General features: G+C 49.6%; 4 protein-coding genes and 1 pseudogene across 7 annotated transcripts in view; 2 read left to right on the forward strand and 3 right to left on the reverse strand.

Annotated features, from left to right (window-relative positions):
• Window positions 1–1249, forward strand: part of ANKRD9 (ankyrin repeat domain 9) — a 3054-nt gene extending 1805 nt beyond the window's left edge. Inside the window, exon 3 of the mRNA XM_082846388.1 lies at window positions 1–1249. This exon is cut by the window's left edge and continues 18 nt beyond it. Coding sequence (XP_082702514.1) covers window positions 30–974 — 945 coding nt within the window. The 5' untranslated portion in view covers window positions 1–29 and the 3' untranslated portion in view covers window positions 975–1249.
• Window positions 1250–4971: 3722 nt separating this feature from the next.
• Window positions 4972–103862, reverse strand: TECPR2 (tectonin beta-propeller repeat containing 2). 2 transcript variants are annotated; one of them, XM_082838130.1, is made up of 20 exons: window positions 103817–103862; window positions 88630–88918; window positions 79314–79442; window positions 78815–78946; window positions 74531–74688; window positions 65356–65668; window positions 62849–62981; window positions 59227–59532; window positions 57319–58292; window positions 55144–55327; window positions 52915–53088; window positions 49394–49574; window positions 48057–48198; window positions 44394–44634; window positions 43630–43719; window positions 41840–42073; window positions 33307–33455; window positions 9550–9691; window positions 9038–9187; window positions 4972–8698 (listed from the first exon to the last, which is right to left on the reverse strand). In XM_082838130.1, exons 2-20 carry the CDS (start codon window positions 88846–88848, stop codon window positions 8547–8549), a joined length of 4203 nt encoding a protein of 1400 aa, XP_082694256.1. In that variant the 5' UTR covers window positions 88849–88918; window positions 103817–103862; the 3' UTR covers window positions 4972–8546. The 2 variants fall into 2 exon arrangements, with proteins under 2 accessions (XP_082694256.1, XP_082694255.1); XM_082838129.1 differs by having other exon boundaries at window positions 4972–9187.
• LOC309972253 (mitochondrial import inner membrane translocase subunit TIM14-like) lies at window positions 66529–66870 on the reverse strand (annotated as a pseudogene). Its single transcript has one exon. The product of its transcript is annotated as a mitochondrial import inner membrane translocase subunit TIM14-like (transcript).
• A 186-nt stretch (window positions 103863–104048) lies between the features above and the next one.
• CINP (cyclin dependent kinase 2 interacting protein) lies at window positions 104049–118341 on the forward strand. The gene is made up of 5 exons (XM_082855718.1): window positions 104049–104078; window positions 107364–107532; window positions 110794–110923; window positions 116607–116736; window positions 117661–118341. The coding sequence occupies exons 1-5, from the start codon at window positions 104072–104074 to the stop codon at window positions 117861–117863; spliced, it is 639 nt and encodes a 212-aa protein (XP_082711844.1). The 5' UTR covers window positions 104049–104071; the 3' UTR covers window positions 117864–118341.
• Window positions 118342–122116: 3775 nt separating this feature from the next.
• On the reverse strand, window positions 122117–138401 carry ZNF839 (zinc finger protein 839; the record flags this gene model as incomplete). Of its 2 annotated transcripts, none has more annotated exons than XM_082832943.1 (8): window positions 122117–123348; window positions 124151–124280; window positions 124437–124577; window positions 126554–126694; window positions 127392–127484; window positions 129690–129863; window positions 132336–133220; window positions 138105–138401. In XM_082832943.1, the coding sequence occupies 8 exons, from the start codon at window positions 138399–138401 to the stop codon at window positions 122465–122467; spliced, it is 2745 nt and encodes a 914-aa protein (XP_082689069.1). In that variant the 3' UTR covers window positions 122117–122464. The 2 variants fall into 2 exon arrangements, with proteins under 2 accessions (XP_082689069.1, XP_082689068.1); XM_082832942.1 differs by having other exon boundaries at window positions 129630–129863.
• Window positions 138402–143046: the final 4645 nt, after the last annotated feature.

Raw genomic sequence — 143046 nt, forward strand, 5'->3', positions numbered from 1 at the left:
ATGCCGTGAGACCGGGAGGCGCCGCCAGCATGCCGTGGGACGCGCGGCGGCCTGGGGCCGGCGCGAACGGCGGGCCCGAGGGCGCGGGCGCAGCGCGCTCGCGGGCGCAGAAGCAGTGTCGCAAGTCGTCGTTCGCTTTCTACCAGGCCGTTCGCGACCTGCTGCCCGTATGGCTGCTGGAGGACATGCGCGCTAGCGAGGCCTTCCACTGGGACGAGCGCGGGCGCGCCGCCGCCTACTCGCCGTCGGAGGCGCTGCTCTACGCCCTCGTGCACGACCACCAGGCGTATGCGCACTACCTGCTGGCCACGTTCCCGCGGTGCGCGCTCGCGCCGCCCAGCGCCGGCTTCCGCTGCTGCGCGGCGCCCGGGCCGCACGTGGCGCTGGCCGTGCGCTACAACCGTGTGGGCATCCTGCGCCGCATCCTGCGCACCGTGCGCGACTTCCCGGCCGAGGAGCGCGCGCGCCTGCTCGACCGGCGAGGCTGTAGCCGCGTGGAGGGCGGCGGCACGTCGCTGCACGTGGCCTGCGAGCTGGCGCGCCCCGAGTGCCTCTTCCTGCTGCTCGGCCACGGCGCCTCGCCCGGCCTGCGCGACGGCGGCGGCCTCACGCCGCTCGAGCTGCTGCTGCGTCAGCTGGGCCGTGATGCCGGGGCCGCCCCCGCTGTCGGGGCGCCTGCGCCCGGGGAGCCGCGCCAGCGTCGCCTGCTGCTGCTTGACTTACTGGCGCTGTACACGCCCGCGGACGCAGCCGGCCCGGCCCGCCGCGAGCTGCTGGGCGACCGGCCGCGCTGGCAGCGGCTGCTGGGCGAGGACAAGTTCCAGTGGCTGGCGGGCCTGGCGCCACCCTCGCTCTTCGCGCGCGCCATGCAGGTGCTGGTCACCGCCATCTCGCCCGGCCGCTTCCCCGAGGCCCTGGACGAGCTGCCGCTGCCGCCCTTCCTACAGCCGCTGGACCTCACGGGCAGGGGCTAGGCCGCGGGGGCACCCCGTGTGCTGGATTTTTGGAGAATACTATTTTTCAGAGCGTTGTACCCGGCACTTTACATATATTGTTCTCTGGACAGAAGAATCTCTGCTTTGTCTGTAGCGTACTTTGGGGGCTGGGCCAAGATGGGCAGGCGGACCCGGAGCTGCAGGTCTTCTGGATCCGGCTGTGCTCAGCTCCCCACCGCCCTGCGTGGATGGAGCTGGGCTGCGGGGTCAGGCGACGCCTGAGAGCCGGGCCCTGCCCTCAGCTCACTACCCAGACCCTGAGCAGCGGCCTCCCATCTTGATTTAGAGCCGCTGGGAAGGTGTCCCAGAGGGAGAGACAGCTGAGCTGGGCAGGTGCAGGGGTGTGGACTGACGTGTCCAGGCAGGGGGACGGTGGGTGCAAAGGCCTGGAGGCCGAGGGAACCGCCCGTGGGCGCTGGGTGGAGGTTCTCTGCCCAGTCAGCAGGTGGGGCCTCGACCACTCCCCTGTAGGGCTGGGCCTCAGGTCCCGAGCTGTGGAGGGCAGGACCCAGGCTGTGCCTCCTGTTTGCCCCCGTCCCGTACTGGCAACCTGCCTCCTCCTCGGCTGTCCCTGGGACCGCCCCCTCCCCAAAGAAGCCCAGGCCTGGACTTGTCGCAGTCGCCCCATTGGCTCTCTCCTCTGGCGACTAGCAGGTACCTAATCCTGGGGCTTCTGACGGGGGTGGCTGCGTCATCCCGTGGGTGGCTGCGTCATCCCGTGGGTGGGCCCTCCAGCCTCAGCCAGTAGACCTGGTTTCCGCAGGAAGGCTTTGAAGATGGAGACTGGTTGACCCTTCAGGACAGAGGGACCCTGGCTGAGAAGCTGGGTCCGTGCCCCGAGGAGCCTTGGGATCAGGGATGGCCAGGCTGTCCTACCCGGGAGTTCTGCTGGGCCGTGAAATTCAACCCGCGCCGGCATGGGCTGGAGGGCCACGATGTTCTGCCAGGAGCAGAGGGCTAACGATCTGCCCGATGAACAGTGACCGCCTGGCTGGGAGCACCCACTGCCCACCCTGCCCCCAGTGTCCCCGAGGGGGGCATGCCTGGGGGCCGAAGGGGCTTTGGGTGGTGGTGGCAGAGTCCAGGGTGATGGGCCGTCAGAGGGGGGCTGTGGAAGGGGCCTGGGCAGCGGGAAGCTCTGCCAGGGGGCCTGGCTCGGGTCTGCACCTGCCACCCACTCTGAGGGTGACCTTGGATAAACCCCTGCCTTGGGCTTCAGTGTCCCCAACTGCTTACAAAGGGGTTTTGGAGCATCTCCAAGCTCCCTACCTGCCCTGGAAAGGATGTGACCCCCGTTGCTGGGAAGCGTGGGGTGGGTGGGCACACAGCCCTGGGGGGGAGGAGGGGGGGATGGAGGGGTGTACGGCCCGGTGCTGATCCTAGATTCTGGGTGGGAGCGAGGGCTTCTCCCCCTCCTGCTGTGTGTCCTGGCCCAGTTAAATAGCCTTTCTGAACCTTGACACTTGGGGGCAGTGGATACTAGCATCTCTAGCTTAAAACTTGGGACATCAGGAGTTCCCTGGTTCTTAACTGGGGATGCGTTGCTGGGGGAGGGTGCATTCCTTTGGAGGAGGTGGAAAGGGCAGACCAGAGCAGCAGGTCTCCGTGGCTTCTGGGCTTTGGGCTTAGGGAGATGTTGGGAACTCTTGGTGCCCTCGTGCCCAAGCAGCTTCTGCCTGGAAAGAACCTGGGCACCCGACGGGGGACCTGGGCATGCGGACTTCCCCTCATGTCTCCCAGGTCCCAGCTCTGTCCTCTGTGGGGTCAGCCCTCCTGGCCCAAGGCCCAGGGCTAGGCCCCCATCCACTTCCCTGCTAGACCTACAGCTGCCCCTTTGGTGATGAACTCCTTTGAGCCCCCTGGGCTGGGGATGGGGTGATGCAAGGTTGGGGGGGCTCCCTGGCAGGGACCCCACAGAACCCATTGTCCGGGGAGCAGGAGGCAGCCCCTGGGCTGGTCCTGGCACGCAGGGCAGGATCCGGGCAGGAGTTGTTGTGGGCACCACAACAGGGGGCCCAGCCCCGGAGCACAGCTTATAGCCTGGAGGGGTGCAGGGCAGGACGGCAGCGGGGGGCGTCAGCCCCGGGTGTCCTGGCCGCGGCTGGGTGGGACAGGGAGCCACAGGGAAGGCTGAGGAAGCCCTGTGGCAGCAGAGCAGGGCCTGACTCCTGGCACAGCTCCCACTGAGTCCCACTGGGGACCCCTGGCCCAGGGCACCCCAGGCGTCCATGGGAGCAGAGAACCCAGGGCAACAGTGCAGGGCGGGGAAGCCTCAGGGTTATCTGGCCGCTGCTGCCGGCCGAGTGAGGGCGGGCAGGCGGGCCTCAGCCCTGGCCTTATCGCTCCCCCGGGCCCTCCAGCACCCCGTCACTACGTCGCCCTGGCGATGAGCAGGGAGGCCTGGGGAGGCGAGTCCGCCAGGAGACTCAGCTCTTGGCTGCTGGCAGGTGGCCTTGATGGCTTCTCAAAGGCAATGGCTCTGCCTGGGGCAAGGCCCACGTGTCTGGGGCAAAGCGCCTTGGTTCGTTTGTTCACTTCCTTCATTCCATGAACCTTGTCTAAGGAAAGCCCCACTCCTGCCAGTACTGCCCCCCCCCCATGCCCACCCAGGGGCCCAGTGAACTTCCAACTCCGGAGAGCTCAGGGGCCAGAATCCCTGCACCCCAGACACCTGTCGGGGAGGACAGAGAAGGCTGGGCCGCTCGGCTGTGACCCTGTGCCTGGAGCCCAAAAGGGACACACAGCCCTGTGACGGCCTGTGGCCACAAGGCCCCTGCTCTGCCCCCACTTTGGCCATGTTGTGTGCTAACTTACCCCATTACTACCTCGATATTCCCACTGATTTCCTTTCCTGTCAATTTCTTCAACTTTAAAATACTGTATTGAGAGCAGTTTCCTAAGTTACCTGAAATCCTGTTCAGAACAAGGGTGCTTCCTGAAGTCGGGATGGAGGGGAAACAGGCACGGCTGGGGAAGGCTTCTGCTCCAGAAGTGTGTGGATGTGAAGCAGCCCTGCTCCACGGTGACTGGTTTTGTCCTGCTACAGTTTAAAATTGAGGCATACTCGACATAATAAATGCACAGACTTTTAAGTGTGTGGTTTGAGGGGTCATAACCAATGTCAACACACGTGTAACCATCCCAACCAAGGCAGAGGTTGAAGATAAGAGATTTCTATCCTCAGTGATTTTTTTTTTTTTTTTTTTTTTTTGCGGTACGCAGGCCTCTCACTGCTGTGGCCTCTCCTGCTGCGGAGCACAGGCTCCGGACGCGCAGGCTGAGCGGCCATGGCTCACGGGCCCAGCCGCTCCGCGGCACGTGGGATCCTCCCGGACCGGGGCACGAACCCGTGTCCCCTGCATCGGCAGGCGGACTCTCAACCACTGTGCCACCAGGGAAGCCCCTCAGTGATTTTTTTTTAGGCCACACCGTGCGGCTTGCGGGATCTTAGTTCCCCGACCAGGGACTGAATCCGGGGCCCAGGCAGTGAAAGCGAGGAGCCCTAACCGCTGGACCGCCAGGGAATTCCCACATCTTCAGTGACTTTTATAAAGAATTTCTGCTGATAGAATGCATGCTCATGGTAGAACGCTCGGGTTGTGCAGAGAAATCCAGGGCAGGATGTGGCAGGGGCCCCTCCATGCAGCTCCCAGGTAAAGAGGCTGCCCGCCTGCCTGGCGGCATCCCACCACCCAAACAACCACTGCTACTAACATTTGGTGTATTTTCTTCTGTTTTTGTCTATGCACATATATACATATGTTCAAATTTTTTTTCTATGCGTACTTTTTCACATGACATCAGATCAAATCTAGTATTTAAAAACACTGTAGAGTAAGCATTTCCGTATACTGTAAAACACTGTGTAAATACGATTTTTGAGAAGCCTTTGGTGTTTACTTTGTGATATTTGATTCAGCTAGCGCTGATAGATAAAGAGCTGATGTTAGAGAGAACTGAGTCTTTAAAATGTGAATTTTATTTATTTTTGGAATAAATAACACATTTACATGGCTCAAATTCAAAAGATACAACAAGGTACACACTACAGGTGACCACCATGACCAGCTGCTTGTGTAGTGTCTTTCTGCCCCTCCTCTGCGCCCTGGAATTACGAAAAAGATTTCAAACCCACCAAAAGTTAGCAGAGTACAACGTGTCCACTGGCATTATCTACCTCTCCCTGTATGTATGATCGCCTACAAACTCACGTGATCATTACCACGCCCAAGAGACTTAACGCTGCTATGATGAAACTGCATGACAGACTGCTCAGAACGTACATCCCCCGGGAAGACACGTGCTTTCTAACATCTGCATATTGTTTCATGAGAGGAATGCTCCCGAATGTCAGTTGTTTTTAGTGTTTCACAATTACAAACGATGCTGCGCCGTATGTTTAACCCTGACTTAGGATTTGTTCTTGAGGACAGGCTTCCAGAAGTAGGAGTTCCGGGACTTGAGGGTTTTAAGGCTGCTGCTGGGCCCAGTGGCTTTCCCAGAAGGGCCGTGCCAACGGGGGCTCCCCGCTTGCTCCATGTGCACGCCTGCCCTGGGCGTGCACTAAGCAGTGCCCTTTCATCTCCTTTGTCCATACGTGTGTCTTCGGTGTTCCTCCGACTTGTTGCAACTATTTCCCCTTCTAGTTTTATGCGGGGTTTTTAATTCACGGCATCTTTATATTTTGAAGAAATCAAATCTATATAGTATTTTCCTCTGACTTTTCCCACTGCTTTTGAGTTTAGAAAGTGCTTGCCATCCAGAAATCAGATAGTTTTTTGCCCCCTAGTTTTAAGACTCTTTAATCCACTTAATGTTCATCTGAATGGTTAAGTAGCGGGCCGCATCAGTTAACTGTGAAGTCACTGTCCCGTCCTCTCACCTGCGTGCCGCCTTCACCTTGTTAACTCCCCGTGGACCTCGCTGGGCTGCCCAACGTCACTGGCCCTTCCATCCACATCCCACTTCGTTTGCTGGCCCCTGTCATTGCTCCTGGCAATCCTCATCTGTTTCTTCTTCTCAAGACAGTGAAGTGGCATCAGACAGCGCAGGTCTGGAGTCCCACCGAGCTGGGCTCCAATCCCAGCGCTCCTTGTGCTGACTTAAGCAAGTTACTTCGCCTCTCTGAGTCTCACTGGGGCTAATGGTATTGACCTCTCAGGGCCCTACTGAGGACGTGAAGCTGCACGCGTGAGACCCTCACAGCATATCTGGCACAGTCAAGGGGGGTGTGTCTGTGGGTATGAACATTATTTTATGGGTTCTTCTCTGCCTACCCCCAACAAAGAAAATCCCAGTGGGGATTTTGACAAATTGAGTGAAAGCCATAAATGCCTTTGGAAAGGACTGGTGTCTTTCTTTGCACAATGGCTGTGGTCTTCCATCAGGAATGTCAACTGCCTTCCCAATTCGGGCTCTCTTGGAAGTCTTCAGTAGAGCTTGGCCAGCTCTCGACCGAGTCTGACATTTCTTGTTCAGGCTGTTTCCCGGCACGTGACGCATCCCGCTGCTGTCGTGAACGTGATCTTTTTTCCATGTGCTGGTTTCCACTAGGGCACTTCTGGTGTCTGGTTTTGTGTCCTGGATGAAGACTCAGGCCCAGGGTCTCGAGCTCCCAGAGCCTGCCCACAGCGGCCCTGTGCTCTGCCTCACAGTACAGTGTCCTCCCCAGGGCCACCTCTGCAGTGGCACTCCCCCAGGACAGCCCCCGGGCAAACTGGTCACGAAATGACGTCTGCCCACACCCTCCTGGCCGTGGGGCTGGGCTGGCAACACCAGCAGCAGATTCTTTGCAGCACCAGTGGGAACAGCCTTCCTGAGTGCCCACTCAGGGCACCTTCTCACCACTCAGACATCAGACTCGACTAGGCTCGGAAAAGTCTAGTTTATTGCACTGTCTCAAAGCACAACTTAAAAAAAAAAAAAGAAAAAAAAAGAAAACTGTACAAAGCACTGAGGCTACAAGTAGTTTAAAAGTATCAAACTAACTAGACTGGGTTAATTGCACTAAAGTCCCGTGGGTTCAGGAGAGCTCTGCCATCTGAGGAGCCCGGCAAAAGGCACAACATACGCAGAAGAGGAGCCTCAGCCACCTGCACTCCCTCTGCTGTCACCAGACTTCTGAAAAAACGCATTCTATAAAAGTGAAGTAGTAAGTAAGGTCTGGGATTTCAGCATCTTGTCCTCATTTAGACCTGGAAAACCTCCATCCTCATGGCTAGCTGGGTCCTGTCAGAGACAAATCTTATCGCTCTTCACCTGTGGCCTGGGGGCTCCCGGACACACCTGCTTAGTAGAAAACAGGCATTGAGTAACCGGCCCCGGGCCAAGGGCAGGCTAAAAAAAGCAGCCAGGCTGGAGTCCTTCCGTGGGACTGCCTCCAAGAGGGAGGGATGGCCGGCTCAGGGCGGATGCCTGGCTGGGCTGCAGAGTCCTACAGCTCAGATGCCAGCGACAAGGGTAGGCACTGCAGGCCGAGCCCATGGACTGAAGTCTGACGTGGCCACAGCAGGCCCCAGTTTCAACCTCGCTGGGCACCCACCCAGATGCCCGCTGACAATGTCTGGCTGCCACTCGCAGCCAGCAGGCAGGTCCCATGGCTGCCCCACACATTGAGGACACGCAGGGCGGTGTCCATCCTCTGAAGCTGCAGCCGAGAACAGTGCAGGCTCAGGATAAACCGGGGGAAGGAATCGAAGGCCTTCCCCTGGTTTCAGAAAATACATTTCTCTTCTAAATTTGTAAGATCTGATTTCAAGTGAGGTATCTCATGTAGGTTTGTAATACAACAAACAAAAAAGGCAAGAATTAGTAGATTCATCCTCTGAAGGTGCTTCTGGTTTTCACGACGTCACCAGCAGCAGGGCTGAGTGTCACCCTACGACATTCCTATGTCACGAACATGGCTAAGGTTCCCACGACCCACCACACCTGCCTCGGATACACACGCACACTTCCGTATTCCGGGTCACCCACTGGCCTTTACAGTTCTGCTGGAGGCGAGCCCGGCCCCCTGGGAGCGGGCAGGGAGGGTGTGTGTGGCGTGTGCATGTCGCTATGCGTGTGTCCTCGTCCTGGCACAGCTGGCTTCCCATCTGGTGTGGCCAGCAGGGAATGGGCGCTGGGGCCTGCGTCTCAGAGAGGAGGTGGGGGGACCCTGTGGTGGAGACGAAGCCATCCCAGGAACACATTCGGCGGATGGACGGCACTGACCTTGGGCTCCACGGGCCCAGGAGCGGTCAGCGAGGGGAAGGTGACCACAGCAGACGGCGGTGCCACAGTGCATGCGACTGGAGCAGCCACCGTCCCGCTCGGGGACGGCCTCAGCGGGAGTCAGAGGCCCTGCTGCTGCAGCAACGGCTCCGCACCTCTCAGCCAAGGCTGTGGGTTCTGGAACGAGACGGAAACAAATACGGAGGAAAGCAAGAGCGGAGCGTCCCACCTGGCTAGACGTGCCTGACAAGAGTGGGCGAGGCACGTCCAAGGGCAAGCGACTCAAAACCGCCCGTGTCCGCCACACGGGTCTCGGTGGCCTCTCTGCCGAGAGCTCCTTCAGATGACCTCCCACTCGTCGTCCAGGTCCTCGGGGTGGGGGGCGGTGGCCTGGCTGCTCGGGGCGCCGTGGGAGTGGCTGAAAGTCCTAGTCAGCCGCTGCAGGAGGGAGCCGGCGGGGCCCACTGCCCACAGCTCGTCTGACAAGGTCACTGCAGGGACAAGAGCCAGCCGCATGCCCGTTACTCCCCAGCCTGGCTCCACGTCTGCATGCGCGCTGCCTAGCGGTGGGGCCCCGGGCATGCCCCGACCGGCACCTCGGCTTCCCTGGCCTTCAAGGGAGCGGCCCGGCGCCCCGTCCTCTTCCCGGGAGACCCTGGCAGAGTCCGGGTGCTGCGTGGCCCCCGGCAGGTGTGACCCTGGGATGGGCTCCCGTGTGGGTGAACCAGCCCTGTGGGAGCAGCACCGCCCCAGCCCCCGGCCAGAGCCCCACCCCACGGCCAGAGCCCCACCGACGCCATCCACGGGAGCGCCAGCGCCCTGGCACCTGCCTGTGAAACACGTCACGTGCCCGGGAATCTTCTTCCAGTAGTCTCCAGCAGGGTTTCTGTCGGTGACGCCGTACCGTCGGGCGAGATCCCCGTTGGGGCAGCGGGCCCACACGGTCCTGGCGCTCAGGGCCAGCTGGCAGGCTTGCAACCCTGCAGGCAAACGGAGCGTCTGTCTGCCCTCAGCCCCGGCCGCGGAAGGGACGGACCGACCCTCCCCGCAAGCCTGCTCTCCCCCTGGCTGGGCACCGAGTGGGAGCCCAGGGAAAGGACGCCCTGTCTGCAGGGCCGGCAAGGCTGCAAGAGCCCAAGACCCAAGGACCAGAGCCCAGGCGGTCCGGAAACGGTCATCCGACAAGGAACCCCAAGGACACGGGGCTGGCGCTCTGCTTGTGGGGTGCCCACGCTGGGTAACACTGAGGTAGACGCTTGCTGTCACCTGCCTCAGCAGAGCCTCAGAAACAAACCAGGCCCCAGTGTGGCCGCAGTGGCCACCGCCCACCCAGCGCCTCTACCTGGCACGTGCTCCCAGTCGGTCCCCACCGGCATCTCCTCGGTGATCCCAACTCGGACGTGCACGTTCCACCTGCTGTCCAGGGCCCACAGCATCTGGTCGCTGGGGCTGGAGTGGACGCTGACCAGGGCGACCCCGGCGGGCTGGAAGCAGGAAGGGCCTTTCCTCAGGGAAGGAGGTGGGCGCACATGATTGGGGAGGGCAGTTCCCGCACCGCCCAGGGCAGCCCGGCACGGCAGGAGCGGCGGGCAAAGGGGTGGGGGGACCAGGCCTGTCCCCAGAGCACAGCCTCACAGGGATAGAAACGCCCCGAAGACCCAGACTGAGGGACCTCCCACCAAGCAGGGAGCCCCAACTCTTCAGTGCTGCATGTCCTGGGGAACAAAGATAGGCCAGGTGACAGGAGAAGGAAAGGACATGGGGAGACCTGCGGGATGCCGGGCCAGGAGGGGCGGGCTGCGTTAACGGGCAGCGACTGACAGCAGGTGCCACAGGGGAAGGGGAGGTGGCCGGGGGCCTGGCCTGAGGGTCCTCACAAGCCCCTGTTCACAGCTTCATGCTCGGAGAGAAGGCAAACGTGGCCCAGTGTTGGCAGTGGGTGACTCTGGGTAGACCTGAGGCTATGGGAGTTACTGAAATCTGCAAGTTTTCCGTTGGTCTGAAGTTTTTCAAAATGAAAAGTTAAATTTTATAAGTTATGAAGGTAAAAGACACCAAAAAACGCAGTTGCCATTGAGAGTGTTGGGACAGAGGGTCCGCGGGGAGAAGGTGTGTGGACCGGCCCGGGAGCTCGATCAAGGGTGGCTGGGCAGCCTGGGGAGGGGTCGAGGTGGGTGTCTGTGGACATGGGTCTCCCCACTCACGCCCCCGAGCCCCCCTCTTCTGCTCTGCTTGGCATACAGACAGGGCCAGGCCGAGAGCCAGGCCGACTGTGCACAGCTGCCACGAGCTTCGCAGGAAACAGGAACCGGCAGGCAAGGCGGCCAGTGAGCCCGCTCGGCCTCGCGTGCGGGGAGGGGTGCCCTAGGCCCAGCATCCCCCCCCCCACACCGCTCCAGAGAGGATGAGGGGCTGCGGGGAGCGGATGGACGGCCCTGCGATCGATCGGCACACCACGCTGGGCACAGACGCGGCTGACACGCCCTGTGTGCCTGTGGGAGATGCGATCAGAACTCATGGGCGCTCTCAGCTGAGGAGCATCCTAAATGCTTTCCAGGCAAGAACACAGGTTCTGAAAGCGCTCTCCGCTTTCCCATGGCTGGTGCGGCTGTGACTTCCGCTCTACGGAGACAGAGACGGGGGTCTGTGCCCCTCCCCTGGAATCCGCCCTCTCACTTTGACCAAAACAACATGGCGGAAGCATCCCGCTGGCAGGGCCGAGCCTGGTCTCGAGGAGCAGGCAGCGTCAGCTTCTCCTCTCAGAACTCAGCCGGCATGGAGAAGTCTGCGGTGCGGAGGCCCCGCGGAGGGGAGAGAGGTGTGCGGGGCCCAAAGGCCCGGCCGTGGTGAAGCAGGGAGGAGCCGTCCATGCTGGACTCTGCCCGCATCCCAGCCCCAGAGTCCTGAGAGGTACGAGTAGTAAAGCGCTGCTCGAAGCCACGAAGTTTCCGGGCAGTGGTGCAGTGGGAAGACAGAGAAGACACTGTGATGCGGAGGCAGGGAAGAGCCGGCGGGCGGGGAGAAGCCCTCGGAGGAGGAGGAGGGCCGGGAGGAGAACCGCCACTGGGCGGCCAGGGCGGGTCGGCGCCCCTTCTCTCTCCTCTCCCTCCTTGGGCGCCCGTCATCTCCTGGACAGCTCTGAACCTGGACCCCCTCGGTCCCCCGGCCCCACTGCCCGGTTTGGGCACGGTCCTGCCTGCCACCCGCCAGTCACCAGGGTGCCCAGACACTGTGGGACCCCTCCTGCCTGCCCGCCTGCCTCGCTGCCACGTCTCCCGACTGCCCAGAGTACAGCGGGAACTCCTCGGCGTGACGCCCCTGCCTCCTCAGGGCCTCGGCCGGCCTGCCCTCCCCCCACACGCCCTCGTGCACAGGGCAGGCTGCAACCCACCCTGCACAACCCCACACAGCTCCTGGCCGGGGGAGCTACACCTGCCCGGGCTGAGGGGGGCATGGACACGAGGCTCCCTGCTTCCCTCTGAGGGAAGCCCAGCCCTTCACTTATTCTCATCCAATAAAAAGATAGCTTTTTACTGAAGGGTCACACACCTTTAAAAAACAACACAAACCCTAAGTGTACAGCTCGGCGGGCTTTCAGGGCATGAGGGCAGCCGCTGCCCCCCACCCCCAAACTCGATGATGTCAGGACGGGACTTGAACCTCACTCCCAGGGGAGGCAGCGGGAGGGGCAAGGACATAAGTCAGTTCTCAAAGGACAGGAGAGCAGAAGCAGCTGGAATACAAGCAGGGACGTTGCTGACTGCACATTACGAGGATGAGCAAGGCACCTGTATGGACACATCCTACGAGGGGTGTCATCCTGCAGCATTTCCCAGGCTGGGTTCCGCGGGACACCATGCCACCCCCGCAGCTCTCGGGTCGGCTGCTTCCTGGACACACACCTCCCTGTGAAGCCACGCGGTCATTTGCTCAGCAAACGCCGAGCACCTCAGATGCTGGGTGCCGGCGAAACCTCCCCGCAGACAAACCACGCGCCTCTGTCCTCACAGAGCCTCCATTTCACCGGGGGTGGGCCAGGCAAACACACCAGGGCTGCGTCACGTGACGGGGAGAGAGGGGCCAGGGGAACACCACGGCAATGGGGTAGGGGTGGGGGTCCTTGACCCTGCCGCCCCAGCAGGGGCACGCCAGCCTGGAGGCCGGTGAGTGAGGAGGTGGAGGCGAGAAGGCAGCAGACGTGCTAAGGGAGGTGTGGAGAGAGAAGTGATGTGAGCGGACACCGCGAAGACCGCCCTCAGGGAAGCTGGAAGGAGCGGAGTCCCGTGCTGGAAGCCGGTGGAATAATCCAGGTGAGAGACAGCTCGGCTGGGGGCGCTGGGCAGGACCCAGGAGACGCTGTCCCCACTCTGATTCTCAGCACGGGCTGCTCACGCCAACCACCCGGAGGGCCCAGGCCTCGGCATTTGAGATGCCCCACTGGTCACTCTGGCGTCCAGTGGTGGTGGGCAGGTGGGGGCGGGGCTCTTTGAAAACACTTTAACTAACAGGATAATAAAGAAGCGGCGGGAAGGGCTGGGCAGTGGTAGCAGGTGTTACTCAGAGGTCAGGAGGAACACAAAATGAGCCCATTAGCAGCCCCTGGAAGTCTGCAGAGGGGCGGTGGAGGGCACAGCCAGGGCCGTTGAACCAGACTGCTAAGGGTTAAGAGGAGAAGAGGCCACAGGGCAGAACAAGGCTGCTGGGGCGCTACCTGAACAAGTCAGCTCGTGGGAGAGGGAGGGACGCAGGGAGGCGGGCTGTTAAGGTTCCAGGAGGGGAGGAGGGGCCGGTGAAGTCCTGGAGTCGCTGGGGGGTGGGAGGCAGGGAGAGGAGCAGAGGACTTCTTCCTCAGAGAAGGTCTTGTCCCGGGAGGGGAGAGGCGGCACAGAAGAGTTGTCAGGCGCCCCCGCCAGCCCCACACGCTGCCACCATCCTCTGGGACACTGGGTCCCAGCCCTGGCGATGTTCTGTGTCTTTTCCAGGTATCTCAGTCACCTGTGTGTCCTGAAGGACAGTCACACAACAGGTCCCAAGGAGTGTTTGTCTGATAAAGTGGAGAGGAAGGAGGTTCTGGAAACTCACTGACTGGTGCTTCCCCGCCAGCCAGCCAGCCAGCCAGCCCGCCACTCAGCCATCATCCATCCACCTGTCACTGCCCACCCCGCCCACCCATCACCGCACCCGCCCATCCGCGCCTCCACCGCCCTCCCACCAGCCCCAACCACCCAGGAGGCGTTAGGCTGAGCGCCTGCCCCGTGCCGGGCACGGTGCTGGGTGCTGGGGATCAGTCTTCTTGACTCCTGGATTTTCAAGTCTGGTGAGAGACACGTCGTTAATCAGACAGTCACACGAGGACATGTAAGGCTGCCACAGGTAAGGGGAGCTACAGCGGTGAAGAACGTGGTGCTCTGAGCACGTACCTGGGATCAGACAGGCGGTCAGGCAGAGCTGCCCTAGGAGCTGTCGGCGAGGTGAGACTGAAGGATGATCAGGAAAGAACCAGGAGAGAAGGGCAGGGAGGCGTGTGCCGGGGGGCAAGAGCGTATGCACAGGAGGGAGCGCGGCCTGAAGGGCCGAGGCTGGAGTGGGCAGGGCAGGGCCGGGCACCACCGGCAAGGTCTGTCTCCTCAGCAGATCCCAGCAAGGTCTGCTGGGCCCCAGGGCCCTGAGATCAGAGGTGCTCAGACAGAGAGAGGTTTGGAAATGTATCCGAGGTCTGATGGCAAGAAACAAGACGCAATGAACAAGAGAACCTCCCAGCTGAATCGAGGACTCAGTGCAGGTCAGACAGGCATACCACCCTGGCCTCTGGGAGAAGAGGCAGTATGGAAAAGACAGGGAGATTCCATAAATGTCACCCACCCTCTGCCACCCCGAGAGCTCCTGAACTCGGCCCAAGAAATGCTGCTTCACGAAAGTCGACTGGAACACATTCCAATGACCTTACTCCCAGAGGTCAAGCAGGGCCAAAATGCCAGGAGGGGGCTGAACAGGAAGTAGCTGTGAAGACTGCTCCTGCCCACGAACTGGCCATTTTCAAACTGGGAAACTCGCTCTTGCTGAAGCCCAGACCCCTCCCTAGGGAAGGTGGGTAAGGCCAGAGTGGTTCTCAAACCTTGGAGTCCCTGGGACTCGTGGGGGACCTTGTTAAACTGGCACATTCCTGGGCTTGGGGCCAGACCTTCCACATCAGACTTCGGGGCTGGAGCCCAGAAGTGACTAAACAAGCCCTCCTTCTGTGTGCTACCTTCTGTAAGACAGTGCTCTACACTGTGAAGTAGACAAGGCAATACTACCCAAAGCGATCTACAGATTTCAATGAAATCCCTACCAAAATCCCAGCTGGTATTCTTACAGAAATGGAAGAGCTGATCCTAAAATTCGTATGGAATTACAAGGGACCCCGAACAGCCAAAACAATCCTGAAATAAAAAACACAGTTGGAAGACTCACACTGCCTGATTTCAGAACTGTTATAAAGCTACAGTAATCAAACAGTGTGATGCTGACATAAGGATAGACATATAAATCAGTGGAATAGAATTGAGAGTTCAGAAATAAATCTATATAGCCAAGTAATTTTTGACAAGGTTGCCAAGATCATTCAATGAGAAAAGAGCAGTCTTCAACAAATGGTGCTAGGAAAACTGGACAGCACACACATAAGGGAATGAGGCTGGACCCTTAACTCACATGGTATATAAAATTAACCTGAAATGGATCAAAAATAAATGTAAGGGCTTCCCTGGTGGCACAGTGGTTAAGAATCTGCCTGCCAACGCAGGGGACACGGGTTCAAGCCCTGGTCCGGGAAGATCGACATGCCGCAGAGCAACTAAGCCTGTGCGCCACGACTACCGAGCCTGTACTCTAGAGACCACAAGGCACAACTACTGAGCCCACATGCCACAACTATTGAAGCCCAAGCGCCTAGAGGCCATGCTCTGCAACAAGAGAAGCCACCACAATGAGAAGTCCGCGCACCGCAACGAAGAATAGCTCCCGCTCGCCACAACTAGAGAAAGCTCACGTGCAGCAACGAAAAACAAAAACACAGCCAATAAATAAATAAATAAATAATAAATAAATGTAAGAGCTAAATCTGGCAATGGTTTCTTAGATATGGCACCAATAACAAAAAAGATAAATTGGACCTCATCAAAATTAAAAACTTTTGTACATCAAAGGACACCATAAAGAAAGTGAAAAAACCCATAGAATAGGAGAAAATATCTCCAAATCATATATCTGATAAAGGTCTAGTATCCAGAATTAAAAACTCTTTAAAAATCCAACAAAAACAACAACAAAAATAAAATAAAATCCAATAACAAAAAGACAACTGAACTTTAAAAAGGTCAAAGGACTTGAATGGACATTTCTCTGAAGACGTACACATGGCCAACAAACATATGGAAAGATGTTCAATGTCATTAGTCATTAGGGAAATATAAATGAAAACCACAGTGAGGCATCATTTCACACCCACTAGGATGGCTAAAAAAAGAAAATGGGAAACAAGTATTGGTAAGGATATGGAGAAACAGGAATTCTCACATATGCTGCTGGGGACGTCAAATGGTGCAGCTGTTGTGGAAAACAGTTCGGCAGTTCCTCCAAGGTTAAACATAGAATTACCATACGACCCAGAAATTCCACTCCTAGATATATACCTAAGGAATTGGAACAGATGTCCAAACAGAAGCTACACGAATGTTCATGACAACACTCTTAACAATAGCCAAAAAGTGGAAACAATCCACATGTCCACCAACTGATGAGTGGGTAAACAAAATGTGGTCTTATCCATACAATGGAATAGCATTCAGCAATAAAAAGGAATGAAGAGGGCTTCCTGGTGGCGCAGTGGTTGAGAGTCCGCCTGCCGATGCAGGGGACACGGGTTCGTGCCCCGGTCCGGGAAGGTCCCACATGCCGCGGAGCGGCTGGGCCCGTGAGCCATGGCCGCCGAGCCTGCACGTCCGGAGCCTGTGCTCCGCAACGGGAGAGGCCACAGCACTGAGAGGCCCGCGTACCGCAAAAAAGAAAAACAAAAGGAATGAAGTACTGATACTGATACAACATGGATGAACCTCAAAAACATGATGCTCAGGGCTTCCCTGGTGGGCTAGTGGTTAAGAATGTCTTGCAATACGGGGGACGCCGGTTCAATCTCCGGTTGGGGAACTAAGATCCCACATGCCGTGAGGCAACTAAGCCCACGCCTCTCAACTAGAGAGCCAATGAAAGATCCCACGTGCTGCAACTAAGACCCGACGCAGCCAATAAATAAATAAATAGTTTTTAAAAAAATGATGCTCAGTGAACGAAGCCAATCACAAAAGGCCACATATTGTATGACTCCACTTATATGAAACATCCAGGAGAGAAAAATCCATACAGAGAGAAGGCAGATTAGTGGTTGCCAGGGGTTGTGGGGCGGGAGGAACGGAGAGGGACTGCCACTGGGTGCAGGGCTTCCTTGTGGGATGATGAAGCTGCTCTGCAATCACACAGTGATAAAAGGTACACAACGCTGCGAATGCACTGAGTGCCACTGATGGTAAATTTTATGTGTGCGTATTTTACCACAATTTTTTTTTCTTTTAAATAAATTTATTTACTTATTTATTTTTGGCTGCGTTGGGTCTTCGTTGCTGTGCTGGACTTTCTCTAGTTGCCGCAAGCGGGGACTACTCTTTGTTGTGGTGTGCGGGCTTCTCACTGCGGTGGCTTCTCTTATTGCGGAGCACGGGCTCTAGGCGCGTGGGCTCAGTAGTTGTGGCATGTGGGCTCAGTAGTTGTGGCATGCGGGCTCAGTAGTTGTGGCTTGCAGGCTCTAGAGCGCAGGCTCAGTAGTTGTGGTACACGGGCTTAGTTGCTCCACGGCATGTGGGATCTTCCCGGACCAGGGCTTGAACCCGTGTCCCCTGCGTTGGCAGGTGGATTCTTAACCACTGCGCCACCAGGGAAGCCCCTACCACAATTTTTTAAAAAACAAAAAGTAGACAGGCTTGGTTGTGACAATGTACTATTGTTTTGCAAGATGTCATCACTGGGGGAGACTGGGTAAAAGGTACACAGGGTTTCTATTATTTCCTACAAATGCAAGTGAATCTGCAGTTTTCACAATAAAAATCTCAATGAGAAAAAGAAGCAGGCAGGCTAGAATTTTGGTTTATTCATATTCAAAACTTCATAAAAATGAAAAAAAGAAAGAAGGATGCAATTTGTAAAATGGAATAAATAAGGAATTTAAGATTTAACATCATTTGGAAATGCTAAAAAAATTATGTATAATCTTGGTGTGCTTCCAAAGTCTGTGAGACAGTATGTGTGTGTGTGTACACGTGTGCAAGTGTGTGAGTGTGTGTGGGTGTGTGCCTATTCCTGCTTATTTTTAAGTGTCCTTTAAAGATAAGCTGCAGTGCGGGTGATGGGGAGGGAGCCACACCCCCTTTCTGGAAGCACCCAGATCACAGCCACCAACCTGCTTTGATATTTACAAATCAAAGGGGCTGTTCGTGACTATAAACACCCCATGTTCTCAAAAGATAAGCACTCAGTTACTCATTACTATGAACAAGTAACACCAGTGTTACAGGATATTACTCTCTCCCATTAACTGAGAGACTCTCCACAATTTATAAACTGAGATCTTGACTAGACATGATGTTGAAGTTAAGGGGTGAAGTTTTCACGTGATGGACTGTTCCCAAACTGGGACTCCAAAGGTTCTGCTGCTGTGCACACCGGCCTGGGGGCCCAGAGTGACCGTTCTCAGGTTAAGGGATTCATCTTAGCTGCCAGATGCAGCAAAAATACAGCTGAGTTTAGATAACGTGAGCTGGAAATGTGGCAGGTTCCGTGTTTCCTGGAATCAAGACAAGCTTGTTTTCGAGTTACATACAGTACTTGTTAACTCTGACTCCAAGCTTCTCGTCTCGTATATTCCCCCAAGAATTCGGACTACAGTCACTAAGTTAGTTGTGGTAAGACCACACACTCTGAAGACCACACATACAGATGGCCAAAAAGCACATGAAAAGATGCTCAAAATCACTAATTATTAGAGAAATGCAAATCAAAACGACAATGAGGTATCACCTCACACCGGTCAGAATGGCCATCATCAAAAAGTCTACAAACAATAAATGCTGGAGAGGGTGTGGAGAGAAGGGAAGCCTCTTGCACTGTTGGTGGGAATGTAAATTGGTGCAGCCACTATGGAGAACAGTATGGAGTTTCCTCAGAAAACTAAAAGCAGAACTACCATATGACCCAGCAATCCCACTCCTAGGCATATCTGGAGAAAACCATAATTTGAAAGGATGCATGCACCCCGGTGTTCACTGCAGCACTATTTATAATAGCCAGGACATGGGAAGCAACCTAAATGTCCATTGACAGAGGAATGGATAAAGAAGATGTGGTGCATATATACAATGGAATGTTACTCGGCCATAAAAAAGAACAAAATAATGTCATTTGCAGCAACGTGGATGGACCTAGAGATTGTCATACTGAGTGAAGTATGTCAGACACAGAAAGACAAATATCATATGATATCGTTTATATGTGGAATCTAAAAAAAGGATGCACATGAACTTAATTACAAAACAGAAATAGAGTCACAGATGTAGAAAACAAACCTGTGGTTACCAGGGGATGGGGGGGAGAGATAAATTGGGAGATTGGGATTGACATATACATACTACTATATATAAAATAGATAACTAATAAGAACCTACTGTATAGCCCAGGGAACTCTACTCAGTGCTCTCTAATGGCCTGTATGGGAACAGAATCTAAAAAAGAGTGGATATATGTATATGTATAACTGATTCACTTTGCTGTACAGAAGAAACTAACACAGCATTTGTAAATCAACTATACTCCAATAAAAAAAAAAAAAAGACCACACACTCATAGGATAAATGACTCTGGTAATCACAGACAATGGAGAGATACAGCTGATGGCTCTGGTCACTGGTCACCTGCCCTCCGCTGGTGGCAGCTGAGGCAGGCAGAAGTGTGCAACCCAGAAGTTGTCCAGCCCTCCCTCAGCTATTTTCACTAACATTGGTTTTCTACCCAATTTCGTGAGACTGCAAGCTTGGCCCCTGTGGTGTGTGGCCTCAGTTGCTTCAGGGGCCTCCGAACTGGTCTCCATCCTACCTGGGGCTGCAGGATAGTCTGCACTGGGCATCTAACTGTCTTGCACTGTTGGCCACGGTCCCTGCTACCTGCAGGGTAACCCCCACCCCCCCACAGCCCTGCACCCTCTCCCAGCAGCACCCCCTTTCTGGCCTCACGGTTGGCCAGGCCCAACAGCGCTGGGCTTTGGCTCTAAGCAAACAGGACTTTGCACCCCACCTCTGGATTCCCCTTTGCAAGACTGCTGCGAAAACCCTCCCTGCTCACAAACTGCCTGCTTCGCTGGCCTCCTGAAGGACCCCCTGCCCCATCTCCCAGCCCAAAGGGGCCCCATCCAGGCTCATCCCACCAGGCCTTCCCCAGTGTGCCCCCCATACCCCACTCCCCTAGGGGCTGGGCAGACTCGGAATCCGTCACGCTTTTCCATTTTCACAGCCCGCAGAGCTCCAAGCGTGCCTGGTCTCACAGAGCCTCTGCTCAAGAAACCCTCATGCAACTGGCATATCGGGGGGCAGCAAGGCTCAGGAACCCCACGTGAGGAGAGGGAAGGCAGCACAAGCAACTCCAGCTCAAAAGAAAACACAGCCTCTTACTAAAAAGCTCTGGCTTTTCTGAATCAAGGTCTCACCAAAACCGATTTGGGGCTGGAAAGGATGCAGGAGACCAGCTAAGCCCAACCCCCTCATATCCTGGGTGAGAAAACTGACAAAACTAAGGCTGAGAAGTGAGGGTCCTGTCCATGGCTCTGGGGCTCAGACCAGAGTTCTCCAGACTTGTAGCAGACTGAGCCTTTGTCCCAAGAAACACACACACACACACACACACACACACACACACACACACACACACACACACCTCCCTCAGCCAGAATGTGAATAAATCCAGGAGAAAAGAAAAAAAAATTGAAAATTTTGCAACCAAAGGTAATGTTTATCTAGACAGATCCTTCTGGTATGGACTTTATGTGACCTTGGATAAAATTCAGCAGGAATGTTTCAGAAACACCAAGGCGGATGAATCGGAGAGCCTGCAGAGCATCACAGACCACACCACAAAAGACGCCTTCTGGAGAGAAACCCTAACCCCTCACGGTGGCCAGTCCCACTTCCTTCCCCTCCAAGTTGTGCCCTCCCTCTGTCCTAATGAACCTTGAATCCACCTAACATTTGTGACACACGGTGAACTTTGCCTTTCCTTGAGGATTTGGGGTCTGGACCAAGCACCCCGAGGCTGCTGTAGGGAAGCCCTCAGGCTGTCCCTGGGCACGTGGCCCCAGAGTTGTTGCACTTTCTGAGGTCTGTCGGGTCATTTTAGTTCTTCCGTGTTTTCTCCTGTAGGGGATCCTTGTGCTGCCTCTGGTCTATTCCTTCTCATTTCACATAAGCTTCAAACCTGGATACCAGTGTTAACAGCCTGTATTTAAAGTACCAGCAGGCTCTCAGACACTCTGGCCTTCAACTCAGCGCGTGACCCGGGGCAGACCCCCTCCTCCTCGGGCTCTGTGTCCTCAGCTGGAGGATGAGCAGGTGACCTGCGAGGCTCCCCTACCAGGTTTTCACGCTCTGTGTCTGGGACATGGCAGTTCTGGCTGCCCTGGGCCTGCTGTGCCGCCCAGTGGTCTCCCCCGAGACCTGCGAGCCCCGCTCTGCGAGCTGCCTTGGACCCCTGTGGCAGGCACCCAGGGCAGGTGCACGGGGGCAGCTCTGCCAGTACTGGTGGAACACGTTTGGCTGAAGTATAGGATTTTATCTGGAGAATGAGTTGCACTGCTAAAACTGCTGACCCAGCTGAGCGAGGCCACCAGATGCCGGGCTCTGGATGGGAGCAAAGTTCCTCTGCTTCTTTCTTCCTCTAGCTGGCCGACTGCAAAGCCAGAGGACCTCCCCCCTGGGGATTCCTGCGCCGGCTCCTGCAATCTCCTTGGCCCCCGCATCTGGTCTGAATCCAGCAAGACACAGCATCTGCTAATTGCAGGGGGATGTGCTAAAGAAAAACACTCACAAACAGGTTTCCTGGGCAGCTGTTACGTTCCGTTCTTCCTGAGCAGGGGCTGGTGAAGTCGGCCGTGATCACTCTTTCTGTTCACCACTGGGGAGCAGACCCCAGCCCGGATGACTGTGCCCGTGGTCAGCAGCAGGGCTCCAGCGTTGCTGTGATACGAGGTCTGCAGAAACTCTATCTCAGGGTGCAGGTGCCTCCAAGAGCTTCTCACATTCAGCTGCTCAACTGAATGCCTGGTGCTGGGGCCCTGTTCACCGGCTGCTGCCCAGGCAGCCTGGGACTGGCCGTCCAGAGCAGCAAAGCCCAGAAGGGAAAGGTCCCTGGAGGTGACCCTATGGTTTGCTCCCCTGGGACCGCATGCAGACGCTTCCTGGTACTAGCACACACCTGTCAGCTGGGACAGATCCCTGGGTGTTTGTTTTAATCTCTGGGTCATCGGGTGTTAGAGACTGGTGAGCGGACTGCTGCAGGTCTGGGGAGGCCCATCCGTACCCTGGCGGCCCTGGACTGGGGGTCACAGCCTTCCGGAATGAGAAGAAAGGTTTAGGGACAAATAACCCAGGGAAGGCTAATGTTTCTTAGGAACAGGGCTTGAAGGGATGAAAGCTCAAAACAACAGGTGTTCAAATGGAGCCATGGGAAAAAAGGTGACGTGGGGAAAAAAGTAAAGAAGTGGCAGAAACCAATTGCCCTCAGAGTGGGGCCGCTCCGTCCAACAGCGTTAGACTCCATTTCTGGAGGTCTTCTCCCTCACCTGCAGGCAGCACCACTGTGTTCATCAGCGACTCAGTGTGTAACAGAGAGCTCCACCGATACCTCGACACCACTCAGAGATGCTCAGAGGATTAAAGGAAAATGGACAGGAGGGAGGGGGCATCCTCCGAGGAGCCCTACCACCACGAGTGCGGAGTTGGAAGGGAGGACCTACACCATGGCTCTCAGCACTGGGTGTGTGTCCGAATCACCTGCAGAGCTTTGAAAAGCCCACAGCCTCCTGGGCAATCATAACAGAAGGAACACACGCATCTATCCTTGCAGTTCCTTCTGAAAGAAACAACACTACAGCGAGAGTGGAAGAGGTTTTTTGTTTTTGTTTAAGTTCAAATCTCACAAGGATAATGACAAGAGGAGAAAACTGCCACACAACTTTGGAGGCTGGAAAGTGGAGAATGAGCAGGAAAGGACTCAGCAGCTGAGAGCAGGGACCCCCCCAGCAAATCACACAGCCCGATCGCCGCGCAGAGACCGCAGCCAGCACGTCTCATGCACGCTCAGGGGCCCCCGCCAGGCTTGTGGGCCCCCCGCTTACACCAAGGTCACCAACGTCTACAGAAAGGCCCTGCGTGAAGACAGCAGAGAGACAGAAAGCAGGCAACTCAAGGGACACGGAGACCACGCATGGGAAGAAACTTCAAAAACGTCCTTGAGGGCAAGAGAAGACTCGACCACTGTGAAACAGCAAAAGGAGCGTCCAGAAATTTAAAATATAATCACAGAGGAATTCCCTGGCGGTCCAGTGATTAGGACTCCATGCTCTCACTCCCGAGGGCCTGGGTTCAACCCCTGGTCAGGGAACTAAGATCCCACAAGCCTCACAGTGTGGCCCCCCAAAAAAAAAAAAGTGTATGTTTGTGTGTGTGTGTATGTATGTGTGTGTGTATATTTTTATAGAAATAACCCAATAGAGGGGTTGCAGGATAAAGAAGAAAGATAAAAACATAAAGAGAAAGAAAATAGAGAAAAGGTAAGAAAAGCAGAGGCCACTTTAGGAAGTCCACAGTACGAAAGCAGGACGCCCAGAAAGAGGACACAGAAATGGGAGGGGCAGAGGCCAGAAGGTGACTGCCAGCATGGGAACAGGACACATCCCAGAACAAACACCGTGAGCTCCAGGCTGAAAGGGCTCCTGGCACGAAGGATAAAACAGGCTCCCCCAGGCACATATCACTCTCTGCTCTCAGAACGCTGGGAACAAACAGATCTTACAAACTTCCAGAGAGAAAAAGCAGGTCAAATATCAAGGATCAGGTATCAGAATGGCTTCAAACTTCTCAACAGCAATACTGGACACCAGGAGATGATGGAAGAAGACCTTAAAATTCTAAAGGAAGTCTATTTCCAACCTAGACTGCTACACTCATACAAGGTCAAGGATGAATGTGGGCAAAGACTTTCCGACACACAACGCGTCCAAAAGTTACCTCTACAGACCCTTCTCAGGAACCGACCGGAGGATAAACTCCACCAAAAAAAAGAGACAGAAAGAGGAAGACACAGGATCCAGGAGACAAGGGATCCAAAGCACGAGCAAGGCAAAGGGGGCCCAGGAGGACAGAGTGATCAGGCCAGAGGGCCGGCCAGAGCATCCAGGACAGATGACTCCAAGAATGGGATGGAGCCCACAAGAATGGGATGGAGCCCACACGCCCAAGTGTACGGAAGGGAAACGGACACAGCTGGCAGGGAGAGCCTGGGGTTGAATGTGTAAAACACAGAAAACCAGATGGGAAAAAAAGACTACGATCGAGCCCAGGGAAAACAGAGAGTCGTGTGGACAAGCAAACGGAGTGCAGTTTACTGCCCGGCTCAGGTCTGAAGGGTGTGCGCCCCATCACAGCACCGCAGCTCCTGAGGATGGAAGCAGGGAGACGGGCGCACGGCTGGGGGGACAGGCACCCTTCCCTTCCGGCAGGAGTCAACCGAAAACCTCTAGAGCTAGAAGGATAGAGACGCAGCTCCCTATGAAGTTACTCAGGGAGATGACGCCAAAAGAAAGGAGTTCTCTAGACGGGGGATGACGGGCGGGTAGACGCGTTTCCTGTAGCACACCTGTAGAACCAGCTGACGTGTAACCTGTATACTTACGTGTGTGACTCTGATTAAAATAAGAACCAACCAACCAAGATGCCTGAGCCCCATCCCGCTGAGCTGATCTCCAGGGGAGGGACCCAGGCCTGGACATTCTCAGCAAGTACCTCAGCCGGTCCCCAGGTGGATGTGATTCTTCACTTTACTGGTCAGGAGATGAAGGGCCAGTGAGTTTGGACAACGTGCCCAAGGTCATTTGGTCTCATATGGAAAATAATAACTTTTAGTTCAGGTTCTTTTTTTTTTTTTTTTTTTTTGCGGTACGCAGGCCTCTCTCACTGTTGTTGCGGCCTCTCCTGTTGCGGAGCACAGGCTCTGGACGCACAGGCTCAGCGGCCATGGCTCACGGGTCCAGCCGCTCCGCGGCATGTGGGATCCTCCCGGACCGGGGCACGAACCCGTGTCCCCTGCATCGGCAGGCGGACTCTCAACCACTGCGCCACCAGGGAAGCCCAGTTCAGGTTGTTTTGACTTCAAATAGCAGACTCTGACACTGAAGGTCCTGGCTGGCAGAGCCCCAGGGGCCGCTGTGTCCCCGAGCACTGTCCCCTGCTGCTGAGGGGGAAATGCCGCCACACCCTCCCGCCATGTCAGCGAGACCTGATGCATCAGCAACAGAGCTGGCAGGCACAACGGGGGCAGCCAGTCTCGTCACCGAGAGAAGGCCTGGACCCCAACACACACTGGCTTCCTGTGCCCCAAACATTCGGCGTCAGGGTCCCCACTCACCTGCCACCCCAGCTCTGCGTCTCACAGATATGCACTCTGGATTCAGGGAGCCAGGCCGAAGAGTTTCACGGCTCACTGCAGGCCTTCCTCGCCTAGAGCCTGTCGCGCCCCAGCCGTCGGGGACACCCACTGCCCCTGGGGTCAACGGCAAACTCTCCAGGCCAAGGGCCAACTCCCCCAGAACCTGAGCCCGAGGACCTCTTGAGTCTCCAGTCACACGATGCCCTTCCTGCATCCTACCCTCCCAGAGGGTCTTGCTGGGTACGACTAGGATTTAGAGCCGAGAGGCACAAGAAACTGATGTCTCACCAGGCTAAGGATGGTCCCCAAGAATGGACCCCAACAACGAACTGTCCTGCCCAAAGCACCACGGAGCAGCGCTTTTCCCTACTCAGAAACACTGGGCCAAATGAATTACTTGCTGGTCACTGGAAGTGCCCACTGGGTCTGCCAGGCCCAGTTCAAGGACTACATCGTCCACAGGAGCCAGAGCTGGCAACCCTTGGTGACCTGGGTCTCCTTCCTGGCTGCTACCCTGACCTACTGCCCCCTCTGCCTTTGGTCACCGAGCTTTCATCTCCCTCCAGGGGCGGCCTCCCTCACCCCTGCTCCCCTGCAGCGCCCAGCACAGCCCCGCGCACTCTCGCATTCCTTTACAATTTTTTACTGTCTGATACATTTTAAACAGCTCTGCAGAGGTGTGACTCACATATAATAAAACGCACACATTTAAAGCGTATGATTTGTGGGAACTCCCTGGCGGTCCAGTGGTTAGGACTCCGCATTTTCACTGCTGGGACCTGGGTTCAATCCCTGGCTGGGGAACTAAGATCCTATAAACCACGTGGCACAGCCAAAAAGGAAAAAGGGGTACAATTTGATCCCTGCTGCCATATGCCTACACTGCTGACACCACCCCGCACCCCTCCTCATAACCCCTTCCAATCCAATCCTGCTGCCCTCACAGGTCCCCAAGCAACCACTGCTCTCTGGAACTACAGATGAGTCAGCATTCTCTAAATGTCATGTAAATTAATCATTATAATATGTATTGTTTTTCCACCTGGCTTCTTCACTCAGCACAATAATCTCATCAAGTTCGGGTTGTTCTCAGCCACTTCCTCAGGTATTTTTCCTGTCGCCTCCCCCTCTCTCTTCTCCTTTGGAACTCTGACTATATTTATATTAGGCCACGTGAAGCTGTCCTGTGCTCCCTCATGCCCTGCCTTGTGGTTCCAGTCTCTTTCTCTCTGTTTCAGTTTGGAAGCTTTCAACCACTGTGTCTTCGAGCTCACCGATCTTTTCTCCTGCGATGTCTGCACTGCCGCTGGTCACCCAGGGATTGCGTCTCAGGGATTTTACAATTTGTATCCCTGAAAGTTTGATTTGGGTCTTTTCTGCGGCTCCCATTTTTCTGCCTAACGTGTGCAATCTCCCCAGCTTCTAGAACATAAAGGATAAAGCCATAACAACTGTTATAACGCCCTGCCTATGCATTGTATTTATTTATTTTTTGGCTGCTCTGCGTGGCTTGCAGGATCTTAGCTCCCCAACCAGGGATTGAATCCGGGCCCTTGGCAATGAAAGCACCAAGTCTTAACCCCTGGACCGTCAGGGAAGTCCCCATCCGTAATTATTATAATAACTGTCATTGTAATAATCTGCTAAGCAGACGCTTTACAAGGGCGGGTGCCACCCCTGCCTTACTCCCCTACGCAGCCTCGCTGTCTGCACTGCACACAGTCAAGCTTCCACCGTCATAAACAGCATCAAAACAAAGAGCTTTGGGAATATTTCTGATTATTTCCCAAGACTGATTCTTATTAGATTATTCAGTTATGAACTTACTCCATAAGTAATATAAGTTCATTGCAAGATATTCACAAAATAGAAGTGAATTAAAGGAAGAAAAGCAATCAGGCACAACAGCACCACACAGCTATAACCACTGCTATCATTTTGCTGTATATCTTTATAGATTGCTTTCAATGTACACACAATTTTTAAAAAATATTTATTTACTTATTTTTGGCTGTGTTGGGTCTTACTTGCGGCACATGGGATCTTCTGTTGTGGAGCGTAGGCTCTTTGTTGCAGCATGCAGGATCCAGAGCACGTGGGCTCTGTAGTTGCAGCACACGGGCTCTCTAGTTGTGGCCCGCAGGCTCCATAGTTGTGGCACACAGGCCCAGTTGCCCCACGGCATGTGGGATCTTAGTTCCCTGACCAGGGATCAAACCCACGTCCCCTGCACTGGAAGGCAGATTCTTAACCATTGGACCACCACGGAAGTCCCGCACATAATTTTATTTTTTTTTAAACAAAAACAGAATCATCAGACATACTTGGTAACTGACATTTTTATTCTCCATGGGAAGAAAACCTCCTCTGGGAAGCATAGTTCAGGGGACGTCGCTGCCCATGCTGCATGCATCCTGCAGAACTCAACTTGGGCCTCAGCATGAACCCCTGGCAACATCCTCAGGAGCAGGGACCTCCTAGACACTAAGCATGTAACTAGCAACGCTGCTCTCTTTCTCTTATTAAAAAACCGGTACTGTCAGATGCAACTGTGTCTCATGTTTGGCACGCGGAGCTCTGAGCTCCCTGTCCCAGGATGCTGTGTCGTGTCTCCGTGTGGTATCGCTCACTGGGATGTGAGGAGGGATTTAACCCATGGTGCCCCAAATGCAGTGAGAGGAATCTGGTTTAATTACCCCCAAGGTCTTGTACTTTTATGTCAGGAGGGAACACGAGTCTTCAGAACACCCCAAAATTCTTAGAAGCAGGCAGCTGGTTGGACCTGCAGAGCTGGGCTTTGGGGTGTGGGTGCCCCGCTCCTTCTGCCATCCCCATCCCCTGTGTTTGTGACCTGTGCCAGCCGCGGAGGAAGTATGAGCAGCATCCAGGGTTGCCCAGAGCTGCCCTGGACGGGAGCAGAGAGTGAGAGCCACTCTCCCTGCGCCCTGTGTGCTCCCGGTGCCCCGAGACAAGTCAGTGGAAGGCCCAGCAGGGGTGGGGGACTTCTCTAACCCTAACGCCTCTCCAATGCAAGCCTTCCTGACGCTAGCTGTGAACTTCTCTAAAGATCTGGACGTGTAAAGCAGCATCAAGTTCTGTGCCCGCTGGCAGCATCTGAGAGCACGGCATTCTCATGGGATTACCTGTTACCATGTTTGCATATTTATTTTGGGGTTTTTCTGTTCATACAGCTAAAAATACCCAAAGCAGCTGAGTTTAAAGTAAGTTTTTAAGTGTTCGTTTGGCCACTTACCAGTCACATTAGTCTTAGTTTTCCTAGTTTCTCTCTTTTCCAGGAAAAGCTATAATCCAGGCAGAGTAAACGACCACGGAGACCAGATGGGCCAGTCCACACAGGAAGAGTCAGCTGGAGGCTCCCATAGGGGAGGCCAGGACACTGGGCGGGCTAAGGAAGAGCAGGGGCTGCTCTGGAGGCAGAGGGGGCAGAGGGAGGGCAGAGAGGGTCCTCTGAAGGAAGAGGTGGGACCAGTGCGGGTGGGGCTAGCTGGACGAGCCTCTTCCCCTCGGGCATTTCGGTGCCCCCGGTGCAGCGAAATCACAGCATCAACTGTGCTCGCTTTACACACACCTCTACTATGGACAGAAAATTCTCCCACTGAAGCAGCAAACTCCAAAGAAAAGATGCTAAACATAACTATAAATATTTTCTCCAAATCCTTCCAAATGTTGGCAAGTCTGAAAACTGAGTCATTCGTTTTGAGTACTTTGTTAAAACTTCACCCCAAAACTCCTACAGGAGGGATGTTTTACCAGAGAAGTGAAAGGGACACAGAAATTGAGAAACCGCTGCTAATTTCAGAAGATCCCTGTGACTTCACTTCTTTGTGCCCTTTAGCATCTGTTACCGCTTCAGCTGCACACATCCTACCTGTAGACCAGGATGTGCATGCCCAAGAAGAAATAAAACAAACTAGAAACAGGTCGAGGACTTCCCTGGCGGCGCAGTGGTGAAGAATCCACCTGCCAATGCAGCAGACACGGGTTCGAGCCCTGGTCCGGGAAGATCCCACATGCCGCGGAGCAACTAAGCCCATGCGCCACAACTACTGAAGCCCGCGCTCCGCAACAAGAGAAGCCACCGCAATGAGAAACCTGCACACTGCAATGAAGAGTAGCCCCCCACTCGCCACAACTAGAGAAAGCCCGTGCATAGCGACGAAGACCTGAAGCAGCCAAAAACAATTAATAAATAAATTTTTAAAAAAAGAAGTCGATTATGATCAAAACATGGAAACCCCATTTACATTCTGATACTTGAATTCAACCAAACTGTCCTGATTTTCTAGATCCTTTTTTTTTTAATAAATTTATTACTTTTGGCTGCATCGGGTCTTCGTTGCTGCACGTGGGCTTTCTCTAGTTGCGGCTAGCAGGGGCTACTCTTTGTTGTGGTGCGTGGGCTTCCCATTGCGGTGGCTTCCCTTGTTGCAGAGCACGGGCTCTAGGCGCGCAGGCTTCAGTAGTTGTGGCATACAGGCTCAGCAGCTGTGGCTGGCGGGTTCTAGAGCACAGGCTCAGTAGTTGTGGCACACGGGCTTAGTTGCTCTGCGGCATGTGGGATCTTCCCGGACCAGGGCTCGAACCCGTGTCCCCTGCATTGGCAGGTGGATTCTTAACCACTGCGCCACCAGGGAAGCCCCCTTCTAAATCTTTTAACAAGGCCTCAACCCACCCCACTCCCACCCCGCCACTGGACTAGTCTTCTCAGGACCCTCTACAACTTTAAGGTTAATTTGAAATTCAATTTAAAGGTAGGCTTTGTCCTAAAACACTGAGTGTGAGGCCACCGAGCATGTGACACGCTGCCTGGACACAGCGTTCCATCGCAGCTCTGGCAGACAGTGGCTGGCCTAGGCCTTGGTCCTCAGCAGGGCTTGGAAAAGCGCAGCAAAGGGCCTGTGCAAATGTAAGGCCTGTTTTTTGTCCCCACAGGAACCAACTCTCTATCTACAAATTCCATGGCCAAGTGCATTTCTTCTACAGCGCACTGAAGCTACTGAGTAAGAAAATGTGGTCTCATTTAGTGGAACTACTTGAAATAGTTAATGTTTAGCAGCCTATTTAGCAATCACTACTTTATTCAAAGCACAGCTTTGAGGCCCTTTCATGTGAATTTGTTCTATTTTGGCCATTTTCCTGGGCAAAGCTGTAGATCACCACAGTCAATAGAGCACTGCAAGTAAAGCTTTCTTCCCCCAGTTTTAGCTTTGCTTCCTAGAGGTTATTCTAGAATCTAAATGTTGAAAGGAAGAGGAATTCGCAGTTTCATGCAGTCCTTGATGTGACACCAAAAGCATAAACAACTAAAGGAAAACGTAGATAAAATGGACTTCATCAAAATAAAAAACTTTTGTGCATCAAAGGACACCATAAAGAAAGTGAAAAGACAATCCAGAGAATGGGAGAAAACATTTGTAAATCATAATTCTTAAAAGGGTCTAGTATCCAGAATATATAAAGAAGTCTTACAACTCAATAATAAAAAGACAATCCAATTACAAAATGAGCAAAGTATGTGAATATTTTAGTTCTCCAAATAAGATATACAAATGACCAATAAGCACATGAAAAGATGGTCATTAGGGAAATGCAAATCAAAATCACAAGGACATGGGGATGTAATGTACAGTATGGTGACTATAGTTAATACTGTATTGCATATTTGAAAGCTGCTAAGAGAGTAGATCGTCAAAGTTCTCATCACAAGAAAAAAAAATTCGTAACTACGTATCATGACAGATGTTTACTAGACTTATTGTGGTGATTATTTTGCAAGATATACAAATACTGAATCATTATGTTGTACATGTGAAACTAATACAATGCCATACGTCAATTATATCTAAATTTTTTAAAACCCTATTGAGGGACTTCCCTGGCGGTCCAATGGTTAAGAATCCTCCTTCCAATGCAGGGGACGCGGGTTCGAGCCCTGGTCAGGGACCTAAGATCCCACATCCCTTGTGGCCAAAAAACCAAAACATAAAACAGAAGCAGTATTGTAACAAATTCAATAAAGACTTCAAAAATGGTCCACATCAAAAAAATCTTAAAAAAACAAACCATAAAAACCAAATGAATTACAACAAAAAGTGCCAAGTTGGATCAGATCAGCTTTCCTTTCTCTACAGGTCTGTTCTAATATAAATCAGAACATTCAGTAACCCACACAATATAAAAATTAATTTTTCCTGTTTCAATAAACTTTTTTACCCTGTTTTTTAAAAGAAGCCCACAATGAGATACTACTTTACAACTATTAAGGTGGCTAGAATTTAAAAACTGGGCAAGAGAAATTTTGCAGTGAGGATGTAGAGAAATTGGAATCCTCATACATTGCTGGTAGAATGTAGAATGGTGCAGCCACTGTGGCAAACAGTGTCTGGCAGTTCCTTAAGAAGTTAAACATACGATCACCATATGACCCCACAATTCCACTTAAAGTTATACACCCAGCAGAATTGAAAACGCATGTCCACATAGTCTTGTACACGAATGTTCACAGCAGCACTATTCATAGTAGCCAAAAAGTAGGAACAACCCAAATGTCAATCAACTGATGAATGGATAAGCAAAATGTGGTCTATGCATGCAATGGAATATTACTGAGTCATAAAAAGGAATAAAGTACTGACACACGTTACAACATGGATGAACTTTGAAAACATGAAGCCAAGTGAAAGATGGCAGATGAAAAGGCCACATATTATATGATTCCATTTATATGAAAAAGGAAAATCCAGAATAGGCAAGTGCACAGAAACACAAAGTAGATTAGTGGCTGCCAGGGGCTGAGGAGACAGGGGTTCCGGAAGAAAAGGGAGTGTCTACCAATGGGTAGGGGGCTTCTTTTCGGGGTGGTGAAGAAGTTCTAGAATTGGATAGCAGTGATGGTTGCACAACTTTTCAAATACACTAAAAACCACTGAGTTGTATCGCTGTAAAATGGTGAATTACAACTCTTTAAGAAATGGCGTAAAGCCGTCCGAGGCCGACAGCGCCATACCACAGGAGCAGGCAACAAGAGGGCGCCTCGTCTGAGGGGGCTTCACATCAGCAATGAAACCAGCTAGAGGTCGGCTTGCCTTCACCCTCGCTGCGCACCAGCAGAGCCCACGGTGCCCGCGACAACGCCTGCCCCCGTCGCCTGACCGTGGCTGTCAGCGCACCGCCATGTGCAGACGAATGCGGAGCGGGCGTCTGCACGGCGCTTTCTAACTCACAGACGCGATTCTACTCGCTCTTCGCAGGACCCTGTGAGGAGGAGGATCCACGTGCAGCCAGCCTCCCCGTGGCCATGAGCGCTGACCAATGACCTCAAAGAACTCGGGACCGGACTCCTGCCCAACTGTAGGGTCTCCCAGCACAGGCCCCGCGTCCCGTGGGCAGGACTGGTGGTCCTCATGACCAGCCCTGCACCTTGACCTCAGCTGCCCCATCCCTGAGGGTTCATGATGCCCAAAATGTAGACAGTCATGAACACAGGCATTCACCCAAACACCTGATTTCCTTCTTGTCCCCGCTGAGCACTTTTTGTTCAAGGACTAACCACTCCTGCCACACTGCCACCTCTGCATATGGTAACTTCATTTTTTTCCCCAACAAAGTCACAAAGTGGGGACTAGCAACAGTTAGAGCAAATAACTCTCACTAAACCACAGCCCCCCATTTATAAATTTTAGCAGAAATATATTTAACATAGCAACCAGGCCCATCAGGTATTTAAGGGTAACTAAATAGTACACTAAAATCACACTCCCGCTTCTGATTCGAGTGGTGGAACAGTCAAAAGAAAAGGAAAAACATTTAGGATACATGGTAAACTGAAATATGGCCGGGGTCGGGGGAGGGGACGGGGCGCACAAGGAGAAGAATTTCTTCAACAAACCAGGAAAGGCACTCACAAAATAATAATACATTATCTCAATGACAAGATTTTAAAATGACTTTTACTTTCTTCTCTATACTTTTGGATATTGTTTGATGTTTTCAAAAATAATGTTCATTCCGTAAAAAGTTAGAAACGAAACACTTTTACTTTGAGAAAGAAAAAAAGCAGCATTGGCTCAGATAATTGTTAATCTGTTCAGCCCTAAACTTCACAAATATCAAATTCCGGGTGTGGGATGCCAGTGAATGAGCGTGTATTGACCTGGGGCACACCTTAGTCCCCAGGCTCCCTGACACGCCCCTCCTCCCCCAGTTGCTGGGAGGCCACCCTAGCAGGCACGGTCCTCTCCCCAACACCAGCACCCGAGCAGCTTACTGACAAGCAAGTTGGTATCAGTTAACTTTTGCTTACCTGGACAGGCGGTTCAATCGTTATCCAGGCTGGAAGCATCAGACTGGGATTCAGAGGCTGGGTACCCACGCGGAAGTAAACTCCACCCCTGGAATCACAGGCCCAGACGTGCTGATTTCCACATGCCAGGCTCATCAGTTTTACAGCTCCTATAGACAAATAGAGAAAAAGTACACACGTTAATTACTCTTGTAAGATGACTCACGTTTCATTTAATCTATGAACTTTGATTTTATACTTCAAAGAAAGAGATGATGCTGCCTTTGCAGGTGAACTCTGTTGCTTGAGAACATTACAGTGCACGGGAGTCACCAACGCCTCTGGCTGCCCCGGCACCTGCCCCACGCCACAGAGCAGCCCTTGCACACCACGGGCAAAATAATCAAGATGCCATCCGGACAGTGCCCTGAGCCACCAAGCCCGGCAATTAATATCTCAGTGTGGGCCCCGTCCTTAGCTTCATCAGATATGTGACTATTACCAGTAAATTCTGGATCTGGGGCAAGGGAATTCATCTTTTAGGTAATCTTTTTTTTTTTTTTGGCTGCGTAGGATCTTAGTGGCAACACGCGGTATCTTCATTGTGGTGCATGGGCTTCTCTCTAGTTGCAGCGTGTGGGTTTTCTCTTTGGCTGTGGCGTGCAGGCTCCAGGGCACGCGGGGTTTCTCGCTGAGGCGCGAGAGATCAATAGTTGTGGCACGCGGGCTTAGTTGCCCCGCGGCATGTGGGATCTTAGTTCCCCAACCAGGGATCAAACCCGTGTCCCCTGCAGTGGCAGGCGGATTCTTTACCCCTGGACCACCAGGGAAGTCCCTCTTTCAGGTAATCTTGATCCTAATTAGAATTAAAATTAACTAACTAAGCCTCCCAGGACCTTCATTTTTCTTTTTACATTTCTCCTTGTTTATTAGACCAATTTTAAGAGGAAAGGAAATGGGAGGAGTCTTCAAAGAGAAACTTGATTAATAGTTTATCTGGCAGAAAGAGCAACAGCCCATAGTTACTGACCTGCGCGACAGTGATGCACGGCTCTTGCCGCCCCAGCTCATGTGTGAGGCCGTCAGGACGCAGATCCCGGAAAAGAACGTGGAGAAGCCGGGAGGCAAAGGGCAGGCCGCGGCTTGAACCCAGGCCTGCCTGACCCTCCCCGCCAGCCACCTCTGACCTCCAGGGCCCCACATCCCGTGAACACACAGATCTTACACGGTCAGTTCCCTCGCTTTTGACAGATGAACATGCCTGGGTAACCCATGGCTTATCAAGTTATGGAATGTTTTCACTGCCCCAGAAAGTTCCCTCAAGCCCCTTCCTCAAGAAAGTTCTGCCCCTCTGCCCCAAGGCAGCCACTCTTCTGATTTCTATCGCCATGTATCTGTTCAGTCAGGTCTAGATGACTGTAGAAACAGAATCACAGGTATGCACTCCCTGGGCCTGGCTTCTTTCACTCAGCGTGATGTTCTGTGCATGACAGTCATCCAGTCACTCCTTTTTACTGCTGAGTATGAGTCCACTGCATGTAAACGCCACAGTTACTGGTGTATCCTGCTGATGGGCATTTGAGCCATTTCCACTTTTTGCTATTAGGAGTAAAGCTGCTATCATCATTCCTGCAGAAGACTTTTTTTTGTGAACATGTGTTGTTTTTCTTGAATAACACCTAAGAGTGGAGCTCTGGGCTATAGGGTAGATATCTGTTTAACGTGGAAAGAGACCACCAGCCTTCCCATTTTACACGCCCACCAGCGGTGTGTGCTGGTGGCTCACGCCCTCACCAGCATCCACTTCTGGCACCTCTGTCAGCCATTCTAGCAGGTGTAAAGTGGCATCAGGGTTTTATTTGCATTTCCCTGGTAACTAGTGATGTTGAGAATCTTTTAATGTGCTTATGGGGGGCATCTGTATACCTTCTTTTGTGAAGCATCTGTCAAGTCTTTTGCCTGTTTTTTCAAGGTGAACGGTTTGTCTTCTGATGACTAAGTTAGAGGATGACTCATTTTGACTGTAAAGCAGGGGAAAAAGGCGGTGCGGCTACATTCACTGGCAGTGCTGCTCTTGGCCACCTCACACAGTTGTCACCGGTATCAGATGACAGCCCATGTGTCTACACCAAAACGTACAGGCACGGATCCTGCTATGCGGAAATCTCGTCACATGTGTTTAGCTTAAAAGTATCAACCCACTACTACTGAAAAAATTCTTAGTATCCCTTTGTACATTTCCTGAAGATGATGATTTCTCTTATACTGAAATTAGCTGTATTTTTAAAATCTTTTATAGAATGTCTTACCGGGGAGTTAAAATAGACATCCTAGAGCTCTAACATTACCCATGAAAAGATTTGTAGCGATCCAAATAAAGGACTTTCAGCAGTAAATTCCAGAAACGGCCAAGAAACAAATTCTAGTTTTAAAATGCTAATTAAAAATAATTTTATGTTGGAGTCGTCAACCTGCCCTAACAGGAACTACAGGTAGTAGCTGCTCATGTGAAGAGAGTTACATGGTGACAAAAACACACTGGGTCAGCATCTCAGAATTAGCAGCGAATAACACCACCACCAGTGAAACACGGAGTTCATATTACAAGGCAAGCGTTCTTTTAAAACAAACATAAAAGGTTGCTAGAATATACACTTCAGTGTATAAATCAGCTTATTCTGAATTGAAGAGACAGGTCAAAGAAGAAAACGTTTAATCGAGGGCTTTTCCGTAGTCTCCTACTTCACAGAGGGTCTCCCAGGCTGCCTGGGTGCAGGTGTATGAGGTCAGGGCAGGTGGCAGAGAACACTGGCCCCCCCAGCACCCCCTGGCTCGTCAGTGTCCCTTGGAGTTAAGCGGGGCCCCATCACTGGTTCTGGACGATGGGCTGTGGGCAGAAGGGATCTGTCACTTCTGAACTGAACCATAAAAGAGCTGGCAAGAGGGCCTTGCCTTTCAGCTGTCCCCTGCCGCAGTGACCAGAGGGGCAGAGCCACAGAGCACCACAGGGGGTCAGTAAGCCACCACCTGGGAACCACTACCACAACCATCGAAAGACTGACAGGTCGAGAGTCAACTTCGCGGGAGCAGAAAGCAACCTTCACTGTGTTACATGGCTGGTATTTGGGACTCGTTACTATAACAGTATTAGTCTGACACAGACATACTGCGATTTTCCTGTCTTCCCCCTATTTTGTTCTTCCCTCCCATTAAAAAGAAAAGTTTTAATTACTTTATTCAACAGATGAGACATTTTCCCTTTAGGATTACTTTTTAAACATATATTTTAGACAAAAAGTGGCATTTATTTGGTGTTTTACTATTTATAAGACACTTCTCTGCATAAATTACTATATAAGCCTATTTGTTATCTAAAGGCACGAACGACACTGAGTATTTCTTCATTAAATGCTGTGACCGGATGTATTCAATTACAAATTGCATTAGTTTGCTAAACATTCCAATGCCTGACATATGCATATTTATGCGTACTGGGAAATCAAACGTTATGAGCATATTAAGCATCGGCTAAATGACGCAAATTTTCTTCCAAAAACTAGGATGGTCATAAATCATAAAATTCCATATTCAGTCTCTATAACTGGGTTCAGTAGCTAGACATTTAATTGAAGAATTCTCTTAATCTAAGAAATGGAAATCAAAACTACAATGAGATACCACCTCCCACCAGTCAGAATGGCCATGATTTTTAAAAATCTACAAAAAAACCCCACAAATAACAAATGCTGGAAAGGATGTAGAGAAAAGGGAACCCTCCTACACTGCCGGTGGGAATGTAAGTTGGTGCAGCCACTATGGAGAACAGTATGGAGGTTCCTCAAAAAACTAAAAATAGAGCTCATATGATCCAGCAATCACACTTCTGGGCATATATCTGGACAAAATTATAATTCAAAAAGACACATGCACCTCTATGTTCACAGCAGCACTATTCACAATAGCCAAGACATGGAAACAACCTAAATGTCCATCGACAGATGAATGGATAAAGAAGATGGGGTACATATATATAACGGACTACTACCCAGCCATAAAAAGACAAAATAATGCCATTTGCAGCAACATGGATGCAACTAGAGATTATCATACTAAGTGAAGTTAGAAAGAGAAAGACAAATACCATATGATATCACTTATACGTGGACTCTAAAATATGACACAAATGAACCTATCTATGAAATAGAAACAGAATCACGGACGTAGAGAACAGATGGATGGAGTGGGAGGTTGGGCTAGCAGATGTAAACTATTATATATAGACTGGATGGACAACAAGGTCCTACTGGATAGCACAGAGAACTATATTCAATATCCTGTGATAAACCGTAATGGAAAAGAATATTTAAAAGAAGAACGTAGGGCTTCCCTGGTGGTGCAGTGCTTAAGAATCCACCTGCCAATGCAGGGGACACAGGTTCGAGCCCCGTGTCCATCATCAAAAAGACAACAAGGGACTTCCCTGGTGGTCCAGTGGCTAAGACTCCGAGCTCCCAATGCTGGGGGCCCAGGTTCGATCCTGGTCAGGGAACTAGATCCCACAAGCATTGCACCAACTAAAGATCCTGCATGCCACAACGAAGGTCCCACACGTGGCAACAAAGATCCTGCATGCTGCAGCTAAAACCTGGTGCAGCCAAAAAAAAAAAAGATTTAAAAAGACAACAAATAACAAGTGTTGACAAGAATGTGGAGGAAAGGGAACCCTGCTGGTAGGAATGTAAACTGGTACAGCCACTACGGAAAACATTATGGAGGTTCCTCAAAAAATTAAAAATAGGACTATCATCTGATCCAGCAATTCCACTCTTGGGTATTCATCTGAAAAAAACGAAAACACTAATTTGGAAAGATACATGCCCCCCAGCATGCTGTTCACTGCAGCATTATTTACAACAGGCAAGATATGCAAGAAACACAAGCGTCCATCAACAAATGAATGGATAAAGAAGATGTGGGGTGTATGTGTGTGTGTGTGTACACACACACACAATGGAATATTACTCAGCCTTAAAAAAGAATGAAATCCTGCCATCTGCAACAATGTGGATTGATCTGAAGAGTGTTACACCTAGTGAAATGTCAGACAGAGAAAGACAAATACTGTATGTTTCACTTATATGTGGAATCTAAAAAACCAAAATAAATGAACAAATACAACAAAACAGAAATAGACTCACAGATTCAGAAAACAAACTAGTGGTTACCAGAGGGGAGTAGGAAGGGGGGGAGGGGCAAAACAGATGAAGGGGATTAAGGGATACAAACTACCATTTAAAAAGCAAATAAGGACTTCCCTGGTGGCGCAGTGGTTAAGAACCCACCTGCCAATGCAGGGGCCATGGATTCGAGCCCCGGTCCGGGAAGATCCCACATGCTGCGGAGCAACTAAGCCTGTGCGCCACAACTACTGAGCCTGTGCTCTAGAGCCCGCAAGCCACAACTACTGAGCCCGTGTGCCACAACTACTGAAGCCCACACGCCACAACTACTGAAGCCTACGCGCCTAGAGCTCATGCTTCGCAACAAGAGAAGCCACCGCAATGAGAAGCCCACACACCGCAATGAAGAGTAGCGCCTGCTCGTCGCAACTAGAGAGAGCCCGCGCACAGCAACGAAGACCCAACGCAGCCAAAAATGAATAAATAGATTTATAAAATTTTTTTTTAAATTTAAATAAAATAAAATAAAAAGCAAATTAATTACAAAGATGTAACATACAGCACAGGGAATATGAACAATAATAATAACTTTGTATGGTGTGTAATCTATAAAAATATCAAATCACTATATTGTACACCTGAAGCTAATATAATATTGTATGTCAACTATACTTCCAAAAAAAAAAAAAGTGCATCTGGGAAAGAGAAGTTTGCTACTGCACAGAACCCTCACATGTAGAACCACAGTCTTGAAAAGGCTGTGCTTCCTTTCACTGCTGTGAGCACCACCATGGCCAACTTTTAAAAGAACAATGCAGCACCCCAGGTAACCCCAGGCAAGTAAGCAAGGCAGCATTAACGTTACCTGCGTTACTACACTCTGTTCACTACTCCCCACTGAGTGCTGCCAGATGACAGCCTGCCATGGACACTGGCAGGGAGCACACACCTGAACTCAAAATCTGCATCCCCTAATATAAATAATACTTTTTTAAGAAACCTTGATTCACCGGTTTGTCCCACAGGCTACACAGACCATCCCTGGAAAGAGCCAAACAACAGAGTAGCTGGTGGCCCTGACCTGCTTTTCGCCGCCCCCCACCCTGGCACGTGGAAGGCCAGCACCCCTCCTGCTGTTCCCTGCACGCCTCCCCGGCCTACCAACTCTGGACTTGCTTCGTTCTCCCAGGACGTTCAGAATATGGTAAAAGAAGTCTTTATCCATCCTCTCAGCAACGGCCAGTAACCCGGATAAACAAAATCCAGAGCTCAGGGCAGGAAAAAGACTAAGCAAGGCAGAGCTTCCTGGACTCGGCCCCGTCATGCACGGCGCCGGACCCGAGCGAGCACCACCCCTCCCCCAGCAGCTTGAGGAGCTGGGCAGCTTTCAGGCCGTCACACCTGCCTGAGACAGGTTCCGTTTGCACATGATGCTTACTTGCATCACCTCTCTGGGGCGGGGATTGCCGTTGCCATCAGAAAGGTGAGGACTGACGTTTCAAGGTAACCTGGCTAGCACTGCTCCCGCTGCCGCCCTGCCTCTGCCGGGAGCCCCAGTGAGGTGGTGAGGGCCCAACCACCTCACCTGCGGTCTGTGTGAGCCACTCCAGGCCTGGCTGGACTGCGGACGATTCTGCAGGCAAGAGGCAGGGCAGCTCTGTGAAAGCCTGCCGTTCTCGGCTCCCGCAGCCCTGCCCCCAGCACGCAGGGGAAGCCAAAGCACAACCTGGACTCAGGGTGGCCCTGCCTGGCCCCTCCCACTCTGAAAGGGAGACTCAATCCCACCGAAGCCCAGTCACTCCCCTTGAAAGAACGGCCACCGACCCCAGGGAAACCCAGCCAGCCGCCTCAGAGGCCTGTAACACTCTGGCTAGCGCACCAGTGCGGGAGGACTGGACTGAACGGGAAGGGAGGCGTGAGCTGTGCGCCGGAGCCCGGAGGCCAAGCCGCGCTCGAGGCCGTTCTCTCGGCACGTGCTGCAGCACAGAGGCCTCCTCTGAGCAGTGGTGCCGGGCAGAGCTCTGCTTCTGCCCCAGAGGGGGCAAGGGCAGGGCCCCCAGCGCTCCCAGGATCCTGTAGCAAGGAGGACACCAACCTCGCCCTGGCATTTTTACCTCCAGAAACTCCCAAACTGCTCTGCTTGGGGGCCAAAGGAGGATGGTTCAGGCCCACAGGATCTCTGAACCAAGGAAAGGCTCCCCGGGGCAGGCGGGAAGACGGCCCCGCACTGGCAGGCAGAGCCATGGCCAGCTGCAGCCTCTCTGGTCCATCACCATTGACGATGGCGGCTGGCAGGCACTCTCAGAAGCTGGACTGTGACCGGCCTTGAGGCTGAGATTAGGTTCAAAACACAGGGTGCGAGTGAGGCCAAAAGCATGATCAAAATGATCCTGGAAAATTCCTAGCTTTGGAACAAAGCTTACTTCTTTAGTGGAGAACCAACCTGCTTCTTTAGCTAAGTTGGGTTGTATTTGGGGACCTTGTGGGACAAAAGAATGACGATACCTCTGCACGTCATGGGATGGTGAGAGGCTGTCAGCTGGAGACGCAGCCGGGGGCTGCCAGGGCGGGAGGTGGACAAGGCGTCCTCCCTTCCCTTCTGCCTTCTTTGTCCTTTTTTTTTCAAACGAGTACATGTGGTTGAATTCCCAAATGTTAAATGCTTGTAAAATTCAATTCTACCACCTAACAAATAAAACACTGGTTATCAGTTCACCAGAACGGGAAACTGTTGGGCAGGGAAGTATTCCTAAGGCTCGCATGGACTCCGGAGCTGCCTGGCGCAGCCTGCACCTTCTGACAGCCACACCTGCCCATCTGCCCAGAGGATAACCTAAGGGTGTGGGCTCATTCCGTCATCGTATTCCTTGGAACAGGAATGAATTATTTATAAATGGCCTCATGCTGCTTGGCTGCCCTGCAGCCCAGTAGGGGGAGACTCAGGGAAGGGCGGCAGCGGGAGGCGGCACACACCCCTCCAGCACAGGGAGAACTGGGCCCTCTCCAGGCTGCGGGCCGCGGACCCTGCGTCAGAAAGGGCACAAAGCAACTGCCACATTCAGACAGACCAGCAGAGGCAGCTGCATCCACAGTATCATCTCGAGCGTGTCTTACAGCAGCTTTCTCTGAGTTCATGCTCCTCCTGGGTTCTGAAAACCCTGTGACGCGTAAAGCGTGGGAAAGAAAAGCTCCTCACAAAATTCTAAAGAGGCCCATTACCCTGCAAGAGCGGCTAATCGACCTCCTGAAATCCAGCAACCGACCAAGCAGCCTACAAGAATTCATGAGGGTTGGACACAGGGCCCCGGGAAGCAGGTGAGACACCCCTCCTGATGAGGCCAGAAGGCAGGGCCCAGCGGCGGGGGCGGGCATACCTAGCTGCGAGAGGTCCAGCCTCGTCCAGTGCATGCCCGTGGGGCAGCTCGCGGACAGCGTCCGGATGAACACCTGGCCGAGGTTGTCCAGGGCCCACAGGGCGTCTTGGCAGGCGGCGTAGGCCCTCATCTCGGCGTCGGGGGGCAGCTGCACGGTGGACGGGCGTGACTGGGCGTGCTGGGCGCTGACGCGGCACAGGTCCTTGCTGCTCTGGCAGAGCCACAGGGAGCTTCCTGCGGAGAGGGCATGGCGTCACCGGCGAGCCTCTCGGGGCAGCCTTTGCCTTCAGAGGCTGGCTGCCCAGCTCCCACCCTCACTCCCCACCTCGGGGAAGGAGCAGCCAGGACTCAGGGGGACACACCGGGACCAGCCAGTTCATAGGAAACAAGTCCGACACATTTAAAGAAATGAAAGGAAGCTGGTCGAACGAGACCTTAGGAGGCCCACAACGTTGCCTCAGAGGCCCGGACCTTGGACGTTGTATAATGGACTGGGAAGCGTTCAACTTGGTGTGTTAACTAGTGTCCTAGAGGGAGCAAGGTCAGCAATGCCTCAGAAGGACGGCACCGAGGACCCTCCCCTGTCCTGGGGGCAGGGTGAGGGGAGGTCTGGCGGGGTGGAGGCTGCTGGAAAAGGCCCGGAAAGCTGGAAAGCCTTTTCCTCCCATCCTCACCTCAAAATTGCATGCTTTCATTCTCTCCCCCGCTTTTAGAGTCCTTCAGGTTTAATTCACTTTAAAATGCAAACCACACTTGGGGAAATTAAAACCTCAGTCAGAATATATTATCTAAAGTATATCGAAAACTTGGGACCAGTTATGGTCTGGAATTCAAAATTACCCTGGACCTTGAAAACATAAGGTAATGGGTATGCCATACGTTTACGGAACAAGCCAGGCAGTACCCGCACCCCCCCCCCCGCCCCCGCAAGAAGTGCAGCAACGTTCCTGCAACAAAACACGTCACAGTCGCAGTCAGCAGGACAGATGGAGGCAATAAGGAGCCTCCCATCAGCTCAGGTCAGGTTTTGCTGCCGAATGATTTGTGCCAAGCTTGGGAAAGAACCTATGGTTTGCAGAGCTTACTTATTGCACAACTGCGGTCAGAACGATCTGGGGAGGAAGCATTTTATTGTACTGACCAAGTTCTGCACATCCTAGTGGGACTACGAGCTCGAACTCACCAACTGCAGAGACCCCCGACATCTTCTCATCTGACTCAGCATGATCCTGGGAGGCGGCTTCGGCCTCCGCTGGGGCCGCCTGACTGCCCCAGCTCTCATCTCCTGGGGTAGCTGCACTGCCTCTCCTGGCTCCAAACCCCGAGCTGTGGTCAGGGCTTTGGGAGGTCTGCCCTACCAGGGGCATGACAGTGGGACTTAGGCCAGCCAGAGGCTGTAAACCAGCCTGTGAGGAGGTGACAGAATTCACAGGGGAAATGGCCAGGCACCCAGAGAAGCCTGGTGCCTACTGGCCCTGTGCTATGGCCCTGAGACATGTCACTGAAGTCAGCAGCTGCTGGCCTCAGAGGTCACACTGTACACTCCCCTCCTTCGGAAGGACAGCTCGCCTCCAGACCCACTCAGATCACCACACCAGACCCTTCTCTCCTGGGCAGGCCTATCCAGCTTCGGGGGCCCTCAGCTCAGCCAACGAAGGCTGCTGGCCTGTGACACCACGGCATCCAGTCCCTGAGGGCCCCACGGCCATGCTCCCGCCCCAACTAGGCCACGTCAGACCACAGTTTTAACTGTTCAGCTGCCAACCTGTGCACTGCACTCCCCAACCAACCTTCCTTTGTGGGAGCAGTGGAAGCCAACACAAAGGCCCACTTTGTGGCAGAAGCTGTCCCCCGGGGAACAACATTATTCCAGTAAGTGCCTAGAAAGAATAATGGGAAGAGTATGTTAAAGAAAGAAGAAAGAAAAACCATACATACTTCAGAACTTTAGTGCTAGACCAACTGGTCTTCAAAACCCCTTACAGCTGGTTCTAGACAGTCCTCAAAGTAGGAGACCCAAGCCAGCACTGCAAGAGCCAGCCCGACAAGCAGAGCACCATCTAGCCCAGGGTCGGGGGAGGCCACGCAGGGGGAGAAGAGCTGGAGAAAATTCACAAAGCAGGGTTCACTCACAGAAATGAAGCCCCAGTGGGTAAATGTGGATTTACACCTACGTTTACAGATCTGGCCAGAGCCTTGCATTTTCAACAGTGTGGTAATTTTTTCTACTAGGCTCTTTAGGAATGGGAGGATTTTTTCATTTAGCTGGAAACTATTAACATAAAAATGAGCTCCATGTGCTCTTCTTGTAGCCTAATCGGTTCCTAATGGAAACTGATCGCACACCATCCAGACACTGGTATCCAAGTCGTAGGAACGACAGACTAAAAGGAGGGAACTGATAGAAAGCAGAGGGAACGCCTCCATTCCAGACACTTCATACCACTGGCACTAAATTATCTTTTCCACTTGAGCTCATAAGGCTTTTCCTTAAATGCTGCCTCTAAGAGGAGCTGCCTATCAAGCCGGCGTGGAAATGAAGTGATTCACCCACCGATGAGACTTCCTCTAGAGACGTGGATTTCATTCTTGCCCGAGGAGATCCAGACGCCGCTGCTGTTGACCCCTAGAAGGCTCGGCTGGCACTGGAGCTGCTGAGACCACAACGCCATGCGCAGTTTATCCGCCACCTTCTCCACAGGCACCTGGGCTGCTGTGGCCACCGAGTGTGTGGCGTGGATTATGGTCTGGAACAAGCTGCACTGGTCAAACACCACATAGTCTGTGATGCTCGCCTGGAGGGGAGACGGGCAGACACCCTGTCTCAGCACAGCTACAAGCGCCTTCTGTATGCTCACTGCCTGAGAGGTAAGGGCCCGACCCCACCCGTCAAACACCCAGATACCCACGTGCACATTTGTGTGAGGACTGGAGAGGAGTGTGGCAGGACACCCCCCACTGCTGACTGTGATTACTTCCGAGGGGTGGACTCAGAGGGATGTAAGAAAATGTTCACCTTTTATTTTATACACTTTTCTATTACATGGACCTGTTACAAAGAGCATGTATTATTTTTATGATTATCACCCCCTCGCACCCTATAAGTCTTTTATTCTAATCAGTGAGAAAGGATTATTTTGTTTTTAAAATTTAGGAATTTCTAATGGACAAGTGTACAATACTTAGGATCATAATACGGGTTTAAAAAGAAGCAATTCATGCCCTAACTGGGCCTGTTACTAATCAGGCCAGAAGGACAGCACAGACAGGACCTGTCCTGGACGTGCAGAGTGCACCTGGGCTCAGATTCGAGACACGCTTCTCTCACATTCCTGCAAGAGATCTTTCCCCAGGGTGCCGCCCTCTTAGGAAGCCTCTCCCTTGCCGCCAGCTCCGGCTGTTAGAAAGCGCTCTGACTCTGCGGGACTTTCCACGTACTTCTGCCCTGCCGGGTTGGGTTACAGAGAACGTCACCGCCCTCCGCCTAGGACAGCCCCGTGCAGGCCACACTCCCAGGTCACGCACAGCGAAGTGCTGAGTGAAAGTGACACCACTTAGGATAGGGAACTTACCATATAATAAACAAAACACACAGAAAGGAAACTATCATAAAACCCAGCACTGTAGTGCATGTGCGATGCGGCCCTTCTTTTCTGTGAAAGGGCTCGCACTGACTGTGAGCTTCTGCCTGCACTGAGGCTTAAGCAAACGGTGTCAGCACGTCAACCCCAAGGCCCTGCTGCGGAGCCCGCGGCCCTGCTTCTCTTGAAGAGCAGAGCACGTGCCAGCCTGGCTAGGCGGACTCCATCAGAGCCCACAGGACGCTGGGCAGGTACCTGGGGACCAGTGCCACGCTGCCGTGTGATGGCCCAGGAGCTCTGCCCTTCCTCGGGGTGTATGACGCCAGGCCACACAGAAAGTCTGTGACAGGCTCAGTCCCAGCACCCAGCATTGGCAGATAAGCAGGATGCAAATTAACAAAAAGAAAAGAAAGGTTTAACAGCCCAACATAATGCTGGCTCTAGCACTACAGAGAAATCAATCTTATAGTAAATAAAATAACTCTGTTTCCAAACACCTCAGAGATGATTCTGTCAAATTTCTCTGAAGACAATGTTCTGAATATTATGATAAAATGATAACTAGTTTTCTTTAGGTTACTTAAAGACAGAATTTAGTACATACGCTACACTTGAGTGTGTGTGTGTGTGTATAAAACCATATAATACGGTTACAAATACAGGGAGGATACTTTTGAATCAATTGTATAACTTTTCAAATAGTACCTGGCATATTAAATTAGAGACTGCGTATATACACACATACTCATCAAAGAGCAAACACAACTTACTTTTCCACATCCTCATGTGAAAGACCTGAGAGCGGCCACTGGAAGACCTGCCCTCGATGAGGCAAGTCTCAGGCGACAATAACACCTGAACCAATCAATGGAGACAGAACACTCAAGAGCTGCTGTGTACCCCACAGCCGCCGATGCCAGCACAGCCTTACCTGCCACGCTGGGGAACCACGGGCGCTACGTTTACACTGAGTGGTACCAAAAGGGCAAAAGTTAGCTTGATTATGCCTTACTACTTCTTTCTTTTTTTAAATTTCTTTTTGTTTATTTTATTTATTTATTTTCGGCTGCACTGGGTCTTCGTTGCTGCGCGCGGGCTTTCTCTAGTTGCGGCGAGCAGGGCTATTCTTTTTTTTCTTGACAAGAAAGTAGGGTTTATTGGTGGGCATGGGCAGGGAGGGGGCAGCGCCAAGCCTCTCACGAGTGCAGGGCCCGCCATTTGTCCAGGGGGCCACGATTAGGGATGTACTTGACCCCAAAGCCATATGGGATGAGCCACTTTTCTGCCACCATGTTTTCAAATTAATCTGCATTAAACTTAGTAAATCCCCACTTCTTGGAGATGTGGATCTTCTGGCGGCCAGGGAACTTGAACTTGGCCCTGTGGAGGGCCTCAATCACATGCTCCTTGTTCTGCAGCTTGGTGCGGATGGACATTATGACCTGGCCAATGTGGACCCTGGCCACTGTGCCCTGGGGCTTTCCAAAGGCACCACGCATACCTGTCTGGAGCCTAGACTGGGGACAGCATGTCAGTCATGAATGTCCACTGGAAAGGGCTGTCTCCAGGGTCCCTTAGGGCAGCCCACACAGGCAACAGGCCGCACACACTACCGAGGAGGCTGCTGTTTGCAACCACTGTGCACCAGGCCCCCATGGGGAAAAGAGCACAGGCGGCTTAACTGGCTGCAAAGGGCTACTCTTGGTTGCGGTGTGCAGGCTTCTCACTGCAATGGCTTCTCTTGTTGTGGAACACGGGCTCTAGGCATGCGGGCTTCAGCAGTTGTGGGTCGCAGGCTCCAGAGCGCAGGCTCAGTAGTTGTGGCGCATGGGCTTAGTTGTTCGGCGGCATGTGGGATCTTCCTGGACCAGGGCTCGAACCCATGTCCCCTGTATTGGCAGGTGGATTCTTAACCACTGTGCCACCAGGGAAGCCCCTACCTTACTATTTCTCAAAGTGTTTACTTTTCTGGGGGCATGTAGGAAAATTCCCCTTTCTTCGTTGAAATACCATTTACTTACGAGGCCTTTTGTACAAGCAGAGATAGTGAATTTTAATTGTGGGTTGGGTTTTTCACATCTATTGTCTAATCTCGCTTCTTCTTAATACATTCCTCCAGAATTAATCATTATTATTATCTAGGTCTTCAAATGGCTATCGATGGATTTATTTGGCATATAATGACAAATTTCTAAATAACACCAAAATTAAAAAATAAATAAACAAAGCCTACATATTTAAGCAAAAAGAGCTTCACAAGTTACGTCCTGTGATGAAATCCCTGATAATTCTTTTTTTTTACATTGAAGTATAGTTGATTTACAATGCTGTGTTAGTTACTGCTGTACAGCAAAGTGATTCAGGTATACATATGTATACATTCTTTCTCTTTTAATATTCTTTTCCATTATGGTTCATCATAGGATATTGAATACAGTAGAGCCTTGTTGTGCCCTGATATTTCTAGTGTGCTCAAATACAGCAAAGTCTAACTCATCCAATAGTAAAAGCGAACACCGTTTATTTACTCCAAGCCCCCAATCTCTTTAGGGAAAAGAGAGGGGCTGTAAGAGGGAGAGCAGAGCCCCCGACTCAGGGAGGCACCCAGGCACGTGGCCCGAGAGCTCAACACCTACTTGCCACCAGTGGTCGTCATCCCCTTGGGGCTTCTTGGAAACGACGCCAGTTCTGAACCACAGGTGTCCTCGGACGTCCAAGGCCCACAGGGTCTGTTGGTCCCCGAGAGTGATACAGACAGGTTCCAAAGCCTGCCTTTCACTGGAAACGAGGAAGAGAGCGTGGAGTCAGCACCCGCATTCATGGCCCCCAGCGCGCCTAGGATGCCGGCATCAAGCGTCCTGGGGGGCTCAGTGTGGGACAAGAGACAAGTTCCGAGGAACGAAGCTTGAGTTTCGAGTTAAACGACTGTGCGATATATACTGTTCCGAAGCGAGGGGGCGTCTGAAGAATCCCTGAAGGCCCAGGACGGTAGGGGGAGCTCTTAAGGGAAACTAACCCAGGGAAGAAGAGAGCAGGCTCATGAGGGATTTCAGGCCCCGAGTGGCCCATCTCCCCACCCCTGCCTTCACCAATTAAGCGAACAGAAACTCCGCAGCGTGCCAGGCTGTGTTGGGCAGCTGCAGCCTGGCAGACGCTGCCCACTCTGCGGGCAACGCCCTCCTCCCACCCAGCCGGTGACGTCCCCACCAGCTTCGAGGCTGAGCTGCGGGTCCACTCTGCACGGTGCCTGCCTGACCTCTGCAGGGGGAGCCGAGGCGTCCTCGGTGCTGCTCGTCCCTCTCCAGCTCGGGACCATCTACACTAACTGGCGTTGGTTGCCCCAGATGGGGAGCTCTTCGAGGGCTGGGCAGGGTCACGTTCACTCAGTGCTCACAACAGGTGCTCACTCAAACTTACTGGGTTGCTCAATTCAAACCGAGAATATCCTAATCTAATTTTCCTAAAGACTACTGATAATTTCACACCAGCAAAATGATCTGACAGTAACTCTTTAATTAAAATTTTGACTGGTAGAAAGTAACCAAATAAATTGCAATTCAGAGATTAACTTCAACTGACTAGGAGGATAATAAAGAAAAATATTTGGCCTTAAGTCATCTGAGACTCTAAACAGAAACTATCTGACACTGGGCAGTTCTCTAGAAAGACCATCACGAGAGACTCGTGACCGTGTGGGGCTTGAGATTACACATGAGGGCAGTAACATTTTTAAAACTGAGCTCTGACCCAAGGTCCAGTCTGCCAGTCAGAAGGAGGCACAGAGTGTCTTCAAGGTCAGGCTGCTGAAACTGGCTCTGGCAATCCCAGAGAACACCACGACCGTGGAAACCTTCAGGGAACCAGCTCTGCCCAGGAGAGGCTCACATGGGTCCCTTAAGAAGAGTCAAGTTAACAAAGAACAGACAGTGGGACAGATAGGACGCTGAAAATGTGTCTGCTCCTCCCCCGATACCTGACGATGTCACATTTCCAGCGCTCCCCTTCGGGGCAGAAGCTGCTCACACCCTCCCGGTACAGGAGTGCCCTCTGCTCCGTCAGCGCCCACACCACGCTGTTTCGGGCTGCGACCTGCGACAGTGGGTATGGACAGTCAACCTTTACGGCTCTGGCACAGGGGCGATCCACGCTGAGACCTGCCGGGGAGAAGGACAGGAAGCCCCCAGAGACACACAGTCAGGACTTCACACCTCATTTTCATTCTGTTTGCTTATTTTTTGGTATTTTGCTATATCCTTTCATAATAAGTACTTTCTCTTTTCAAGGTCTAGTCAACATAAAATAGTTAGATTGTGCTTAAATATAATATCCATCTGAACTGTTTTCAGATGCCCTTTGAAAACTGGAGGAATAACAATTCCGAATCCTCTGGTGTCCCAAAGTAGCTAAAAATGTTCCGAAAGAACGTGAAAGCCCAGTGCAGGAGAGCAGCCAGCTCCGGAGCCAGGAGGGCCCAGGCCCAGAGGAGCCAGTACCAAGGGACGTCTTCTGTGGCTGTGCCCCTCAGAGCCTCAGCTGCCACTAGACCCACAGGGATCTGAGGGCTCCAGGCAACCTCTGCAGAGCACCTCCAACAGGGTGGTTCCCCTCCGCCTGCTTTGTACGTGGTACGCGGTGTTTCCACTAATAAAATGAAAACCCCGAAATTCCTAGATGGAAGGTGAGGGCCAGAGCTCAGGGTCCCCGACTCCCCATCCAGGGCTCTTCCCCCACCTCTTTGCAATCTCTGTCTAATGAGCTTCAAGGCCACTCGTAAGGGAGCTGGCACAACAGCTGTTACCTAAAGCCCCGTATTATTCCACAGCCTCAGCCTGCGGTCAGGGCTCGGAAGTCAGCATGCTCCCTGCCCGATCACAACAGCACCCTACGGTATCACAGCCCTTGGGCTGCATTTCCTCAAACTCAGCTAGGTAGGAATCACCTCCTGGACTTCTTACACTGCAAACCTTCAGGACAACCCTGGAGACTCTAAGCCAGTAGCTCTGGGTGGTTTGAGCTTGTCTGCAACCACTGCCCAGGTGACTCCTAAGGCCCTCCTCACCCCCAGGCCAGAAGCACCCTGTTTCCCCAGCAGGAACGAAACTCAGATGCCACTGGAAGTTGGACATGCGTATGCTTTTCCAGCTATTTTTCACTTTCAAGGGAGACATAGGAACCAGGCTGGAGAGACCAGGGCCGGCATGTGGCCCAGAGCTGGCCAGGCTGCCCTCTGGGCTCAAGCAGGACCTGCTAGGATGCCGGCTCTCCCACATCTGAGAGCGAGCCAGATGTTCAAGGGCTTTCAATCTCAGAGAATCGAATATTTGCAAATGAAGCAACTGACAAAGGATTAATCTCCAAAATCTACAAGCAGCCCATGCAGCTCAATACCAAAAAAACAAACATCCCAATCCAAAAATGGGCAGAATACCTAAACAGACATTTCTGCAAAGATATACAGACTGCCAACAAACACATGAAAGGATGCTCAACATCACTAATCATTAGAGAAATGCAAATCAAAACTACAATGAGGTATCACCTCATACCAGTCAGAATGGACATCATCAAAAAATCTACAAACAATAAATGCTGGAGAGGGTGTGGAGAAAAGGGAACCCTCCTGCACTATTGGTGGGAATGTAAATTGATACAGCCACTATGGAGAACAGTATGGAGGTTCCTTAAAAAACTACAAATAGAACTACCATATGACCCAGCAATCCCACTACTGGGCATATACCCTGAGAAAACCATAACTCAAAAACAGTCATGTACCAAAATGTTCATTGCAGCTCTGTTTACAATAGCCAGGATGTGGAAGCAACCTAAGTGTCCATCAACAGATGAATGGATAAAGAAGATGTGGCACATGTATACAGTGGAATATTACTCAGCCATAAAAGGAAATGAAATTGATTTATTTGTAGTGAGGTGGATGGACCTAGAGTCTGTCATAGAGAGTGAAGTAAGTCAGAAGGAGAAAGACAAATACCGTATGCTAACACATATACATGGAATCTAAAAAAAAACCCCAAAAGGTTTTGAAGAACCTAGGGGCAAGACAAGAATAAAGACGCAGACATAGAGAATGGACCTGAGGATGTGGGGAGGGGGAAGCGTAAGCTGGGACAAAGTGAGAGTGGCATGGATATATACACAACCAAATGTAATACAGATAGCTAGTGGGAAGCAGCCGCATGGCACAGGGAGATCAGCTCGGTGCTTGGTGACCACCTATAGGGGTGGGATAGGGAGGGTGGGAGGGAGACACAAGAGGGAGGAGATATGGGGACGTATGTATATGTACAGCTGAGTCACTTTGTTATAAAGCAGAAATTAACACACCACTGTAAAGCAATTATACTCTAATAAAAGATGTTAAAAAAAAATCTCAGAGAATCGTCCCTGGCTGACAGTTCATAACAGAGATTAAAACCTTCTCTTGGGGGGCTTCCCTGGTGGTGCAGTAGTTAAGAATCCACCTGCCAACACAGGGGACACGGGTTCGAGCCCTGGTTCGGGAAGATCCCACATGCCACGGAGCAACTAAGCCCGTGTGCTGCAACTACTGAGCCTGCGCTCTAGAGCCCATGAGCCACAACTACTGAAGCCTGCATGCCTAGAGCCTGTACTCTGCAACAATGAGAAGCCCTCACATCCCAACCAAGAGTAGACCCCACTCGCCACAACTAGAGAAAACCTGCGTACAGCAATGAAGACCCAATGCGGTCAATAAATAAATAAATAAAATATATCTATTTTAAAAAAACAAACCTTTTCTTGGAATCAGCAATATTAAATGGTTAAAAGATTGATATTTACATAAATCTATTATGGCCTCTTGACATCCGAAAAAGAGCTCCTGCCCCGTAATCGTTTCCAGGTACTGGTGAATCACATTGCTTTTGGAAACCCATATCTCATTTTGCTGACAGTACGTAAACACTGACTCTCATTACAGTTTATTTTTAAAAAACAAGTCCCACTGTGTCTCTTCCAGCTGCTAAAGGTCACCCCTCTCAGGGCAGTTTCCTAGGATGAGATAAACTCCTATTTAGAGCAAATTATCTCTCATTGTTTTTTCCTGACCCACGTGTAAATAAGCGTATAGAAGCAGGGCTTTGACCTGGCTGAAAAAATCCAGCCATAAGTTAAAGGGAAAAATGATTCTAATGCCATTTCTCTGTTCTTCTTTCCTCTTCAGATCTGATACTGCAGGATAAGGGATACGCAATGGTGAGCTGTAAGGAGAATACGATTCTGTTTCTGTGCCTCGCTAAATAATTCTATTAATTCCTGCCCTAAGTTTGTCCTGGGTTGAATGTGAGTCAGTAGCAGAAAACTGCTAATAGATTCCAACAGCAAATACTCTCTTTCCAGAAGTGTTTTCATTTAAATTGACTTCTAGCTTCTTGGTCACTGTCTCTAAGCACGTCGCTACCAAAGCGCAATCACACCAGATCCCACGGGTGCTGGGGCGCCGGCTGCAGCTACCTGTCTGTAGGTACAGGTCCCCATTTGTCCTGATGATCCAGGCCGTGTCATCGCTCAGGGCCACAAACACCGCCTGGGGCAGAGCTTCGTACCAGTGACGCTTCCCCTTGATGGTCACTTTTCCACAAGCAAAGGCTCGGTTAGATTTCTGTTCAATCTTCCAGAGAAGGGCTCCTGTGGAAATAAAAATTATATTCACTGTCCAATAAATACTGAGAATTTTCACCCCCAAAAGTCCATTCTGGGTGCTGTGGGGAAGAGAGATTTCTACAACACCCCCCCCTTTGCTTGTACCCCGAATGGGGAAAGAGCCTGCGGCGCCGAGGTCTGAACCCCTGCCACCATCCCCCACCGTGTGGCTTGGGGCTCATGTCTCCAAGCCTCATTTCCTCATCTGTGAAATGGGATCGTCTGCCCTGTACAGGCTGCTAGGAAGGCTGCAGGTGAGGCTGTATCAAGGACACAGCACACAGAGCGGGCGCATCAGAGGCACTCATCACACGGCAGAGAGGCACCACCGGCACTGCTAGGTGTGCCAGGTGAGGGCCCTAAACGACCTTCGGGAGGCACAGTTAGTGTCCTGAGAAAGTCTGAAAGTCCTACAGGGATTCAAAGGGAGTGGGTCAATTCTGGACCAGTCAAATGGATAAGGTGCAGATGGAAAGGAAGCACTCGAGCTGGGCTGTCCCTTTTTTCACTTAGAAAGGGACATAGAAGAAGGGGAGGGAAGGAGAAGGGCAGACAGGAAGGTGGTCTATGGAGATGCAGGTGGCGTCTAAGAAACCATCAGAGTCACCAAGAGCACAGAGGGCTGGACTAGAGGGTCTGGCACGAGGTGCCAAGGGAGGTGTGGGAAGCGGGGCGGCGGCCAAGCCCGCGGCCCCCAGGGTGCCCACGCTGGACGGGGCCCTCAGCCACAGCACCAACCCTGGTGGAGACAGAGCTCCTGCTAGAGTAGCGCGAGACTGAATCGTTTGGAAACACACAGTAATTCACATAATCAGGAAAAAACCGAAGCTTATAAATGGCTGGGGAGATGCACCCAAAGGTAAATGAGAGGAAAAGAATTAAAACCCATAATTATATAAAGCCAGCTAATGGGACAGGCTATTATCTTAGTCTCTAAGGAAAAATATTTTTCAAAGAGATAAAGAGATAGAACAAAACAACCCTGAACAAACTGGTATTTTGCGTAGTGACAAAGACCAGGAGAGTTAGAGGAAATCCATCTCAAAGCACAGAGGGCGAGGGGAGGTCACAGGCTCAGTGTTGTCTGCCTTGCATTCCAACGTCCTAACAGTAAACCAGCTACGATACACATACACACTTCTGTTCCACTCGCCATCCCCCAAACAGGTGAAGCGGCCAACACTGTGACAAACAAGCAAATTATTCTGTATAGATGAGGAGGTAGAACCTCATCCAGGAAGCGTCTGCTCCAGCTCACTGAGAATGGCCTGATCGTGGCATGAAGGAAGGCAGGCATTTTCTTTTCACACTCAGGGAGTAGATTATTCACCCAAAGCATATATATAGCTCATTACAGAGTAATTTCTAAGAAAGAAATCAAACGATCCAAACTTATCCAACACAACCGCGGGCCCATCTTCATTAGTTCAGCTGCTTCAAAGCAACACTAAGGGACTTCCCTGGTGGCACAGTGGTTCAGAATCCGCCTGCCAGTGCAGGGGACACAGGTTCGAGCCCTGGCCCGGGAAGATCCCACATGCCGCGGAGCAACTAAGCCTGTGCTCTAGAGCGCACGAGCCACAACTACTGAGCCCACGTGCCACAACTACTGAGGCCTGCGCACCTAGAGCCTGTGCTCCCCGAGAAGCCATTGCAAGAAGCCTGTGCACTGCAACGAAGACCCGACGTAGCCAAAAATAAATAAATAAATAAGTTTTAAAACAACAACACTAAGAAACAGAAACAGATTTATTTTTATAAGGCATTTGTATGTTAATATTTCTAAAAAAAACCCTCAAAAATGGAAGCTATTTGTCTAACTTACAAAACATGTTCATGTGTTACCACTGCAATTAATAAAAAAACCAAAAACTGAACTGCAATTACACTATTTTCAGTTGATGTCAAATGCAGCAATCCGCGTTCTTTGGAGAAAACCCCTCAAACCTGCGGGGAAAAGGCAAGTCTGTTAAATGGACTGGTCCCTGTGTGCTCGGGCCTCTACACCTGGGGCAAGAAGCAGGGAGCTGGGAGGCGAACCTGAGGGCGAGACTGCCACCTGCTGGACGGCATCTTCAAACTTCTGCCAGCGCAGCCCAGCGCCCGGCAACGCGCTGCAGAACAGGCCGCCTTTGTAGTCCAGGCACCAAATGTACTTCTCGGAGACCGCCAAGCTGAGAATGCCGTAGCCCGGCCCGGAGTAACCCATCCAGCTTTCTGCAAACTAACAAGGACAGAGCCTGCTGAGTTCTGCGGCAGAGGACACAGCTGCATGTGTCGTACTGTCGTCAATAAGAAAAGTGTGCAATCACTTAAGTCGGCCCTCTATCTCTCGACCAGCTCTAACAGAAACATTGTGAAGTGGGAGCGGCTGTCCCCTACAAAGACCCCATAACGTTCCTGGAAAACAGTCTGTCACAGATACTACAACCTCTTCCCTCACCTAGGGCTTACATTCAAAGGATCTGGTTTTATTCTAGGGATACCTCACTTCCCACTTGTATGCAAATTGATTTTTGTACAGCTAATCATTAGAGATGTGTTAGGAGAAATGGCACTACCACTATCTTTGTTTTTTTCACCATATTGTTTTAAGCGCTGATCCAATCATCGGACACGTGGCACATCATGTGGTTGATGGAAATCTGGCCAAGACACTGCCTGACTGAATCTTGTAGATTAAGGTTTAGATGTTAGGGTTCTTTTAAAAATCAAAGCTAAATAAAGTGTGCACTTTAACAGCTTTCCAAAACTGCAAAAGAAACCCATGTATTTGCACAATCACCCACACATGGACGTTCACTGCTTCACAGAGTTTGGCACCCAACCCCTCTCGATCTGGCCCTGGCTCACCAGGACACGCCTTACCCACCCCCCAACGCAACAAAATGTGGCTTTCCAGCTCTCTGGAGGGGGACAAGGGGGGGAGCGGTGAAGGCTGGGGGAGGTCCTCAGAGTACCAGGTGCCCTCTCACCTAGGACTTTTCTAAAGTTCTGGTCTAGAATGCCAACTGCCCACGCCCTCGGCTCAGCTGCTTGGCTCCTGCCATGGTTGGTGGGCACCGCGCCCCTCCTGCACTTTGCTCATCACCATCGCCCGAGTTCCACTCAACTGGGAGGATCTGCACACGTGTCCAGGACTCTTGAGATCCACGACTGCCTGTCACGGGCACTGCAGCATCCCCAGCGCCCGACGCAGAGCCTGGCAGCCGAAGGCACTCCCGAAAGGGTGAATGCGCGGAAGACTGAGTGAAAGGGCATTCTGTCTTAAAACAAATAAGCAGGACGGCTCGCTTTCGAGACAGGACAGACAGCACAGAGGCTCGCGAGAGAGGGCCCTGGCCCCACGTGCCGCGCGACCTGGCGAGAGCCATTCATCTGTCTGAGTCTCCACTGCCTCCTGTGAAACGGGAGCACCTAGTTTGTGGGTTTTGTTCTTCGAGCAGTATGTGAGTTAAACTTGTAAAGTGCTTAGCACGGCACCTGGCACACGGTGAGAGCCGCCCCAATGTCACACGTCATTAGGACGCAGAGAATCCAGAGGCACATCTGGGGAAAGCACACGTGGCTGCATAAGTTCACATGCACGATCCACACCTCATCCACTTAGCAGTAAGGGTTACAACACACAGTTAGTTCTGAACCCAAATACATCTACATAATAATTACTTGCTAAGGAAACAGGCACTTTGTAAAAGCCACTTTTTTATATAAAATGACCAAGAATGGCTAATAATCGTCTTTTAATTGCACAGGCTAGGTAGAACCCGACCCAGGAAACTGTACAGCCTGCAGGGGAGCCCTGGCGCCGCTGTTTGGAGGTCAGGGAGACGCGGCTCCTCGAGACGCTTGTCTGCGGGGCAGCGCCTTCCCCTCCACAAGTGGACGGGCCTCTCGCCACTGGTTTCTGGGAGCGGCCCCCAGGCCCATCCAGCCATCCTCTGGGATGACTAGCACTAGCTGCCCATGCTGGGCCGGCCCTGCCGAAATCAACAAGGAGAGGCTGCTTTTGTTGGTAAAGTGGGTAACTGAGCAGGGGTGACAGGTCAGCAGGAGTCCAAGCCATTCTAGATCCCTGCGCTGGAAATCCCCCAAAGGCAGACTTCCAAACACCTCTGGCATACGGGTTTTACAGTAGGAATATAATTTCTTTGCATAAACAGGAAAATATAATCAGTTCACCAATGATTTCCCTTAAGAAAGGAGCGCACATACCTCCTCTGACTTCAGCAGCCCGGGCTCGTCTGTGCCCGGCGGGTGCAGGTCCTGCAGGGAGCGGCTCCCTGCCAGCTCTGTCACGCTCGTCTCCGAGGATGAAGAGGGCAGCCCGTGGGCATAGATGTCCTCCTCGTCACTGGACGTCAACGCCTGGTCCCGTGAGGGCTGCTCATGGGCGCTGGCCACCGAGGCAGAGACCCAGCGAGGCCGTCGTCCTCCTGCACTCCCCAAGTCACATTCGGAAGCAGCCATTGCTTTCTGGCCTGTGTCATCGTCAGCAGCAGCGTGCCGGGGACTCGAGCCGAGGTGGCCTGGGGCCCCCAGGTGCCTCTGGAAGCCCTGCTCTTCACTGGGCTCCTCAGCGCTGGTCCCTGGAAGCCACCGCTCAGCACTGGGAGTCCAGCTGAGGCTGGAAGGCACCAGGGGGGAGCCCTGGAGGGGGGCCTCCGGAAAGGTGCTCTGGGGTTCAACAGGCTCCATGCCCCCCACCTCCCGGGCCTCTGCTGAGCTGCCCCGCTCTCGGCAGGGTGACTGTGTGCTCCTTGGCCCACCGCTCACGGGACAGGGCTCCTCTTCGAGCTCCGCGATGTCATCACTCCCTTCCGCGTCCTCCCTCGGATGCCAGGGTGAACTCAACCCCCCGCTAGGCGGCTGCGTCTTGCCTGCGCCGTCACATAGGGGGATTTCGGTTCTTCCGTCACCTTCCTCATTCAGTGAGTCAGGGGCGGGGAAGGGCGCCTCCAAGACGCTGAACGTTTCGGGGTCGCTGTATTCTGGCAGGACACTGCTGGCCTCACCACTGAGACTGCACTCCTGGTCCGGAGACCCTGCGCTGGACTGATCCACGGTGCTGCCCAAACTCGAGGTCGTGGACAGCAAGTCTGTGCTCAAGGACTGGGGGCTGCCACCAGGACACTCCCAGCAGGGAGTCGACTCAAGGGAACTGGGGCAGGTAGGCCCGCTTCCACCTTCTGTTTAGAAGAAGAGCGTTTAAGGTTAGGTACGAACCTAGTAAGACACTAACTAGAACACATTGGGGCTTAAGACAAACGCGTTTTAAATGAAGGATATCTAACTGGTGAAGAATAAATCTCTTGAGTACAAATTATCCCAACGCAGGGATGCTTTAAATGGATGCAAATATTGCACACACTGACGGGCTCTGAGGCCTCCTTCCGGAAATGTTAACTAAGAAAAACAAAGGAACAAATGGAGCACAGGCCAATTTCTTTTAATTATTAAAATGCTAAGGGATCTGATAACATTTTCCTTCAAAATCGCAGTGATCTTTAGCTAGAGAGGCTCAACAGGCACCAAGAAGTAAAAATTTTTGAAAACTCAGTGTTAAATCCCGTATCTGGGACTTCCCTGGCGGTCCAGTGCTTAGGACTCGGTGCTTCCACTGCCAAGGGCCCAGGTTCAATCCCTGGTTGGGGAACTACGATCCTACAAGCCATGCAGTGCAGCCAAAAAAAAAAAAAAAAAAAAAAAAGAAAAGAAAAGAGAAAAAAAAGCCCATATCTGATGACTGATGACATACCCTACATTAAACATAAATCGATCCATCTAAAGATTTCCATGACCTTCCTTACAGGTTTATAGAATCTCTGGTCTAATAAATGATGTACATGAATAAACAGAAATTTTTACTTAAATATTGAAAAGTGTAACACCCAGACCTGTTAAGCAGGGTGGTATGTTACATTATAGTTTAATGCTTTATGTGTGTGTATAATGTATACGTATTTCACAGTAAAACTCCTTCGAGGAGGAAAGACATTCGCTTTCTGTGCCTTCCAGCGAACGGGCAGTGCTCACTCAGCAAGCAGCAGCCTTCCCAGAGAGTTTGGTAAAAGGCCCCACGGGGGTGGAAGGAGGTCGTGTGTGTTCTGCCGTGGATGGTACCTGTCTTCTTCTTCCTCTTCTTCTTTTTCACTTTGAGAGGCTTCACGATGAGCTCTTGGTCGAAGTCCTCCGAGCTGATCACACTGAACCTCTTCGAGGTGAGCTGGCCGCTCCTGCCCAGCTCGGGAGCCGCCTGAGGCCCGGAGCTGCTGTCAGTGGAGTTGAGCGAGCTGCTCCTGCTTCTGGGCTCGCTGGCCACGGAAGAGCCTCTGAGCCTCGTCTCAGAAGGCGTGGCCCCCGGCGGCTTCTCCGCACGCTGCCCATGGACTTGCTCTGGGCATCCTGACGGCTCCAGACCGTCCCGCACTGAGAAAGAAGAGTCAGTTTTACCATGGTTACTGGAGGGAAAGACGGAGTGCTCTTATTAAGGTTTGCCAGCCCTAAATACCAGCCTGCTAAATTCAGAGAAACCAGCGAAACTAAAAGAATTGTACAACAGGTTCCAACACATGGTTTTTGTTCTCCAGGAAGTTCATGTATCAAAATCAGTCAAATAACTCACAGCAGCTGTCTTTTGTAAATAACTCAAAGTAAGGGACTACCATAAGGTAGAGCATTTCTCACTTCAACTCACAAAATAATATATAAAGGTGAGATGCCTATTAAAAAAGGGCTTGGAAAAAAAATAATAATCAAAAAGAAAAAAGGGCTTAGAGGGAATTCCCTGGTGGTGCGGTGGTTAGGAGTCGGTGCTTTCACTGCTGGGGCCCCCGTGCTGCAGCCAAAAAACTACTCCTCCAGGGACCTTTGAAAAACACACATGTACCTATAATAAAAATTCTCAAAGTTCAAGGAGGGAAAGGTAATTTTTCACCAGCGCAAACTCAAAACAGAGGAGTTCATTAAAGGAGTCCACGTGCGAAGAGGAGAGAGAGCAGAGCAGGACTGGCAGTGGGCTGGTGGGCCTGGCGCTCTGTCCCCACCTCCATGGACACGTCCTCCTTTCAACACGACAGTAGGAGGTTCCAGCCACAGGACCCTCAACACAGGACTGGGGGTCCATTTTGATCCATCCAGCCATCCTTCTGTTACCGAGTACCTACCGCATGCCAGACGCGTTCTAGGCATGGAGACACGGCCCTTACCCAGACAGGTGGGCATTCCTGCCTCGACCGGGGGCCACAAGTGGGGACGAGCAGGGCAGGGAAGTGACTTGCAGAAGGTCACACAAGATTACACAGGCAGATCTTGGTCTGGAGCTGCACCGTCCAGTACAGTAGCCAGCAGCCATGTAGCTCTTTAAATTCAGATTCATAGACATGAAACAAAACTTAAAATCCAGTTCCTCAGCTGCACTCAGCACATTTCGAGTACTCGGCAGCCACGTGTGGGCAGTGTAGTTACAGAGCATCTTCACGCCTGCAGGAAGTCTACTGGCCTCGTGGCTCCTGGTCACTTCTCCCCTGTAAGTGGCACTGCCACTTGGTGACACTGTTAAGGCCCCCAGCTCACAGGCTCAAGAGCAGAGCTCACTCCGTTTCTATGAAAGTTACGACCCTGGAATGATGTTCGCCCCAACCTGCCCTCTGTGACTTAAGAGGTAATTCACTCTCTTCTTGCCATCTCCTGGGAGATTATAAATTCAGGACAGTGACAGCTAGTACTTCATTTTTGTCTTTTTGAGGCTAAATATCTGGCTAAAATGAGGCTGTTTTTTATACTCTCCCAGCAGCCAAACCTTGTATTCTAAGGTTTAAAAGACAAGCGCTATAGCCATGTCCCAGGCAGGCTGCTCCCTCCCGTGCTGGAGGGAGGGAGCCCCACTTCCTGCCCAGGATCTCCGTTGCCTCTCTTGAGGTCACTCAGACATTAGCTGACGCTGGTCAGAGTAGAAACACCAAGGATGGCCCTGTGGGCAAGAGACCCGAGGGAAGCAGTGGCGTGCCCACAGCCATGGCACAGGGCGGGCCCTCCTGACTAACCTGGCGAGGCAGGGGAAACGGCGGCTGAAGCGGATATCTGGACGGTGGCGTGGGGCTTGTCACGTACTACCCCAATCCTCAATTTTCTAATCTGTGAAAGGAGGACACCATTGACTAACATGCTAGGGTCTTCTTCAAACCATGTGCTGTGTTAGGGCCGCAAGGCGAGTCACGAGAGCCTTGCAATCCAAAATCCGTTCTCGCGCAAGGTGAGTGGCGAGGCAGCGGCTCCGGAGCCAGGTGAGTGGCGAGGCAGCGGCTCCGGAGCCAGGTGAGTGGCGAGGCAGCGGCTCCGGAGCCAGGTGAGTGGCGAGGCAGCGGCTCCGGAGCCAGGTGAGTGGCGAGGCAGCGGCTCCGGAGCCAGGTGAGTGGCGAGGCAGCGGCTCCGGAGCCAGGTGAGTGGCGAGGCAGCGGCTCCGGAGCCAGGTGAGTGGCGAGGCAGCGGCTCCGGAGCCAGGTGAGTGGCGAGGCAGCGGCTCCGGAGCCAGGTGAGTGGCGAGGCAGCGGCTCCGGAGCCAGGTGAGTGGCGAGGCAGCGGCTCCGGAGCCAGGTGAGTGGCGAGGCAGCGGCTCCGGAGCCAGGTGAGTGGCGAGGCAGCGGCTCCGGAGCCAGGTGAGTGGCGAGGCAGCGGCTCCGGAGCCACGGAGCAGCGGGCAAAGGGCCCCGGGACGCAGCGAGGAGAGACTGGCCCAACTAAGGCGACTGGAGGAAGTTATCAAAAGTGCGGCGATGCTGACCGAGTCTTGAATGATGAGGGGGAGGGGTGCACAGGGCAGCACCCGAGGAGGGCAGACCTCGTCGGGGAGACCCAGGCAGCAGTGTCAGGACAGGGGCACAGCGAGCGAGGAAGGGCCAAGGCCGCTCCAGCCCCAGGGAGGAAGGTGGCCTGGTTAGGGAAAGGCGGGGGCAGGACGCCTGTGCAACTGCCCAGTGAACTTCAGAGGCCCCACGAGGCGCTGGCATCTGTGGCACTGCCCTCACCTCGGGCATCGGGCCCTCCCGCACGAGGCTGTTCGGAGGACTGGACGAGATCGTGAATGTTAAGTGCTTAGCAGAGTCTGGAAGGTGGTGAGCACAACTCAGTGATGACAAGGCGGGGAGGGGCAGTGGGGCAGGGGCCACACAGCTGTTGTTGCGACCACCAGGAACAAATACATAAAGTACCATGGTCGTGTGCATGCACGACAACACAGAGTAAGGTTCTTTACTCATTAGAATTTGGGCTTAAATATGAATTACCCAAAAAAAGTCAAAAGCACAGAGAATAATCAATACTACAAGGAAGAACTATGTTAAAGGTAAAAAACTGTGTCCCAGGTGACAGACTGAAATGTTCTAAAATCTTATGCATCAATCCCACAGGCTGTCTCAGAGTGTCGGACGGAGATCAGTCAGGTGGGTGCCAAGTTCTCCTTCCTACTCACCCAACCTCCCTGACCTCCAGACCCGCAGAAGCAACTCCACCAAATGTGAGACCCTGGCTGATGTAAGCCTGAAAGCAGGTAACCTTCAAGAAAAGTGTCACAAACCGTCTTTTCAGAATCAAAGGAAACCCTCTGAACACCTCGTTTCGAAAAAGCTACGATCATTTAACGAGCAAAAACATGGTACGTTTTATACATCACAAACTGTAATTACATACATTTTATAACAAATTTTGTAACAAATACATTTTATAACATTTTACAAGAAATACAAACCTATTGATGCTAGTCCTTCAGGCCTGCTTGAAATTCTTATAATGTTCCTGTCTCCCTTTAAGAAAAATATTTCATTTTCTGTGCAGGAAACAGACACGATATCACCTGATCCTTCCAAACCAGCAATTGTGGCCTGTCCAAAAAAAAAAAAAAAAAAAAAAATCACAAAACCAGGCAATAGTAATAGTTCAAATCGTACAAGCATGTGTAGCAATCCAAATAAGTCAGACAACTGCTCTTCGTTGCCATGATTCTGAAACTCAGGGAAATTCAATCAAAGTCAGGTAATACCTGACGGATGTGTGACTGCGTCACAACCCCTGCCAGTAAATTTATGAGACTGAGCGAGCAGTCTCTCCCCGCCTCTCGGCCACCCTCTGAACCGGTCCCCGCCTTGCTCCCCGCTCTCTGATCGCCCTTTTCTGGCTTCAGGTGCCTCAACTGGCCAGTCCAAACCCCAGCCCTGTTCCTCCACGACGTCGCGCGCTCTGCTTGAATTCTTTTCCTGACCCTTATTAACTGGGAGCGTTCCAACTTGATTCAGAGGCCGCCTCCTTGGGAAGCGTCCCTGACGAGCTCACCCTGCTCAGCAATGCCCAGGACTCTTCAGAGCTCACAGCACTTTACACAAACCCCCACCTGGCACGTCTCTCCTGGGCTGGAATGTGTGCTGGCAGGTCTAGGTCCCCTACCGTGCGGAGTCCTGTGGGAGAGACTAATAGGCATTGCAACCCTTGGTTTTGAATGAATAAGTGAGTGAGGGAGGATCCCCCTAACATCACCTGAAAGCAGACAGCAAACAAAACACAGGACATCCCTGACTTAAAAAAAAATTCTTGCTTCTCAGTCAACAGTGCAAATAAGAGACTAGCTCATCATAGAAGAGAAAATGAGTCTCAGTCCTTTGTAAATTCTTAATAATCATGACAGTAGTTTGAAAGCTTTTAATCATGTTGCCATGTAAAGACTGTCTGCTCATGACCAGGTCCTCTGTCTCCACTTCTCCATCTATAAGATGAAGTTAATTATACCTCCTGGGGAAAGCCCTGGGTAAGTGCTCAGAAGAGAGGAACTGATGTACAATTATACCACATCTTGACCCCGCCAATTAACAAGTGCACATTAAGTTCAAATAGTACCCAGAAAAAGAAGAAAAGCTGTGTTCTCTACACCTGAGGAAGAATACAAAAATGTCTTTCAAAACGTTCCTTAAGAAAAGAAACAAACTCAGGGCTAAAAGGCATCTTGGTGATTCCCTAACCCAACTCACCAGTCCCCTCCCCATGTTCCAGGTAGGGAAACCAAGCCAGGCAGACGAGAGACTCCTGGTTATAGGTAGAACCAGACCAGAATCTCCCAGGAAGAAGAAAAAGGTCAGTTTTTCTTTCTACTAAACCAGCAGTACCAGGCATGGCTGATAACAATCATTAAGAAGCCTTGCAGACGAATTTCATTTTCTGTTCACACAACTAAGAAAACCCTTTGATTTCTACAGTGAAGTGCTGCTTATAAAGAAAAGGGCGTCTGTTAGAGGCCTGCTGACTTCAAGAAGGAAGAACGTGAGCAGGATGGGGGTGGGGGGTGAGGAGATGACGTACAAAACAGCAAAAGCTCTGCTCTTAAGAATAAACTGAGACTACACAGCTTTGTTTTTTTTTAATTCCTAATTCCACCTCTGTTGGCAATAACCTCTTACCATCCTGATTTAAACAGAAATTGTTTCCTACCATGATTTAATAATGCTGGAAAAAAAATAACGCTGGAAAGTTGTCCAAATGCATCACTAAGTGGGGAAAAGGGCAAAACAGCGCGGCTCCACGTGGGTAGGAGAAATAAGGGTGAAAGAGCAGGGTGGAAAGAAAGCTAGGGGGAGCCCCGCCCAACGCAGTGTTGCCCTGCGCAGGCCTTGGGGGTGAGTCCCTATCTCACCGTTCCGTCGTGTTTGAGTTTTCATTTAATACGCTCACAGTCATTTGGTAGTCAGAAAACACGTGATTCAAAGAAATTATAAAGAACAAGTTTAATTTTGTGCTTAAATAAAACACACACAGGGCTTCCCCGGTGGCGCAGTGGTTGGGAGTCCGCCTGCCGATGCGGGGGCCGCGGGTCCGTGCCCCGGTCTGGGAAGATCCCACGTGGCGCGGAGCGGCTGGGCCCATGAGCCATGGCCACTGAGCCTGCGCGTCCGGAGCCTGTGCTCCGCAACGGGAGAGGCCACAACAGTGAGAGGCCCGCGTGCCGCAAAACAAAAACAAAAACACACACACACACACACACACACACACTTTCTTAGCAGGGGACAGGACTATGAATATTTAAACCAGATATTTTTTCAAATCTACAAAAACAACCAAACCTTCATTTGGATTCCTTGACTGGCCCAGTGGAAAAAGCAAAGCATCTGAATCAACACTGTTCCTTCTATCGTCTGAGAAATGAAGCAGAACAGTCCATAAACATTCTCTTGCCTCTAGACACCAAAGACGTGGTACAATCACTTTACTTACCTGGTTGACGGTGTCTAGAAGGTAAATACTATATTCATTCCAACTCAACACCCAGCCTTCTTGAAAGAAACATGAAACAAGCCCCAGGTGTTTCTCAGGTGAGCTGCAACTTCCCCTGTCAGAGGATTCCAGGCGCGGGTAAAGCTCGAAAGGCTTGACTCCTCCAGCAAAGACATCTTTTAAGATAAACGTGGCCTGAACGGTCCCATGGATGTCAGCCTTCCACAGCCGGAGCCCAGGCCGTGATGCGTACAAGGTTAGATCACTTTGCTTACAAAGTCCTGGTATAAAACAAGCACCAAATTTCCCAGTGCTGAAATTACAAGAAAAAAAGGAGGAAAGGAAGAAAGAGAATGGACTGATTTAAAGTGCTAGCTGTCAACCCCCGACATTAACTCTAACAAGAATTTCTGGACTAAGCCAAAACAAGATTAATTCTTTTTCGAACCCTTTTCTACAGTGTATTTTTTGGTTAACTGAACCGCCTGGCCAACCCTGAGGGCACAGAGGAGCCAGTCTCTGTCTTGCACTCCCTACAGCATCCTCAGAAGTGTGCACCCCGCTAAGCACACGCAACAGTTACTGCGCACAGTGCTTTTTTTTTTTAAATCATGCTGTTATAGTTTTTAATGTATGAAATCTGAAGCAATTTAGATTTATCACTGACAAAGTGATAAGTACATACCTAGATCAGTTTCTTAGGTTAAGTTGTGGCTAAACTGACTTTTAAGTTCAAGGTTCTAAGTGACTGGGGGAGTCCTCTGTACCTTGAACAGCCTTCTGTCCCGATGAGATGAGCCCCTACTATAACAACCTGTGCTAATTCCACCATATTTATCACATTGTATTTTAATTATCACTTTATCAGTCTCCCATCAGATTGGGGATTCCTTCAGGGAGAGACTACCTTGTTCACTTTGTCTTGAAATAGGTACCAAATTATTTGACAAATGAGTAATGAACAACACTTCAAATGGCATGCATTTATCCATAATTATTGAGTATTAACCTACAAATATTCTATAATCCGATTTTAAATCCTCCAATTTATACCAAGGCTTTGATTTAGCTTATGCTAATTTTTAAAATGTGTAGCTTTGAGGCGTTTTATTATAAAAGCTGGTACTCATATACATAAATGAGTAAGAACTTAACATTTATCATACATTTACTTCACTTTTTAGCTTGGCCTTCTAGTAAATCTTTAGCTTCATTGATGTTGGCTGCTATATAAGGAGATCCTCCCTCGTCTGGGTGATTTAAAAGCATAATTCATCGATGAGCATCTCTTATGTTTCCCTTACTGGCAGCAGGGCTTACACCTAGTATTAACGATGCTTCCCGTTTTGTCATTTTGGGTTCAAACCCACCTCGGTAATAGCCACCACTAAAGGCAGGTTTCGGTAGACTCTGAACAACTTGTTTTACTTGAGGCTCCATATGCTTCATGGCCTGTGAAGCATAACCCCCTGCAAATCCCGCAGCAGCAACGGTCAGTCCAACCGCTACCGCTGTACTGGCCGTGGCTCCCGCTCAGCTCCCCGGCCCCACCTGTAGCACGGCTCATCCCACCCCACCAACTCTATGCCTCTACCCTGCACACAGTGCTTTATCGCCACTCTCCTTTAACCTTCAACACAGCCCTGTGAGGCAAGTATCACGACTCCCGTTTCAGAGAAGAGGAAACGGAGGCAGAGGTGACAGACCCAGGACTGACCATCCTCTCCCTGCTCTGAAATTCTGTTCCTTCTAACATCTGACTGCCATGCTCATCACAACATGCCAGTGAATGAGCTTTATGTCCAGAATTGGGGCAGCACTTTCAGAATTTCTCTTAAACCCATCACAGGGACCAATCTCCATTCTGATCCTCCGGCTTGGGGGTTTTTTCCTTTTATTTTTAGTATCATGAAATATCTAACACAAACAAAAGAATATATATGCTTTGAAGCCTCATAATGAAATATACACCCAGGAACCTATCCCTCAACTTTGGAAATAAATCGGTAGTCACATCGCTGATGCTCTCCGGCTCCAAGAGTCCCTGCCCACTCCGTTCCCATGTGTGAGCCCTGAATTTTGTGTTCATTATTCCCTTGCGATTATCGATAGTTTAACCACATACCTACGTACTCCTAAACACCACATAATTTAGTATTGTTTGCCTTCCATTTGTATAAAAATAATAGTACGGGGCTTCCCTGGTGGCGCAGTGGTTGGGAGTCCACCTGCCGATGCAGGGGACGCGGGTTTATGCCCCGGTCCGGGAGGATCCCACATGCCGCGGAGCGGCTGGGCCCGTGAGCCATGGCCGCTGAGCCTGCGCGTCCGGAGCCTGTGCTCCGCAACGGGAGAGGCCACAGCAGTGAGAGGCCCACGTACCAAAAAAAAAAAAAAAAAATAGTACGATGCTATTTGCATCCTTTTGCAACTTGCTTTTAACTTAACATAATATTTCTAAGATTTATCCTTGTTGATAAAAAAAAAGCTGTAGCTTATTCATTCCCACCGCTATAAAGTGCTCCACAATTTATTCTCCCTCTTGTTGAAGGGCATTTGAATTATTTCCACTTCTTCGTTTTGAACAGTGCTCATTATGAGCATTTCTGCAAATAACCTCCTGGTATTCAGGTCTAAGAGTTTGTCAAGGATACTTCAGAAGTGGAGCTGTTGGATTGCTGGGTAACTGCTGGGCTGCTGAGTAAAAGCAGATTCAAGTTTGGAAGACAACTTCAAACTTTTTCCAATGTGCTTACACCAGCCTATACGCTCATCAGCAATCTATGAGTTCTCATTGCTCCACATCTTTGCCAAATCTCAGACGTCCACCAGAATTCAAATATTAAGAGTTTCAGTTTGGGGGCTTCCCTGGCGGCACAATGGTTAAGAATCCGCCTGCCAACGCAGGGGACATGGGTTCGAGCCCTGGCCCAGGAAGACCCCACACACCGTGGAGCAACTAAGCCCATGCGCCACAACTACTAAGCCTGCACTCTAGAGCCCGTGAGCCACAACTACTGAGCCTGTGTGCCACAACTACTGAGCTCGTGTGCCACAACTACTGAGCCCGTGTGCCACAACTACTGAGCCTGTGCTCTAGAGCCTGTGCTCTGCAACAAGAGAAGCCACAACAATGAGAAGCCCGCGCACCGCAATGAAGAGTAGCCCCCGCTCACCGCAACTAGAGAAAGCCCACACAGCAACGAAGACCCAATGCAGCCAAAAATAAATTAATTAATTAATTGATTTAAAGAAGAGTTTCAGTTTAACCCTAAGTCCTGCTGATTCTCTCTCCGAAGTATTTCTCTGATTTTGAATGGTAGAAAGAGGACTGGCTTTAGGTCGACACCTGGGCTCAATTTCCAGCCCTGACATTTAATAGCTACGTGGTATGGATCTCAGTTTCCTAGTCTATAAACCAGGGATAATAATTCCCATCTCAAAGACTGATGTGAGGATTGAATGACAATCTATGAAGACAAAAGAAAGCAATGCTTGTGACACTGTAAGTCCCCACAAACGCTCAACTGCCTCTAATTCCACCCGTTACCATCGTGTGCTCCTGTGGGTGCTGGGCCCTCTCCTCACCCTCACTGCACACACAGCACACCCGACCCCCAGGGAGGCATCCACAGGGCCCATCTCACAAAGGCACGCAGATAAAGTTATCTGGGTGTTTCTCTGCACTTCAGCATCTCACTACACCCCTTTGGCACCTCAGTAACTAAATCCTTCCAGACAGGGTCCAAGGAGGACACCAAATATCGAATTCAGCTTTGAACTGAAAACTGTTAGACTAACCAAGAATCAAGATCGTTACTAACCTAACACTGTAGATCGTTCATGGACAGCTCCATAATCAGCATCATGTTCTGATGATTTTCTTTAGTGATCTGTTCTGCAAAGCTTCTCTAAATAGAGACACCCAAAGAACTCTGGCACGGTAGCCTATAACCTCTTCCTCCTGCCTTTCCTATCAAATCAATTTCTATTTGGTGATCCAATTTTCAAATCTATATTTCTCCTACTAATAAGTCCTCTTAAAAATCTCTTATCGGGGCTTCCCTGGTGGCACAGTGGTTGAGAGTCTGCCTGCTAATGCTGGGGACATGGGTTCGAGCCCTGGTCTGGGAAGATCCCACATGCCACGGAGCAACTAGGCCCGTGAGCCACAACTACTGAGCCTGCGCGTCTGGAGCCTGTGCTCCTCAACAAGAGAGGCCGCGATAGTCAGAGGCCCGCGCACCGCGATGAAGACTGGCCCCGCTTGCCACAACTAGAGAAAGCCCTCGCACAGAAACGAAGACCCAACACAGCCAAAAATAAATAAAAAAAAAAAAAAAAAAAAATCTCTTATCGGACTTCCCTGGTGGTTCAGTGGTTAAGAATCCGCCTGCTGGACTTCCCTGATGGCGCAGTGGTAAAGAATCCACCTGCCAACACAGGGGACACGGGTTCGAGCTCTGGTCCGGGAAGATCCCACATGCCGCGGAGCAAATAAACCCGTGCACCACAACTACTGAGCCTGCGCTCTAGAGCCTGTGAGCCACAGCTACTGAAGCCCGCGCGCCTAGAGCCCACGCTCTGCAACAAGAGAAGCCACTGCAATGAGAAGCCCGCGCACTGCAACAAAGAGTAGCCCCCGCTCGCCGCAACTAGAGAAAGCATGCGTGCAGCAATGAAGACCCAACACAGCCAAAAATAAATAAATATATTTTTAAAAGCTCCTGTCACTTCACCTTAGGTGACTAAAGCGTTCATTTTAACAAACATTTAGTGAGCTCCTGAACCATGTAAGAGACTATGCGCTGCAGGCAACGTGAAAGATGCATAAGAGGAAGGTCTTGGCCCTGTCTCAGAACGCCCTGCAGCAGACGGGCGTCTGCGAGGTGCCATCTCTGAGGCTCAGAGGGCTGCTCGAGGACTACAGACAAGGGGGACACGTTCTGACCTGGGCATCAAAGGCTACACCTCGGTTACTGAGTGGACAATGACCAGACTGAGAAAGGGGAACGGGCACTCCAGGGAAGGGCAGGCTGAGCGGGGGCCTGGCGTGGGGCTGCCTCTGAGGCGCTGCGGAAATGTGTCGGGAGCGGGTTGGGAGAAGGCAGTTAAGTTGGGGATAACTAGCTGCAGCCGGGTGCAAACTGTCCTCTACCCCAGACTCGGCCAGCACCTGCCTGCAGGGCGATTCTGCAGCACTTGCTGATGTCATTCTGAATCGTCAACAACTCCAACTTCTAAGGTCTAAGCACTGCAGGATTCTAAAATCATAAACACATTAACTTAGTTTCTTAATTTTGGTGGAGCTGATTTCTAGAAAGACCATTGATGACTTTACAAGACACCTTAATTCCCTTTATGAGCCACATTAATATGAAAGAAGTGGTGCCGGTGATCAAATTCTAACCAGCAAATGGTGTTCTCTAACTTATGTATAATAATGCTGAGCACAGACAGAGAGCCTGAAACGGGAGAACGAGTCAAAGCCGGGACAATCGTCTCCACAGCCGAATGCCCAAAGGCCACCAGACGGGCACGATGTGGCTCTGGCGGGGGCGCAGGCTCCACACCCCACACCCGGCCTGGACTGCAACACGCAGGCGCTGCCGATCCAGGACAGTCCTCCCGACTGGACTGCAGCACACAGCGATAGGCACGGGGAGGTCGCCAGCATACACACAGAGGAGAACCGAGATGGAACACACGTCGGGGGATGGCTGGGGACTTTGAGATTTTTCTAGGAGAAACATACACGCTGTTCTGTCAACCTGAGGAGGTTCGCAGACTGGGTCAGGAGAGGACGACCTTGTCTTCCGGCACTCGCTGCGCCTGTCCCCGAGCCCGGCTTCCCCGCTGGCCCACAGCAGCCGCCCAACGTGCCGCCACACGCTCCATCCAACGTCTCGCCAGCCCGCACGGTCCCCTCCAGGCACCCGCTAGTTCTGCGTTCCCATCTACACAGAAAGAGTCCTGCCTACACTCACTGCCCACTCCCCCCCCTCAGCCCTTCCAATGCCACGGCCTGTGCCCCACGAGGGTGGGCACGCGCGGCCGCCACGTTGCCAGAGACAAAGGCCCGGCTCAGCCCACCTCTCGGGGCCGATCAGCGGCTCCGACACGGCTCTCTCTGACACGGAAGCAATGGAGTGCCCCAGAATGCGAGGCCTCCCCGTTCCCTAATGACACTCACTCCCCAGGTGAGCTCCTTCGTCCCAGAGCTTTGAACACTGTCTATCGGCTAACGGGCCCCCCCGCATGCACAGCTGCGGCCCCACCTGCTTCCTGAGATCGGCCGCGGCTCCTCCGCCAGCCTTCTCGACACCAGCAGCCGGCAGCCCCGCCTAGCCAAGTGCTCAGGCCACCATCTCCAAGGGATCATCTCTCTCACACCCCGGAGCCAACACACCCGTTGGCTCTGCCTTCAAAGCGCCCCCACCACCCCGGCCTGGCGTGAGGCCCTGCTCTCACCTGAATCGCCCGGGAGCCCCCGCCAGCCTCCCTGAGCAGCTGCCCTCACCCCCCTCACGCAGCAGCAGGGCTGACTCCCCGGGTCAAGGCCGCTCATGACTCTTGACGGCAGTGGCGTAAGCAGCCCCTGAGCAGGGCCCACAGGATGGGCCGCCCCCGGTGCCCCTGCCCCCGGCGCCTGGTCTGTGCTCCCAGACCCTCCGCACAGGCAGGGCTTCCGCCGCCCCTCCCACCCTCCCTCAGGAATCTGCTCAGGCCCCACCCACCGGCCTGCCCTAAACACACACCCGCTAAGGCAGGCATCCTCGCTAGCTCCATACCCATTTGTTACTACTGAACATTCTAGAACACATTAATGTGTGTCTCCCTCACAGGACATGAGCTCCTTAAGATCAGAGCTCTTGTCCCCCTTGTTCACAGCTGTCTCCCCAGACTGAGAAGGGCGCCTGGCACACAGCAGAGACTTAGTAAGGATTTTCCAATGTTGAATGAATAAACACTCTCCCTGGGTGACCTCATCCAAGGCTAGGGGTCTCAATGTCACCTGCATCTGATGACCTCATTTTCATTTCTGGCCAAAACTCCCTCCCTGAATTTTCAACCTGTGTATGTTACGCTGGACTGTGATTCCTGTTTAGTTACCTAACAGGCATCTCAGATGCAACAGCCCCAAGACAGAATTCCTGAAGCCTAGACCTTAACCCTGGTCTTCCCATCTCAGGTAAATGGCTTCACCATCCGTCTAGCTGCTTTACCCAAGGGCACGGAAACCCTTTCTTATTGTTCCTTTCTCTCCGTTTTCCCCTACATCCGATTCACCCCATTACCCTCCATCCCCCTCCCCTCTCCTCTCCATGCCCGGTACCCAGGCGAGGCCTCCGTGCTACTCCTGGGCTCCTGCAGCAGCCTTCTCACTGTTCCCTGCCTGACCGTCTCCAACTAAGTCTCCAGGCAGATCCAGGGTAGCCCAGATAGTCCTTCTCCTGCCTGAAGCCCCCCACTGGCTTTCCGTCTCACCTAGAATAACGCGGTTGACAGCATCCCTCGCCTCACGCAGGCTCAGGCCCTCCTTTTCAGCACCTGGCCCACTGGTCTGCAGTCACCCCAGCCCCCTCCTGGCTCCTTGAACGTTCTAGGCCCTGGCCCGATCCAGGGCCTTGACATCTGCTGTCCCCTGAGACCAGAACGCTCTTCCCATGCTTTAGGCTTCAGCCCACAGATCTCTTACCCAGAGGCCTTTCCTGACCATTCTAAGAGAGGCCCTGCCCCCAGCCAACACCTCACCCTGATGTTGCCTCTATAGCACTGACCGCAGCCTAGACCTTTATCTTACTTGAGGGCAGAGGCCCGTCCCCTGGCTCACCGCTGTCCCACCGTGTGCCACCCAGAGGGACACTGTTGCATGGGGCACCACTTCCAGGAGGCAGACATGGCCGACGTCCTTTTCTAACCACAGCCTAACACAGCACATGACAGACACAAGCCTTCAGGACACAGAGGTTAAAAATGTTTCCGTTCATTCTGTCACCCCTCACTTCTCCAATACAGCTCCCCAGGAGAAACGGGACCCGTTTATCTGTTTCTATATCCTGAAACGGTGCCTGGCAAGAGTATGCTTCTAACGCAAGCTGCCGAAAGACTTGGCTACACAAACGCACCAGGAGAGGCTCACGCAAAGGTGCTCAGGTTTCACACGGGAGGTTACAGGGCCAGGTATGAAGAGAAAGACTGTTGGGTATACGACCCACGTGGAGGTAACTGGTTTTTAAATCTCTCTTTTTACACCCCACCTTCCTTCCAAAAAGACACAAGGCAGTAAGACACTGACAGACAAGCCAGGACGAGACGTCAGCAGAAGACTGGGACCCTGGCAGAGGGAAAGTCACGACCAAGTTCTGCACACCACTAAGCCCAAGCTACAGATTCTGCTGAGCGTTCCAGGGGCCGACAGGAAGATTACTGTTACAGAGACACCAGATTGTTGGTGGAATTAGGGGGGTATTCAGCATGGAAAGTAGAAGCCAAAGGGGAAGCACGAGTGTCTTTTAATAGCCATGGACCGCCATGCAGAAAAAGAATAAACTTGCACTGTGCTGCTACAAAGCCCGGGACACAGCACAACGGACGCTGAGAGGACCGGAGGCTGGCACCCCCAGCACCACCAGCTGGCCCTCACTGACGCCCGCCCACCTCCTGCCCACTCTCCAGCACCACGCCACCCAGGCCCCCACGTGCCCCCGGCCCACATGCCGTCCTGCCCCTCCGCCTCTCCCCCGGGCAGGCTGGGACTGGACCGACCCTGCTCGCCGCTGTTCGTCCAGGGAGCAGGTCAAGGGAGGGGCCCTCTCCTGGCCAGGAGCCCTGACCCCTTCCAGACCCGCCCCCTCCCTCAGGACGCCTCCCGGCCCCAGGCTGGGCTACAGCCCATGTGAACTCTTCCCGCGCCCCCCGCTCGGCTCCACAGCAGGTGACACAACTGGTAGCACCTCCCCTGCCGAGGTCACTCCATTTTCACGATGGCGCGGCACGCGGAGGGAGTGAGGGGCGAGCTCCCACCCGACCCAGAGCCTGACCCCTGACCTCCTACCCGGGCTGTGGAGGAGGGGGCCCGCAGGGAGCAGACTGCAGCAGCCACATGTGGCGGGCAGGCTGGGGACCTGCCTGGAGCCGTGTCACCACGAGCCTCGACACCAGCGATGCTCACCTTTTCCTTGGCTGTGTTCCGATTTGCTTGACAGACTTCTCCTCGGTGTAGAAAAGCAGACTTCTCTGTAAAGTCGAGACCAGCAGCACCTTCTGGCTGTAGTCCAGTTGCACGATGGAAGCCGGCTCCTCCAGTACCAGGTGGGAGTGACAGATGCCCTGCGGAGAGACGCCAGGTGAGGCTCACAGGTGAGGCACACAGCGCAGCAGGCTACAGTGACCCCACGTCAGTCTGAGAGGACTGGCCCGTGTCCCTCCTGTGCCTGACATTGACTTCGGTCAATGTCTACCTTAAAACGAATGCTTTACTTCTCACTGGATTCAATGTCAACCCACTGCAATGAAATTATTTGCAAAAGTCCTCACTAATGAGAAAACAGTCAGGGTTACCATCTATGTCAGGCTACATCAAGTTGGCCAAGAAACATTTACAAATTCTGTATAATTTTTTAAAAATGTTCTCAGTACATGGTTCAAAGAAGAATCCATAAAGATTAAGCAGAAATATGTTGCCCCATGTGTATTATTAATTCCAACAGAACACAGTGGGGCTTTCTATAATATTACTGTGACAACGGTCAAAGTCCATATCGCACTCCTCCTCCACAAAGGGTTCAAAGCAATCGTGGGGACATTATATCCTTGCCTACTGAAAGGGTCAGAAGAAACAGGTTAGAAAGAAATTAAAATGGTATTAAGTATACTGAAGAACAAAGTAAAGTTCTAGAAGGCATTTTACTGCTAACACAAACTATATTTCTTGGTGTCAAATATCTGCTGCTATAAGCCACTCTTCTCCTGAACCTGTTTCTTTAATTGTTTAGAAATACTGATGCAATGTCATAGACCTTTGCAGGGAAAGAGGGAGCAGCAATCAGATCCACTGGCAAGACTTACATACAGTAAAATTCACTCTTTTTAGATATACAATTCTATGCATTTTGACCAATGCATTCAGTTATGTAACCACCAGCACAATCAAGACAGGGAAATCCCCACTACCCGACAAACATCAAGGACATCAAGCCAGATTTCCCTCCCACCTTTGAAGTTATGCAGACTGTAGCTTTTCAATTTTTGACTTAGCTTGTAATGGAATTACATTTATTGTACCGTATTGTGCAAAAACACACGTCTTTTTTGCAAATCTCATGAAATACCTGTGTCTCCAAAAAACAATGATCAGAACCTCAATAAAGCTGGGAAAAGAATGATCAGCATGCTAAGGATAATGCTTTCTGCATGTGATTTTTCTCTCCATTTCCTGACATCATGCATGAGCAGTGTCCCCTCTGTGCAACTCAGGCTGGGGGAGTGACAGCAGGAAAGTACAAATATGGGGACCCTTAAAACATTAACAAAATGTTTTCCTGGAGAGTAGCAGTTCTCAAAGTGTGGTCCACAGTCCCTGAGGGTCCCCAGGCGAGGTCAAAACCATTTTCCTTATAATACTAGGTTTTATCTGCCTTTTCCACCAAGCTGTGGTTTGTACTGATGGTTGGTAGAGCTACTGAAAGCTCAAACGGGCCCAAGATGAGCAGGGCACCAAAATCCGGTAGCTGCCACGGTGCCCTTAGCCACTGTGCACTTGCAGCAAAAACATGAATTTCACTTCAGAAGGTCTTTGACGCAGGAAAATGATAATCCATCTCATCTTGACCCTCGTGTACGCCTATCTTTGTATTCTGTGTGACAAAACAGGGCACGCACGCAGCCCTCCTGCTGATGCTGAAGCACTTCGGTTCTCTCAAGGAGGAAGCACTTGTGTGGTTGCATGAGCTGTGAGCTCAACCAGCTGCTTTTTTTCACAAAATACATTTTTACTTGAAATACTATAATTATTCAAACTTGGGTATTTGGCAGGCATTTTCTCAGAAAGAACAAAGTAAGCCTGTCAATTCAGGGAAAATAAGTGACAGTATTTGTTGCTGATAACAAAATGCAAGTTTACAAGTGAAGATTAGAATTTGAAAACTTGTATCCACCCTTGTGAACCTGACAGATTCCCAACAGCTAAAGACTTTTCTCATCAGAATGATGGCGATATTAACAAAGGTGCTTTCTTTGATGTTATATAATTAAATGTTTCAACATTTGGAAGATGTGCATCACTCAGTAGGTCAGTATTTTCCAAGTGATCAATGCAAGATGTTACAAAATCACACGTGGGTCAAGGAGCCATTCTAAGTGCAAGACAGACCAATAGATTTCACTGTAACAGAGCGAGAAAAATTCATCTATATGCTTTCAGATTCCACGTTGTAACCAACCTTTAAAGAAACTACCATTAGTCAATTTGGGGATGTGGTTAAAGAATGTCCACAATTCTCTGGAAGGGCTATTAAAATGCTCCTCCTGTTTCCCACTACATGTCTGTGTGAGGCCAGATTTTCTTTACATACTCTAACCAAAACAATGTATTGTGACAGACTAAATGCAGAATCCAGCTGTCTTCTATTAAGGCAGACATTAAAGAGATTTGCAAAAATGTAAACCCATGCTACTCTTGCAAACAGCAGTAGAAGTTTTGTTTTGCTTTGTTTTGTTTTTTTCAGCCGCGCCGTACGGCTTGTGGGATCTTAGTTCCCCAACGAGGGACTGAACCCAGGCCCTCGGTAGTAAGAGTGCTGAGTCCTAACCACTGGACCACCAGGGAATTCTCAGCAGTAGTTTTGAAAATAGTTATTTTCACAAAAGTATGTTATTTATGTTAACATATAATGAGTTCATTGTTTCAAAATAAAATTAATAAAAATTTTTAAATTTCTCAGTTTTAACTTCTAACATAGTACACTCAGTAGATATAAAACCCATACAAACAAAACCTCTTTGGAATCCTCTTTTTAAGAGTGTAAAGTGTAAAGGGGTCTTGGGACCAAAATGTTTGAGAACTACTGCTAGAGAATATTCGTAGAAGACAGGTCAGTCTTGGATCAGAGGGACTAAAAGTCATCCAGCTAGTAACTGCTGAATTCCTAGACGCACTAGGAATGATGGCTACAAATAAGAAAACGAAAGGACCGTGCCACCAAGGGGTTCATTCTAACTGAGCAGAGGTATGACAAGACAAAGCACAGGCAGGCAGAAAGCCACATGCGCGATGGGAGCACACCCTAGGTTTGAAGTTGAGCTCTGCCAGGCATCAGCTCATGACTGGATCCCCTGGAGCCTGGGTTTCTTCTCTACTGACTGAAGATCAGCACACACAGCTTAGGGCTCTGTCGTGAGGCTTAAATAAAAGGACAAATACGAGGGTGGGGCTAGGTTCCCTGCTGCCATCAACCCTCCTCCTTTCCCACCACTCTATCCCACACAGCCAGAGCTTGGCTGGGGGTGCGCTCACCACCCACTGGAAGCACTGACCTCTGTCCACAGTGTGGACAAAGAATGCTGCCCGCCATACAGATGAACAAAGGATGTTGCAGCTATCAGCCACTGCAGCCTCCCCCAACAGTGCAGCTGAAGGGGTTCAAGACGGAAAAGAACAGGATACTTACTGGCCCTAGACAGTTAAGGTGTATATCAAAGGAATGATTTCAATGAGCCCAGACTCTGGTATCTTCCCATACACAGAAAAGCGCTAAAGTCATTAACTTGAGATGTTTGTTTTTTCTTTAATTAGCAGAAATCTTGATGTTCAACTACCTACCTGGTTTGTGCAAAACTCCTATATATCCTGGCTCTTCCCTTATCTCTTTGGAGCAGTCCCTCAGAGTCATGTGAGAGACTGTCTATCGGGCTTAAGTCCTCAGTAAGTCCGCGGAATAAAAATTCTCGACTTTTAGGTTGTGCTTTTTTTTTTTTTTCAGTCGACAATAGTCATGACTGTGAAACGCTTCATATCCTCCTACAAACTCTCCAAGGAAATACGTTTGATAGTGGCTACTTTTCTAATTGGTAGCAATAGAAAACAGGAGAATAAAAAAAGTGTATGTTCCAGAAGAAACAAAGGCCAATTCTTTAGATACAGAAGTAGAAGCTTATAAAGCATTAGAAAAGCCCTTGAAAGAAAATGTTACAAACAACAGTTGAGATTAGAAAGGGACAATGGGGAGTTCCTGGTGCCCTAGAGGTTAGGATTCCACACTTTCACTGCTGTGGCCTGGGTTCAGTCCCTGGTTGGGGAACTGAGATCCCACAAGCCAACCGGCACGGCAGACAAAAAATAAATAAATAAATAAATAAATAAATAAACAAAAATTTTAAAAAGGGACAATAACCAAAAATTCAAGTTGACCAACTTCTCCAAATATAAGACAACCAATATTTCTGAAAATAATTTTACCTGATCTAGATCCAGAGAAGAATAGACAATTTTCCCTTTGTCATCTCCAGAGAACAATTTCATTCCATTGGGGCTCCAAGCCAGAGCTGTTATGCTATTCTTGTGAATACCAGTGACGTCAAACCTCCGAAGCTATGAATAAATGATGAAAATACACACAAGAAAAAGACAAGGATAAACACTGTGAGATGTGAACAAGGTGGTACGCAATCCCTCCTGTTTATGGAAAAGCTGGTGTTCCCAAGTTGTTTCCATGCAAAAACCTGCACAAGGGTCCACCTTTAAAACTGACAGAGAAGAGCCAGAGAATATTAAGCAAAACTACCCATATATGCTTTTTGCCAAGTGTCCTACCAGGAACAAAAATGTCACCTGATTATAAAGAGCACAGAGCGAGGCTTTTCTGAGCAAGTGTTTTCCTGGCAGGTGAGGACTCCTCATTTTAACACATGAGGAATTTGCCAAGAAGTTAAGAAATGCTAAAATGATTAGTACTTACCTGTCTATTTCTTCCTGGCAACGAGGATACAAGTTGAAAGACTGCAACCCTCCCAGAGGCTGTGCCTGCAGCCACCAGGTCATCAAAGCAGCTCAGCAGTTTCACCACCGTGATGGATTCCGTTTTCCCCTGAAAGAGGAAACATTCAAAAACAAATGGGCCGGGCTTCCCTGGTGGCGCAGTGGTTGGGAGTCCGCCTGCCGATGCAGGGGACACGGGTTCGTGCCCCGGTCCGGGAGGATCCCACATGCCGTGGAGCGGCTGGGCCCGTGGGCCATGGCCGCTGGGCCTGCGCGTCCGGGGCCTGTGCTCCGCAACGGGAGAGGCCACAGCAGTGAGAGGCCCGCGTACCGCAAAAAAAAAAACAAAACAAATGGGCCATAATTCAAAGAGTCATGTACCACAATGTTCATTGCAGCACTATTTACAATAGCCAGGACATGGAAGCAACCTAAATGTCCATCAATAGATGAATGAATAAAGAAGACGTGGCACGGGCTTCCCTGGTGGCGCAGTGGTTAAGAATCCGCCTGCCAGTGCAGGGGACACGGGTTCAAGCTCTGGTCCGGGAAGATCCCACATGCCGCACAGCAACTAAGCCCATGCGCCACAACTACTGAGCCTGTGCTCTAGAGCTTGCGAGCCACAACTACTGAGCCCATATGCCACAACTACTGAAGCCCATGCGCCTAGAGCCCATGTTCCACAACAAGAGAAGCCACCACAATGAGAAGCCCGTGCACCGCAATGAAGAGCAACCCTTGCTCGCCACAACTAGAGAAAGCCAGAGCACAGCAAAGACCCAATGCAGCCAAAAATAAATAAATTAATTTAAAAAAAGATGCAAACACGATGTGGCACGTATATACAATGGAATATTACTCAGCCATAAAAATAAACGAAATTGAGTTATCTGTAGTGAGGTAGATGAACCTTGAGTCTGTCATGCAGAGTGAAGTAAGTTAGAAAGAGAAAAACAAATACCGTATGCTAACACATATGTATGGAATCAAAAAAAAAAAAAACAAAGGTTCTGAAGAACCTAGGGGCAGGACAGGAATAAAGATGCAGACGTAGAGAATGGACTTGAGGACACGGGGAGGGGGAAGGGTAAGCTGGGACGAAGCGAGAGAGTGGCATGGACATATATACACTACCAAATGTAAAACAGATAGCTAGTGGGAAGCAGCCGCATAGCATAGGCAGATCAGCTCGGTGCCTTGTGTTCCCCTAGAGGGGTGGGATAGGGAGGGTGGGAGGGAGACGCAAGAGGGAGGGGATATGGGGATATATGTGTACACATAGCTGATTCACTTTGTTATACAGCAGAAACTAACACAAAGTTGTAAAGCAATTATACTCCAATAAAGATGTTAAAAAAAACAAACAAAAAAACAAAACAAATGGGCCTGTCACCAGGCCAGCTTTCAGACTATGAAACGTTACCTACCAATGGAATGGAAAACCTCATTGGACTGCAGCCTATATATATTCCTGATTGAAAATGTATACAATTCAGAAAGATAATTAATCTCTTTTTCTTTCTAGGTTTTTTATCTTTGAAATGACAACTGTTTTTGTGTTTTTTTCTGGCTGTGCCACACAGCATGTGGGATCTTAGTTCCCCGACCAGGATTTGAACCTGTATCCCCTGCACTGGAAGTGCAGAGTCTTAACCACTGGACCACCAAAGAAGTCCCTGAAATGACAAAATTTTAAAACTGCATTTCTGAGAAAGGAAATACTGTTCAATCAAGTATGACTACATTGAGCTCTTATCAAGAGAGTACTAAGGAACTTGGACAGGAGAGGTAGTTCCCCTCAAAACTGGAGTCTGGAGTCAGAAGAGCTATCCCAGACGCAAGCTCTCCTTTCTTCTCTCTCAACGTGGACAAGTCATCCACCGACTGTAGTCCATGGTGTGTACCTGCCACACAGGCTTGCTTGAGGATCAGTGAGACAATACATTTGAGAGTGCTTTATAAACTGATTCCTGGCGTGTTTTGGTTCTCATATCAATAATCACATTAAATAACACTAACTCAAGCTTAATACATTGGTTTATTAAAAAGCATATGTCAAGCACTGAATACAGATATTCGGGCTTCCAGAGCATCTGAATGATCATTTTTCATTTTGAAACCACTCATTCAGAAAAATGACACAACCATTTCGACCTCGCTAAGACATATGGCAAGATCTTCCATAAGCCATTTTGATCCCTGATGCAGTAATTTAGATGGTAATCAATCTGTGCATTCAGGGGACTGAGTGGTAATACACAGTAGGGCACAGGCCCGCCTGCTCACAGCTGAGCTGCAGCAATGAGACGTGCACATGAAGAGCTGCCCCCCACGAGTGGGGGTGGCAGCGACTGAGCTCACTTTCACCTGCCACTTTACAGCTTGCAGCGTATGTTCATGGGCTATAAATACACTTGGTGCCACGTCGTGATACGGGGTAAGGGACCTGGATCTTAAGCTACAGGAAGGAAAAGGGGGACCCTTGAAGATGCCTGCTTTTGCAGGTGTATCAGTCAGAGGTGTTTCTGGTAACCCCATCAGGAACAGGATGGAAGGAGGAAGGCGTGGGACCAGGCAGGAGGACCAGCTGGGAGCCTCCTGCGATAGTTCAGGTGGAGGTAGTATGCGCCCGGTCAAGGGACATGGCAAACTGAACAGGTGCAAGGGCAGTAAACCCTGACGAGGAAAGAAGAGCATGAAGACCCGGTCAGAAGGAGGGCAGCAGTGATGACAGAGCACATCGACTCTCTGTAAGGGACGCTCTGCCAGTCGCGCGTGTCCTGTGCTGGGCGCCCTGTTCAGCGCTTCACAGGCATCATCTCCTGGGGTCCTCAAACCACCAAGAGGGCAGGTGCTGGAGTTATCCTCATTTTACAAAGGTGAAGTGGTTTGTCTCAGGTCACAAAGCTAGAGAGAATCAATAGTCAGGACTCACACCCAAGTGTGACCCTACAGAGGCCCTGCTCTGCCTCGCTGCCCTATGCCTTCTGAGCAGATCCATGGCCATGGAGATGGAAGGTGTGGTCGGCTGTGGGAAAGAAGGAGAATGAAAGGAGTGCAGGAATGTGAGTGATGGTTCCATCTCTGCTTTGAGGGAACAAAGTAACATAACATGCTTTAGATGTGTATCGTCTGACATGGCAACAGAATGTTAAAAAGAGAATATTTTTCCTGGGAATTTGTAATTATAAAAACTGCTACTACAACAGGAATCAAAATCACTTATTGGAGATCTTGCCACATCATAGTACAAAATCAAAACAGTTGTGTAATTTTCCTGAATGAATGGTTTCAAAATCATTGCTCAGATGGGCTGGAAGTCTGAATATCTATATGCAATGCTTGTACACGTGCTTTTTAATAAACCAATGTACTAAACTTGACTTAAGGTTATTTAATATGATTATTAAATAGATTTGGTTCTTGACTTAAGAACGAAAACATCCGAAGAATCAGATTATCAATATCTAACTATACTTCAGACAGAAACAAAATAAGAAGTTTCAACTTCTCACAGTATAACACTCTAGCTATTCTGAAAAACATTCCTCTCCAAACACCTAGAAATGTTGAATAAGATACATAAAACATTCTTTTAAACGCATAGCTGATCTCTAGAAAAGTAAAGAAAATCTACAAGAGCCGAAAACAAAAAGAATGCTGTCAAACTAGAACAGAAGCCAGCCCTGAAGCTACAGGCTACATAGGGCAATCTGGCCAACGCCTAGACCCTTGATTTTCTGAGGTGAGGACGGTTAATGAGGACAAGGCTTCAGGCCAGGTGACGTGGGGAGCTGGAACTGACATCCCCTGCTAAAGCCAGAATCCCTGAAGACCTAACTCTCAGTGAAAGTGTAAACTAGGGGAAAATCAATTTGCTGGGAAAGGAAGCTGACAAGGACCTTTGTCTTATCTCAGGCATTGACTGGAGTGAATAAAAAAGATTCTGTAATCACAAAGCTGCCGTATCCAGCACCAGAGTTTGAATTTATTCTTCCTTCCCACTGAAAAGAACCTTCAGGCCAGGCACTTCACCTGACATGCTTCCGTGTTTGTAGCACTCCAAGGCGGCTGGCAGAGTGACCATCAACCCCATCTGTGGAACAGTCTCAACCCAGGCCCCTCAGCACTCCCACATATTAGGATCAGCCACATACCTCACAATTAGACATGACCACAGGGAAATAGGTCCCCTCAAGAGGAATCAACTAAAGAAAGCAATAACAGAATTGGACAACTCCTCATCCTGACTCAAGCATTTCATGTAGAGTGAGGAGACCCAGAACATAAAAGAAATATGCTTAAGGGGAGGGAAAGATTGGGAATTGGGGATTAACAGATACTACTATACATAAAATAAACAACAAAGACCTACTATATAGCACAGGGAACTATATTCAATATTGTAATAACCCATGATGGAAAAGAATGTGAAAAAGAATATATAACTGAATCACTTTGCTATACACCTGAAACATTATAAATCAACTATGCTTCAGTAATAAAAAAGAAATATGCTTAAAAATGTTAAAGAAATGTAAAAAGAAATTGAAACATAAGACCAAACTATTATCAGAAATAACAGAAATGAAAAAGAATCAAAAGAATATAAAATCTCAGGGGTAGACTAAATAGCAGCCTAGTCAGCCTAGCAGCCTAGATGAAAGAAAATTATTGAACTAGATGACAGATCTGTGCGGCAAAGGAAAGATAAAAAATATGACAGATGGGCTTCCCTGGTGGCGCAGTGGTTGAGAATCTGTCTGCTAATGCAGGGGACATGGGTTCGAGCCCCGGTCTGGGAAGATCCCATATGCCGCGGAGCAACTAGGCCCGTGAGCCACAACTACTGAGCCTGTGCGTCTGGAGCCTGTGCTCCGCAACAAGAGACGCCGCCACAGTGAGAGGCCCGCGCACTGCAATGAAAAGTGGCCCCCGCTTGCCACAACTAGAGAAAGCCCTCTCACAGAAACGAAGACCCAACACAGCAAAAATAAATTAATTAATAAACTCCTACCCCCAACATGTAAAATAAAATAAAAGTTAAAAAATAGAGGTGGAGTCTCTTTCCAAAAAAAAAAAAGAAATTGTAAATGACTTCCACCCCTAATCTAAAATATATATATATATATATATATATATATATATATATATGACAGATAAGTTAAAAGTCATAGAGAATAGAATATGAAGGTCCAACCTACATCTAATTGGGATTCCAGAAGGAAAGAAAACAGAGGATAGGAGAAGGAAACATCTTCAGAGATAAGGGCTAAAAATTATCCAAAACTGATGAAAGACCTATATCCTCAGGAGCACAAGCCTTGAACAAGACTCACGAAAAGAAATACACACATACACATTTTGTAGTGAAACAGTAAAACCTCAAAGGCAATAAGAAGATATTAATATGTCAGAGAAAAAAGGGAAATAACTAAATATGAACAATTATTAACAAAAGACATCTCAACAATGGATGTTGAGATGTATCATCCTCAAAGTGCTAAGAGGAAAAAACTGTTAGCCTTGAATAGTATACCTCTAAACAATTCAAAGACAGAGAGACATTCAGACAAACAAAAAAATCAAGAGTACTTACCACCAAAAGACTTCAACACAAGAACTACTAAAGGATGTACTCCAGGGCTTCCCTCGTGGCGCAGTGGTTAAGAATCCGCCTGCCAATGCAGGGGACATGGGTTCAAGCCCTGGTCCGGGAAGATCCCACATGTGGTGGAGCAGCTAATCCCGTGCACCACAACTACTGAGCCTGCGCTCTAGAGCCCGTGAGCCACAACTACTGAAGCCCGCACACCTAGAGCCCGTGCTCCGCAACAAGAGAAGCCACCACAATGAGAAGCCTGCACACCGCAATTAAGAGTAGCCCCCGCTCACCGCAACTAGAGAAAGCCCACGCACAGCAACGAAGACCCAATGCAGCCAAAAATTTAAAAAATAAAGGATGTACTCCAGCAAGAAGGAGAATGGCTGCAAAGGGAAGAACTGAGATGTAACAAAGGATGGTGAGTAAAGACGTTGGCAAAAGTGTGAGGGAATCTAAACAGTGACTATAAAATATAATAATAATGTCCAACTTGAGTAAATATAGAATGAAAACACTAGATATGTGTATAATAAGAAAGGCCAGACAGAAACATCATAAGAAAGCTACAGACCAATATTCTTCCATGAATACAGACACAAAAAATCTGAACAAAATATTAATAAAGGGAATACAGCAAGATTAAAAAAAAAAAAGGATAATATGGAATTCCCTGGTGGTCCAGTGGTTAGGACTTGGTGCTTTCACTGCCAGGGCCTGGGTTCAATCCCTGTTCAGGGAACTAAGATCCCACAAGCCATGCCACGAGGCCAAAAAGAAAAGGATAATATATCATGACAAAATGGGGTTTAAAAGATTAATGCACAGTTGGAATAATAACCAAAACTCAATTCATGTAACATAACACATAAATAAAGAAGGAAATCATATCATCACAACAGATTCAAGTGAATATCTGACAAATTTCAATACTCATTCATGATAAAAACTCTCAGAAAACTAGGATAGAAATAAACAGAAATAAAAAGCGTCCATGAGGAATCTATAGCTAATGTAATGGTGAAGACCAAGGCTAAGGCAAAGATATCTGTTCTCACTGCAGACACCATACTGGGGTCTTGGCCAGCACCGTAAGTCAAGTAAAACATTAAAGGCATACAGACTGGAAAAGATGAGGTAAAACTCTTTCTTCAGAGGCAAGCAGGATCATCTACGTAGAAAACCCAGGCTTCCCTGGTGGCCCAGGGGTTAAGGATCTGCCTGCCAATGCAGGGGACATGGGTTCATGTCCTGGTCCAGGAAGATCCCACATGCCACGGAGCAACTAAGCCCGTGTGCCACAACTACTGAGTCTGCGCTCTAGAGCCCGCAAGCCACAACTACTGAGCCCACGTGCCACAACTACTGAAGCCTATGCACCTAGAGCCCATACTCCACAACAAGAGAAGCCACAGCGATGAGAAGCCCACGCACCACAATGAAGAGTAGCCCCCGCTCACTGCAACTAGAGAAAGCCCACGCACAGCAACGAAGACCCAACACAACCATAAATAAATAAATAAATAAAATTATATATATATTAAAAAAAAAGAATGTAGAAACCTTACTACCATATAGGTCCCTTACGCTCCCCTCTTACATTATAGTTATCTTATATATTAGTACATGTATACACACTGAAAACTCGATCAGTGTTATAATTTTTGCTGTCAAGTATATTTTAAAGAACTCAAGAGGAGAGAAACAGTCTACTGTATTTACTATTATTCTTCCTTCATTACTGATGTTCCAAGTTTCCTTCTGGTATCGTTTCTCGTTTGCCTAAAGAACTTCCTGAAACAATTATTTAGAGCAGGTCTGCTGGCAATGAATCGCCCTAGTTTTCCTTCATCTGAGAATATTTTTATTTCACCTTCTTTCCTAATAGATATTTTTCTTGGGTAAAAATTCTGAGCTGACCATTCTTTTCTTTCAACACTTTATAAATGTTGTACCACTGTCTTCTAGCCTCCATAGTTCCTGATGAGAAATTTGCGGACATTCAAAGCATTGTCCCTTACAGGTAACGTGTCATTCTCTGGCTACTTTTAAGATTTCTCTTTGTCTTTAGTTTTTAGAAGTCTGATTAGGATATGTCTGGGCATGGGTTTCTTTGGTCTATCCTGTTAGGGGTTCACTGCTGGATTCATAAGTCTTTTTTGTTAAGTGCTGAAGTATTTGAGAGATCTGATATATTAATCCATAACCATAGCTTTAAAGATTAACTATGTAATGGTTTTAAATGTGTGGGGAATTTGAGCAGTCAAATCCATGAGCTATTAAACAAAGAAAAGAAATAGCAATAGTTTTCATTTTCATACAAAAAATACAAATGTAAACTCTAGAGCCAATCTGCCCAAGTTCAGACAATGGTGCCACCACTTCCAAACCACCTCACAAGTCACTCAACCTCTCTGTACCTCAGTTGTCTCCCTGGTAAAATGGGGATGAGAAAACATCATCTACCTCACAGAGTCTTGTGAGGATGAAATGCGTTAATATATGTAAAGGTTTACAATAATGCCTGGCACATAGTAAGTGCTATATACATGCTAACCATTTGTGTTATTTTAAATTGAGTATAGAGGCTTAACAAAAACTAACTTTTTAAGTTAAACTTTAAGTTGAATATTGATTAAAATATAGATATTTGTAAATACTTCTCTTAAACACAAAAGCCTTGTCTTAGGCTGTAAAAGTCTACTAACCACAGGCAGAGTAGAACCCCATGAGGCTGTGAGGCAGGAGCCACAACTCAGTCACCCTTGAGTCTCTCACAAAACCTGAGCACTCATAAATCACAGATGTCAACTCAGCGGGTGAATTCAGTCCACCTCCCCAGTAACTACAATACAGAGATGCCTGAGCCAACCAACACAGAACAGAGGTCGGTCAGGACCCCAGTGGCAGTGCTCTACAGAAGTGACCTCAGTTAAGATGTACGTGTTCTGGCAGCTAGCCAACATTGATCCTGATCCTTTTTTCACAATAATTTCACCAGAATAGCTAGTGATTATTTGAGTAAGTCAGGTAAGGTATTTTGAGAAACAAAACACTTAGAGGGACTTCCCTGGTGGTCCAGTGGCTAAGAGTCCACGCTCCCACTGTAGGGGGACCAGGTTCGATCCCTGGTCAATGAACTAAGATCCTGTATATCACATGGTGCAGCCAAAAAAAAACAAAACCAAAACAAAACCAAAAAGAAAACACTAAGAAAAACATGCCTACTTTCAAAGTTTTCTATTAAGTGTTAAACACTATAATGTTCTCTTTTAAAGTAACTCTGGATTTTTGGAGGCAGGAAAAAAAGTTAAAACATCAACATTTTTAGCTGTACTCCACCTCAATTAAAAATGGTCGGGGCTTCCCTGGTGGCGCAGCAGTTGAGAGTCCGCCTGCCGATGCAGGGGACACGGGGTCGTGACCCGGTCCGGGAAGATCCCACATGCCGTGGAGCGGCTGGGCCCGTGAGCCATGGCCGCTGAGCCTGTGCGTCCGGAGCCTGTGCTCCACAAAGGGAGAGGCCACAGCAGTGAGAGGCCCGCGTACGGGTGATAAAGTATTGTTTGGGAAGGGCACTCAGGCCATATTCTAGCAAATCAGAAGTAAATTACCCCATCCTGGAACTCACAAGCATGTTAAACATTAGCCAGGGCTCACACATGCTCAGGTGAGGACAAGCAAGACTCACCTCAAAGTTGTACTTCTTCATCTGGTTCAAGTGCCGGCAGTACAGGTAGAGCATGCCAATGCTGCTGCCCACGGCAATGTAGTCCCCGTTGGCGTCCAGGGCCGTGAGGTAGACCACTATGGAGCGGAACCCCTTCTGGATCTTTGTGGGAATGGCATTGAGGAGATAGTACAAAGGGCAGAACTCTCTGAATGTAACAGACTCTGATACGGATGCCATGGCCAACGTTTCCACAGATGATCTTCAAGCAGGACAGGAATTTTAACGGGCATCTAGGGAAACCTGGGGGCTGAAGAACAAGGCATCATAATGCTTTCAACATCTAGTCATGCAAAGAGAAGTCAGGTATAATAGTGGGAACGAGGAACTTTCAGGTGGGTATGAATTATAGTCAGAGCTGAATTAAACAGAGAAAGTAACCAAGTGCCATTAAGATCACTTTTGAGCATTTTAATTCAAAACTCACTTCGATATGTGCTGGCCCCTGTAATTTATATTGTGATAAATGCTATGGAGGGAAAGGGGTGGAAAAAATTTTAAAAACAGTTCTTAATCTCAAGTAGCTTATGTTCTAGTTAGGGAGGCAAAAGAAACTGTGAAGAGACATAACCCAGCTGTGATTAGGTGCTAATCTGTGGGTCTCAATCAGAAGAGGGAGAGAGCAGTGTGGACTAGAGAGTGGAGAAAGCTTCACCGGAAACATCCAAAATTCTGAAGCCCACCAGGAAGGACAGAATGTGGAGAAGAGGAATTACCTGGCAGTCCGCCCTTCCACTGCACGGTGCACGGATTTGATCCCTGGTCAGGGAACTACGATCCCGCAAACTGCATGGCCAAAAAAAAAAGTGTGTGGAAAAGAAACAGTAAAGACACTGTACTAGAAGAACAGTGGACCAATCCAGACGTAGGAATAAGCTCACTGTGTCAAGGTGGTGGAGAAACGTGTCCCCCGGCTGGATAGCCACAGCCTCCACAGCACTCAGAACACCAGCTACACAACACCTCCTATCTGTTCTGCACTGACACCCACACCTCTTGAAAATTTGGATTCAAAGCTTCCCTCAATAAAGGGAAGCGTGTTATATATCATCACACAGCGTGTTATATTTTATGAAGTATTCATTCACCCATTTAATCCTTACCCTACAGACTTTTACATGGGTTTGGAAGTCCCAGCCACAGCAATCAGAGAAGAAAAAGGAATACAAATTGGAAAAGAAGTAGAACTGTCACTGTCTGCAGATGACATGAGACTATACATAGAAAATCCTAAAGATGCCACCAGAAAACTACTAGAGCTAATCAATGAATTTGGTAAGGTTGCAGGATACAAAATTAATGCTCAGAAATCTCTTTCATTCCTATGCACTAGCAACGAAAGATCAGAAAGAGAAATTGAGGGAAGAATCCCATTTACCATCACAACAAAAAGAATAATATACCTGGGAATAAACCTACCTAACGAGACAAAAGACCTGTACTCAGAAAACTATAAAACACTGATGAAAGAAATCAAAGATGACGTAAACAGATGGAGAGATACACCATGTTCTTGGATTGGAAGAATCAATATTGTGATAACGACTATACTACACAAAGCAATCTACAGATTCAGTGCAATCCCTATCAAATTACCAATGGCATTCTTCACAGAATTAGAACAAAAAATTTTACAATTTGTACGGAAACAAAAAAGACCCCAAATAGCAAAGCAATCTTTTTTTAAAAAAATAAATTTATTTATTATTTTATTTTTGGCTGTGTTGGGTCTTTGTTGCTGCACATGGGCTTTCTCTAGTTGGGGCGAGTGGGGGCTACTCTACATGGTGGTGTGCGGGCTCCTCATTGCTGTGGCTTCTCTCTTTGTGGAGCACGGGCTCTAGGCGCTGGGGTTTCAGTAGTTGTGGCACGCGGGCTTCAATAGTTGTGGCTCATTGGCCCTAGAGCACAGGCTCAGTAGTTGTGGTGCACGGGCTTAGTTGCTCCGTGGCATGTGGGGTCTTCCCAGACCAGGGCTCGAACCCATGTCCCCTGCACTGGCAGGCGGATTCCCAACCACTGTGCCACCAGGGAAGTCCCAGCAAAGCAATCTTGAGAAAGAAAAGCAGAGCTGGAGGAATCAGGCTCTCCAACTTCAAACTATACTACAAAGCTACAGTAATCAGGACAAGTATGGTACTGGCACAAAAAGAGAAATATAGATCAATGGTACAGGATAGAAAGCCCAGAGATAAACCCACGCACATATGGTCACCTAATTTAGGACAAAGGAGGCAAGAACATACAGTGGAGAAAAGACAGCCTCTTCAAGAAGTGGTGCTGGGAAAACTGCACAGCTACATGTAAAAGAATGAAATTAGAACACTACCTAACACCATACACAAAAATAAACTCCAAATGGATTAAAGACCTAAATGTAAGACCAGACACTATAAAACTCTTAGAGGAAAACATAGGAAAAACACACTTTGACATAAACCACAGCAAGATCTTTTTTGACCCACCTCCTAGAGTAAAGGAAATAAAAACAAAAATAAACAAATGAAATGGGACTTAATTAAATTTAAAAGCTTTTGCCCAGCAAAGGAAACCATAAACAAGACGAAAAGAAAACCCTCAGAATGGGAGAAAATATTTGCAAACAAAGGAACAGACAAAGGATTAATCTCCAAAATAGACAAACAGCTCATGGAGCTCAATATCAAAAAAACAAACAACCCAATGGAAAAATGAGCAGAACTAAACAGACATCTCTCCAAGGAGGACATACAGATGGCCAAGGGGCACATGAAAGGATGCTCAACGTCACTAATTATTAGTGAAATGCAAATCAAAACTACAATGAGGGGACTTCCCTGGTGACACAGTGGCTAAGACTCCACCTGCCAATGCAGGGGACACAGGCTCGATTCCTGGTCCTAGAAGATCCCACATGCCACGGAGCAACTAAGCCCATGTACTTAGTTGAGCACTGCACTCTAGAGCCCACGTGCCACAACTACTGAAGCCTGCACGCCCTAGAGCCCACGCACTGCAACTACTGAGCCGGTGTGCCTTGAGCCCATGCTCCACAGCAAGAGAAACCACTGCAATGAGAAGCCCGCGCACCACAACAAAGAGTAGCCCCCGCTCGGCAACTAGAGAAAGCCTGTTTGCAGCAACAAAGACCCAACTCAGCCAAAAAAAACCCAACCAAACAAAAAACAACTACAATGAGGTATCACCTCACACCGGTCAGAATGGTCGTCATCAAAAAATCTACTGGGCTTCCCTAGTGGCACAGTGGTTGAGTCTGCCTGCCAATGCAGGGGACACGGGTTCGATCCTTGGTCCAGGAAGATCTCACATGCTGCAGAGCAACTAAGCCCATGCGCCACAACTACTGAGCCTGCACTCTAGAGCCTGTAAGCCACAACTACTGAAGCCCGCGCACCTAGAGCCCATGCTCCGCAAGAGAAGCCACCACAACGAGAAGCCCGCGCACCGCAACAAAGAGCAGCCCTGCTTGCCGCAAACAGAGAAAGCCCGTGGGCAGCAGCAAAGACCCAACTCAGCCAAAAATAAATAAATAAAATAAATAAATTTATTTTTTAAAAGTCTACAAACAATAAATGCTGGAGAGGGTGTGGAGCAAAGGGAACCCTCTTGCACTGTTGGCGGGAATGTAAATTGATACAGCCACTGTGGATAACAGTATGCAGATTCCCTAAAAAACTAGAAATAGAACTACCATATGACCCAGCAATCCCACTACTGAGCATATACCCTGAGAAAACCATAACTCAAAAGGACACACGTACCCCAGCTGGTTCATTGCAGCACTGTTTACAATAGCCAGGATATGGAAACAACCTAAATGTCCAAAGACAGATGAATGAATAAAGAAGATGTGGTACATACATACAATGGAATATCACTCAGCCATAAAAAGGAATGAAGTTGGGTCATTTGTAGAGATGTGGATGGACCTAGAGTCTGTTATACAGAGTGAAGTAAGCCAGAAAGAGAAAAACAAATATTGTTTATTAACGCATATACGTGGAATCTAGAAAAATGGCACAGATGAACCTATTTGCAGGGCAGGAACAGAGACGTAGACATAGAGGATGGACATGTGGACACAGGAGGGGAAGGGGTGGGTGGGACGAACTGGGAGGTTAGAATTGACATAAATACACTAACAAGCATAAAACAGATAGCTAGTGGGAACTTGCTATATAAAGCACAGGAAGCTCAGCTCGGTGCTCTGTGATGACCTAGATGGGTGGGAGGGAGGTCCAAGAGGGAGGGGATATATGTATACATATAGCTGATTCACTTCACTGTACAGCAGAAACTAACACAACGTTGTAAAGCAATTATATTCTAATAAAAAAAAAAAACTTTTACATAAGCTACTGAGGGCCAGAGGGTCACAAGACTTGTTCAAGACCACACGGGCAAGACCTGAATCTAGGCCGTTGCCCTTCAAGTCCTCAGCCCTTTCCAAAGGACTCTCTATCACATCCCCAACCCCTGCTTCTCTTTTTCCACGCATCCTCTTCCTCTCCTGTTGATGGCCATCTCTGCCTGGTCCCCTCCACCACTGGTCTGTATGCCCAAGAGCAGAGGCCACATCCACCTCACTTACCCGTCTAGCCCCTGGAACCTAGAAAAGGGTCAGGCACATCGGAGGCACTAAGTATTAATTAATTAATTTTTTTATAAATTTATTTATTTTATTTATTTATGTATTTTCGGCTGCACTGGGACTTCGTTGCTGTGCACGGTCTTTCTCTAACTGCGGCGAGCGGGGGCTACTCTTCATTGCAGCTTCTTCATTGCGGGCTTCTCACTGAGGTGGCTTCTTTTGTTGTGGAGCACGGCTCTAGGTGTGCGGGCTTCAGTAGTTGCAATGTGCGGGCTCAGTAGTTGTAGCTCGCGGGTTCTAGAGCACAGGCTCAGCAATTGCGGCGCATGGGATGGGCCTAGATGCTCCGCAGCATGTGGAATCCTCCCGGACCAGGGCTCGAACCCGTGTCCCCTACACTGGCAGGCAGACTCTCAACCACTGCGCCACCAGGGAAGTCCCACACTAAGTATTTATTGAATACATGAATGAGTTATAAAAAAGGAAAATCTGCAAGGAAGGAGTGAGTTCAAGAATGGAAAAGAAACAAAATTTCATCTTTTCTCCAATATGGCCCCAGTTCAATGCTGGAATAAAAATCCTCTAGACCATTTTCAGACTCCTACTTCATTTGACAGTCACGATAGACAAAACATACAGTGAAGCCGGCAGGGTAACTTACAAACACCTTTCCTAAAGGTAAGTAAACAGTAATAAGTCCCTCTGCAATGGTTAAGAACATTAATATACCCTCTTTTAGCAGAAGTTGAAGCTCTGGGAGGTTCAGAAATTTGCCCAGGGTCATATAATTTTAAGTGAAATTTTGACGGTGAATGTTGATCCTGTCCATACAGCAGCATACTTCATAAATTTACAACTTTGTAAGGTCAAGACTGCCTTGGCTAAAAGATATCCATGCTCCCCAATCTTTGGTTTGTACAAGTACTCCAGAGAGGTGGGCAAAACCCACATGACCCCGAAATCGAATGAAAATGAAACGGCTATCAGGCAAACACAAGCGAGGACAGCCACAGTCAGACACCTTGGGAAAGCACGTAGATCATTTTAAGGAGGACACTAAAGCCAAAATAACAATGAAAGTAGCAACAGTGGTAACAGTAAACACTATTACTTAACGGTAACTGTTTTACACACAAACTCATTAAATCCTCACAAAAAACCTCAGGAGGTTGGCACCACTGTTATCTCCACTTTACAGGCGAGAAATGTTCTCATTTCAACAGTTCCTCTCCACCTTCAAGCAGAAGGGCATCACAGGAGCAGGAAAAGATGTATTTCCTTGACGGGTGTGTGCACACAAACACTGATGTGCCACAATTTACGTGATGTTTTTAAAATAAAATTTTATTTTTATAAAAGTTATAAATGTTCGCTATCAAAAACACAGCAATATAGAAAAGTACAAAGAATGAAATAAATGCCACTCATAATCCCATCATAGAGACATGTTACATATATAGATAGGGTATAGCTACATGTGTGTAAACACACACAGGGTTTTTCACTTAATAAATCATGAGCACTTGCCATGTCATTAAATACTTCCCTAGAATAAGATTTTTAGTGACCATATAAAAAAACTGCAGAGAACACGCTATAGTCATAAACCAAGAGAACATGCTATAGTCATAAACCAAGATTTTCTCAAAGTGTTTTAATTTCCACTTTAGCTGATGAGATCTCCTAGGAAGCAAGCAGAGGAGCGAAGCACTTCACAAATGTCAGCTGATATTAGTTCCTCCTTTAAAAGTCTTTTTCCTCAAAGTAGCCCTGTCAAATTATGACATTTAGATTTCAAAAACTCATTCCCTTGAACTGATACTATTCACTGAGAGTTCCATAATCTCTACACAGAAGGGGCTTTGAGGTTGCAGTCTGGTTAGAAGGGGGCAGAGGACCTGCCTTGAAACTGCACTGGTAAAGCAGGCACACTAGTCTCACTTAGAAAATATGTTTATTTGAGGTGGCGTAGGCAGTATTAGAGGAAAATACGGAAGGTCAGAGTCTCTGGAACCATCTCCTTGGCACAATCAGTGATCATACAACCAAAAGCAATTTCAAATGTGTAAGAAGGGAGTGCAGGACTCGCTGGCCAAACTCCATTAAAAGCTATCATAATTCTGTAGCAGGTAACAGACAGCATAATCAAATTTTGGATCAAAATTATTTAAGCTGAAACCCTAGCATTCATCCATGATTTCTCCCTCTCCCTCACCCCTACAGTAATCCCTCACCTTGTTCCATCAGCTCTGTGTCCTAACCTACCTCACAGCTGGCCCCTTCTCACCAACTCTGTGGCCATGCCTGAGACAAATCCAGTACACCTCTCACGTGGACCACGGCATTGTTCTTGTAACAACTGCTCTCCTGCTTCTACACCTGTCCCTGGAATCCGGATTCATACAGAGCAGTCAGAATAAGCTCTCTGACTTCAACAAAATTAAAAACTTTTGTGCTCTGAAGGACATCATCAAGAAAAGTAAAAAGACAACCCACAGAATGAGAGAAAATACTTGTTAATCATACATCTGACAAAGGATTTGTATCCAGAATATATGAGAAATGCTTAAAACTTAATAGTTAAAAGGTTTTTTGTTGTTGTTGTTGTTGTTGTTTTTGCGGTACGCGGGCCTCTCACTGTTGTGGCCTCTCCCGTTGCGGAGCACAGGCTCCAGACGTGCAGGCTCAGCGGCCACGGCTCATGGGCCCAGCCGCTCTGCGGCATGTGGGATCTTCCCAGACCAGGGCACGAACCCATGTCCCCTGCATCGGCAGGCGGACTCTCAACCACTGCGCCACCAGGGAAGCGCAAAAGGTAATTTTTAAGTGGGCAACAGATCTGAATAGACATTTCTCCCCGGAAGACATACAAATGGCCAATAAGCACATGAAAAGATGCTCAATATCATTAATCATCAGGGAAAATGCAAAACAAAACCGTGAGATATCACTTCACACTCACTAGGATGGCTATAATCAAAAAGACAGATAAGTGTTAACAAGGATGTGGAGAAACACATACATTGTTGGAACATTGCTGGAACCCTCATACATTGTTGGTAGAAAATAAAATGCGGCAGTCACTGGCAGTTCCTCAAAAGGTTAAACGTACAGTTACCATATGACCCAGCAATTCTACTCCTAGTTACATACCTAAGAGAAATGAAAACGTATGTCTACACAAAAACTTGTATACAGAATTTCATATTACTATTCATAAAAGCCAAAAAGTAAAACAACCCAACTGTCCATCGACTGACGAATGGATAAACAAAACATTGTATATCCATGTAACTGACTATTATTCAGAAATAAAAAGGAATGAAGTACTGATATATGCTACAATATGATGAACCTTGAAAACATTATGCTAAGTGAAAGAAGCCAGACACAAAAGACCACACATTTGCATGATTCCATTTATATGAAATAGCAAATGGCCAGAATAAGCAACTCTACAGACAGAAAGCACAGCAATGACTGCCTGAAGCCGAGAGAAGAGAGTGGGGGTGGGCATGACTGCTAAAGGACATGGTGTTTCTTTTTAGAGTGGTATGTCCTAAAACTGATTGTTGCATAACTCTGTGAATATACTAAAAAACACTGAATTGTACACCTTGAATGGTTAATATATATGTATGTGAAATCTCAATGAAGCTACTACCCCAAAAAAACACACCAAAAAAACCCAAAAAACAAAACAAACAAGAAAAAGAAGAATCAGCTCTCCAACATGCATTCATGACAAAAACTTCAGTAAACCAGAAACAGAGGGGAACTTCCTCAACCTGATAAGGAATATCCACAAAAAAACCCTAACAACTAACATTACACTTAATGTTGAGAAACCCAGAGCTTCCCCAACTGGGCTTCCCTGGTCGCGCAGTGGTTAAGAATCCACCTGCCAAGCAGGGGACACGGGTTCAAGCCTTGGTCCAGGAAGATCCCACATGCCGCAGAGCAACTAAGCCCATGCGCCAAAACTGCTGAGCCTGCGCTCTAGAACCCATGTGCCACAACTACTGAAGCCCATGCGCCTAGAACCCGTGCTCCGCAACGAGAAGGCACCGCAATGAGAAGCCCGCGCACCGAAACGAAGAGTAGCCCCCGCTCAACGCAACTAGAGAAAGCCCGCGCGCAGCAACGAAGACCCAATGCAGCCAAAAATAAAAAATAAATAAGTAAATAAATTTAAAAAAAAAAGCTTCCCCAACTGAGATCAGGTACAAAGCAAGGATGTCCCCCTCTCACCACTCCTTTTCAACATTTACTGGAAGTTCCAGCTAATGCAATAAGACAAGGAAATAAAAGGTATACAGATTGGGAAGGAAGAAATAAAACTATGTTTGTGGATGACATGTTCATCTATGTGGAAAATCTGAAAGAATCAATAAAAAAACTCCTGAAACTAATAGGCAATTATAGCAAGGTTTCAGGATACAAGATTAATATACAAAAGTCAATCACTTCCCTATATACCAGCTATGAACAAGTGGAATTTTAAATTAAAAACACAGTATCATTTACATTTGCATCCCCCCAAACAAAACACTTAGGTATAAATCTAACAAAATATGTAAAGAGCTATACAAGGAAAAGTATAAAACTCACATGAACAAAATCAAAGAACAACTAAATAAATAGAGAGATATCCCATGTTCACAGATAAGAAAATTCAATATTGTTAAGATGTCAATTCTTCCCAACTGAATGTACAGATTCAGTGTAATCCCAATAAGTTATTTTGTGGATACCAACAAAATAATTCTAAAGTTTGTATAGAAAGACAAAAGACCCAAAATAGCCAACACAATATTGAAGGAGAAAAGCAAAGTTAAGGACTGATACTACCCAACTGCAAAACTTATTATAAAGCATCAGTTACCAAGACAGCGGTACTGGCAAAAGAACAAACGGATCAACAGAACAGAAGAGAAAGCCCAGATATAGACCCACATAAATACAGCCAGCTGATCTCTGACAATGGAGCAAAGGCAATACAATGGAGCAAAGACAGCCTTTTCAACAAATGGTGCTAGAACAACTGGACATCCACATGTAAAAAAGTGAATATAGGCATAGACTTTCACAAAAATTAACTCAAAATGGATCACAGGGGCTTCCCTGGTGGCGCAGTGGTTAAGAATCCACCGGCCAATGAAGGGGACATGGGCTCCATCCCTGGTCCAGGAAGATCCCACATGCCACGGAGTAACTAAGCCCGTGAGCCACAACTACTGAAGCCCGAGTGCCTAGAGCCTGTCCTCCACAACAAGAGAAGCCACCACAATGAGAAGCCCAAGCGCCGCAATGAAGAGTAGGCCCCACTCGGAAACTAGAGAAAGCCCGCGCGTAGCAACGAAGACCAAACGCAGCCCCCAAAAAAGGATCACAGACCTAAATGTACAGCACAAAAGCTATAAAACTTCTAGAAGGCAATATAGGAGAAAACCTAGATGACCTTGGGTATGGTGATGACATTTTAAATAATATCACCAAAGGCATGATCCATGAAAGAAGTAACTGGTAAGCTAGCTTCATTAAAATTTAAAACTTCTGCTTTACAAAAGACAATATCAAATGAAGGAGAAGCCAAGCCACAGATTAGGAGAAAAACTGCAAAATGTACCTATCTGATAAAGGGCTGTTATCCAAAATATACAAAGAACTTTTAAAACTCAACAACCCAATTAACATACAGGCCAGGGCTTCCCTGGTGGTGGTGCAGTGGTTGAGAGTCCACCTGCTGATGCAGGGGACACGGGTTCGTGCCCCAGTCCGGGAAGATCCCACATGCCGCGGAGTGGCTAGGCCCGTGAGCCATGGCCGCTGAGCCTGCGCGTCCGGAGCCTGTGCTCCGCAACGGGAGAGGCCACAACAGTGAGAGGACCGCGTACTGCAAAAAAAAAAATACAGGCCAAAGATCTTAATAAACACCTCACCAAAGAAGACATACAGATGTCAAATAAGTCTATGAAAAGATGCTCCACATCATATATCAGGAGAATGCAAATTAAAACGAGATACCACCACACACCTAGTAGAATGGCCAAAATCTGGAACACTGACAACACCAAATGCTGGTGAGAATGTGGAGCAACAGGAACTCTCATTCACTGCTGGTGGGGATGCAAAATGGTACAGCCGCTTAGGAAGACAATTTGAAGGTTTCTTACAAAACTAAACATAATCTTACCATATGATCCAGCAGTTGCAGCCCTTGGTATTTATCTAAACGAGTTCAAAACTTATGCCCACACAAAACCTTCACCAGAATGTTTACAACATCTTTATTCATAATTGTAAAAATCTGGAAGCAACTAGCACATTAGTAAGTGAATGAATGAATAAACTTTGGTACATCCAGGCACTAGAATATTATTCAGCACTACAAAGAAATGGGCTATCAAACCATGAAAAGACATGGAGGAACTTGAAGTGCACATTACTAAGTGAAAGAAGGCAATCTGAAAAGGCTGCATGCTGTATAATTTCAACTCTGTAACCTTCTGGAAAAGGCAAAGCTATGGAGACAGTAAAAAGATCAGTGGTTGCCAGGGTTTGTGTGGGGGAGGGAAAGGGATAAGTAGGCAGAGCACAGAGGACTTTTAGGGCAATAAAAATACTGACACCATAAAGATGGATACATGTCACTATACATTTGCCCAATCCTACAGAACGCACAACACCAATCCTAAGGTGAACGATGGACTCTGGGTGATTATGCTGTATCAGTGCAGGTTCATCAGTTGTAACAAATGCCCCACTCTGGTGGGAGATGCTGATAAAAGGGGAGGCTATGCACGCGGGTGGGGCAGGGAGTAAACGGGAAATCTCTGTAGCTTCCCCTCAGTTTTGCTGTGAACCTAAAACTGCTCTGAAAAAAAGTGTCTAAAAAAAAGAAGTTCTTTGAAAGAGAAATGGGTGGATCTCATACCACTCACCCTATTCAACATTCTACAGTGGTTCCCCAGTGCTCTCAGAATAAGCAAATACCTACCCTTCTGTGGCCTACAGGCTGTGTGGTCTGACCCCTTCCTGGCTCCCCCATCACATCTCCACCTCTCTCCACTTATCCCCCAAGCTCTAGCTCCACTGGTCCACTCTGCCCTCCTCAGGCTTCAGAACTGACTACTCCCCCTACGATCGTTCATCTCTCTCCACACACCAGGATTCAGAAAGGCCTTCCCTGATCAGATCACTTACAGTATCCATCAGTCCCCTCCTCCTTCTAACATATCATCTTGTTTATGTCCTTCATAATTCTCATCACAACCTTTAATTACTTTATTTGATAAACAGTTTAATGATCATCTCTCTCATGAGACTGTAAGCAACATAAACCCTCTCTTGTTTACCAATGAAAAGCCTCGTATGTTAACAATATCTTTGGCACGGAGTAGATGTTCAGTAAAGATTTGTTGAATGAATAAGTAAAATGTTAACTTCAGGTCTTACTGCAAAAAAATATTCTCAATCCAATCTTTAAAATCAATAATGCTTCCGTGGTTCTGAATATTTCCATTAAAAATATAAAACATCAAAACATTCTTCTTTGAGGCAGGATAATTCTCTCCCCCAGTAACACCACAATCCCATACACCTGGAAGGCGGGAGCTGACCTTCACGCTGACTGACAGCACCCAAATGCCTGATGGGCAGTTTTTAAAAACTGGAGCTAGGACTAGTAACACATAGTCTAAATCATCCACTTAGTACAACGATCGGAAGTTGCCAGAGCCCCCTGACGGCTCTAATGGTTTAAGGGGTCTCTCCAAAATCTCTAGGAAGTGACAGTTAGTCACTCCCTGTTGCAGGGTCTTTTTTTTTTTTTTAACATCTTTATTGGAGTATAATTGCTTTACAATGGTGTTTTAGTTTCTGCTGTACAACAAAGTGAATCAGCTATACATATACATATGTCCCTATACCTCCTCCCTCTTGCGTCTCCCTCCCATACAGTCTATTTTTAAAGTCTGGCTACAACATCCACTGTTCTTTTAAATGTTAAAATCTTATGGCTGAACATAATGAGATGGAGGCAGTCATTTATCTTCCAGATGAGGTTTTGTCACTTTTCTGATCCCAAGCCCGCTGGCTAGCCAGTGCTCAGAGTCTAAAGCCTGATGACAGCATGAAGTTGAGCAGTTCAACAAGCCGGTCCGCATCCAGCTTCATCTCAGGCCACTCTTCCATCCACATACTCCACACTGCAGCCACAGTGAGCTTCCCACCACAGTCCCTGAACACACCATGACCTGCGTGTCTTTGCAAAGTCCCTTTCATTCCTTCCCCGTCCCCCATACGCATCTTGTAAGAACAGGTTCTCCACAGGAAGCCTTCAGCCTCCCTCTTTCACAGAACGCTATGAGGGCAGTTATCACAGGGCACCATCATGATTTGTTCTCTATCTTCCTCAATGGCTTCTTTCTAGTCTTCGTCTACATCCTGTTCATCCACAAATTTGCAGCGGCTTCAAAAGACCAATAGGGAGTGTGGTACAGTCAACGCTCAACACATATTTGCTGAATTAATCTCCCTCAAAACACTGTGCCAGAATTCCCCAAGTATGACAGAACAAAATATAAAGCCACTCTACCTCAGTTACGTCCATGATCATGCAAAAATTCACTGGTCTCTTATGTCTGGATCCAAAGAATACGTTCATTTAAAATTGACACACACTTGGAACAACAGCTCACTTCCACCTCAGCAGTTCACAGAGCCATCAACTACTCCCTCTGGATTCTATCAAGCTCCTTGAGCTCCACTGTATCTAGAAATCTCTCCATGCTTGACTCCGAAGCTTGTCTTCATTGTGTGTGTCACTGTTTCTTCATCTGTTCTTCACTTATTCTAAGTTTAATCAACTGCTCTGCCTGACGCCTGTTTCCTTCCCTTTTTCCTCATTAAGTTCCAGGAGCTATTTTGTTCAAACTACATACAAGCTAATATGAAATGAGACCTTCCTCAAACTTGAAGTGTAATTTCTCTAAGAGAAAACTGAAAACAAATCCAGTAGGAGCCAATCTTCTATTGAAAAAGACAATGTGACAACAAAATAACTTAAACCTAACAAAAGCTGCTTACTAGTCACTCCTTCAGAAGAGAACTTTCCTTATCCCACCACCAGGCTCCAAGCCAGTCCTGAAAACTCAAATAGAGCATCCCCTGTATCTATGCCTGCTGGTTCTCAAGTTTGAAAGCTCCCTGAGGGCAGGGACTGGGTCTGTCTGGTCCACCACAGCATCCCTAGAAGCTGGTATGTGGCTGGCATACAACAGGCCCCAAATAACTATCTGCTGAATGAACCAACAAGAGATGTTGGGGAAAAAAAAAAGCAAGGTCAAGGTACATTGTAGCTGGGTGAGAGAAAGTACAAAATGCCTTGCAGCTCCTTGCAGGAGTCACTGGTGACCACAAGGGCTACAGTGGCTTTATTCCCAGATTCTGCCCATGCTGGGATCTGGGTTTGGGGATTTCCAGAACTCCTTTCCTTAAAGTTCTCAAGACCTTGGCTACAAGGAGGAAGTTAACCCCAAGGGCAACTGATCACTCCAGCAGATAAGGCAAAGGTGCATGCATGCTGGTGCCCCACACTCTGCCTACAAATGTTAACAGAAGCAACAGAACAGAATAAAATTCCTGAATCTCAGCGAGAAAGTGAGGAAGAACAAAGGGAAGGGAAGAGAAAAGGAAGTAGGGTATGTGGGTAAGGAGAGCAGGGGCTAGCCTTTATTGAAATGGACCGCGTGCCAGGCACCGTGCTGAGCAATTCACACGCACTGACCCATTTAATCCTTCCACCAAGCCAGAGCTAGAAACTATTACCATCCCTACTTTACTGACGATGAACCTGAAGTTTAGTGAGACATCGCTTGCCCTGAGCACACAGCTAGGAAGGGGCAGCGCTGTGAGCCGGGTCTGACTCGAGGGTACCCCACTCTTCAACCTGCACTCACTATTCTGCCTCTGAGGCCTTAAGGCAGGACTGGGAGGCGGGTCGTTCATTTATCCATTTAACGAACACTTACTGAGCACCTACTGGGTACATGCCAAGGCGTGGTGCCAGGCGCTGGTGGGCGGATGAAGGGACGGGGACTGAGAGGGTCGGGGGATAAGACGCAGCGTCAATCGTAAGACCACGGAGCTCGGCGCCTCGGGCCCGCGGCGCAATGGGGATGCCAGGGTGCGGCACAGGGGAGGGAAAGCGCGGAAGGGGAGGGGCGAGCGAGCCGGGTCGCGTGGGGCGGAGGGCCCGCGGGAGGCGTCGGCCGACCCGCGGCGCCCAGGAGAGGTGGGCGACGACCACTTCCTCGGCGGACTGACAGCTTCTGCCGGGCACGGAGCCCGGCGCTTCGTGTGCCATGGCATTCGGCCTCGGCGGTCCGGCACGGGCGAGACGGAGTCCGGGAAAGGGAGGGAAACGGGCAATGAGACCCTGAGGCGAGGGAGAGTGGCCCAGGGGCTGCGTGAGCGGCGGCGGGAAGGCCGAGGGAGGGGCGCGGGGCCGGGCGGTGGGGCGGGCGGCGTCGCGGGCGGCGTCGCGGGACTCACCTCCCGCTGCAGCCCCTCCGGACTCTTCGGCCCGGCCGGGCCGGAGGAGGCGGGGATGAACTCCGAACCGCGGGGACTGCCGGGAACCCGTTCCCTGGGCAACGGGGCCGGCACCGACGAGCGGCAGCTGGCTCCGCCGGCGGCTAGAGCGGCAGAGCCTCAGGAGGCGGTGGGCGGGACGGAAGTGACGTATACGGACTTCCGACGTGCGTGGGCGGGGCTCCGGGTCTCTTTCCTGGGATCTCTGCAGCCAGCATGGAAGGTGCGTGAGAAGGGCAAGCTCCCCCAGGCAGGGAGGGTACCATTGTTATAGTTTGATCTTCGGGCTGAATGGCGGTCCGTCCCTTGCCCCAGCCCAGCCCGCTGGCCCCGATCAGGCTCTGTGGTCGGCCCGGGAGTCAGTTTTGCCGAGCCTCGATTTTTTCATGTGTAGAACGAGATGATGCAAAGGAGTGTTAGCAGATCCTGACACTCAAATTGTAATTGTCGTTATAAATTAGCACCAGCGGAGCACTTTCCCTGGGCTCCCCTCAGAATTCCCGGCTACAGAGCTTTCTTCTTGTAATAAAAGCTATCATTCAGCGAGCACTCACTGTGCGCCAAGTCGTGTTCTAAGTACTTTCAGTGGATCAGCTCGTTTGAGGCGCACAGCGATCCCATGAAGTAACGTCAACAGGTGGGGAGTCGAGGCTCGGAGGGGATAAGTAACGTAGTCACTATGCTACTGCCCTGCCCTGTGATTGATAGCTGATCTCTTTCCCAGCTAGACTGTGAGTTTCTTGAAGTCAGAATATTGGTTTTGGTTCCTAAATATGTGCTGGGTATGGGTCAGACACGATGAATCACACGTGGTCCTCGCCCGCAAGGAGCCCCTACTGGCGGAGGGAAACCCTTAGAAGATTATAGTACAGGTGGTAAGAGCTTTTCTTCCGTTTAACACATTCTAGTCAGCACCTACTACGTGCTGAGATTATGAGAGGGACCAAGACAGTCTTAGTCCCTACTCTGGTGGAACTTAACAGTCTATCAAGGAATGTACTAGACAGTAAACATGCAAATACACTACACTGGTGAGTGTCATGAATGAAGCTGAATGAAGTACAGCGTGTTCCAGATATATAGTGCAGTGAGTCCTTACCCAACCTGTGGATCTAGGAGGACTTCTTTGTGGAAGTGACTTTCTAAAAACCTACATCAGATCATGTCACTTCCCAACTCAAAGCTTACTGCTTGCTTTCCATTGACTTGGAATAAACCCAAACTTATTATCTTGGACTATAAGTTTCTAGCTGTCTGACTGTCTCCTCTCTCTCCATTTCATTCTAGCCACACTGGTCTTGTTCTTTTTTCACACTCACCAAGCTCATTCTCACCTTAGGGCCTCTGCTGTTGACTTCTCATCATTCAGGTTTCAGCCTAAATGACAACATCTCAGGGGTTCACGCTAACACAAGACCCTGTTTTATTTTGTGGCACTTATGATCTAAACTGACGATCCTCTAATTGTCTGTTATCCACCTCATCTTTGGAAAGTAAGTTCCATGAAAATGGTCCTGGTCTATCTAATTTAGTCACTTCAGCCCCCACAGCTGGCATAATGTAGGCACTTGGCGAATATTGGTTAGTTGTATAAGTAAAGAGTGAATGAAAAATCAATATGATATTTAAAAGTGGAGCTCCTAGGTAACCTAAGGATGGGGGCTGGTTGTCAGGGGAACCAACCATGTGATTAGAGAGTTGGAACTTTCAGTCCCACCCCACCAAAGCCCCATCTCCAACAAGGCAAGAGAGGCTGGAGGTTAAATCAGTCACCAATGGTCAGTCATTTAATCAATCCTGCCCATGTAATGAAGCCCCCATAAAAAAACAAAAGCAAAGGGTTGTGAGAGTTTCCAGGTTGGTGAACAGGTGGAGACGCAGGGAGAGTGGCACTTGGAGAGAGCTTGTCAGCTCTGTACCTCTGCCCACGTACGTTACCCTATGCATCTCTTCCCTCTGGCTCTTTCTAGTAATCTAGTAAGTAAAATGTTTTCCTGAGTTTTCTGTGAGCCACTCTAGCAAATTAATCAAACCCTAGGGAGGGGGGTCTTTGGAACCTCCGACCTATAGCTGGTAGGTCAGGAGCACAGGTGACAACCTGGACTTGAGACAGGTGTCTAAAGTGGAGGCGGGGGAGGAGTCTTACAGGACTGAGTCATTAACTTGTGGAATCTGATGCCGTCTCCAGATAGATAGCGTCAGAATTGAATTTACTACTTGGTGGTAGTGGGAAAAACACGTTGGAGAGGCCCTTGTGGTAATACATCCTATGCTGGATACTTGCCATGTGCCAGGCCCTCACACCCTCACAGCTTTACATATATGTATATGTTTTATTTGGGGTTTTTTTTGGCCGCGCTGTGTGGCGTGTGGGATCTTAGTTTCCCGACCAAGGATCGAACCCGCGCCCCCTGCAGTGGAAGCGTGGAGTCCTAACCACTGAACTGCCAAGGAACTCCTAGCTTCATATATATTATCTGATCTTCACATCAACTCTTTGTAGTAGATATATTTTATCCCCATTTTACAGATAGGCACTGTGAGGCTCTGAGAGGTTAACTAACTTAACCCAAGATTGTACAACTGGCAGTGACAGAGCTGGGATTCAAACCCAGTCATTCTGGTCTTCAGAGTCTAGACTCCAAACTATACTGCCATTGTGCGTCCTGGATTCCTTAAGGGGCCTCTCTCAGAATTTGGACCTTATCCTGTGGGCCATGAGACGCCTTTGAAGGATTCTAAGTAGAGAAGAAGAGAGGGCACAGGAGGGCTGGGAGGGCCCAAACAGCCTGAGTAGTCTGGGTGTTGCTTCCCACAGGAGCTGGGATCTGGGTGAATCCTGGGGTATGGGCAGCGTTAGCCCGAGGAAGGAAAGAGCTTTCTAGCAGAGAGAACTGCACATGCAAAGGACTTTTCAAGAGCTGCCAGTAGTTGACTTTAGCTAGAGATCGAGGGGCTTCAAGGTCGGGGTTGAGGTGAGTGTTGAGGCAGAGAAGTAGCCAGGTCCTGAAGGACTTTGGACCTCCTCCTGCATTCCTAGCGTGGAGATCATCACCGCATCTCTGGGGTTCAGCTTGTCAGTGTGTTGGAGTGGTGAGCTCTGGTGACCCACAAAGCTCTGAGCAAACGTCAGGTATCAAAGTTCCAGAGACTGGAGAACGGGCGCGGTAAGGCAGGGGCATCGGAGCCTCGTGGCGGAAAGTCACAGTTCCACCTCCTTCCCAACCTTTGAAAGTGGTCAGAGTGTTCGGGGTAAAACTTTGTGGAGCCGTTAAGCTTCGAGAGGATTTGTATATCTGGTGAGACCTAAAAACGTAAAAACAATTCTGTTTTGTCTTGTTGCAGCGACTTTCACATTCATCCACACGTCTTCATTAACACTACGTGTTTTGTTCAGTGGATGTAGTGTTGCCGATAGTTTTACGGTTGCAAATTAGAACAGTTTGGGTTTTCCCCCCAACCGTGATCATGAATTTCATAATATTATGTTTCTTTTGCTCCCTATCAGCAAAGACTCTTGGAAGTGCAACGCCCAGAAAACCTGTCTTATCTGTCAGTGCAAGGAAAATTAAGGACAATGCAGCCGATTGGCATAATTTAATCCTGAAATGGGAAACCCTCAGTGATGGAGGTTTTGCTACTGCAAATAATATTGCCAACCTGAAAATCAGTTTATTGTAAGTACCTACAAAGTGTGCTCTGGGTGCTTCACCCTTAATGATTGGGCAGAAATTTCATGGCAGTCTTTTAGAATGGGAAGGGTAGTCTCTAGGAACATAGATAAATTATATAAAGCGAAAAAGCAAGTGATAAAATAATGCATGCAACTATGAACTGTGTGTGTACATTTTAAATGCAAAATTATACTATAAATTGTCCATGGTTACATCTGTATATAAAATTATAAAACGGATTGGAAGGATACAAACTCAATTCATGACACTGGTATCTTCTAGGAAGAAGTACCACTTCATAATGCTGCATTTTATTTCTGTGGTATTGTGATTTATAGTAAAAAATATATATGTTTCGTCTTTGTCCCTTCCTGACACACGGCTCTTAAAACCCTTATAATTTCCTTAGGGACATGAGCAATGGGAGGATCTTTAGTTAGGCTGAGATTTCTTCTTTTGTTCTCCAGTTCCTGGACTAGCTCCAGAGTGGTAAAGGGGAAAGGAGTCTCCTGTTACCATAACAAACCCCTTTCTACCACACCTGAGTTCGTGTTAATGAGGGGGCTTCTGGAAAACCCTAAGGAGGGAGGCAGTAACCACGTGACTAGAGTTGGCACTATCAGCCCCACCCCCTTACCTCACCTCTAGGGAGGTGAGAAGGGCTAGAAGTTGAATTAATCACCGATGGCCAATCATTTAATCAATCATGCCTTCATAACGAAGCCCCCGTAAAAACCTAAAAGGACGGGGGTTTGGAGAGCTTCTGGGTTGGGGAACCAGAACGCTTCCATGTGCCTGAAGGGAAATGTACCCCAAACTCCTCAGGGACAGGAGCTCCTTTGCTCAACCTTCCAGACCTTGCCTTCAGTACCTCTTGTCTACAGGTATGTGAATAAAGGATACGAATAAAGGATATTGGTCTCCTTTAATATCCTCTGTAATAAACCAGTAGTCCAGAAAGTAAACTGTTTTCCTGAGTCCTGTGAGCTGGTCTAGCAAATTAATTGAACCCAAGGAGGGGGTCGTGGGAACTTCCAATTGACAGCTGGTCCGTCCTAAGCACAGGTAACAACCTGAACTTGTGATTGGTGTCTGAAGTTAAGACGGGGGCCGTCTTGTGGGACAGAGCCCTTAACCTGTGGGATCTGATGCTGTCTCTGATAGATAGTATCAGGATTGAGTTACACTGTAAGACACCCAGCTGGTGTCTGGAGAACCTGAGAATAGCTTGGTGTGGAGAAGCGCCCCCCTCCCTTTGATGACCAGGTGTCGGAAGTAGAGAGGGGTATTCAGAGCAGAGGAGACACACAAGAGCATGTTTTCCCTTAGCAAGTTCTTCTAAAAAGACAAAGGAGTGCAGATGGCCAACAAACACATGAAAGGATGCTCAACATCATCAATCATTAGAGAAATGCAAATCAAAACTACAATGAGGTATCACCTCACACCGGTCAGAATGGCCATCATCAAAAAATATACAAACAATAAATGCTGGAGAGGGTGTGGAGAAAAGGGAACCCTCTTGCACTGTTGACAGGAATGTAAATTGATACAGCCACTATGGAGAACAGTATGGAGGTTCCTTAAAAAACTACAAATAGAACTACCATACGACCCAGCAATCCCACTACTGGGCATATACCCTGAGAAAACCATAATTCAAAAAGAGTCATGTACCAAGATGTTCATTGCAGCTCTGTTTACAATAGCCAGGACATGGAAGCAACCTAAGTGTCCATCAACAGATGAATGGATAAAGAAGATGTGGCACATATATACAATGGAATATTACTTAGCCATAAAAAGAAACGAAATTGAGTTAATTGTAGTGAGGTGGATGGACCTAGAGACTGTCATACAGAGTGAAGTAAGTCAGAAAGAGAAAGACAAATACCGTATGCTAACACATACATGGAATCTAAGAAAAAAAAAATGTCATGAAGAGCCTAGGGGTAGGACGGGAATAAAGACACAGACCTACTAGAGCAGGGACTTGAGGATATGGGGAGGGGGAAGGGTAAGCTGTGACAAAGTGAGAGAGTGGCGTGGACATATATACACTACCAAACGTAGGGTGGATAGCTAGTAGGAAGCAGCCGCATGGCACAGGGAGATCAGCTAGGTGGTTTGTGACCACCTAGAGGGGTGGGATAGGGAGGGGGGTAGGGAGGGAGACGCAAGAGGGAAGAGATATGGGAACATATGTATATGTATAACTGATTCACTTTGTTGTAAAGTAGAAACTAACACACCATTGTAAAGCAATTACTCCAATAAAGATGTTAAAAAAAAAAAAGACAAGGGGGTTATGGAAAAAAACTGTTGACAGTTGCCAATTCTAATTGGAAGATTTGCTTTACTGTTCTTGCACTTTCCTATATATATGTTTTTGTTTTTTTTAATCAGCTTTGCTTATGCAAGGCCTCAAAAAATTTAAGCAAGGCTCAAGCTTGTTCCTACCCACGAGAATCTTTAGTAAAATGCAAAAGATTTATATGATCTGAAGAGAAACATGAGTATGGATCTATATATGTGTAGTTTTAATTTCTCAAAGTTGTAATTATATATTTGTATATCTTTGTCTACTGGCCAGAGTCTAGAGTCTTAACTTTCTGGCCTGGGTCCCTGGCTCTTTCCAGTTCTTTCAAACATATCACACACGTTGGCCCTCTGCCACCTTTTCCTGCTTAGCAAGTTCTATGAAACAGTTCTTACCTTACTGCATAAGATGCTCTCTGATATTTTCTATTCTAATGTTTAATTTTTTTCCTTAAATTTCTTTTTTTTTGGCCATGCTGCACGGCATGTGGGATCTTAGTTCCCCAACCAGGGATCCAACCCATGTCCCCTGCAGTGGAAGCGCAGAGTTTTAACCACTGAACCACCAGGGAAGTCCCTAATTTTATTCCTTAATTGTTGATTGTGGCCCCGCTAGTTTTATTTCGGGTGCTGTGGGTCATAGCCTTCCGTTTACAAAACGCATTCCTAGCTGGTGGACTCTGAGGAAATGATCCGTGTCTTACCCCCTTAGGATGCCACAGGGCTGGATTGAATTGACTTGTTCTAGGGCAGAATTGAGTAGCGGATGGACATATTCGTTGTATATATAAATAACATGTAAATGTGATGACGTGAAACAACGCCAATGGAAAAAGTCGATGATGACATAAGTACATGGATATTGAGTTTTCGAGGGTTCATCACAACGAAATGAAGCGAGCCTGTGGAGTGTATTTTGTTCCCACTCTTTTCCATCTTGTCCAGGAGCAAAGACACGATAGGATTAGAGAGCAGCAGCCTGGCTTCTGATGAAAATGCAGAAAAGGAGCACCCAGAATACAGCAGGGAGCTCGAGATGCTGTGCGAGGGGCTGCAGACCACCCTGGATGCTTTGGTAAGGTGCAGGGATCCTCGGGTGTCGCGTGTGCACAAGCACCTTGCAGCATTCCACGTGGTTGGTCGTGCTTTCCTTCACCAAGCTTTCGTTTTTCCTTCCTCAACCTCCTCCATTGGTCTCTCTCGCTCTACGTGTCCTATAAATCTTGTTTCCCAAGAGGCTGTCCTAGACCTTGGTTCTTTCGGTTCTGCATGTTGCCAGGGCAATTTCACCCACTCCCAGGCTCCACAGGAAGTGTGTCAGGCTTTGGGGACCCTGCAGGCACTCTCACCTCTACTTATCGACAGTACAGAGGCTAGTGGGTGCGGCTGTGTTCCCATAAAACTCTATTTATGGATGCTGAACTTTGCATTTCAGATAATTTTCACGTGTCACAAAATATTCTGCTTTTGATTTTTTTTTCCAACCACTTAAAAATGTAAAACCCGTTCTTAGCTCAAGGGACACACAGAAATAGGCTTTGAGCCACATTGGGCCTGTGAGCCTTGATCTCTCACATAAGAGATGCTCTTATATGTTTGTTTAAAGTCTGCATGTCAGTACCCACCATGCTGGCCACCACATGTGCACGAAACACCTCATCTCAACCAGACACAGGGATAAGGTTTTGCACATCTTTGAACTAACTAACTAAAGCTTCCCACAAACATAGAAAGTCTGTATAGTTTAACCTTTCTTGATGGAAATGTTTCTAATGTTTTACATGCTTCCTTGCCTTTTTAAACAGAATATGTCAAATATAATTGTATTTCTTCAAGATACCACTTATTCAAAGTTAGGGTTCCACGTATTATGAGGCAGACTATAGGTTTAAGAGTTTTTCAGGAAAGAAGCACTGCCCTTTTAAACATCACATCCATTGTAAGATGTAATGGTTTCTGAAACATTAAAATGAGAAAAATAAATAGTGCATTGAGAACATTTTGGTGATTTAGCCTTTTGTTTGCTTGAAATGCAATATTGTCTTCAAGATATCTTGGGGCTATTTGTCTCCTCTAAATAAATGATTAGGTTTTTGTAGTTGTCCCGTCTGTTTTGTGATGCTGCCTGTGGGTTGTGCTGTGATAAGGAACACTCGCCCCCCCCCCCCCCCCCCCCCCCCCCCCCGCCCAGGCTCTCCACCTGGTGCTCAGGCAGGAACAAGACAGGCCTGGGTCATCAGTCGCCTTGTTTTACGCCCCACTCACAGGAAGGCTGGCGGATAAGGTGTGTGAGCTTGGTGTTTTCTTTGTTTTATCTCCAGGTTCACAGCTGTGTCTCCAGTAGTTGAGTTCTAGACCTAGACTTCCGGACCAGTAGAGAATTAACACAGGCAGAGTAATCAATCGAAATTTCCAGAATGACCCAATTGAAAACTGACCACATGTATGTTTTTTCCCCAAATTAACCCATTTGATTACGGCAAGTGGTTTTGTTTGGACCAAGCATGGGCACACATATTGTTTGAAAGAGAAGAAACTGAATGGCTAAGTTCCTATATTGAAATATTTTATTTATTTATTTCCTGGTCACACTTAGCTTTTTTTTAAAATTAATTAATTTATTTATTTATTTTTGGCTGCTTTGGGTCTTTGTTGCTGCGCACGGGCTTTCTCTAGTTGCGGCGAGTGGGGGCTACTCTTCCTTGTGGTGCGTGGGCCTCTCATTGCAGTGGCTTCTCTTGTTGCAGAGCACGGGCTCTAGGCGCGCGGGCTTCAGTAGTTGTGGCACGCTGGCTCAGTAGTTGTGGCTCGTGGGCTCTAGAGCACAGGCTCAATAGTTGTGGCACACGGGCTTAGTTGCTCCGTGGCATGTGGGATCTTTCTGGACCAGGGCTCGAACCCGTGTCCCCTGCATTGGCAGGCAGATTCTTAACAACTGCGCCACCAGGGAAGTCCCACACTTAGCTTTTAATTGTCAGTTTTTGTTGTTGTGTTACTGAAGTATAGTTGATTTCCAATGTTGTGTTTCTGGTGTACAGCAAAGTGATTCAGTTAGACATATAAATACATATTCTTTCTCATATCCTTTTCCATTATGGTTTGTTACGGGATATTGAATATAGTTCCCTGTGTATACTGAAATACTTTAAATAGCCAACAAAGTTAAACACACGATGCTGGGCTTGGTCATTTGTTGTTAGATGTGGCAACACTCCCACCAGAACCTCTTCATCCTTGACCTTCCATCTTCCTTTCTGGCATAAAACACTTCACAGAGGGCTTCCCTGGTGGTGCAGTGGTTGAGAGTCCGCCTGCCGATGCAGGGGACACGGGTTCGTGCCCCAGTCCGGGAAGATCCCACATGACGCGGAGCGGCTGGGCCCGTGAGCCATGGCCGCTGAGCCTGCGCGTCTGGAGCCTGTGCGTCCAGAGCCTGTGCTCTGCAACGGGAGAGGCCACAACAGTGAGAGGCCCACGTACCGCAAAAAAAAAAAAAAAAACATTTCACAGAATCCCCAAACTGGGTTAAAATGAGAAACACTTTTGACATATACTAATGTGACTTTTATAAAATGTGAAAACCCTGGGAAAGATTTTGTTTCTAAATGCCATTTGGCTTTCTTTAGTTCACAAGTCCTCATTTATAACTCTGTACCTATGCACACCTCGTTAGGGAAGAGCGCCTGCGCAGGACGAGGGGGAAGAGGTATTTTGCCTTCCATTTCAGGCATGTCAGGAATGACTGACTGGTTTTACTTGTCCATCCTTGGTTCTCCCCATTCTTAAGTGGCTGTCTGGTACCATGGGACCCCTTCCTCAGTCCCACTGACCCGCACGGAGGAGGGACGGCCTGGGAGGATGTTAGGAGGTAGAGTCAAGGTCCAGAACATCCAGCCAGTGGCTTGATGGACTGAGCAGTAACAGGTGACACGTCCTGTCCCTGGTCCCTCTACCCACAGCACGGGTCCAGGGTGAAGGGGTGTGGCCTGGCAGGGCAGCTGAAAGTGGCTGCAAGGTTTTAGGTGACTGCGTGCCCATAGTGACCTGAGTTCCCAAGGTCTTCAGACAAAGCCTGGGCTGACCACGGGTGCTAGTTGTCAGGCCCCAAAATTCTGCTCCAGTGAATTTATTCTATTTTAAAGTGGTTTGAGGGACTTCCCTGGCAGTCCAGTGGTTAAGACTCTGCACTTTCACTGCCGGGGGTCTGGGTTCGATCCCTGGTCAGGGAACTAAGATCCCGCAAGCCGTACAGCGTGGCCAAAATATAAAGTAAAATAAAGTGATTTGAGAATTAGTTCACATTCTTAGGTTCAAAACCAATGTTGATCCTTAAGGATATTGATATTATTTTTCCTATTTTCCTCCATCCTTTAGAGAGAATGGTTTCCCGAACTTGACTTTGTCTTGAATCTGAAATTGGTAGAGGGTGGAGGCACCCTTGTCCCTAAGCTGGACGAACATCTCGAGGCGTGGGCTGTTGGCTTTGGGAGGGGACGTGGAGCTGAGAGCGTGTTCAGCTGCTGTCACTTTAGGGCTGCACGTGCGTGAGACTTTGGTATCGTCATTGATGAATGAGCCCCAGAATGCGGCTGGCACCTCTGGCCCGGTGGTGTCAAGCCTCCAGGATTTTCTTGGCTCTCCTGACCTTTATCCGCTTTTCTTAGCATTAGGTGGAGCTGCTGCAGGACACAGAGGAGAGAGCTCAGGATTGGGTGTCAAGAGACTTGGGGTCGGAAAGCGTGTTATCAAGTCCTGGCCTCGTGCTTCCCTAGCTCAGCAACCTAGAGAATTTTCCCACCTGTGGTACGGAAATGATGAGTCCTGCCTCTTGGGGTTGGGTCAAGTGACGTATCGAACCTGGAAAGATTTGGGGAAAGGAGTCTAGTCCTTTAAAAATTAATGCTCGCTAAAGTTAGTGCACGCCTCTTCAGATGTAATCGGAGGGTGGTTGAAGGACTAAGTGCAAGGAATTAAGATTCTGACGATTTATATATCTTTGCTTATACCCCCTGGGTACATAAAGCTAACTCCATACTTAGGACCTAGACTTGTGGTCTTAGTAGACCCATGCTACTGATATCTGGCATCTCTGTTACTTCACCCATTTGTTTTACTTAACAAACCCTTACGTAGCTCTGACCAGGTGCTCCACAAGTACTATCTTAGTCCCCCGACACCCCGTGGAAGCAGCCACTTTGTGCTGCAGCACAGAGCCTGGCGTACGCTGAGGCACCGTCCACGTCACGTCCTCACCACTTCCTTCCTGTGTGAAGTGTGTAGGGCTGCCTTTCGTTATTACCATTTTATAAACAAGGAAACAAGCCTCAAAGAGGTTTCAGTAAACTGGAAACAGAGCAGGACCCTGTGGGGCTCCTGGGCACGGAAGTCTTTCCGTCCCGCGTTTCTTGTTTGTAGACAAGACTCCAGCCTCCATGACCTTCCCTGAGTTCCAAAGGGCAGGTTCAGACAGTTGCTGAGCAAAGCAAGAGCAGCCAAGAAACCACCTGAGGCGAGATTAAAGGGACCCGAGAAGCTCATCAAGATTAGGAGAGGGGCTTCCCTGGTGGCGCAGTGGTTGAGAGTCCGCCTGCCGATGCAGGGGACGTGGGTTCGTGCCCCGGTCCGGGAAGATCCCACATGCTGCAGAGCGGCTGGGCCCGTGAGCCATGGCCACTGAGCCTGCGCGTCCGGAGCCTGTGCTCCGCAACAGGAGAGGCCACAACAGTGAGAGGCCCGCCTACCGGGGGGAAAAAAAAAAAAAAGATTAGGAGAGGACCATTGGTGAGACCAGATTAAAGGAGTGCAGTCCCCACAAACACTCGAATCTTATCAGCAACCCCACCCTTGAACTGTTTCTATAAAACCCCTCATCAGATCCTCCCGGGTTGGGGACACATAGTTTTTCAGGGCAGGAGCCCGCTGTGTCCCCCTTTGCCTGGCAAAGCAATAAAGCTATTCTTTTCTGCTTCACCCAAAACTCTGTCTCCAAGATTTGACTCGACACTGGTGCACAGAGGCCAAGCTTTTGGCATTAAACTCAAAGGCAGTTCATAAGAGTCAGAAATGAGGGACTTCCCTGGTTGGTGCAGTGGTTAAGAATCCGCCTGCCAAGGCAGGGGACATGGGTTTGATCCCTGGTGTCCAGGAAGATCCCACATGCCGCGGAACAACTAAGCCCGTGCGCCACAACTACTGAGCCTGCGCTCTAGAGCCCATGAGCCACAACTACAGAGCCGGTGCACCTAGAGCCCGTGCTCCACAACAAGAGAAGCAACTGCAATGAGCAGTCCGCGCACGGCAATGAAGAGTAGCCCCCACGCGCAGCCACGAAGACCCAATGCAGCCAAAGATTAATTAATTAATTAATTTTTAAAAAAAGAGTCAGAAATGAGCTCATTTAATGCCTCTTCTCCTCTCATTCCATAAAAGCGAGAGCCTGCCTTGCCACCCCTCCAGGTCTTTGGTGCTAAAAAATTAGTGATGTTCGGAAATGTTAATGAAGCGGGACCCAGCAAGCTTCCTCTTCTCCAGCACTGGAGATGTGGGCTTTATTACTGAAGTCATCCAAATTAGTGAAACCGTAGCAACTGTCAGTCTCCTTCTCCCTGGAAGTTTGCTGCACATGGAGTTAATGTTGTTGATCACTGGACTTACGATCTCAGCAGACTTACATTTCTTAGCTTTGAAATCTTAGAGTTATTGAATCTAAGACAGGATTTTAAATAATAATCTCATATTCTAAATTAATATCTTTTCAGACCAAAATACAGATGAAAATGGAAAAGCTGTCTTCCACTACCAAGGGGATTTGTGAACTAGAAGATTACCATTACGGGGAGGAGAGAAAACGTCCCCCCCTCTTCCACACGTGGCCCACAGCCTATTTTTGTAAGTAGTTCTTCCTGCGTTGATTTTCAAGGGTAGGTTATGAGAGCATTTGGTGTCATTTAGGTCTGGCCCTCTAAGAAGCTGACAGGCTTTGAAATTCAATTGAAGAGGATCCATTGGGAAGGAAGGAGATGAGGACATCTTAGAGGAGTGTTTCTTCCTGCCTTTAATTACCTACTAATCAGCAAAGAATATTAAATGTAATTAGAGACCCATGAAGCAAGTTGCCATTATTAGCCCTTTAAGGCCAATGGGTAGAATGCACTTTGCCTCCTCTGTAGAGGCAGAAATCTCGTTTTTGTTTTTCAAGAAGGATGGGTTTTTGCTTTGTTTTATTTAAAAAGTACATGGCTGGGGGGTGGGGGTCACTTCAGCCCGCCCCATGGAAGAGGACCGCTGGGAAAACAAACTCCATTACATAACTAAGCTGTGAGGTAAGGGCTGTGTTTTTGCTTTATTAGTTTAAAAGAAGGACTAAGCTATTTGATGTTGCTTTGAGGCTTAAATAAGGGAGAAAATCACCTCACGTAACATGTTTATTGAACATTGTCAGTTTGAGGTCAATCTGCTATGTATAATGATTGCCAGTTCCTAAGAGTCGAGTGGAAAGGTAACAGGTACTTTTTAATTTCATGACACTTATTTACCATGTTATCTGATTCTAATCTGCACTGGCTGGAGCCCTTCTTCCTCTTGTGCTGTCGCTGACTCTAGCTTTTAAGGAGGAGCTTTGCAAAGTCCCTGGCTGTCCAGTGGTTAAGACTCAGTGCTTTCACTTCAGAGGGTGCGGGTTCCATCCCTGGTCTGGGAATTAAGGTCCCGCAAGCTGCGCAGCGTGGCCAAAAAAAAAAAGTGGCGGGTCGTCCCTAGTCAAGGGTACCCCCTTGAATGCCACTGTTCAAGGACGGCTCGTGTTCCTTTCAGACGAGGTCTCCCGCAAGCTCTCTGACATGTACGGCCAGGAGCTCCGCCTGAAGCGCACCGTCGTGGAGCAACTGGCGCACACGGCCGACCGTGACCTGGCCCTGAGCTACCTGTCCATGTGGCTGCACCAGCCCTACGTGGAGGGCGACAGCAGGCTGCTTCTGGAAAGCATGCTGCTTGAAACCGGGCACCGAGCACTGTGACCTCCCATTGCGGCTCTGCGCTCCTCCGGGCTCTGGACCTCAGCTTCTGCAGCTCCCACGGCAGACGGTCTTTCGGGTGGGCCCTGTGCCGCACCCCGATCACGCCCCTGCCGCACCCCGGGATCATGGCCCCTGCCTCACCCCGGGATCACGGCCCCTGCCACACCCCGGGATCACGGCCCCTGCCTTACGCCAGGGTCACGGCCCCTGCCGCACCCGGGGATCACGCCCCTGCTGCACCCCGGGATCACGGCCCCTGCCTCACCCCAATCACGGCCCCTGCCTTATGCCGGGGTCACGGCCCCTGCCGCAACCTGGGATCTCACCTGTGCTCTGGCTCAGCCACCCACTGACCTTAGGATCTTCCAGACCTGATCATTTCACCAGCTCTCTGCGGTTATCGCTGCTGCCTGCCGTCCACCACTCAGCGTCATCTGCACCTACTGTGAATTTGTCACTATGAAGACTTCTGCCCGAAATAAATGAGTTCCTCAACAGAATGACTAAGTGATCTTGTTTTTGTAAATTAGGTATATTTTACATAGATTACATTTACTTAGAAAATCCCTGGTTTAATATTTTTGCGTATTGTTTAAACTGTGGGACCGTATTAGTTTTGTAATCACAACTAACCTTTAAAGTACCGTAGAGTCACTGAGCAAAGACCAGCATCATGGAAATGAAAACTGGCTACCAAAACATTACCCCTATTTTTGTACTGAGGCTGTGACAGGCCAAGTGAAGTGTCTTCCATGTCATTCTCTGGGCATAAATCCTATAGTTTGGCAATATTTGCAACCAGATATCCAGGGTCAGTCCTGCCATTGCTCCCCAGAAACAGAAATCTAAGAAACTTCATGTTGTGTGATACAGGATGCAGCCTCATGAAACTGAACTTCTAGCATCCCAGGCAAAGAAAGAAAATATTCCCAAAATAAAAGACTTTATATATGATGGGAATGTATTTTGAGCGAAAGGATATCTCACTGTGTAAGTTGGCATAGCCAAAGCATTTAAAGGCAACATGTCTTAGAATTTCTCTTTCCTTTGCAGTATTTATTAAAATCTAACCATCAGAAAAGCAGCCTGTCAGATGTCCTGCTGTCTGGAAACCGCCTGGTCAGCATTCGGCAAAAGTGGCACCCTGCCCCCTGCGTCCTGCGGCTTAGACAGCAGGCTGCAGTCCTGAGCCAGACAGGTGGGACGGGGCCCTCTGAGGCACGAGGTCAGTTTTATGTTTGGGGTGGGGTGTGGTTACTTAAAGAACAAATGCTCTTCAGAGGAGACCCTGAAGAATTTCTAGCCCTTTCTAGGACATTTCCTGTGTTCGTGATGCCTCGTCCTCGGACACCCAGGTTGCCCAGAAGAACTAATGGAAACGATCAGTGCTGCTGATGCCAAAACCCCACCTCTGTGCACTAGCACTGAACTGAATCTCGGAGACAGAGTTTGGGGTGAAGAAGAAAAGAATAGCTTTATTGCTTTGCCAGGCAAAGGGAGCAACAGCGGGCTAATGCCCTCAAAACTGTGTGGCCCAACCTGGGGTGGGGTTGCTGGTAAGGATGAGAGTGTGTGCAGGGCCCCCGTTCCTTCAGTCCAAATATCTGGCATCCTCGAGCTGTGGCCTCTCTGGAATAAAGAGTGCTTCATCAGGTAGTTAACGTCTTCTATTTGTTGGCGGTTTTAGCTCTGCAGAAGAGCTCAAAGGTATTGTTCTGTGTATCCCTTGAGGAGGAACCAGGACCCTGCCCTAAGGCTGCACTATTGTTTCTTGACTACTCCTCTTGTCTCTGCATCCCCTCCGTTCCCTGATTAGCGGCTGTTTGAACCTGCCCTTTGGAACTCGGGGAAGGCCATGGAAGCTGAATGAAACCAATTTCCTACAAACAAGAAATGGGTGACATGGAAGGACTTGTGCGCAGGAGTCCCACAGGGTCCTGCTCCGTTTCACTGCAAAGGACAAACAAGTGAATGAGCCAGGTGTCCAGTGGCATTAGCCCAGGGGTCCCTCACACAGCGGAAGAGGCATCAGATGGATGGAAGAGCTCTCGGCTGTTGAGTTTGCTGAGTTCCAAAGTCATTACATAACTATAGGACAGTTTCTATCTGAAAGGAACAATGAAGCCATTGGAGAACCCATATTGGACTTCTAAGCATAGTGGATTGATCACCAGATACCTCCTCTGCCTCTGGAAATCTTGCGAAATAGACAATAAAGAAATATTTACAGGTAGAATCCACAAAAACAGAACTGGGATGGGGAAGCAGTTCAAGATGAGTTCACGATAAGTACATTTAATGAAAACTAAAAAAAAACTTCCCTCCCTCTCTCTTTCCAGGAAACACAAAAGCTTAGACAAACCATGAAAGTAATCACAAGGTACCGAACACAGCACAGCTGTGAACAACAGTGATAATGTGACCTCTGTTGATCAACCACTCACGTCATTCACCAAATATTCCCAGACTCCTGCCTTCCCGGCCCATGGAGAGCCTGCACTTCAGTGCCCTTGGGCTTGGGTGGGACCACGTGGGCACCGAAGTGCCTCTCGTGGTGGGTCTAACCTCTCCCGAAGCTCTCTCCCTCTGGGGGCGTCACCAGCAGTGCTTGAGATGTGGCTGCCCCTGCTGGGTCCCCCGCCGACCTCTGAGTGACATGACTTGTGAGCAGGAGACACACACCCCTTTGTTGTTTTGAGCTGCTACTACCACCTCTCCAGACTGACCCGAAGCAATTTTAACCACTCTAGGGGGAGGCGTTTGGCGGGTCCTCCTTTGGTGTTGATTCTCTGCTTCATGTAAGTGTTACCTGGCTATGGCTACCAGTTTAGGAGGAGGTTTCAGAGCCTTTTTTGCAGCAAGGTGTGGCCAAGGACCAACGAGATGTGAGCAGAGGCCTTGTGTGCATCTCCCAGATCGAGACCCTCACAGGCTCCTCTCTCCGGGGGATGGAGCAGACACACAGGGCAGCGAGCCTTCTGAGACCTCTGGGAAGAGGGCCACCCTAGGTGCGGAAGCGACCTGGGTCTGGACCACCTCTGGAGCAGAGCCACTCAACTCCCTGAATGCCCACCGGCTCACATTTTTACTTGAGAGGTGCCATGCTCTGGATGTGTCCCCCCAGGTTCGCGTGTTGAAGTCCTAACCCCCACGCTCCAGGCCCCCAGGACTGGACCCCCAGTGGTTTCGCGCGGCTCTGGGTTCCCGAGAAGTGCCCGGGTCCACAGCATGTGCTGAAACCGAGCGGGGCCCTGTGGGGCTCCCGGGCATGGAGGCCTTCTTGTCCCCCGTTTCTTGTAGGCAAGACTGCAGCCTCCGTGACCTCCCCTGAGTGCCAAAGGGCAGGTTTGAACAGCTGCTAATCAAGGGAGGAGCGGCCAAGGCTAGGAGGCGAGATCACAGGGACCCGAGAAGCTCATCAAGGCTAGGAGGCCCGCGCCTGAGACCCCGCGGCCCCTCATCTTGTCAGCAACCCCGCCCTTGGGAGGTATTGTTATAAAACTCCTTATCAGATCCTCCCGGGCTGGGACACATAGTTTTTCCAAGGCAGGAGCCCACGGTGTCCCCCTTTGTCTGGCAGAGTAATAAAGCTGTCCTTTTCTACTTCACCCAAAACTCTGTCTCTGAGATTCGACTGGGCACCAGTGTACAGAGAAGCTGAGCTCTCGGCATCAGTGCCATGGCCTGACCCTCGAGCCCGACTCTCCTGAGCAGCTGTGGTTTACTCGTTCCATCCTGCAGGGACGCCCACCCTTCTGTTCCTGTTGGACCCGCTTTGACAGCAAGTTAGAGGACAGGAAGACGCCCCCAGTCACTTGAGAGGGCTGTAGGCAATGTGGCCCCCAAGAATAAAGCCCGCCCCTCCACAGCGGGCCTGACGGGAGCACAGCACCAGGGGGTGCAGCCCACAACCCGCAGCTCCGCCTGCCCGGGGCCTCTGCGGACAGTCTCTGCCAGCGGGGGCAGAGGACAGCTGTGACCTCTTGATGCTGTCGTCTGCGTGTGGGCAAATGGCCCTCCCTTTCTCTCCCTGTAATAGAGCCAAGGAAAACGTTCCATAAAAAGAGAGATCTTGATAAATGACTTTACACGTGGGACATCAAAGGACTGGGGGTCCCATCCCTATGCCTCACTTTCCTCATCCATAAAGTGTCAGTAGAAACAACTTTCTTTCCTACTTCCCAATAAAATGCTGCCCAGATGGCAAGCTTATGTATTTATTTTTTTATTGAGCCCAAAAGAAGCTTCTAGTATGGACCAAGTCTGGTGAAAGAGCAGCATATCACCGAAGAGAAAGGGGGCGTAGTTTTTGGAACTGGGGAGCAGGGGAGATTCAAGAAACAGTGTAGTGGTATTAACTGCAATAGCGGTCAAAAGCTCCTACCAGTTAGATGTATCGGGAATTTGTTATCAGGTAACTATCTGCCATTATTACAATGAGAAAGATGTAGAAAAAGGTAGACAGTGGGGTAGAAAGACATTATTCTTTATAAATAAAATGTTCACTTGTGTCAGTATTCACATTAGAAAAATAAACATTCCTTGGAGTAGACCTCCAGGTAAAATACATACAAAGCTAGGACTGCGGTTCTGCCTCCATTTCACTGACAGGGCTCCGTCTCCATGGTTTCCAGAGGAACTCCTTCCGGGGGGCCCGGCTGCAGGGCAGGCCCCTCTGTGTCGGTCACTATGACAATGTCCCCCTCCCCAGACATTATGGAGCCTGGATGGGACAAGATACGCCCATCAGAAGTCTGGATAAATATCTGCTCCTGTCGCTGGGATGGCAACGTGGGACCCCCACTGGCATTTTTGAAAGCCATGGCTTCCCTGACGGCAGTGATGCCCTCCAGCTCCCTCCGGTCAGCGTGTGTCTCGGTCCCGCAGGGCGACTGGTCCAAGTCCCCCGCGTGGCCTGTGAGGCCCCCTTCAGGACCCAGCAATCCACCCTGGCTGGGTTGAGGCCCCGGCTCGGACGTGGTGCCGTAGGCATAGCCGGCTGGCATGACGTCCACAGACCATGCTTTCTCCTGCGGCGGGGCCGCGGCCTCCAGAAGCAGGACCTCGCCAGGGCCGGACCGCGGGCTGCTCAGGTGGGAGCCGCGCACCTCACGGAGGCTTCCCGCCTCTGCATTTCCAGGCCGGCCAGGCAGCAGGGCCATGGAGGTGCCGCAGAGAGCCCGGCTTCCCTGGCCGTCCCCAGCATCCTGTCCTGACGAGTGTTCCTGGGCCTTCTCCCCAGAGGACGCTGCCACCTGGTCTTGGGCCAGAGACCCTGGTTCTCCTAACTGAGTATAAACCCCCAGCCCACGGGCTTCTCGAAACGAGAGAGCAGGGTCTGCAGACCCACTCCCGGCGGCTGAGTCAGCAAATGCTTTCAGCTGCTGGCCCGCCTGTGCTGTGCTGCTGTCGAGCTCAGAAACCGGCATCGCGGGACTTTCTTCAGGTAGGTGAGACGCGCCCCCATTCACTCCAGGGGCAAAACCTAAACAGTTGGGAAAAACAGACAATCATTTGTGTACTGCTATGGCCGGTCACTGTACTCACTATGCAAAACAAGCTAGTCCAAAGTAATTTTCTTGCCCAAAAAATGAAAACATAAACCCTCCTTGTTACTTGGTAGCTTCCAAGAATGGATGAAATTAAAAGAGGAAACTCAGACTAGTTAGGGGAGAGGAGCTGTGTTCCAAGCAGGTGCCAGAGGGTTTTCATGGTTCTCAATGAATAAATCTGCCCTCCCCTCCGGAAGAATTAAGTAATAAGTTCTAGAAGGGAGAATGCCTCTTTAAATTAGAGACTTTAGGATCAGGCGAGGTATTGGGCGGCCCTGATAAGATTTTAGAAAGTTGTATAACCATTCTCAGCGTGCCTGCCGTACGTTCGAGCTGTCTCATTGATCAGTTCTGGTGAAATAAAGCCGGAACACGTCCCATTTTCGAACGTTAACTCTCAGCTGGCACTTAGAGCCAAGGCTCACGAAAGCCAAGCTGTGGACTTGGTGTGTCCTTGGGACCTGTCCCTGGTCTCAGGTCTGCCTAACTTCTTGGGACCCCCGCCAGGTACAACCGACTCAGTACCACGAGGCAGGTCTTCGTTTCAAGAAAGCACCCAAGAAAACCCCAAAGACCCCAAGACTCATGGGGAATAAACATGGAACCACAGCACACTGGGAGGTTGGGGTAAAACTCTTGAGAAACCAGAGGGTTCTCTGAGATGTGGCCATAGGGGCACCCACCCGAGCAGCAGGCCTCTGAGCCCCAGGGTGCACCCCGCAAAGAGTGTTTTACCCGCACTGGCAGCTGGGGCACACGAGGCCAGGCTCTGCAGGCCTCCACCATCGGCAGAATACTCTGTGGTGTCCTGGGGCACAGTTTCTCTTCTGGTCCTTTTCACCGAAGCCAGCCTGTCCTCTGCGGTCTAGGAAGAGAAGATGCAACCAGCTAAGACTAGGGAGAAGCAGGCCATCTTGCACCTTTTCTTCCTGGAAAACAGTGTTGTGAGTTGAAGAGATCCAACCCCAATAGTGCAATGTGGAGCAGACAGTAGCCAAGCGCCCCTCAGGGCCACGCCCACCTCATTCTCCCTCTTCTGTGGGCCAGCACCCTCCAGGTCCTCCGGGTCGTCCTCTCGGCTGCTGCGCTTGGGAGGAGTGCAGTCCGTGTGTATTTCTTTTTCCCTCAGGAATTCTTCTGTGATTCCTAAGGACTCGGCAACCTGAGCAGAAAGGGGCCCATAGAGACGGTCCACTCAAAACACAAGATTCGGAATCATGTCAACACTTAAGAACAAAGGGCTGAGTTTAAATCTATGAAGTCCCTTTGTACAGCAAGGTGCCACCTAAACAGTGGGAAAAATGAAGATAAATTGTCGTCACAAGCTTCATAATGTTAGTCTGACACCATGGTAACTTTCTTGCCCATTATTCCTCCTTTGCTGAATTCTCACTGGTATCTTCAGAAAGATAATCCTGCCTATTCTGGGACCAGATCTCCTTTCCCAGTTGGTGGAAAGGATGTGGGTTTGAGAGCCAGAGCTGGACCCCAGCACCTCTGCTCAGAACCTGGGTGACCTTGGAAACCACCTACCTGCTAAGTCTCCTTATCTTATGAGGGAGACCACAGTTGCCCTGAAGGGACTTTGTAAAGATTAGATTAGACTCCCTATGCAAAACCTATGTAAAGCACTGGATGTTAAGGTAATAACCAACAGCTATCATCACTGATACCTGGACAGCATAAAGAGAACACCACAGAGCAGGCAAGGGGTGGGGAAGGGAGGAAGGGCAGCAGGTCAAGGTTAAGCTAGAGAACAGGGGTCGGCAAGCTTAGGGCCCAACAGCCCGACAGTGTCCCCTGCCAACAGAGCCACTGTGTTCGCTCCAAAGAGGCTGCATCACATCCCGAACTGCCCACAAAGGGCCCCAGTGAGCATGCACAGCGTTCGTGCACGTCCTGTCTGCTCCGTAACAGGATGGTACCCACACCGGCTTAACCGACAGTTTATAAACAGGGAGGTGACCACTGCCAACTGGGGCATCTACGGGAGGCCTAGCAAAGAATCCACTGCATTTTAAAAATATATGATTTAAGAAAATAAAACACAAGAGTTTATTAGGTTATATTAAATATTGAATTTGTATAAAACTAATGATCATGGCCAAAAAAAACCAAAAAACAAAACCCAAAAAACCCATGTATTATATTACAGTGTAGATTAAGACTTCTTGCTACAGAAGCAACTAACTGCTCTGTACTGAGAAAACACTCGCCTTTCCAATCCCAGACAGGCAGCTCCATCGTCAGCGTAATCACGTTAGGGGCAGTCAAAGTCAACATGGCCTAAGCAGTCTTCATTGTTGTGTGAGTGAATTTTTAGTAAACCCGACACCACTTATTTACCTTCTGACCTACTTACTTACGTACCTGTATTCACTAGCTGGTTGTATTTCTTAGATCCCGCATATAATTGATGCTATACCGCATTTGTCTTCCTCTGACTTACCTCCCTCAGCATAATGCCCTCCAAGCCCATCCGTGTTGTTCAACAGTCTGGCGAAACCAGACTATTACAGCCCCGGCACGCGAGAGCCGGAAAAGCCCGTGAGCTCAGTGCTGCCCTTTGGCAGAGGGGTGGAGGGTGCAGGGACTTGCCGGGAGTCAGTGAGCTGCTCAGTGGAGGCGCAGACCTGAGTCTCCGTGCTGGACACAGTGAGAGGCCCCTGGTGACCTGACCACGGGCCACACTCTGCCCAGCAAAGGGTTTGATCCGAGACAAGTAAATCCTCATCAGCTCATGACATCTTTTGGTCAAGGACCCAATATAGCTAAAGGCAATGACACTGAAATGAGAATTCTGTCGACACAACCGCAAAAAATAACTACTGGTCCCTGTGTAACTCAGCCCTTTGCAAACACCTACACACTGAAGAAAGACACAGTCTATTCACTGTGATCATCGGTGAGTGGGAGGATTATGGGTGTTTGCAATTTTCTTTTAGCTTATCTGCATTTCCGAGTTTTCTGAAAAAAGCATGTATCGCTTTTATATTAAGCAAAAAAACCTGCACTTGACAGTAGAAAAAGCTAGAAGAAGCTGACTGGGAAGATGTCACTACTAAAATAAACATCCTCCTTTTTAATGGACAGCCTTCTTTTGGCTATAAGAGCGAGTCTCTCTTGTGAGCTTGTTACCTTACTGTTGTTTATTTCCAGAGAACAGGGACCAGAGCTATGGAGGTAATCTTGACACATTTTCTTAACCATTTTATGCAACTCTTCAAATTCCTTGTACACAGCTGGGAAGAATGGTTTTGCTAGATGACCTTTTTCAACCTTAGTGAAGATAAAGATGACAAAAAAAATGTTTAAACCCAAGGCAATGAAATGGAAAATACATAGAGAAATCTGAAAGAGGGAAGGCCTCAAGTTCCTCAGCCCTCAGCAGCCATGAACACAGGCACTGCCTTCGCTCCCCAGCGACAGCCTATGTGCGCCCAGCATTGTGTGCCCATCGGCAGGGCACCAGAATGGGCCTGGGAGAAGCGGCCCGGGAAACAAACCAGCCCAGATGAGGGCCACAAGAGGATGGTGGCCAGGGGAGCGGTATGGGAAGGCAGAAAGGCCCTGAGGACGAAAACGGGCACATTCCAGGGCCTGCAGGCCAGGGCCAGGCCTCTGCTCCTCGGGACGCCTCCAGGGAGCGTGGGTGCCGGAGGTGAGGCCGCATCTCAGAGCGGGCTTATCGGGGGCAGAGCTGCAGTGGAGGAGGCTGGCAGGTGGGTGGGAGCCAGGAGAAAGGTGACTGTCGCTCCTCCCACACAAAGTGAAAACAGTCACGGGTCCACGAGCGGCCTGCCTGAGAGCCGTGTGCTGGGCATCCGGGCAGGACCAGCAGGCTCACTTTAGCTCTGTCCTGGGGCAGGGAGAGGATTTCCAAGGGCCTGGCTCCTTCTAAGTAAATATGAAGGACGCCTTTCTAAATAACTTCAAATCATCCCCTCAGTCACTTAGAAACACTAAGGAGACTCACCTTCATCAGAAGAAATTCAGACACGGTCACGACCTGAGCCAGCAGAGGCAGAGCCAACTCCACTAGATCCTCCCGGTCACACTGGTGGAGAAACTACCAGAAGAAAGCGTTTGACATCTTTGACAGGATGGGAAGAATTTCCCAGCAGCCAACGAGTTGTTGTAGCAAAGAACACAGAAGGCAGAAAGTTCCCTAAATTCTCAGTGATTACGCGCCTCTCAACTGTCAACGTTCTGCCTTGTTAAGCATCGCACTTGCTCGCCCGCTGACAAAGCCCCGCGGTCAACGGTGGGTTCAGAGTCTGACTCCCGCGCGACAGCACTGAACGAGCGGTGGGCACCAGGCCCTGGAGAAGGACACAGCGGTGGGGAAATGTGCTTCCTGCTCTCCAGGGCTCACCAACTAATGCCCGAGACGAAAATGCAAGCAAATCCCGGGGCAGCCCTCCGCCAGGAGACCACCACCAAAGCACATGTACAGGCAGGACAGACGAGGAGACTAGGACCTAAGGTGGGGGGGAGGGGGGAGAGGATGCAGGGAGGGCACCATCCTCAGTCCTCAGGATGGGGGAGGGGTGAGTGAAGGGGGAAAAGAGGAGTCATGGGTGCCTCTGGGCACCCAGCTGAGCACCCAGGCAGCCCCCTGATAATAGGGGATGGGGCAGGAAGCCAGCCTGTGGGCTCCGGCAGGATGTGGAGGGCTCTACAGGACAGCAGGTGGGGATGCCTGAAATCAGCTCTGAAGCTCGGGAGCGGTCTGGACAGAAGTACAGGCATGAGAGTCAGCAGACGGAAGGTGGTTTGAGAAACCAGGAGGATGAGTGAGATCACCCAGGGAGGCAAGAATGTCAGGGCGAAACCGACACTTCCTAGAAACAGTCATACAAGGCTCAGGGAGGCCACGGGCTCAGGGCTTAGGAAGGGCCATCAACTGGGAGCTGCAAACTGGCAGGGGTTCCAAGGAAGCCACAGATGGTCATAAAACAGTCAAAAAGCAAAAGGAAAACCTTTTCATTTGCAAGATAAAAATGTCTAATCGTGACTTTCAAGAGCCCTTAGAGCAAAACGACCAGCTGGTTTCCAGCACTCAGGAGGCGTGAGAAGGTGGGCGTGTGGGGCATGGCCCCTCTGCGGTCTGGCCCACGTCCAGACGTCCAGGACGTGCATCACAGCAGCAGAGAGGGCACCTCCTCAGTTCCCCGCTTCCCAGCCACGCGCACCTGGCCGTGCTGCCGCTGACTGCTCTGGCCGCCACCTCTCCCCTTGCACAGCGTTCCCGCCCAGCCAGGACAGGGCCCGTTAGTGGACGGACACCCAGTTCCTGTATAAATGAATGCCCGTTTCTGGGGAGACTCCCATCTGTAAGATCAAGAGCAGTGCTGTTCGGAGCAGTCCTCGACTCTCAGTATGAAAGGTGTGGCACTGCGAGTCAAGGTGACGTGTTAGGGTCACCTCACTGGTCTCAGATCCAAATTCTGGATCCGCCACCGACCTGCGGGGTGACCTGGTACAAGTTAACAGCCCCTGTGAGGTTCAGGTTTCTCACCTAAGTGGAGCTACTATGGTCAGGGACTCAGTGAAACGAGGCACAGCGGCTGCGCCGCTGCGGTGCCTGCGGGAAGCCCGTGGTCGGAGCTGGGAGGCGGGGCTGCTGCCAGCAAGCCACTCCTTCTGGGGCCAGTTGTCTCACTGACTTATCTCGTGCTCTCTCTTGCTGTTTTTCACTTCTTTTCTTTAAGATACTCATCCAGCCATTAGCAGGCAAATAAATACATCCTAGTCAAAGACAATTCGGGTAAGTTTGGGTTTCCGCTTTTCTAAGCCAATCCAACTAAATTCGATAAACTTACTTTCAAGGGGGTGGAATGGAGATTCTAGAGTTCAAAACCTGAAACATGCTTTTATACCTTGAAACGTTTTACAAAAAATAGAAAACCATTTCTGTTGTTTTCTAAACCGCTTCCATGAAAACACAGCTTATAATTATTCTAAAACTGAAAAAGGCAAGCCGCTCTGTATTTAAGGCCCTCTGGTCATTTCAAACAGGTACACCTAGGAGTTATTTCAGATAATGCTGTCTTTGAATTTATTACACACTTCATCTAATTACACATCAGGTGAACTGCTTAGTTGACCTAAACTGGGTATTTTACTTCTAAATTCAGAAACCTAATAGTGAACTGCCACGTACCATGCCAGAGACACAGGTTTCAAGAACAGGGTTCTAAGAGCGACGCACCTCCAGGAGCCTGGCTCTGCTCCTTGCCGGGCCCTGTGCACACGCTGCCCCAACGCCCACCTGCGGGCCAACCGCTCCACTCTGCTCCAGGACGGCTGCGCTGGGCTCTGGGAGGGCCACGGAGTAGCCGCTTCTTCTAGGTCCGGGGTGTCTCTCTGATCCCAAAAGGGCTGAAAAACTTCCATTTTTTGGTTCAGACACCAGCGCCTCTTCAACGTCTACAGACTGACCATTCTAGATAGGGTTGCACACCCAAACAAAAATAAAATAATCATGCTTTATACACCATGATGAAAACCTTAAAGCAGAAAAATGTCTAGTCAAAAGCAAGGAACTTGCTAAATTCTTCTTCTTTGCATAATTAAGACACATTAACTATAATCAATGCATCTTACAGGTAAACCAAGTGTCCCTTTAAGACACCAGACGAATACTATCCTGCAGGTCAGGGCTGACAAACCCTAACCCTGGGGTGTTGCCCAAAATGAAACAAAAGACTTTTCTGATGTCACTACCATCTTAAAAATTGACCTGAATTTTGTTAATTCATAATTTACCCATGACTTTTAGATTTTTTAAATTATTTTTTATTGGATATATTTCAAATACCATAAAGTTCATCCTTTGGAAATATACAATTAGGTGGATTTTAGGATATTCACAAGGTTGTGTAACCATCACCACTATCTAATCCCAGAACAGTTGCATCATCCCCCAAAGAAACCCTACACATTATCACACATTCCTCCCTCCCCCCAGACCCAGCAGCCACTAATCTACTTTCTGTCTCCATGGATTTGCACAGCTTTGTGAAAAGAATCGGGATCTAACACTATCTAGCTATTTCCTCATTCTGTGCCAATTCCCTCCTTCTCTGAAAATAGGAATAATACACCTACATCTCCCAGGACTGGTGGAAGGTTAAATACAAGGAAAGGTAGCACAAAGTGTGTCCTCTTAAAGAATTTTCCCTCCAAATCTTCATTAAAATGGAGCCTCAGGAGGAACGCCAGGTCCGCCTGTGGCTTTAAGCACCACGTGGCCATCCACGGCCGACTCAGGAGAGGAGACGAGACATAGTTCTGGCTGGAGGGAGCCGCTCTGGGACCCCACGGCCTCAAAGCCGTCTGGAGCAAGGCTAGGTGCCTCAATTCCAGAAGTCAGATATCCAGAAGCTGCTTTTGTTGTGGTGTAAGATTTCGTTATTGAAGGAAATGGAAGTGCCAGCCGGCCTGGTCGTCCAGTTTGTCTGAGGCAGTCCTGGCTGTGCCTGCTGTCCCTTAGGATGATTAATAGTGCCCCATTCATTCTCAGAATGTCCGGGTTTGGGTGACAAACTACATGGTCATGCTGCTCCTACTACAACTCAAGAAAAGTTAGAGGTCTCTCAAAAGTCGGGCTCTTGCCAGCTGTGAGATGCGTAGAAACTCCTAGCAGAGGCAGCCGGGCCTAGAGTGCAGGCTTTGAGGTCAAAAGACCTGGGTCTAACCCCAGCCTGGACAGAGTCCTAGGCGTGCCTCGACAGGGAGCCCGTCATCCCCTCTGAGCCCCATGCGCCTTGTCTCCAGTAGGGACTCCTGCACCTGCCTTTAGGGCTCTCACAGGATGAGAAAACGTATGTGATGTTCCTGCCCAAAGCAGGCGTGCAATAAATGGTATTACTGTTATTAGTATTATTACCGAGGCTGCAAGGTGAGACAATATTTTTGAATCCTAACACAGGGCTGTCCCATGGTTCTACCACTAGGCCTCACTCAGTACAGATCTCCTGGGCCCAGGAGGTGTCTGTTCAGGCCCTAAGGAGCGGATGTGAAAGCGGAAGCAGCCGCCGGCCTCAGCCCTCCCGCAGGAACCCCGTCCGCTGCTGGAAATGAGGTCGCCACGAGCAGGCAAACATGCATTTTCAACAGCTTCCAGGTCCCTAAAGTCACAAACTCCCATCAAGTAGTCACATCAATTCCAACGCTGGTTTCTCTATTTAACGTCTGAAAACTACAAATAACGAACAACAGCTAACACAAGGCAAAGGAAAAGGAAGGACGCTTAAGACAAAGTGGGATGAGGGCGACCACAGAGGCCTGCCACTTGTTAACGTGATCCACCTGCTGTTTTTTAAATAACTGACCTACTGTACATGGCACACAAATGCTCACCACACATGTTGGGTAAGTTAAAATTTCAGTAAATAAACGTTGACGTGGTGATGCAAACTCATGGTGACTCGTATCTGCTTTGTCTGATTGAGTTTCGGAAGGGGCAAAGCAAGGAGAGAACACGGCAAGCAGACGTCTTACTGCGGACGCCCCAGGCAGCAGCCCTGTGGACTGGCGCCCCCCACTTGGACCTTTCCCAGGCCCACAGTCATGTCAGCATGAGCCGAGAGTGCTTGCGATTAGTTTTACTGACCGGATCTACAGGACTGGTGCCTGCGTTCCCGTCAGTAAACCGTCGGCACTGGACGGAAGACACACTTCTCCTCGATTATCTGGCAGCAGTGCAGACAACGCAAAGTTAATTTAAGGATGATGGGCAGGGGACTTCCCTGGCGGTCCAGTGGTTAAGGCTCCATGCTGCCAATACAGGGGGCGTGGGTTCGATCCCTGGTCGGGGAACTAAGATCCCACATGCCGTGCGGCATGGCCAAAAAAAGATTAAAAAAAAAGGATGGGCAGGAATCAGGACGCTATCACCAGACAGAAACGTTACCTGCAGGCCACCCCGTGCTGAGCGGGCCCCTTCCTCACTTAGAAGAGCTGGCGTGGACAGCTCCCGGGATGCCAGGCTGGTGGTCCTGCCCTCCGTGGGGCCCAGGATCATGCTCCCATTGGCCTTCTTAGACAGCAACGTCTCGGGCTCCAGGTGGCCATGGCCTGGATTCAGCTTAAAGTGCCGGGCGAGCCCCCCCTTTCCTATATATGACTTTTCACAGGTCTGACACTTAAAAGTTTTGGGCCTCAGAGAGCAGCTCGATAAATCAAAGAGCGCCTGCCTTCCGCTGTGGTCTTCATCTTCCTCCACGCTCAGTTCTGAATAGTCGTCAGAGTCTGAGGGGTGCCCACCGGCCAAATCCTCTGTTTTTATGAATTTATAATCTTTAGCTTTATACTTGGGAGGTCGAGATATCCGTCCAGAACGTGTTTTCACTTTTAAAGATTTTTTTAGTTTCTTGGTGCATTTTGTTTGCGAGTTGGAAATAAATAAATTTGCTGGACTGGATGAAACAGATGTTCCTGCTGGCAGGTCAGAGGCTGACAGAGGGGACAACATGGTGCCTTGTCCACTCAGGGCCTCAGAGGCCAAGACTCTCTTTGCAGGGTCTGGTCGGAGGGCGAGCAGTGGCCTCTGGACGAACACCTGAACAGGAGGCTGAGGTGAGTGACTCAGGAAACGCGGCTGTGGCCCGGTGCTCAGGAGGGGCTGCGCCCCGAGCAGCGGCGAGCTGGTGACGCTGAGCCCCAGCGCGCTGCAGTGTCTCCCGAGCGGCTGGCCCGGCCTGGCTGTCTTGGGCTGGATGGTGGCCAGTGCAGGCATCGGCTTTTCCTGACCTTTCGTCCCTCCAGATGTAACCTTGACACAGATGGCTTCCAATTGCTTAAACACAGAAAGAGAAAAGAAGGACTATGCTTATCAACATTTCTACAATTTTACTCTCATCTTAAATCCACTGTTGAGATTTTTTTCTAACTTATACATCTTACATAGAAAAGAGTCTATATAATGTATCTGTAGTGTTTACAGTGGTGTTTCTCAACCCTTCTGCCCAGTCCACAGTAACCTATTTTACGTCACACCCCTCGTGCTTACAGAAACATTCGCATATATATAACAAAATAACACGTTCATGCACTTACCATTCCTACAGAAAGGCCTTCTGATAGTATCTACTCTACATCACTTTAAAAAAAAAAATACCAGTCAAGATCCAGTAATAAACTCATGAATATCCTTCTTTATAGTTTTACCATATGTGTATTAACCTGGAGTTCTTAGTACTCTAAATTGGACTCAATTCAATATGTGGCCTCTTTTTTAAAAGTTTTCAGTGAAATTCTGGAAACCAAAAAAGCCATAAAGAACTATGTAATTCAGGTCGCTACCACCTACCTTACAACATGCAACATTACTACCCGGGGAAGGCCCTCTGCTATGCCCCCAACCCGCATGCCTTTTTCTTCACCCTGTCCTGAATCTGCTCTTTACCATTCTCATGCATTCTTTATATTACACTTGCAGATATCCCTAAAGATATGCAGTTCCATTTTGATGTGTTTTTAAGCTATAGGTAAGTGAATATCATCTCCGGTATCTTGTTGGGGCTTCTTCCTCCCTATCTTGTTTGTGAAATTCATCCATATTGAGGTGTGCAGCTCTCAGGCGTTCATTTGCTCTGCAGCATGAGAACAATGTTCTCCTGTCAGAAGACAGGTGGTCACCAACCCTGCGCTCTCTGGTCTGCTCTGCGCTGTGATGTATGTGTGTGTATACACGTGTGAGTTCCTCCAGGGCACACACCTAGGAGCGGGGCTGCATTTCTTCACCAACTTTTTTTTTGACATCTAATGAAGTTTTAAATGCATGTGCTTTTTTTTTTTTTTTTTTTGCGATACGCGGGCCTCTCACTGCTGTGGCCTCTCCCGTTGCAGAGCACAGGCTCCGGCCGCACAGGCTCAGCGGCCACGGCTCACGGGTCCAGCTGCTCTGCGGCATGTGGGATCCTCCAGGACCGGGGCACGAACCCGCGTGCCCAGCATCAGCAAGCGGACTCTCAACCACTGCGCCACCAGGGAAGCCCCGCATGTGCTTTTTGATCCCCAGCAATCCTGCTTCTTGGACCCCAGAAGAAACACTGGCACAGGCACAAAGTGTATGTCTGGGAGGTTCAAGGCAGCACTGTCTGTAACAGCAAAACACCCACCAATGGGAAGGGCTGCTGCCAACAAGGTTCCACAAATACTGAGCAGTGACCGGGTGCCCGACACAGCGCTTTACGGAGACTAAATGCTGTCATGGGCTCGGGGGAGGGGCAGCAAAACAAGGCTCCTGCCCTCACCAAGCAGAAACAATGAGCATCTTTCTCCAGGGAGAAAAGACAGACAAACCTCATCACCCAGAGCCGGCTTTCTCAACTGCAGCACAACTGACATTTCGGACCAGTAAGTGTGTCGTGGCAGGTGTGCTGTGCACTGTTGAGCACCATCCCAGCCTCTACCCACCAGATGCCAGTAGCACTCCCCAAGCTGTGACAATCAAAAATGTCTCCAGACAGCGCCAAACGCCCCCCGTGGGGCAAAACTGCCCCCAGTTGAGAGCCACCAATTTGGGGTCACCAACAGGCCCTCTTTGGACTCAACCCTCTACCAAGTAGAGGGTCAATAAAAATATCACACAGGACAGAATGGAAACCCTCACTGAAATCAAGCTGGGGTGTATCTGTCTGAGTGTATGTTATACGCTTACTACAAACAGCAGAGACAAGTCAACATATTGGTTTTTGAGGAAGGGTACAGAGCTGGTCCTGGGCTACTGTGAATCCAATGACAACTAGATTTACTTGCACATCTTTTAAGAATCACATTTGTTTCACTTTACTACCAATCACTTCGAATGTGTCTCTAAGCTCTTGGGGTATTACCAGATAATGCCATTAAAGACAGAACCCCCCCACCCCCCCAGGCCAAATCCTATTGTTTTAGAATTACCACAAGTGGCCAAGGTGGTCTAATTCTTTCATCTGCTTTCCAGACCAGTTTACCAAGTGGGTACTATACTTGATACTTTGTTATATGTCTATTTCATTCAACAGAGTTTTACCAAGTATCTCTGGGTGCCAATACACAAACAAAAGTGAAGTCCCAGCCTCACCCTTGCGGAGGGGGTGTTTCCCCTGCCCCACCTCAGTCACCTACAAACTTGCTGACTCAGGATATCCTGCCTCAAAATCTGTACTTTCAAAACGCCACTGATGATTCTGAAGGCAGACTAGGTTTCCTAAGGAACACCGATAGGAAAGCAACACCAAGGTGCAACACGTGCAGTAAGAGGGGCAGGAACAGTTCAGGCCTGGTAGGCTTCCCAGAAGCGGTGACCTCCGCGGGGGGCCTTGAATGCTGAGTAGAATTTTTGCCAGATGGAACACATTCTAGGTGTAAGGAAAAACGTGTGAACGCAGGGATGCATGAAGAAGGGCACGTTGTGTGGTAGGAAACTGGAAATGTTTCTGTGGGGCAGGAACAGGAAAGGTGGGAGGGATAGGGGCTGACCTGTGGGAGTGTGTCCACTTGGTCTGTGCCTTCTAATCCACACCACCCCCGACAGAGAACCACAAGGCCTGGGATCTCCAAAGGCACACCCTGCCCCACCTCCAGCACTGCCTCTCCTCCCCTGTATTTTCAACTTGGACCCACCCTGCAGATCTAGTTCAGATGCCACCTCTTCTGATCCCCTCAGCCAGAAATAACCTCTCCCTTTCTCTCAATGCATTTAGTTCTTTATCGTACCTCTAGCTTTCTGGCCTTGATCAGAAGTTATCCTGAGTCATGTTTTACCTGCCTGGTAACATCATAACCTCCCTAGGGGCAAGGTACACATCTGATTTGTCTTTGTGGCCTCCATGGCACAGCTTGGGGTGGGGGGTGGGGGCGGGCGGGCAAAGAATATTAGCTGAACAGACTGCAAAATTACATCGTCATGAATGCAGGTATAATTTATAGCATTCCAACTAGATTAGCTACCGAACACGATCATGCTACCTAAGTTTGCTTTCATTTTCTGGAATACGTCATTTTTGGACCCTTTCCTAAGCTACCAAACCCAAAAAGCTGTAGCCACATTCAACAGGCCCTGGAGAGTAGCCACACCTAGGGGACCCCGGGCAAAAATCACTCAACCCCTCTGAGCTAGTTCTTCATCTGTAAAACGCTGATAAAAGCACTTGTGTGTGGCTGCTGAGAACCAAGCGGCTCAGCACAGTGCCAGACACGGAGCAGAGGCCAGCAAGAGCCACCGGCACCCTTCTGACTCCACAGACCTGCTGTGCAGGGCTTATGTGAGAGGCATCTGTTTCAACAGCAGAGTACGAGCTGGAAAGCTCACCCAAGGAGCCAAACCTCCCACAAATAAGGAAACTAAAGCCCAAAGAGGTCGCGTTACCCAAGGTCACACCTCTAAGAAGTATGGCATTTGAGCAGGATCATACTTGTCTTCCCAAACTTTAGTGAGACAACCTTTCCAGTCTTGATGACCAACGGGATATGACCCTAAACTGTCAAAATCACTCAGTCAAAAACAAAACCGGGGCTTCCCTGGTGGTGCAGTGGTTGAGAGTCCGCCTGCCGATGCAGGGGACACGGGTTCGTGCCCTGGTCCGGGAAGATCCCATATGCCGCGGAGCAGCTGGGCCCGTGAGCCATGGCCGCTGAGCCTGCGCGTCCAGAGCCTGTATTCCTAACTGTAGAGGCCACAACAGTGAGAGGCCCGCGTACCGCAAAAAAAAAAAAAAAAGAAAAACCGTAAGTGAAACCCCGTGAAGATCGCTGATTCTATTCTCTACCTATTTATTCTAGTGGAAGAAAAATCTATGGCAATTTTGAAGTGAGAAGCATTGTCCTTTACAAGCCCAGTGCTGAAAGGGGGTGCCTTTACACGTAATGGGAAGGACCTCAGGCTTCAGGTGCTACACCGGACCCTCTGGGCTCGGAAGACCATGTTCTAGATCCAGCTTCCCTAGCAGCCAAGAGCTGTGTGACGGGAAAATAGCGCCGCTGAGAAGGATGTTGGCTAGTATACAGAGTGCTTTCACGTGTCTCATTCATTAAGCGAATGTCGGGCACGTGCTGGGCCATTTGTAACTGGGGTTACGAACACAGGCACTGCCACAAGCCCTGCACCAAGTTAGTGTAATGTACTTAATTCTGTCCCGAGTCTCGTCCGTGCCACTTGCAGCACCTTCCACATGGAAAATTCTCCTCTTAATGTCCTTCTAACCCATTCTGGTCTCCACTCCGGTGTCAGGCCTAAGGACTGCTCACTCTCCAGCAGCCCCCGTGTCAGGCCCACAACATGCCTCACATCCTTCAGGGCTGTGGTCCACGCTGCGCCTCGGGCAGGGCCCGGAACACCGTGAGTGATCGAGGCGGAATGAACGGACGAAGGCCTGGGAGGGGAGCCCGGCGGCACGGAGGAGCCCTGAGCAGGGCTGGGTCCCAGGCAGGGGCCGCCACGGGCACAGGCTCCGAGAGCCCGGAGCGGGGAGGAGTTGAAAACGCGGGGGCGGTGACAGGTGCGGGTGGCCTGCGGTCCCCATGGAGCTGAGTGTGGGGACGCCCTGAATGGTAACGCGGGCGGACACCGGTCTCTCGGGCCGGGCAGCTCTAAGGCCTAAGGGGGAAGCGCGGGCGCGGGCTCCGGCCTGCCCGCCGCGAGACCTCGTCCCACTCCGGGCCTCAGTTTCCCCGGAGGTCCCTCCCGGCGCCTCACCTGCGGCGGTAGCAGGCGCCGCGGGCGCGGGGGCTCGGCCCCGGGGCCCCGCTGCAGGGCGGCCTGCTGGGCCGCGTCCCGCAGCCGCCGCGCCGCGTCCTGCAGCACGAAGGGCGGCGGCGGCGGCTTCGCGGGTGGCTGCGCCTTCGTCACCTGCTCCAGGACCCGCCGCAGCTGCTCGGGGCCCAGCGGGGCCACGCGCGCGGCGCTGCCTCTCTGGCCTGCGGGAGCCCGGCGGCCGCCGCCGCCGCCGCCATCCTCACTGCCGTCCTCAGCCTCAGGCTCCGCGTCCGCCATAACGGCCGACGCGGGGACTCGAACCCCGGTCACTGAGCGCCGACCGCTCAAATGTGCGTCACCTGGGAAAGGGGGGCAGCTACGAGTGCCCCGCAGGCCAAGACACCTCGGAAGGCGAATGCACCTGACCGAGCAGATCGGTAGGCGGGGCCTGAGCCGGCCCGGCTCTGCCACCGCTTCACCAACAACAGGACCCGGCCGAATTTTCTTATGGCTTGTCGTGGACGTATTTATCGTTCACATATCACCTCCTCCAGGAGCTGTCCGGGAACTCTCAGGCAAAGGTCCTCGAGGTTCCAGAGCCCCGGCCCTAACATCACCCTGGCCAAATGTTCTCAGCGTCACGTGAAGACCCTGCCTGGACGTAGACTCCTAGGCCCCACCTCCAGACCTTCCGATTTAATATACCCGAGAGGTGGTTCAAAGTGTGAAGTTTTTTTTATAAATTTATTTTATTTTATTTATTTATTTTTGACTGCGTTGGGTCTTCTTTGCTGCACGCAGGCTTTCTCTAGTTGTGGTGAGTGGGAAGGGCTATTCTTCGTTGCCGTGCGCGGGCTTCTCATTGCGGTGGCTTCTCTTGTTGCAGAGCACGAGCTCTAGGCGCACGGACTTCAGTAGTTGTGGCTCGCGGCCTCAGTAGTTGTGGCGCACGGGCTTAGTTGCTCCGCGGCATGTGGGATCATCCTGGACCAGAGCTGGAACCCGTGTCCCCTGCCTTGGCAGGAGGATTCTTAACCACTGCGCCACCAGGGAAGTCCCTCAAAGTGTGCATTTTTAACAAGTGTGCTCCCCAACCCCGAAATTGTTTCCATGCCGGCCCCCTCCTCCCTACCCACTCACCCAGGCGGGGCGCACCTCGAGGGTGTAGTTTTACTCATTCAGTGTCCAGCGGTGCACGCTCAGGCAATGAATGATGGACGAATATGAATGAATGAACAAACGAGCGAATGAACAGCCCCACCCCTCTTCACAGCTCAGTCCGCAGCTCTACCGCCCCCACTTCTTCGGCCCATCCTTTCCCAATCTCCCCTCCTTTTACTCTCCTGATTCCGCGTGTCTTGTAGCCGCTAGTGCGTGCACCTGTCTCAAGGGGGCAGTAGAGCAATTGGTCAACAAACACTAAGCGCTTGTTGGGTGAGTCATCATCGCTGCCCTCTGTACAGAGTCTAGGCTGGAAGAAGGACGACAAAACCAGCATTTGCTGTATGATATGATGAATGCCATGATGCTCATGGTGGGGGCAGCTGGGGGGTCAGGCTGGTGTCTGAGAATTTTCCAGTGAACTTGCTGATCATTTTTCTCTCCACAGGACCACCATCGCATCGTCATCATAGTCAATCTTGCGTTCGCTATGCTCCCTGCAGTGTCTATCATTAGTGGCCTCACTTAAGGATTGGCCAGAGGGGAGATTAGATTTGTGGAATTTGTTTCAATTTCTTTCTTTCTTTTTTTTCCCCTCAATATTTATGTATTTGACTGCGCCGGGTCTTAGTTGCGGCACTCAGGATCTAGGATCTTTGTGGCAGCGTTCAGGATCTTCCTTGAGGCATGCGGGATCTTTAAGTTGCAGCAAGTGGGATCTATTTCCCCTACCAGGGATCGAACCGGGGGCCCCCTGCATTTGGAGCGCAGTCTTAGCCCCTGGACCACCAGGGAAGTCCCTGTTTCAATTTCTTAATCCTTCTGTTTTCTTTCTTTCTGTCTTTCTCTTTTCTTTTCTTCCTTCCTTCCTTCCTTCCTTCCTTCCTTCCTTCCTTTCTTTCTTCTTTTTTTTTAAAACTTTTGAAAGAAAGATCTTTTCATCCTTCCATCCTCAGATGTCAGAAAGATCCTCTCTGATCCCTAAGCCAAGTGCCCCTCATCTAGAACACAGTATCCCATTTATCTTTCTGAGCCTGGAAGGGAGGAAAAACTTTTCCTCTATCCTCTCAGGTTCAGTCTCTGGGGGAGTGTGAATTAAACTGACAAAAGACAGATTAACAAGAAAAAAGACCATTTTTAATAATGTATTTTTATTCACGTACCTACAGGAATCCACGGAAAAATGTGACTCCAAGAGGCAGTTAGAATGTGGGGCTTATATAGTATTATCTTAACAGGGGAGGGGATGGGTGGAGAGGGCACTTACCGGACAACAAACAACTTAGGAAAGAGAAATAGGCTCTTACCTAGAGTAGATGGGAGATAAGATAGTTTTATGAAAATGCCTGTTTAGGTGATGTCAGCTTCTCCTCTCCAGTGATAAAAGTCAGTCTTGCCTGCTTGTTTCCTGGGGTTTTATGACAATTGAATTCCTCTGAGTCCTTTTGGAAGGCTCTACTTTAGGCAGATGAGGCTTTCCAGGAACTCAAATGGCTTCTGCTCAAAATAATTTTTATGCCACAGAGGTGTATTCTGGACCCCTTCAAGCCCTTGTTTAGGAAAGTACGGGCTCTGAGGGCAGCAACCTCGGCTGGCTCCTCCTCTGCAAGGTCCCCGCATCTAACAGGGTGCCTGTAACACACATCCAAGGTGTGAAATGCAACCAGTGTACAGGTGTCTATTCTAGAGGTCAGCAGCCCTAGGTTCTCCTTCTAACTGTTCATAATAACAACGGTCCCATAGCTGGCATTTAGTGGGCACTTTTAGTACACACTGAGCACTTGCCAACGGCTTTAAGCCTGTGGTCTGTGGCTTTAAGCCTTGAGCTGTTACAGATTTAAGTCAGAGCTTAAGACCTATTTGAGAAAAGAATGAATGCTTGCCCCCATGCGCCCTCAGGGTCCAGTGGTTAGGACTCGGTGCTCTCACTGCTGGGCGGGGTTCAATCCCTGGTCTGAGCACTAAGATCGAGCAAGCTGCAGGGCTTGGGAAAAAGAAAAAAAAGAATGAATGATCTAGTAGATGTTCTCACTGGAGATTTTTCAAGCATGGTCGTGAAATGGAGCAGGACTGTATGGTCTTTCCCCGCCATGTCCTCCGCCTGCCTTTTGTCTGCAGAAAAACTTTAGCCAAAGAATGAGAGTAACCAGAGAAGTGAGAAAATACAGAAGAAAGGAAAACAGTCAAACAGGACAAAACAATAATAGTTTAGTCAGAAAGCAAAGTCAAGGAGATTTAGTTCCTCCTCAAGGGCTATACATAATATTCTGAGCCGTATCCTGGGAGCTGTCTTGTAGGTACTGAAATCCCCACCAGGTGGAAGAAAGTAACTCCATGATGACCAGACCATAGCCATGACATAAGCTGCCACAACTCCGAGAATCGGCCTCAAAGAAATGGGAACAAACCGACCCTGGAACTGAAGATTAACTGTACTGAAAACAATCAAGATGGAGCTGATCAGAGCACCGCACAACAAATTTCAAGATGACTGTCAGAGCTGACTGTGCTGCTTCTGCATGTAGCCCCCTCCCTCTGTCTATGAAAGCTCTTGCCCACTGGCTGTCAGTGGTGGGGAGCTGGCCTTTGGACAGGAGTCCGGCCTCACTCCCCGCCACACCCCTTCCCTCACCGTCGGCATCTGAAATAAAGCAAACTTTCCTCTCCACCAACCTTGCCTCTTTATTGGCTTTTGAGCAGCGAGCAGCCAGACCCCACTTTCGGTTACAGTTGGACCCTGATATAATATGGCATCCACCCTTAAAAGCTAGACTTTGTTAAACTACAAATGCCTGACTTGGATTATGAGTGAGAAATTCATCCAGCTGCCCCTCTGGCTACACACTGCAGAACCAGGAGGAAGAAACGTGAAGTCTTAGAGCTCTCTGAAAAACAAAAAAGCAGCAAGAGGTTTCCAGATGCTTCTGTTACCCAAAAACTGGGTTCGCCTCTTGGTGGGTGTGGAGCCAAAAGACAACCAAGCCAAAAATTGAGAGAAGGAAGGATGTATTACTTGCAGAGAGTAAGGAGAACACCAGGGAGCTCTCCCAAAGCGGTGTCAATCCAAACAGCAAAATTGCGGAAGGGGCTTGGGTGGTATATGTATATTCATGAAGGGTCTTGGGTGGTATATGCATATTCATGAAGGGGCTTGAGCAGAGGAGAATTCAGCCTAGAATTGGGGCAGAGTTGTTGATTGAAATCACGAGGGTCAGAAAAGGTCAACATCATGCATCTTTAGGTTCCAGTAGATCTGGTGAAGAAAGTTTAAATTCTGCAAAACAGCTCAAGAAAGTGCTTCCGGCTAATCTTTACCACTGAAACAGAACTGGGAGTCTTTACAACTGATTTATTATCTTTGGTATTGTTACTTCTCTAGCCCAATAACAGTTTGTTCTTTCGTTCCCTTAAGATCGTTGTTACTGAGACCTGTTCAAGGGCAAGCATTGTGGCCAGGCTTAGATCACAAAATGACTTAGGCCTGAAAGGGCTTCTCTCATGTCAAGAAAGCCATGCCCAGTTCTCTTCCTCCCGCCTGCTGCCCAATCTGCTTACACTTCCACAACCAGAAGGGCCTCACTAAAAACATGGCAGTCATTGGCTGGTCACTGTCTCCATGTGGGTTGGAATTTGTGTCTCTCATTTACTGCTCCCTGCCTAGACTAGGGTGCTGGACATGCAGAAGGCTCTCCATTAACATGTGTGGAATGGTGCTCTCTTTGGCAGCACATATACTAAAATAGGAAGGATACGGAGAAGATTAGCATGGCCCTCGCGCAAG

Source organism: Leucopleurus acutus, assembly GCF_964270905.1.
Source record: "Leucopleurus acutus genome assembly, chromosome: 1".
Taxonomy (NCBI): domain Eukaryota; kingdom Metazoa; phylum Chordata; class Mammalia; order Artiodactyla; family Delphinidae; genus Leucopleurus; species Leucopleurus acutus.

Excerpts from the sequence above, each read along its gene's own strand:
- TECPR2 (XM_082838129.1), bottom strand. The coding sequence starts at position 88,848 with ATGGCATCCGTATCAGAGTCTGTTACATTCAGAGAGTTCTGCCCTTTG. Across the intron at positions 58,293-59,226 it reads GAAGAGGAAGAAGAAGACAG|AAGGTGGAAGCGGGCCTACC; the intron begins GTACCATCCACG and ends TCTTCTAAACAG. Across the intron at positions 9,188-9,549 it reads CGACTGGGAGCACGTGCCAG|GGTTGCAAGCCTGCCAGCTG; the intron begins GTAGAGGCGCTG and ends GTTTGCCTGCAG.
- CINP (XM_082855718.1), top strand. Across the intron at positions 107,533-110,793 it reads AACCTGAAAATCAGTTTATT|GAGCAAAGACACGATAGGAT; the intron begins GTAAGTACCTAC and ends CATCTTGTCCAG. Across the intron at positions 110,924-116,606 it reads AGACCACCCTGGATGCTTTG|ACCAAAATACAGATGAAAAT; the intron begins GTAAGGTGCAGG and ends ATATCTTTTCAG.